At 47.2% G+C, this 118,629-nt stretch overlaps 6 protein-coding genes across 7 annotated transcripts; 4 read left to right on the top strand and 2 right to left on the bottom strand.

The window, feature by feature from the left end:
- Positions 1 to 3,817: 3,817 nt before the first annotated feature.
- Acly (ATP citrate lyase) lies at positions 3,818 to 44,761 on the top strand. 2 transcript variants are annotated; one of them, XM_051176458.1, is made up of 29 exons: positions 3,818 to 3,988; positions 8,102 to 8,283; positions 9,080 to 9,202; positions 10,899 to 10,961; positions 11,399 to 11,589; positions 12,052 to 12,131; positions 13,817 to 13,947; positions 14,697 to 14,815; positions 15,625 to 15,761; positions 16,649 to 16,710; positions 18,041 to 18,158; positions 19,976 to 20,130; positions 20,807 to 20,897; positions 21,933 to 21,962; positions 25,848 to 25,989; positions 26,266 to 26,434; positions 28,611 to 28,715; positions 30,738 to 30,934; positions 32,215 to 32,296; positions 33,162 to 33,272; positions 35,271 to 35,398; positions 35,924 to 36,017; positions 36,554 to 36,708; positions 39,764 to 39,914; positions 40,099 to 40,242; positions 42,285 to 42,398; positions 42,964 to 43,046; positions 43,295 to 43,371; positions 43,929 to 44,761. In XM_051176458.1, exons 2-29 carry the CDS (start codon positions 8,125 to 8,127, stop codon positions 44,021 to 44,023), a joined length of 3,306 nt encoding a protein of 1,101 aa, XP_051032415.1. In that variant the 5' UTR covers positions 3,818 to 3,988; positions 8,102 to 8,124; the 3' UTR covers positions 44,024 to 44,761. The 2 variants fall into 2 exon arrangements, with proteins under 2 accessions (XP_051032415.1, XP_051032423.1); XM_051176466.1 differs by lacking the exon at positions 21,933 to 21,962.
- A 6,658-nt stretch (positions 44,762 to 51,419) lies between these two features.
- On the top strand, positions 51,420 to 62,330 carry Klhl11 (kelch like family member 11). The gene is made up of 2 exons (XM_051176563.1): positions 51,420 to 52,029; positions 59,545 to 62,330. The coding sequence occupies exons 1-2, from the start codon at positions 51,485 to 51,487 to the stop codon at positions 61,124 to 61,126; spliced, it is 2,127 nt and encodes a 708-aa protein (XP_051032520.1). The 5' UTR covers positions 51,420 to 51,484; the 3' UTR covers positions 61,127 to 62,330.
- A 5,155-nt stretch (positions 62,331 to 67,485) lies between these two features.
- Klhl10 (kelch like family member 10) lies at positions 67,486 to 79,571 on the bottom strand. The gene is made up of 5 exons (XM_051176621.1): positions 79,229 to 79,571; positions 75,044 to 75,533; positions 73,755 to 74,372; positions 68,084 to 68,233; positions 67,486 to 67,900 (listed from the first exon to the last, which is right to left on the bottom strand). Exons 1-5 carry the CDS (start codon positions 79,420 to 79,422, stop codon positions 67,526 to 67,528), a joined length of 1,827 nt encoding a protein of 608 aa, XP_051032578.1. The 5' UTR covers positions 79,423 to 79,571; the 3' UTR covers positions 67,486 to 67,525.
- Positions 79,572 to 80,285: 714 nt separating this feature from the next.
- On the top strand, positions 80,286 to 92,260 carry Nt5c3b (5'-nucleotidase, cytosolic IIIB). Its single transcript, XM_051176872.1, has 9 exons — positions 80,286 to 80,384; positions 80,500 to 80,598; positions 81,165 to 81,234; positions 81,317 to 81,363; positions 84,941 to 85,026; positions 86,211 to 86,300; positions 88,658 to 88,820; positions 90,926 to 91,126; positions 92,105 to 92,260. The coding sequence occupies exons 1-9, from the start codon at positions 80,373 to 80,375 to the stop codon at positions 92,237 to 92,239; spliced, it is 903 nt and encodes a 300-aa protein (XP_051032829.1). The 5' UTR covers positions 80,286 to 80,372; the 3' UTR covers positions 92,240 to 92,260.
- A 6,799-nt stretch (positions 92,261 to 99,059) lies between these two features.
- On the bottom strand, positions 99,060 to 107,036 carry Fkbp10 (FKBP prolyl isomerase 10). The gene is made up of 10 exons (XM_051176654.1): positions 106,502 to 107,036; positions 102,715 to 102,860; positions 102,243 to 102,432; positions 101,993 to 102,138; positions 101,557 to 101,746; positions 101,296 to 101,441; positions 100,386 to 100,578; positions 99,960 to 100,102; positions 99,584 to 99,747; positions 99,060 to 99,309 (listed from the first exon to the last, which is right to left on the bottom strand). The coding sequence occupies exons 1-10, from the start codon at positions 106,741 to 106,743 to the stop codon at positions 99,124 to 99,126; spliced, it is 1,746 nt and encodes a 581-aa protein (XP_051032611.1). The 5' UTR covers positions 106,744 to 107,036; the 3' UTR covers positions 99,060 to 99,123.
- Positions 107,037 to 107,734: 698 nt separating this feature from the next.
- On the top strand, positions 107,735 to 114,765 carry P3h4 (prolyl 3-hydroxylase family member 4 (inactive)). Its single transcript, XM_051176736.1, has 8 exons — positions 107,735 to 108,278; positions 108,375 to 108,527; positions 108,662 to 108,833; positions 110,195 to 110,323; positions 111,174 to 111,319; positions 111,990 to 112,073; positions 113,552 to 113,708; positions 113,929 to 114,765. The coding sequence occupies exons 1-8, from the start codon at positions 107,799 to 107,801 to the stop codon at positions 113,949 to 113,951; spliced, it is 1,344 nt and encodes a 447-aa protein (XP_051032693.1). The 5' UTR covers positions 107,735 to 107,798; the 3' UTR covers positions 113,952 to 114,765.
- Positions 114,766 to 118,629: the final 3,864 nt, after the last annotated feature.

Here is a 118,629-nt window from a genome sequence, read left to right as displayed (position 1 = left end):
AGAAGGGTTAGGAGGTGTGGCCTTATTGGAGTAGGTGTGACCTTTTTGAAGGAATCATATCAGTAGGGGTGAGCTTTGCGATTTCAAAAGCTCAATCTAGGCTTAGTAGCTCCCTCTTCCTGCTGTCTGCAGGTCCATATGTGGAACTCCTACCTACTTCTTCAGCACTGGGTCTGCCTGCCTGCCACCATGCTCTGCACGGACCATGATGATAATGGACTAAACCTCTAAAAATGTAAACAAGCCCCAATTAAGTGCTCCCCACCCCACCCCCAAAGGGTTAGTCATGGTGCTTCTTCACAGTAATAGAGCGCTAAGACAGGCAGGCTGCTCATCTGCAAACTGGTGTTAACACTCAGCTCAAGCCGTGGCTCTGAGGAACGTGTGCTAGGACCCTTGTCTTTTCTATAGTTGCTGCTCAATAACTGTGAGCTGAAATGGGCTAGGGCACACCTCTAATCCCAGTACTCAGGAAGCAGACTGACAGGTCTCTGTGAGCGACTGGCTGTCCTGTCCCACATAGTGAGCCCAAGCCCAGCCGGAGCCGCACAGTGAGACCCTGTCTCCAAACAAATGAAAGTTGATTATAACCTAGGAGTCTAAGATCTCTGGAACAGAAGAGTGTCATAGCCTGGACATGGAGCTAGTGCTTCTAACCCTCTATACGCAGCAACATAGACCAGTCCAGAAGAGGGTAGAAGCAATCCAAATGGGGGAAAGCAAAAGCTTTGGAGTAAGATGCCAGAACAATAAGAAGATGGGGCCCAGCTTGATTAACCTGGATTAGAGAAACTGCTTTCACCTCTCACACAGCTATTTTTCCTTCCCTTCTTTTCCTCCCTCTCTCCTTCTCTCCCTCACTCCTTTCTTTTGTGGAGATATAGCGTTAAACCAGCCTTGTATCCAAGGACAGATCCTTTGCCTCTGTCTCCCAAGTGCTAGAATTATAGGTTTGTGCTGCCATGCTTCGCTTCCAACAGGTACTTTTCTTTCTTTCTTTCTTTCTTTTTTCTTTGCTTACTTTTCTTCTTCTTTCCTAACACCAGTCCACCCTGTGCCTCACAATGCTTTGATGAGGTATGTGTGGGGGGTGCTTAATCCTTCAGCAAATATTTGTTGAGCACTTACTAAGTGCCAAGGCCTGATTCACAGTACTGCACAGTCAGCAATGAAGGACACATAAATGTTCCTATCATCAGGTACAGAATATAGCCCTGAAGAATAATTTAACAGAAATGGATTTGCAGGAGCAAAGGGTAAGTGTAGTTTTCAATGTTTATTGATTTTGCTAAATTGACATAAAAAGGGTTTATAGTCGTTTCTCACCTAGATACTTGCTTCCCTAGGAGTGTCTTCTTTTAAAAAAAGTTTATGGGTGTTTTGCTTGCTTGTACATCACCTGTGTGCCTGGTTGCAGAGGCCAGAAGAGGTATCAGATCTCCTAGAACTAGAGTTATAGAATTATAGAGCTGCCATGTGTGATGGTGGGAATCGAACCTGCGTTCTGGAAGAGCATCAAGAGTTCTTAACTGCTGAGACATCTCTTTAGCTCCAATGATTTTTGGACAAAGTCTTACTAAATAGCTCAGGCTTCCCTCAAACTCCTGATCATTCTTCTCCAAGCTTCTTAATGATGAAAGTATTGGCTTTCCTTCCCACAGTGGTTCTCAACCTGTGGGTCTCAACCCTTTGGGATTCAAATAACTCTTTTACAGGGTTGCATATCAGATATACCGTATATCAGATGTTTACATTATGGTTCATAACAGTGGCAAAATTACAGTTATGAAGTAACAACAAAAATGATTTTATGGCTTGAGGGATCACCACAGCATGAGGAAATATTATTAAAGGGTCACAGCATTAGGAAGGTTAAGAACCACTGCCTTAGCACATCATGCTAGAAAGTTATTTTTTTAAGCTAAAGGCATAATTATGTCACAGGTAATTTTTTTTTTTTTTTTTTTTAAAAACATGGTCTCACTATGTAACCGTGGCTGATTTGGAACTCACTATGTAGACCAGGCTGTCTCAAACTCATAGAGATCCTCCTGCCTATAAAAAAGTTATTAATTGGTTTATATAGGAGGCACAAGGGCTACATGTATGCGTGTGGAAGTCAGAGGACAATTTTGTGGAGTCATTTTTCTTTGTCTGCCTTTATGTGGGTTTGGGGATGTCATCCTTGCCATGGCAAGTCTTTTAACTTGCTGAACCATCTCGAAGGGCTCCCACAGGCTATTCTTATTAACTACAGTCTCCTGGGTAGCTTGTGAGGACTGAATTAGCTGGTCCTAGTGGTCCACATCTGTTACTCCAGCATTTGGGAAGTTGAGGCAGGATGACTGGAGTACAAGGTTGCCCTCTAATATAGCACAGTGAGTTCAAGGACAGCCTGGGCTACTCTGTTTAAAAAAAAAAAAAAAAACAACAATAAAAACTGTGAATTGATGTCCTCCAGGGCCTGGATTTGAGTCACTTCAGAGATGTTTTCTTTACTTGGGAGAAGTGACAGAGCTTTGGGTAGATTCTTGGAAGATACTCCAAGTCTCTCTTCAGGAGCAAGGGGCACTATAACAGATATGCTATTTTTAAAGGATGAGTGTAGGAGGGAAAGGACCAGAAAATGACATCATCAAGGAGTACATGCTGGTCAAGCGTGGGTATAGCAAGTTCAGCCACCCAACTACTGGCTGAAAGGGGACTGGTGGTGGTGGGGACTTGGAAAAATGTTTGCCCAGGAGAGTGTTGCAACACTGTTACAGAGAGCTTTTGATCCAGGTTTTTTTTTTTTTTTTTTTTTTTTTTTTTTGCCAGGGACACAGCCATGCTGATTCCTGAACACTGGGCTACTGCATCACCTAAGTTCGTTAGAGGATGGTTCTGGCCTCCTTCCTTGAGATGGACAGTTGTTAGTTCAGGGAAGGCTTGGGAGACCTACTGGGACTAAGGTACAAGTAGGAAGACTTCCACTCCAGGGAAGTAGTGAATCGAAGTCTTGATTTCTAGGGCTTTCTGGTTTCACCTATTCTGCTCCACAAGTTCTCGAGCACCTGTTAAACTGGGCGCTCCAGTTTTGGGTTAGGAAAACATGTTCTATCTCACAAGTAACAGAAAAAAGGAGGAGACTGTTCATTATTACCAGTGTCTTAGTTTGAGATTGGGGGAGGGAGCAAGAGGTTGGGTAAGGATAGCCCCAGTTCTAGGTTAAAATCTCAGATAAATGATCAGCTCCGCCCAGATCCGCGCTCAGGTGAGCAGGTAGGAGGATTGGACGTGTTTTGGACTGGCGCCTCATTAGTTCACCCCTTCCTCCAACCTATCCTAGGTCGGGGTTGTCTGATTGTGTATCGTGGTAGTCTTCCATATGGTGGGTTCCAGGAGTGGAGAGGTGCCACGTATGAAAGGAAAGCAGGCAACTATTTCAAAATCGGGGCTGGTGTGGTGGCTTACAAGCGCCTCGTTAAGAACGTCAGTCGCTCCCATGGGAGGGAGGAAGGGGACACCAGGTCCTGCAAGAAGTGCTACAGCCATTTGAGCCAACAACCCCCTCCCTCAGCTACTCCACCCGGTGGCTCGGGCCCAGCCCCTGAAGCGATCAGGCCACAGCCCCCTGCCTCGTAGTTTCTCCTCCTAGAGCCGCCCGGCCCATCTCCCCATCTTAGGCCCCGCCTACGGCCCCGCCCCCGCCCCCGCCCCCGCCTCGCCGACTTCCAAGGACTACAAGTCCCATCAGCCACGAGCCATGCCTGAGGGCGGGGCCTCCACAGCAGCGAATAGGGAGGAGCTTAGAGCTCAGGCTAGGGAACGCGTGTGCCCAATCGCCGGGCGACTCGGCCTGTGAGCTGATGGGGGGCGGGGAGGAGCCCGCTTGGGCCGGGACAAAAGCCGGATCCCGGGCAGCTGCGGGCGGCTGGAGCGATCCGGAGAGTTGGGGTGACTTGGTGCTTGCAGACGTAGGGATCCGCTTTCGGGCTTTCTCGAAAAGGTGAGTGCCACAGCCGTGTGCGCGGGCGCGATCCCCCAGTCCCCGAAAAGCTTCCTGCTTCCCTCCCCCAACCCGGAACCACCTCCCGGTTCTCTGGCTGTGCTCTCCCGCGCGCTCCCTGCACCTGCTTGGAACTTTTGTGCGGATCTCAGCTTTATGGTAGTCTCAGTCCCGGCATCGAGTCGCGTGTCTACACCCTCCCAGCCCTTTCCTAGTTTCCAGGAGTTTGCACGTTGCTTGCCGCCGACCTCGCTTCTCTTCCCTCCCGATTCCTTTGCGCGTCCTGTCTCTCCTCAGCTCCACCCAGGACCAGCTTTCGAATCTCCTCCGGCTTTTGGGGGACACTTTTTGGGGCCTCATTCGGGTTCCCCACCGGATACTTGGGCGGGAAGTAGAGAAGGCGGTGGCTGCTCGCCCCACGCCGGCCGGACTCAAGCAGGCCCGTTCTGTGGTGAATTTATAAAGCTCTGTGTCGGAGGGAGTGGGCCCCGGCCATGCGGGCTGTGCTACCCCTGAGGCCTTGCCGCGATCACTTGGCTCCATCCGGAGCGGAGGCCCCCTGCTAAGGCGTTCCCCACGGGTCCAATCCCCAAACAACAGATGGTCGGAGTGCCCAGGAGTCTGGACCAGACAAGCTCCTGAGGTGTGTGTGTGTGTGTGTGTGTGTGTGTGTGTGTGTGTGTGTGTGCGTGCGCGTGTGCAAAGGATGCTACCCTCTCCCTCCTATCAGGCTTGGCAGAGGGCCGGTGCCCGGAGCCTGCTGCTTTCTTGAAGTTCTGTTATGTGGGGGTCCTCCTGGAAAGATTTTGGAAAGGTTTGTAAGGACAGCATTAGGGCACTTTAGTCTGCCAGCCCACCCTGTCAATCCTCCCTTTAACATTGCTCAAAGCTCTCAGCCTGTTCAGTTTCTGGGGTTTCTTTACTGTTGAGAGATAACTGCCCCGGAAGGATCATTTCCACCTCTTAGAAAGCTTCTTAAACACCCTGAGGGAGCAGTAAAGGGAGGCCGGGAAGACAGAATAGCCGCTATTCCTAATCTCCATTCAGAGACTGCCTGCTGCAGCAGGGAATACTCCAGAGAATTCTGCCCGGTCCCTCTGCTGTAGGGATTGCTTGTGGTCATCTCACCCCCTCTCCCCCAGCCCTTAAAGTGAGAGTGTTTTGTCAACCCTAAGAAACATCCTCAGTAGTTCCAGCCTACCGCCATGTCCCAGAGGAGCCTTCTTGAACAGGCTTCATTCATTCATCCTTCCCTCTGGGTTGCTTTTGCTCCTGGGGCCTCTAAGTATGTTCAAGCCTGGATCACTGCAGAAAATACCCGACTCAACTCAAAAGGTCTCTTCCTGGGGCGTGTGTGTGTGTGTGTGTGTGTGTGTGTGTGTGTGTATGTGTGTGTGTGTGTGAGAAAGAGAGAGAGAGAGAGAGAGAGAGAGAGAGAGAGAGATGTGTGTGTCCGTGTTCTGACATGGTTTCTCCTGAAGAGTGCAGATTTTTGATACCAGGAAACAGTTTCTGGGATGAAACCATCCATCATGAATTTGACAGTGTCATCAGTTGCTGGAAAGGGCAGCTTACGACTTTGTGGGGAGGTGTCCAGTTGAGTTTGGGATATACTTTTGTCGCACATTTCAGTAAGTGCATACTTCCCAAAGGGTTTTTAGATCCCGGAAAGCACAGGAAACCTGAAAGATCCATTGAATCAACAATTGTAATTTTGATTGCTCTCTACTGAGGCTTTCTTGCATGTGTGAGCTATACTGGTGAGGAGCCAGGCCCTTTCTCCAGTTAATCTATGAGTTCTTTGTCTCAACCTCCCCAGCTAAACCCCAGTGCTGTAGTGGCACATCTTACTTTGGTAAGCTGGCAGAGCTTTCCTTTTCATCTCCCTGTTATTTTGTCTCCTGACCCCACCCACCCCTGGTCTCATGGAGATGGACTCAAGAAAATTATGATTTCCTTCAGTTGCCTGAGGTTGTTATTTTCTGCCCCTTCTTTCCTTGGTTGGGTCTTGGGTCTCTTTTGGGAGGTACTAAATTCTGGGTGCTGCTGCCAGTCTTCTGTCAGTGTCTGAGAAGGCTTGGCGAAGGGGCTTCCTTTCTTCTGGAATGTGTTTTCCTGTTTGTTGAAGATGTACCTGTGAGTGACTGAAAGTGGTCAGTGCCACCCCCCTCCTCTTTCTGCTTAATGTGCCCTGGGCTGTGCTCTGTTTGAGAGGGGGGTAGGGGTGTGCCCATTAGATTTCAGGACCAGTTTTTCTGGTCTTGAGTCAAGAAGGTTGGGAAATGGTACTGGAGTGGGTGGGGGCTGAGGACTTGGGGGCAGCGGGGCTAGTTGGGGCGGGGCTAGTTGGGGCGTCTCCTTCAGAAGCCAACTGAGAAGGAGTTACAAGTTACTCCAGGAAAAGCACTGGGAAGGTCTCTGAGCCCCTTTCCATGTACCCACTTGAGGCCAGGTCCCAAGCTGAATATATCCATTGTGGTGAGTTAGAGACAGGGAAACAGCCAGGCCACTATTAGTGCCAGAAGCCTCTCCTGCATTGCCTGTTGGAGTTCAGTGTGGCTCTGTGACACTTGCCTTCCCTGGGCTAGGAAAGGAGACTAACCAGCCAGCTCCTTAATTCACCCTCCTTCTGTGAACTTGACTTTCCTCTCCCTAGCAAATTCAACAGCTTCCCTTCTGGTCCTTTGGGAGAGCTGGGCAGCCTGTCATCATTTAGTCAGGCACTTGGCATGCATGACCGGCTTTCCTTTCTCCATCTCTTCTCACTGTTTTCCATAAGCTGTTCTGGGGGAGAGTGGGTGTGTCTGGCAAGGTAGTAGACAGGAAAGATGAGTGCATTCTCATCATAGATTCTTCCAAATCAAAGGGGGCCAGTCTTGGGAGAAATGTCTTTCTATTAGGCCTGCAGGGGCTGTTTCTGGAGATCCGGGAGTGTTAGGACTCAAGTCCTGCTGGTGAGTCTGGCAAGTTTACCCCCTCCCTCTGAACTTTGATTCCTCATCTGAGAACTGGAATTCTGAGTCTGAGTGGACTTGATGTATGAGCTCACATGACAAGTGTTATTTCTTGCAGTGCTGGAGACCAAACCCAGGGTCTTATGCATGCCACTGAGCTATGCTCCCAGCCTCTAAGATGAGTTTCTCTGCACATGTCACTAAAGATGGCTTCTGCCTTCTCCCAAGTTCTGGCTCAGTTAAGGATGACTAGTACGGGGTGGTCCCCAGAGAGGCCTCTGTTTTGCTCAAAGTTAACTGCTAAGATGACTCAGTGGGGTCATATGATCTGCAGGTCATAGTTCCCTGCCCTGTGACTGTTGTGTATGTACTCTGAGGTGGGAGTCTAGTGTTCTAGGAGAAAAGAGCTTTGAGGTAATGGTCTCCTTCCTCCTAGTCCACTGAGGCCTGTAGTCTATGGTGGGGACATATGTGAGTGAGTCAGTCTGGGAGGAAGATAAAACCAGCTTGTGCAGTTCCAGCAATGATCTTCACAGGTCAGGGGACATAAGAGTAGGTCAGTGTGTGTGCCCACCTCAGAGAGCATTTGGATCAAACCTTGGTGTTCCTGGCTTCCCCTTTGATCTGCCTTTTGCTCAGGGCTGAATGTGGTTGTGGCCAGCTAGTTTGCCCAAAGGGAATAGAGACAAAGTTAAGGTCAGGCTAAGAGTTCCAGAGGAATTGCACATTTTTTTATGTTTCCCTCCCTTCCTCTCTCCCTCCCTTCCTCCTTTCCTCTTCTCTTCCTCCCTCCCTCCCTTTCTCTATTTGAGACTAGATTTCATATGGGTCAGGCTGGCCTTGACCTTCTGATCCTTCTCCCACTACCCCGGGGTGATGGGATTATGGGAATATACTACAATGTCTGGTGCTATGTTCCTAATTTTCTGTTGTTTCTTTAGCTTTAGGTCTAGATCTATGTCTCTGCTGATGAAGCTGCTCTGACAACATCTCCCATCCCCTCCTGCCAAAGCAGCCTTTTTCCTTTCTTTTGAGAAAATCCAAAATCTAGTTTTATTGTTTGGGGTGGGGGAGGGCGGGCAGCTAGGAATAGATCCAACCTTCTGGGGAAGTTACTGCATTGACTTTGCTAGCTGATAGTTTCCTCTTACCCTCACAGGTAAACCGGGTCTGTCTGCAGCCATGTCAGCCAAGGCAATTTCCGAGCAGACTGGCAAAGAACTCCTGTACAAGTACATCTGTACCACCTCTGCCATCCAGAACCGGTTCAAGTATGCCCGGGTTACTCCTGACACCGACTGGGCGCATCTGCTGCAAGACCACCCCTGGCTGCTCAGCCAGGTGAGCTTTGCCTGCTTCCTAAACTCTTCTTTCCAACCCAGGCTCTGAGGAGGAGAAAGCATCTGATTTGTTGGAGGTGTCCCAAGGAGTTACATGATTGCACATTTGCCTGTGAGAGAATGCAGCTGGCTGAGCAGGGTCTTGAGTTTGCTCTGGGCCCTTCATATGGACTTGGAACCAGACAGACTGGTATCCAAATCACACTTGTCTGTTTATGAACCATGTGGCCTGGGGCAAACCATTTCATTTCTCTTTGAGTTAGGTTCCCCAACTGTCAAATAGGGATAATACTTTATGAGCTATAAGGATCAGCAAGAATATCCAGGAAGCATTTAGTGTGCTGTCTAGCAGTTGGTAGATGGTCAGCTTTTTAAAAAAAAAAAAAAAGGTGTATACCTTCCTTTCCCAAAGTGGAGCACAAAGTGGGTTGAGGGACTGACTGCTTGGCCTGGTGTTGTTAGGGTTTAAGTGCAGGTAGGGATAGGAATGATCAGTTTGTTTCCAAAAGTCCTTTGTCATCCTAAGGATCTGCTCTAAGTCTTTTAGAACACCAGAATTGGCCCATTTTCTAAAGATGCTCACTCACTGAGCATCTTACTCTGTGCCAGGCTCGTCCTAGTTGTCTCTTGGTGGTCAAAAGATTTGACTGGGATAGGTGAGAAAAACTCCAGGATGGGGAAGTGGTCCTGATGGATAAATGAGTTAGTTGGAAACAGGGTGATGAAAAGCCATACAACTTCACCTCCTATACTACCTCTTCCTTTCTCACTGTAAGTTCCAACCCTTTTCATTCCAGAGCTTGGTAGTCAAGCCAGACCAGCTGATCAAACGTCGAGGAAAGCTTGGCCTAGTCGGGGTCAACCTCACTCTGGATGGAGTCAAATCCTGGCTAAAACCTCGACTGGGACATGAGGCCACTGTGAGTCTTGGTGTAGGGGATCAGGGTGGTAACAGCATGGTAACCTCCAGATAATCAACCTAAGGCTCACGACCAGTCACATAGCATTGGAGAAGGATGGAGTGTGGGTCTGCCCTCGCTGCAGCCCAGTCTTGGTGGCCATTCCCAGCTCCCTCATCAGGAACTTAATCCATTGATAGTGCTTCAGCTAAGATGCACTGTAGTTGTAACCCCAGAACAATTAGGGAGCCAGAAACTGACCACCAGCCTAGAGATAGGACTCAAGCTCATTCTGGGTACTGTTTGCTCTCCAAATAACTGCTTGGTTTCCAAATAAAGTTGTGGGAGTTTAGGGTGACATGCTTACAAAGAAGGTGGAATAGAACAAGATAAAAGGGGGAGCTTCAGAATTATTAGGCAAGAGAAATATGCTGGATGGAGAGCCATGTACAAAGACAGTTATTAATGCTGAAGAGGAAGCTCAGTTCTCCCAGCTTGGTGATTATTGTCAGCTATGAGGATGAGAGCTAGAATGAAATGTGGCTTAGGAAGCTAAGCAATGCTCGGTGATAAAACTGTGTTTCTTCTCCTCCTCATTCCACAAGGGAGGTAGAGAAGAGGGGAGGGCGTAGGTTGAAGCTTGGCCTAGCCTCGAGAGGATGTATGTCTGTGTCTGCGTGGCACAGAGTTCTGCAGAAACTGGTGCCCCTCTGGCATAGGCACAGGTCAGGGATGAGGTGTTCTTTTCATTAGCTACCCTGGGGAGATGGCATCAGAGACATCTTTCTGCATGTTGGGCTTCCTCAAAGCAGCTGTGTCTGTCTCCTAGGCTCTGGTCCTTGAAGGTCAAGACGAATCTTTGAAGCTGCTCATGGGTCCAGGGGTAGGGGGATCTGACCTCTGAGTTCCCAGGCCCCTGTGGAGAGTGTGGTGGGGCTGGGTACTGAGCAGTGTCCCCAGGGAGCACATCATGCTCCCTTCCTAGTGTGCTGACAGGAGGGAGGGAGATGTCATGGACATCTGAGCTGGCAGCAGTGTCGGACCTGGCTGGAGCGGTTCATTACCTCTGATGGATCACTGTCTGGTTCCTGACTCAGCAATGACGCACAGGCGGGCAGGCGGGGGGTTCAGAAGATGAGGGCTGTCTCGCCTCTGCTGCCGCCAGGGACCCACTCAAGCTGATTAGCTCTGCAGTCCCTTTGTCTTCAGCCAGGAAACACAGGAGGGAAAGTTTTCCCTAATCAGCCTCTGGCTCTCCTCTCCCCTGCCCCTCAAGCCTGGACTCCTGTCCTTAGGCTGGGTCACTGTGTCTACCTCAGGGCAAAGTAGTGTGCCTGCACCATTATACCCAAGTTCCCATCTCCCTGCTTGACTGCCGGGGCCAGTGAGATTGATCAGTGGGTAAGGCACTTGCCACCAGGCTGGATGACCTGTGTTTGATTCTTGGGATCCACATGGTAGAGGGAGATCTGAGTTATTCTCTGATCTCCACGTGGTCATCACTGTATACACATATTCCTGCCACCCTTCCCAAACGTGAGTAAAAGTAAAAATGTAAAGAGGGGATCTCCCGAGAACTTAAGGCTATCTGCCTGTGACCCCATTGCCCTGACTTCTGGAGAAATCTCTTTGCTGCGTGTGGTCTTAGTGCTTGGGCGGTGCCTTTGTGAAGAAGACACCATGCATTTAAGCTGCATCTCCCTCACTTTCTCCGTAGGTCGGCAAAGCCAAAGGCTTCCTCAAGAACTTTCTCATTGAACCTTTCGTCCCTCACAGTCAGGTATGTGAGGCATGACCAAGCTGGGTCTTCTTCCTCCTTCAGCTTTGCCCTCCTAAAATGAAGACAGGAGAGACTGAGGTGCCTGGGGGAATAGCCAAAGGAGACCAGGATCTCCAAAGCTTCTGCACAGGCCTGGAGGAAATTATGAGTAAGGAATCTGGGGATGAAAGAAAGGCTTAGTTTGCAGCAAAACGGAGTGAGAGCAGATAGCAGGGGACTTCCTAATGTTGGGATGAGAAGGACCTGAAGACAGTTGGGGCTTCGTCTTTTCTTGTCCCTTGGCAGAAAGTGGTAAACATTTCTTTCCCCTTGGGGAGCACTTTGTATTGGGGTCTAGAAATGAGACCACAGGGGTTGGGTTCCACTCCTGGGGTGAGGCCTTCTGACCCCTTCCCAGATTAGTACCCTCACCACTTCACTCCATCTTTACTTGCAAGGCGGAAGAGTTCTATGTGTGTATCTATGCTACTCGGGAAGGAGACTACGTCCTCTTCCACCATGAAGGGGGTGTGGATGTGGGCGATGTGGATGCCAAAGCCCAGAAGCTGCTTGTGGGTGTGGATGAGAAGCTGAACACCGAGGACATTAAGAGGCACCTGTTGGTCCACGCTCCTGAAGACAAGAAAGAGTTGAGTTCTGAGAGGGATGGTATGGGCACGACTAGGGACAAGTCCAGTACAACACAGGAGACCAGTGCACTGGGCTCTGGGTACAGGAGAGAGGAAGTAGAGTTGCTGTCCCTGCTTGGGAGCAGGTGATGGGTACAAGTTTGTCTTGAGGGAGGGAACCACGTGTTCCGGAGGGTGCTGGCTTGGAATCCGTCTGCAGTATGCCAGCCTCATCCCTCACCTCCTTGCCCCTGTCTGTCTGGTGCCTTCTCTAGCTCTGAGCGTGACAGCTTCTTTCCGCCTCAGAGTCTGAGGAGTGACATCCAAGGGAGCAGTGCTGGCAGAGGACAGTCGAGGCCAAAGGGTCAGGAGTGGAGAAGTAGGGCTGGGCTGTCAGTGACAGTGAAATTGCTGTAGCGAAGGGGGTGGGAATGGAGTCCTGACTGATGGGTTAACCGGCCCTCTTTCCCTTTCCCTTCTAGAATCCTGGCCAGCTTCATCTCTGGCCTGTTCAATTTCTACGAGGATCTGTACTTTACCTACCTTGAGATCAACCCCCTTGGTAACAAGCTTTGTTTGCTGGGGATGGAACAGGGATGGGCTCCCATATCTACAGTAACCCTGGCTTTGGTGTTCAGAGAGCCTGGGCATTCGTGCCAGAAGGCAATATAAAACTTCTATGGGTATTCAAGGCGTCCCCATAAAGAAGTGGTCTTCAGTGCCACCTCCTGTTTCTGAGTGCCCAGGCTGTAATTTATTCAACTTAACCAACTTCAACTTCTTTCTTTGGCCTTAATTTGTCCTGCTCTGAGGGAGTCCTGGCTTGAGTCTGTCTGTTGGGTTGTTGCTCCTATCTGCAGGTTAGGCTTCCCAGGCTCTGGTCTGATCCTCCCTGTATCCTTGGAGGCTTCACTAGCCCTCCCTCTCAGGGAGTTGGTCAATCATTTACTACCCCTAGCACCAAGAAGAGCTGGCTACAGGCTCTCAAGCTGTGAAGGAGACAGATGGCCTGGCAGATTCTGGCTAGGCCTCTCAGGGCAGAGTCCAAGAAGAGGGGAGTTACCAAATTCCAGCTGAGGATGCAGCCCCTGTATTGGCCAGATGGCTGTGTGCTAACTTAATTAGCTAAATGGCCAGGGAAGAAATAAGGATGCTTAGTGAGGCATTGCAGATGAATATGCTGGCTTTGAGCCCAGAGCACTCTGGGGGACTTTGCACACTGAGACTTCCCTAGCTAGAACACAGAAACCCCAGATGTACACACCTAGGGCTCTGACAGAAGTGGTGCACACGTGTGTGGGTGTGGTAGGGGTGTTGCACACGTGTGTGGGTGTGTGTAGCGGTGGTGGTAGCTGCGGTTTTGTTGTTGTTTTGGGTGGTGGTTTAGTTCTTTTGAGGTAGGGTCTAGTCTAGTTCACACTAGCTTCAGACTCACTATTTAGCTGAGGATGACCATGAACATCTGGTCTTCCTGTTTTTCCTGTGCTCCCATTATCTTCTTCAACATTTTTTATTTATTTAAATTAACTTTAAGCATTAAAACATCTTGACTTGTGTATATGTCTTTGTGCCTGTGGTGACCAGGAAGAGTGTGTCTGATGGTTGCAGTTACAAGCACTTGTGAGCTCCCTACATGGGTTCTGGGTCTTGAACACAGGTCCTCTAGAAGAACACCAAGCTCTCTTAACTGCTGAGCCACTGATCCTTCTCACCAGCCCTTTTATTTTATTTTATTTTATTTTATTTTATTTTATTTTATTTGCATTGCTTGTGTGAGGGTGTCAGGAACTGTAGTTACAGACAGCTGTGTGCTGGGAACTGAACTCAGATCCTCTGGAAGAACAGTCAGTACTCCTAACCACTGAGCCATCCCTCCAGCCCCATCCTTTACTTTTCAATATATTATTTGGTGTAAGGGATTGAACCAACTCCCGCAAGCAGGTTTTGTTTTGCCTACTGGTAGGATATGGGTAGGCCAATGCTTGACTATTTAAAGCAGGGAGTATGGCATTTTATGAAGGTATCAAAACTTGCTATGGCAGCTAGCAGATTTCCTTTGACCTGTTACCTGAAGGCCAGCGAGTGGGGAATGTTCTGAGACGCTCCATAAGGGCCATTCTGACTTACAGTGATTAGGGATGTGTGAGAGTGCATGGGCCACAGCTGGAGGAGTCTGGAGGGATGGTTTGGAGGCTGATGGTTGCCTCACTGAAAAGTTGGTGTCTGACTGCTTTGACTTTTCTTTAGTGGTGACCAAAGATGGTGTCTACATCCTTGACTTGGCGGCCAAGGTGGATGCCACGGCTGACTACATCTGCAAAGTGAAGTGGGGTGATATAGAGTTCCCTCCCCCATTTGGGCGTGAAGCATATCCGGAGGTGAGGCAGGTTTGGAGAGGAGATGGAGGCTGATGGGGCCTAGGAGACAGCGTGACTAATCCTAGACAATCATTTTGTCCCCATCTTGGCTCTGTATTTGGCAAGGAAAAGAAAAATGGAGAACCATTTAATTTTCTTAAAATCCCAGTGAGGTTGGGGGGTCGGGATGGGAATCAGCCAAGCCTCTGAATCTTGGCCAGAAATCCTATTAGGCATCACTCTAAATCAGCCTCTCTGGGCTCTTCACTTGATTTGTTGCTTCTTGATAATTCCAAGTGGCTCTTCCCAGCCCTGACGGGAAGGTTCTTCTCTTGGCCACTGGCTGAGAATTTTAATTGCTGCTCCCCACCCCATCCTTTGAGAAGTCCTCCCAGCAGGAGCAGGCCTTCTGTGAAGTCATCTAGCCAGGCTGTAGGAAGGAAGAGGGCTGGGGAGTGGACGAGGATGTGGGGTGAGCTAAGGGTAGGAGCTGGTGGGGAGAGTGTGATGGAAGCAGCAGGACATAGTGAGGTCTGGACTTGGGCAGAGGACCAAGGACTTGAAGTCGGGATGAGCTGAGGTTGTTTCCAGGATGTAGGCAGCTTTGGTACTTTGAAGGTACTATCACATTCTGTCCCAGACCTGGGACCTTACAGTTCCCCATTCCCCGTCTCACTAATGTGCCTTCAGATAGAGAGGTGTGGTCTTGGGGGCTTGGGACCTCGTGAAAGGGGTGCCCACAAGGCCCCCTGTGGTTATCTGTTCCCCAGGAAGCCTACATTGCCGACCTGGACGCCAAAAGTGGGGCAAGCTTGAAGCTGACTTTGCTGAACCCCAAGGGGCGGATCTGGACCATGGTTGCTGGGGGCGGCGCCTCCGTCGTGTACAGGTGACAAGAAGGAGGGCTGCAGATGGCTGCCAACCAGGTCCACCCACACAGTCCTGGAGTCCCCAGTTTCTCACCTGTCTGTGGTCAGTGAACTGACTGAGCAGATGAAAGCAGTGGCATCCTTGAGGATTTCAAGTGGCTCTGGGACCACCTGCCCTGTACACAGTGTCTTCTGCAACTTTATTTAATTCAAAATAATTGCAGTCTATGGTTTTAGTTCTTGTAATTGATGTTGTGTGCCTCATAGAAAAGTAACCAAAGGAAAAAAAGAAAAGCACACTAGAAAGTAAAAGCTGCTCACCTACCCTCCCAGGGTCACCCCTGAGAACAGTTTGCTCTCCTTGGGCATTTTAATGCCTAAACGCTTGCACTTTCTCACTTTATAGAAGTGCTGGGACCATGTTTTATTCCCTTTGAACAGCTGGTAGTTGTTCTTTCTCGGAATTCCGGTAGATGTGTGATCTGCCATAGGCCTCCTGTTGCTCCAGCTTCTGCAGTTTGCTCCCTGAGGATTCCTGCTGCATACTAGTTCTTGTGTCTCTGGGCCGTGTGAGGCAGCTGCTCATTGTTCATTTTACCCACGCTGTCTGCCCAGAACCTTGGTGCCCTGAGGCTGGCAAAGTGCTCTGCCCGGGAGAGGCTCAAGGCACATCGACCTTGAAGTGAGGCGCGTGTGTGGGTTGAAGGTTATAGGTCTGTGAAGCCTGTTCTGCAGGCTGACTTCCATGCTTGTGGGAATGATGGACAGCTCTGTACAGGTTTTACTCCTCTGCCCTGAAAAAGCGCTGAGTTCTGTGTCTCTCTGGCAGTGATACCATCTGTGATCTTGGAGGTGTCAATGAGCTGGCGAATTACGGGGAGTACTCGGGTGCGCCCAGTGAACAGCAGACCTATGACTATGCCAAGACCATCCTCTCACTTATGACTCGAGAGAAGCACCCAGATGGTGAGGCACCGGCATGAGTGCATGGGGGTGTACACACACTTTCTGGGGTGGCTCAGTGTGTGGAACAGATTTGTGCTAGGAGTCACTGAGGCCATCGTCCTTTGCAACTTGAGACTAGGCATTTCATTTTAGGGTCTATTTTTTTTGCAGTGCTCCTGGACACTGGCAACATCATTCAGAGGTGCTCATGTTTGGCAAGGAGAGCATGTGACATTTACCTTATGTATGAATAGGGAGGCAGAAGAAGAAAGGAGGTGGCATGCTTTTGCTGTGGTGAATATAAACTTGTAGCTTAGTGATATCTTCCAGCTTACCAGGCTTTGTGCCCCCCAGTGTCCCTATCCCACCTTCCCAATTTTAGGGCTGTATATACCAGTTCCCTTTAAGAGAGAGAAGAAAGGCGGTAGTGGCACATGCCTCCTTTAAGCCCAGCACTTGAGACAGAGTCAGGCAGATCTCCGAGTTCAAGGCAAGTCTTGTCTACAGAGCAAGTTCCAGGACAGATAGGGCTGTTACAGAAAAACCCTGTCTCAGAAAACGAGAGAGAGAGAGAGAGAGAGAGAGAGAGAGAGAGAGAGAGAGAGATTTTCCCAGAGATTCCCACCAGAGGTATCAAGACACCAAGCTGGACTTCTGCATAGCAGCAGAAGTAAGATAGAGACTACAGGTTTGAGCAACCACCACTGTGGTAATGTGGATAGTGGAGAGCTGAGCTGATAAAGCTGAGTGGCTATCTGAGGAGATCGTCCTACTCGCTCCCTGTACCGCTTCCAGTTAGAGCATCTTTGCTCGAGGAGCCAGAAAGTCCTCAGCTAATTAATTGCCAGGGTCAAGCTCAAGTCTTTCATTTCTGACTTTGTGTTACTTTGTTTTTACTCCCAATCTAGGCAAGATCCTCATCATTGGAGGCAGCATCGCAAACTTCACCAATGTGGCTGCCACCTTCAAGGTAACTTACTGTGAGCAGTGGTAGCTGCAATTCCTGGGGAAAACGGGCTCGGGGCAAGTTACTGTGCCTTGGTCTGGTCAAGGGCTTGTGACGAGGGTCTGTCTGTCTCTTTTTTTTTGGTGTTGGAGATTGACCCCTGTCCTAGGGCCCTTGTGGAGGAAGCAGAAGACAGATGTGGATCTAAAGCTATGTTGTCTCTGCAGTGTCACTTGCTGGAAAATAACTCTTCCCATCTGCAGCAGAGGGGGAAGTTGAAGGCCTGTCTCTTCTCAGAACCAGTTCTCAGATGCTTGGTGTGATTGTCCTCATTCTCAGAGCTGATGCACTGGGTTCTCTGCAGTTGGGGATCTCAGTCAGTCACCAGTCCCTGCTCTAAAACCTTGGAATAAGGACAGCTTCTAATGACTTCAGCCAGCCAGAATCCTCTGAGTCTGTATGTGTCCCTATGCATGGCCACGAGTCTGGACCTTGGGACCATGCTTTTAAAGAAACATGACTCCAGTTCACAAAGACGACAGAGCTAACATTTCTCAGCAGTCACCCCTTTCAGGCTAGCCTTTCACAGGGCTGTTCATTATTTCATGTCATGGTGCTCAGTGCAGCTTGTCAGAAACATGCCATGTGGTCACCCATCTATGTCTTGAGAATAATAGTGTCCATCTTGAAAGTCTGAGCTCTCAAGAAGCGAAGGACTGCCTACAACAGGGTCTCTCTAATTCGATGAAGTGGTTTTACATCAGCAGCTTTAACTTGGGAGTGTCCTGCAGTGCAGCTAGCATCCTTGTTGAGGGGATGGTAGGCATCAAGCAGGAATTGTGTAACATCCTGTGACTTGAAGTCAGCATTCTGTTTGGAGAAGTGCAGCAGTGCAGCTTCTCATTTTCCAGACTGTCATCGTAGGCGCTCTTAGGTGGCTTTTGGTGTTAAGGAAGATAAGATGTATCATAACTGAGAAGCCTTGCATAGGTCCCCGACACCCCCCACCCCCACCCCAGTTGAAATAAGAGGTAAGAGTGACTGCAGCCAGAACAAGAGGGATCTGGAAGCAGTGTTTATTGGTGTTCGTGTGTGCCAGAATGTTGAGGGGTATGTTTCTTGGCTACTCCGTGGTCATTCTTCAACACAAGTGGCCACACGTTGGGCCTGGAGTTTCTCAGTTCACATAGCATGTGTGTAACCCCCTGTAGTCCTTGACCACTAGGACTTGCTGTGCTGTGTGAGAAGTGGCCCTTTTTCATGTACATCTGTACACTTGTTTATTGTGGTTATAAATAGATTGTGGCTGCCTTGTTCTAATCATATGTCTCTGTTGTCCTTTGGCTTTCTTTAGGGCATTGTGAGAGCAATTCGAGATTACCAGGGTCCTCTGAAGGAGCATGAGGTTACAATCTTTGTCCGAAGGGGTGGCCCCAACTATCAAGAGGGATTACGGGTGATGGGAGAAGTTGGTAAGATGGTAACCTTTTTTTTTTCAAGACAGGGTTTCTCCGTGTAGCCCAGGCTGTCCTGGAACTTGCTCTGTTGACCAGGCTGGCCTCAGATTCAGAGATCTACCTGTCTCTGTCTCCTGAGTACTGGGTTAAGGCGTGCACCACCACTCCCATCCTCCTTGTTGTTTTAAGATTATTTTGTGTATGAGTGTTTTGCCTGTATGTGTATATATATACTGTATGCAGTGCCTGGTGCCTACAGATAACAAAAGAGGGCGTATGATCCTCTGCAAGTGCTATTAAAGATAGTTGTGAACCACTATGTGGGTGCTGGGAATTGAGTCTGGGTCCTTTGCAAGAGCAACAAGTGCTCCTAACTGCTGGGCTGTCCCTCCAGCATCCACCATCCTCTCCCTTCTGTCTGGAAGGCCTGTAGCATGTCTCCTTAACTGTCCTAGAAAAGGCTTTCTGGAGTCCTCCATGCTCTGCCACGCCCTGGTGGAGGCCTGTAAATTGAGAATGACTAGGCTCTACGTTTAACAAATTCAGAATGCCTGCTCCAAGCCTAGTAGTGCACTGGGTACTAGAGCTTTAACTTGACTCTAATGTCCGGACATGCGGATGCCATGAAGTAATTAAAGGAGACAGGTGACTGGAAAGGGTAACATTTAATAAAGACTTAGAGCAGGGGAGTGCAGCTTAGGGATAACTTCTGCAGAGAATGGGACATAGTCCAAGGCTTCACAGTGTGTGTGTGTGTGTGTGTGTGTGTGTGTGTGTGTGTGTGTGTTGGGGGGACCCACAGACTGGGTAGACTGGGGTCACCAGGGAGAAGGTGACATGGCTGTGACTGAGTTGGGAGCCATCTGCATTTGAGCAGAGGGGCAGCGTGTGTGACTTAGGTGTTTTTGAGAGAAGGTAGAAGAGTGGCCAGAGTAGAAGCCAATCACTTAGGAGATTGTGGAAGCATTTCAGAAAAGCAGTTCTCTTCATGGGAAGTTCCAGAAAGTGAAAAATGGAAGACATTTTTTTTTCTTGTCAGTGAGCTTGATGTCTGATTGGAAAAGGTATGACCTTTCCATCTTCCATTTTCCAAAATTCAGTCTCCATGACAAGCTCCCCACCCTCACCAGTCACCTAAAGTGATACCAAGTGCTACTTCCCATCTGTTCATCTAAAGTGAAGAAATTGCCCGATGTGGTTTTATGCCTTTAATCCCAGCACTCACGGGGCAGAGGTAGGTGGGTTTCTGAGTTGAGGCCAGCCTGGTCTACATAGCAAGCTCCAGGCTAGCAGAGCCACACAGTGAGACAAAGAACAAAACAGTGCAGGAGACACGGGAGGCAGGGTCGTGTGGATGGTGCGTGCCTTTAATGCGAGGGAGGTTAGCAGCTGGCACCTATGTTGAGCTCAGGGATGGAGGAACAGCAGGTGAAGGTGCTAGCTCTGTGGAGGAGAAGCAAGACTAGTGCCTCAGGGGAGCCAGCTAAGGGTATTTAGAAACAGAGGAGCCAGACCAGAGAGGCAGGCATGGTGAAGAATGGAGGAGTGTGGAAAGCTGGGATCCAGGTGTTCAGAGGTGCGTGCTAATACCATTCTGGCACCTGCCTGCCAGTGGCTGATGCTGCTTCCTCTCCTTGTCAACAGGTGATCTTGCGAAAGACTGGGTTGGTGGTGAAATTTTGGGCAGCTGATCTGTCTTGGATAAAAAAAAAATCAGTCTTGCCCTCACAGTGTCAGGCTTTGAGCAAGCTTGTCAAGGGGCCCTGCAGAGTCCTGTGGACTAGGTATTTACTGCAGGTCTGGAGTCACGGGCTGTTTTCCTTCTCTCACAGGGAAGACCACTGGAATCCCCATCCATGTCTTTGGCACAGAAACTCACATGACGGCTATTGTGGGCATGGCCCTGGGCCATCGGCCCATTCCCAACCAGCCACCCACAGCAGCTCATACTGCCAACTTCCTCCTTAATGCCAGTGGGAGCACATCGGTAGGTGACAGATAGCTATGTTAGTGGGAGCACATCGGTAGGTGATGGCTATGTTAGTGGGAGCACATCGGTAGGTGATGGCTATGCCAGTGGGAGCACATCGGTAGGTGATGAATAGCTTTCCTCCCACTTTAAAGGAAGGCACCACCTCACCTCCATCCCCCACTGTCCTACACAGGACACACTTCCACTTCTGGCATTTAGGGGGAGAGGAGGATACTGGGAGTGTTGGTATATGGTTATGCTCCAGTCAAAGTAAAGTAATGGAAAGACTAAAGGTTTTAAAATCCAACCCTAGTTCAAACCCTGACTGACCTTGAAGAGAGTGGGACTTGAACAGGCAGGTGTCTTAGCCACTAGGGCCTCTGTTGGCTCATGTGCAGCATGGATGGAACAAAGTCAGTTCTGTTTTGGCATTGTTAGACCAGTACTTTCCGAGTGCAGTTTAGGAAGAACACCATTGAGCTAGGTTTAATACACAGCTATAGTGGGGCAGGAGGATTGCTGTGGGTTCCATGCTAGGGTGGGATGTACATTGTGAGACTCTGTCTTATGACAAACAATGCTGTGTATAATTCTTGTTACTTCACTTCTTTGGGGCATTCAGGACCAGTGGCTCTTGTCCTCAGCCACTACCTATGACTCCTAACCCTGTTCTCTCCTTACATGACTCAAGACTCCAGCACCCAGCCGGACAGCGTCTTTTTCTGAGACTAGAGCTGATGAAGTGGCACCTGCAAAGAAAGCCAAACCAGCCATGCCCCAAGGTAACTCCCAGATGTTTAGCACAGTGCACGAAACGGCCTCTGGTGTCCTTCCTATCTCTCCCTGTGTGGGACCTGTCTGCAAAAGGCAGCAGGGAAGCAGTTTGAGCTTGGCTGTGGGTCTGGGCCTCAGCATGAGATGGGAGTGGATCTCATGAGGATGAAGTGTCTTGCGTCTTCCCTGTGAGTTCTGGAGCTGAGGGTCCACATTGCCTGAATCATTTCCCTCCCTTCCATCTTCTACCCCTCTTCCTGGGGCTGTGGATTGAACTGGGAGGGTGTGGAGGAGACAGGAGGATTTCAGCAGAACCAGGAAGAGGAATGTTCTCTCAGACTCCTAAATGAAAGACAGGAGCTGGGGAGTAGCGACAGCAAAGCTAGCTCCTCAACAGTCTGTCTTCCCCCACCAGCTAGGGCCTAATATACTTCTCTCTGTGCGCCCTTGCCTATTAGCCCTTGCACGCATCAGCTAGTTCATCTCCTTCCCAATGACAGCGGACCCGCCAGCCCTCACACTAGCAGTGGATGAGTGACACCGGCGTTCCCTGGCTGACGAGCCTTGCAGCCTCTTTGTCATATGGTCAAGCTGGACTAAGACAACTTAGAACTAATGACTGAGGCTCAAGATCAGAAGCCACTGCCTTATACTGTCCAAAGTGTCAGCTCTGTCCACAGTGGGGAATAGTGGGTCCAGCACGCTTCTGGTTTAATCATCATTCTAGGCTGCATGGGAATAGAGGGAGTGGCATTAAGAGATGGCAGTACGTCACCCGGAGGGCCGGGGGCAGGCCTCATTGTTCAGTGCACTTGCCTAGCCTTCCTCTTTTTGCCCGCCCTCTCTCTGTTCCCCGGTTCTTTGTCTTGCTTCTGTTCTGCCCACTGGTGCTTTTGCCTCTTTTGTTGGTGTCACTCCTGCTGTCCGCTGTGAAATAGACAGTGACAGCACCGGAAGGCTTGTCTGTCCCCTGTTTCTACTCTCTCCCACCAAGTCTCCCCGCCAGCAGTTCACTCAGTTTCCTTGGTCATTTTCTTTAACAGATTCAGTCCCAAGTCCAAGATCCCTGCAAGGTAGGATGCCCCCACCCACCCTGCCCCAACTCTGCGTGTGGCTTTGTTAGTGGGTTCCAGTTCCTCTGTGTGCATCGTTTCTTCCTTCCCTGGTGGGTTGCAGTGTTGTGTGTAGTATATTTTCTATCCCCACCTCGCTGTGGCCTGCCCCCGCCCCCAGGTCTCAGTCTGTTCTTTATCCCTTCCCTATCCTACTTAGTACTTGCCCTAGCACAGCACTCGCCTCGCTGTGTGGTTGTCTCTGGCTCCTTGCCCTGGAGGGAGGTGAAGATGTAAGAAGGAGCAAGAGGCAGCCCACAGTTCGGGAGACTCGGGGGTGCCAGGAGGGAGGCTCCTGGGAAAGGGCTCCATCCAGCCGGAGGAGGAGTGACAGGGCACCTCTGACTGCTGGCTGTCGTAGGGAACCACAGCGCGACCCTCATTCTCATCTGCATCTCATTTTTGCCTTGCTTTCCTGCCTCAGCTTCAGTACTGACAACTGCATCCCAGGGCTCCCACTTCCAGACCAGTGTAGATTCCTCCCAGGTTTCTGCAGAAGTGCGAAGATGTAAAGAGAGAAAGCAGGGAGGTCAGGTGGTGTCCGTCTCTGAAGTAGGTCATATTAAGGACCGGAAAGTATCTGGGCTTTGGTGTCTGAGGCCACCGTTTCCAGGGCACATTTTCATTGCATACACTTACTCATGCACACACACCTGCCCATTGACAAGAGCAAGTAGATTACTCAGTTACCAGCATCAGGACTTCCTTATGACTTTTTTTCAATACTTGGAAATCAAACTCAGAGCCTCCTTGCCTGCAGAGCTCTACTAAGTCTCTCCATGTAACTGACATTCACGGCTGGACGTGCAAGAGAGTTCATTGATGACTTTGATCCCTAGGGTGGGTAGGAATATCTAAACAATGACAATGGTTGCAGCCCTCTACCCATCAGGTTCATCCGTCTGTCTTTCTGTCTGTCCATTCATCCTTTTTTTTTTTTTTTTTTTTTTTTGGAGGCAAGGTTTCTCTGTAGCTTTGGAGGCTGGCCGCAAACGAGATCTGCCTCCCCCTCTCTGCCTCTCCAGTGCTGTATTAAAGGCCTGCGCCGCCACCACCTAGCTTAGCATTTTTTTTTTTTTTAAGATTTTAATTTTAACTCATGCAAATGTTTGGTTGTGGAGTTGTTCATGTGAGTGCAGTTGGCCCCAGAGACTTGAAGAGGGTGTTAGATCCCTTGGAACTGGAGTTGTGGACAGTTTAACTGTTGTAAGCCACCTGATATGGGCGCTGGGAACCGAAGTCAGGTCCCCTGCAAGAACAGTATCAGCCGTCTCTTAACTATTGAGCCATCTCTCCAGTCCCTCTGAGATCCACCGTTACCTGGAAGGCAAGACCAGTGTGTCAATAGAACAGGGACAAACTCAGTCTATGGGGAGCTCTTCTCCTTTAGGGGACGTAGGCTGGGGGTGGGGCTTTATCCTGGTCACTTACCTGGAGAAGTAGGACAGAGGAGTGGGTCAAGGAGGAGACCAGGTCATGCAGAGTGCTCTCCACGCCTAGGTGGCCATTAAGATTCTCTGGGGCCTCCTGCTACTGATTCCAATGGCCCCTTTGGCTTTGGTTTTTCTGTGCTTGAGGAGGTAAGCACTTGAGCTCTGCATTTTAAAGCAGGAAGTGTGGTTGGGCTTGTAGGGATTTGGGCACTTTGTCCTTATCTCTGCAGACAGATTTATGGGTAGCATAGTACTTGGGCTCAGTGTAGACAATTGAGTTTTTCTAAGTCATGTAATCCTGGCTCTCCTAGGTTACCAAAGACCACTGTCATTGTGGGTACCTGCTTCAATTACCTGGGGCTAGAAAATGTGAGGCTGGATTATGTGGCTGCTCACACTCTAAGGTTCCAGGTCTTGTAGGAACCTTGGGTCCAGGTTGACAGTAAATCCCGGGTATTCACAAATCAAGATCTTCTGACCTGAGAGGCTTACTGCTGGCCTACACAGTGATCCAATCAGCCCTCGCTCTTGATTAGCCAAGTTTGCAGCAGTACAGGAGGTTATTACCAGAAGCCTCTGGGTGAGAGGCATTGCTTTTCCCGGGATATGTCCCTCAAGGGCTGCTTTCCACCCCTAGGACTTTCAGAGGGAAGTCCCTTTTCCTTTTGGCTAATGACTACATTTCTGTAGCCCCTTTATGCCATCATATTCCCTTCCCCCTTTTTGAGACAGGATTTTCCATGCTAGATCACTAACTGCCTCTGTCTCCCAAGTGCTGGGATTAAAAGTGTGAGCCTCCATGCCCCGTTACCCTCTTCTTTAGTCTTTCCTGCCATTAGAAAACCCGTCTGGAGAGTATCATTCTGAGCAGCAAAGAGCCACCTGGGAGATGAGGGAGATGGGATGAATGGGGGAGAGAGGGTTGTGGCCCTGTACTGGCTTGGCGATTGCTCAGCCTGGTATACAAGCCCACTCTGTACCCTTAGTGAGAGACAAGTCTGTCCTGGCCTCAGCCCTGGCTGTGTGCCCCAAGTCTCTTCACCGGACCCCCTGGCCTGCTGACATAGCATGTGTGAGCATTTAAATACTGACCATTGCAGGGTTTGTGTCTAGATTTACAGGCTGATTAGCACTATTGAGAGGGTAAAGTCCTCAGGCACCAAAATAAGGAGAGCTGAACGTTTTTCTAGTGCCTTTAAAAATAGATGTGTGGCTCATACCTGTAAGAAGCACTGGTACCAAGATCGAGGTGACTCTGGCTGTGTAGCGAGTTCCAGGCCACCTGAGCTGCAGTGTGAGATCCTGTCTCAATAAAAACTGAAAATGGAGAAAGAAGAGGTGGTGATGTGGCATGAGCCTGTGATGCCAACACTTGGGAGCCAGAGACACGAAGACCAGGCAGGAGTTTAAGGTCATCCATCCTAAGCCACATAGTGAGTTCAAAGCCAGCCCTGGTTACAAGAGATCCTGCTTTAAAAGCAGCAGCTGGGGCTGGAGGCACAGCTCAGAGGTTAAAAGCACTTTCAGATCTTGCAGACCTGGGTTGGTCCCCAGCACTGAAGGAGCTCGTAATTCCAGTTATAGGGAGTCCGATCCCCTTTTCTGATCTCCGCAGGCACTGCACACACATGGCACACTTATATGCAGGCAAAACACTTACGCACATTAAAAATAACTCAAACAAAAAAACAGTGTGGTGACATACGCCTTTATCCCCAGCACTTGGGAAGCAGAGGCAGGCAGCTATCTGACTTTCAGGCCAGACTGGTCTATATAGAGTGGTACGTGTCAGCCTGAGCAACAGTATGAAGCTCTTTCTCAACAAACAGGGAACTGGAGAGATGACTCATAAGAGCACTGGCTGCTTTTCCAGGGGGCCTGGGTCCAATTCCCAGCTCCCACATGGTGGCTCACAACTACCTGCAACTCCGGTTTGAGGGGGTTCAACACCCTCTTCTGGCCTCATTGGGCACCAGACACACATGTGGTGCATAGACATATATAGAGACAAAACACGTAAGATACAAAAATAAATGCATTTAAAGATGTAAAATAATGAAGATAAATTTTATTAAGTACACACACCACATGTTGCAGCTGTATAGTTCGCCTGGGACATTCAGCGTGCCCTGTGAGCACTCTCTCAGGCATCTTTAGCCGTGGAGCCCTTTTTTTTGTTCGCCATGGGACTATTCTCTGGCCAGGCAGGTCTTGCTAGATATTTTTGTTCTCCTGCTGCTTCCACTTAGAAATACTTGAGGCAGATTTCTCAGACTTTATTATTTTAACATCTGTTTGCGGTTTTGAAGAGCTGTCAAACTGGACATGCAACACAGGGATTCAGGCAGGCAGCCCACGTGGGTCTTCCTAAGGTATGTGTTCTGGGTGCACTCGCTGTGTCTTTGCCCACTAGGAAAGAGTGCCACCCTCTTCAGCCGCCATACCAAGGCTATCGTGTGGGGCATGCAGACGCGGGCTGTGCAAGGCATGCTGGACTTCGACTACGTGTGCTCCCGAGATGAGCCCTCAGTGGCTGCCATGGTCTACCCCTTCACGTGAGTCACGCCAAGGCAGGGAGCCCAGAAGTGGCTCAGTGAGACTCTCCTCTTTGGATGAAGCTTGAGTATCAGCTAGCTCCCCATGTTTATAGTGGAAGGATCTGCCCATCCCAGAGTTTGGGACAGTCCATGTTCCTGGGGGCCCATATTCCCTCAGATGGGAACCTTCGAGAACACCAACCTTGCCTCTCGGGGAGGTTCCTTCACTCAGTTTCCCCCTCCCCAGGCCTGATGGATTGGGGGTGGGCTTACTCTTCCTCTGCTTTCTTGCAGTGGCGATCACAAGCAGAAGTTTTACTGGGGACATAAAGAAATCCTGATCCCTGTCTTTAAGAACATGGCTGATGCCATGAAAAAGCACCCAGAAGTAGACGTGCTGATCAACTTCGCCTCTCTGCGATCCGCTTATGACAGCACCATGGAGACCATGAGCTATGCCCAGGTAGATGGTGGATGCCGGGATGTTTGGGTGGGGAATCAGAAAGAGCTTCTGAATGGAATTCACAGTTATGTCCGCTTGGGAGGGAGGACTTGGGAATCAGGAGAGGCTAGGATTTGGGTGGAAGTGCTTGGAGACTTCTACTTCTTAGCAGTGACCCAAGAGGTCACAGTGAGCCGTGGCTGCTTCGATGGGTCACCAGTGATCTGCCCAGACTCTTTCCCTCCCAGACTGGCTCCAACAACAGGATCAAAAGCATTTTCTTGGATTGAGTATAGTTGAGTGGCAGAGCACTTGCCTAGCAAATGTAAGGCCCTGGGTTTGATCCCCAGCACCATCCCCTCAATGCCCTACTTTCTTGTAGGGCATTATATGTATTATTTCAGGAAAGATGTTAGGGAATAAAAAGCAAGTAGATATTTCCACATCCCATTTCTCATGGCCACATGGTTTCTGTAAACCTTCTCCACACCTCTTTCTGTACCAGTAGATAGTTGACAACATCATTTTTGTTCTTTCCAGTCTTCTCACAAGCATCTTGGGTTAACATTTACATGTGCTCCTATTTATTTGTTTGTTTGTTTATTTTTTTGTTCATTGATGTTTGGTCTGCTTGTATGTCTCTGTGAAGGTACCAGATCCTCTGGAACTAGAGTTTCAGACAGTTGTGAGCTGCCATATGGGTACTGGGTATTTGTGTCCTCTATAAGAGCAGGCAGTGCTCTTAACCACTGAGCCGTCTCTCCAGCCCCAAAGATTTATTTATTTATTATGTATACAGTGTCCTGTCTGAATGCATGCCTGTACCAGAGAGGGCACCGTATCTCATTATAGATGGCTGTGAGCCATCATGTGGTTGCTGGGAATTGAACTCAGGACCTCTGGAAGAGCAACTAGTGCTCTTAACCTCTGAACCATCTCTCAAGCCCATTGCATGTATTCTTAATCATCACCCTCACACAGATTTTTACAAGTTGAACTGCCACATCAGAATGGCCAGTTGGAAACTGAATACACCCTGTCTTCCAGAGCTTTCACGGTCTAACCTCCCATCAGTAGACGTTCCAGTTTTGTTTTGTTTGTTTTGAGACAGGGTCTGGTTATCTAGCCCTGGCTGGCCTCGAATTCACAAAGATGCTCTTTCTTTTTTGCCTTCCAAGTGCTGGGATTAAAGTTGTGCCACTAACTCCAGGTTTTTCTTGCCAACACCAAACAATTGTGTAATGAATTGGTGTTCTAATTAACCTGCATGTCTTATGGTTATTAACTAAAATAAACTTTTAGAAACATTGGCTGGCCATTCGTGTCCTATTTGTGGCCATTGTGACCTATCTCTCGTCCCTTTTTTTCTGTTGCAATATTTGCCTTCTGTTACTGATTTGTAAAAGTCCCTTAGACCAATATTTTTTTGTTTGTTTTTTAGTTGTTTGATCCTAGTTATTTCAGCTTATGAGAACATAAAATTGTTTTGCTGTTTAGATGAGTTACTTTTTTCAGGCTAGAGCAGACTTTGACAAAAACAACCCAAAATGTAGCTCCCATCTATTTCCACTATTAAAATGCAGCCACTGCTTTCATTTATGTATAGTCTGTGGTTACTTACACGCTAGAAACCTGTCACACAGACCACAAGACTCACAAAGCCTAAACTATGATCTTGACCCTTTACAGACAGGTCCAGAGCCAAAGAGATGGTTCTCAGATCTTCAGTTCCTCTAGCCCAGTCTGGGCAACTGGGAGCAGCTTGTTTCCGTGCACTGGCCACATCCTATAGGGACAGAGACAAGATTCTTTGGGTACTTAGGGGGAAAGGCAGGTCAGGATCAGTTGAGTCTGAGGGTTTAGGTGAGAGAACGTAGCTGCATACTAGCAGAGATTTGGAAGCATTTATATCTGCTCATGCATGGAGTCTATCTGTCCTTGGCTTCAAACTCAGGTCATCAGGCTTGGCGGCAAGTGCATTTGCTTGCTGAGCTTTTTGCTGACCCTGTGCCTCTCCTTTTGAGAGGAATTTGAAATGACCAGGGCAGTACCTGAGGCCTGTGGGAGGGAGGAGGTGCATTCTGTTCACCTTCCTTTGTTCTTGAAAGCTTGATGAGGACACTGGGCGTAGGAGGAGGACCCTTGTCTGTCAAAAGTGAAATGTCATATCATAGAAGGAGCTTTATTAATCCTCTAGATCCGTACCATAGCCATCATAGCAGAAGGCATCCCTGAGGCCCTTACACGGAAGCTTATCAAGAAGGCCGACCAAAAGGGAGTGACCATCATTGGACCAGCCACGGTGAGTGTCCACTCCAAAAGTCTTCCTAAAGCTGTAGGAAACATAATTTTTTGTTGTGGGTTTTTTTTTTTTTTTTTTCTGCTTTAAAGATTTATTTGATTGATTGATTGATTGGTTGATTATGTATACAGTGTTCTGTCTGCTTGTATCCATACAAGCCAGAAGAGGGCACCAGATCTCACTATAGATGGTTGTTGTGAGCCACCATGTTGTTGCTGGGAATTGAACTTAGGACCTCTGGAAGAGCAGTCAGTGCTCTTAACCTCTGAACCATCTCTCCAGCCCCTTGTTTTGTATTTTGAGAGAGGTTTCTCACATTGGTCCAGACTGGACTGGCCTGGAACTTAGGGTAATCTTCCTGCCTCGGCCTCCTACTGAGCCTTGGAATTGGAGACATGATCATACCTACAGGAAACTCACTTCTATTATTATTATTATTATTGTTATTATTATTATTATTATTATTATTATTATTATTATTATTATTATTATTGGAGAGGGGATGGGGTAGGGACACATGTGCCGTGGTATGTGTGTTGATCAGAGGACAGCTCTCTGGCTCAGTCCTTTAACCATGGCATCTTGATTGAACTGAGGCTGTCCAGTTTGAGGCAAGCTGTTTTACCTGCTGAGCCATCTCATTTGCCCAGTCTCGCTTTTTCACTATCATGGGCTCAGGATTTCAGAAATACCTGCTGTGTTAATGATTCCTGGGTAGATTTTTTTTTTTTTTTTTTTTTTTGTATTTTACTTGAAATGCTAGGGATGGAACCCAGGACCACAAAGGCAGGACCACTGAACCACACTGCCAAACAAGTATTTACTTACTTGTGTGTGGGTGTGTGTTGGAGGTGGTTTATGTTATGTATATGTGAAGCCAGAGTAGATGTCAAGGATTCTCTGTCACTGGCCACCTTATTCCTCTGAGGCAGGGTCTCTCTGAACTTGGAGCTTTCAGATTTTATTGATCCAGGGATCTTGCTGTCTCTGCTTCCTTCAGTGCTGTGGTTACAAGAATCAGAACAGTGCCTAACTGTTACAGGGCTGACTAAACTCCAACTATGCTTTTGGGAGTGCTCTTAACCACTGAGCCTCTCAAGCCTCCTGTCTCCAGTTTTTAAAAAGGCCTCTTCACAGTCTTCTCCTTCAGTTACTAGGAGTTAATGGGAAGATACTTGTTTTTGATGTTTTTATCTTCAAATGCAGCCATAATTCAGTGTCTAATTATTCCTTTAACTATAAGCCAAAGGAAAAAAGCTATCTGGGGGCTTATTTTTGATTCAGAACTTCACATTTGAAGGAATTGCTCTCTTTGTTTTAATTTTGTATAAAGCATTGAAGCTGGGGCTAGGGAGATGGCTGGGCAGTCAGGAACACTTGTTGCGGTTGTTTCCATCACCCAGGTGACACTTCACAGTCCCTGTGGCCCCAATTCTACCGGCTCTGCCTCCATCTTCTGGACTCTGCAGGCATTGTATGCATGCGGAGCAAGCAGAAATACCCATAGACATAAAATGAAAATAAATTTAAGTCAAAATTTGAAGCTAAGTTTGGGTGTGGTGGTGGTAACACCTTAAATCTCACTACTTAGGAGTCAGAGGAAAAAAAAAAAAGGAGCTAGGGATTCCTTGAAGGCCTCATGCATGCCGGGTGAGAGGATGCTGTGTCTCCATCCCTAAAACTAGGACTTTTGCAGTAAGTAAAGGATTGCTTGTATTATAAGCAAGATGTCTCTATGCACTGAGAAGCCCAGCTGTACGGTGCATCTTTGCTGGGTGTTGTAACCCATGAAGTAAGGGAGACAGTGTGATGTGAACTACACAGATCTAAAACTCTAGAGCCACATTTTTGGCATATTCTTCCAATGTCGCCTAAGAGAGGGAAGAGGTTATTCATGGGCAATTGTGATTCTTCAGCCATTTTCTCTCCACTCAGGCCCAAGGCACAGGGCCGGTAAAGTGAGGCTTTGTGGTTGGTCCCTCCTGCACCCTTCATTCTTAACAGCTGTTTCTTCCTCGGCAGGTTGGGGGCATCAAGCCCGGATGCTTTAAGATTGGGAATACTGGTGGAATGCTGGATAACATCCTGGCCTCCAAACTATATCGCCCAGGCAGTGTGGCCTATGTCTCCCGTTCTGGAGGCATGTCAAATGAACTCAACAATATCATCTCTCGGACCACAGATGGTGTCTATGAGGGTGTGGCCATCGGTGGGGACAGGTAATATTGGGAATCTTCCACAGTGGAGTTGGCTGGCTGGGCAACATGCATGCTATGTTTCTTACTGCCTAAGCACTGGGCCCCTAGTAAAGCTATGTAAGTCCCTCATTTGGAGACTCTTCTTATCTCAGGACCAGAACATAGATACTATAGAGAATTGTGTTTTGAAAACTGTTTCAGGGTTTGGATGCTGTATGGGAATGGGAAGGGAGACAGCAGCAGAGTATAGGGGTTAAGAGGCCACTTCCAAAGCTATAGCAAATAGGTTAAAAAATCTCAATTTCCCAGCAGGGGCTGTATAGGCAGATTGATTCCATCCACCTCCATCACTATTGCATATTAAATGCATAAAATAAATGTCCTACCTCATGAAGTCATTGGGGGATCAAGCAAGGTCTCTTAAAATGGTTAACACAGGGCCTAGCAGTAGGTGCTCAGTAGGTATTAGTTAATAATAGTTATCCTCAACTTTTTTTTAAATTTCATGTGCTTTGGTGTTTTACCTGTGTATTTGTCTCTGTGGGGATGCCAGATCCCCTGGAATTGGAGTTACAGACAGTTATGAGCTGCTATGTGGGGTCTGGGAATTGAACCCAGGTCCTCTAGAAGAGCAGCCAGTGCTCTTAACCACTGAGCCATCTCTCCAGCCCATTCTCAGTTTTGTTAGTGGTACTGCTGCACAGTAGTTCATCACTAGAGTAAGATAGAACAAAGGCTGGGACAGTAAATCCATAACAGTGTGGTCCATTGCTGTTGGTTTTCACGGTAACAATTGCTGCATCTGGTGATCTGGTGGGGGGGGGGGGCTCAAAAGCTGCTGGGAGATGGAGTTACCTTGCCGATCTCTGTGACTGCTGGGCCCTGTTAGACTGTATGCCTGGGCGAGGAAGGCCTTGATGGAGTGCTGAGTCAGGCAGCACCAGGGACTGGGTCCCCTCCAACCACTCAGTCCATCACTGATGTCAAAGCTAACCTGGGTCTACAGAGAGAGTTCCAGGACAGTCAGGACTACACCCCCCAAAAAGGACTGCCACACAGATTTTTTTTCCTGGGACATCTCCCCAAATGCACTACTTGGTTCTATCTCTTCCTCTCCCCAAATCTGTTCCGCTTGTTCCTGGCCTCCCCCACCTGCCTGCATTAGCTGAGCTTCTGCATCTGTCCTGGATGTGCATTCCCATGAGCAATCCAGTGTTCCTTGTGCATAGTAGGTGCTTCTCACATGTGCTCACCACCTACCCAGGCTGTCTCCTAATCCTTCATCCTCCCATCTCCTACAGGTACCCCGGCTCCACATTCATGGATCATGTGCTTCGGTACCAGGACACTCCAGGAGTCAAGATGATTGTAGTTCTTGGGGAAGTGAGTTGTTGTTGCTATTACTGCTTTATGGGGCGGGTCCCCTTTTGATTATAAATGTCGTCTATGATTTGCGTTTTTAAAAATCCAAGCACTTCGACACTATGTAGCTTAAAGGGATAGCCCTGGTGATATATCCCTGGAGACTCTGGCTTAGCGTTGGCACTGTTGGCTTTGAGCGCCAGTGAAAGAGGCACTCTGTTCCACCTGGTGGGAGAGTGAGGACGTTTTCTTTTTTAATTTTGGGTTTTTTTTTTTTTTTTTTTAAATTTTATTTGGTTTTTCGAAGACAGGGTTTCACTCAATCTCTTGAATTTTTTGAAAATATTATGTATATGAGTATTTTGTCTTCATGTGTCTATACACCATGTGTGTACTTTGTGCCTACAGTGGTTGGGGAGGGTGTTAGATCCCTGTGAGCCACCATTTGGGTGCTGAGAACTAAACCCAAGACCTCCAAAGTTGGCAAGTGTTCTTACTGCTGAGCCATCTCTCAGCCTCTGCAATCGCAGTTTTAAGATCCAGGAGAGTTTCGTAAGCACATTTCCTACTGTTTTTCTGAGTGGGTCTAATCCTACATCATCTCATGCTCTGGACACCCAGAACTTCCTTAAGACACATAATATCCCTTTGTAATTCCTTTATGCACCTAGGACCAATCTTTTGGGTAGAAAGTAAGCTTATCATCTGTTACATAGCTCAAGTTTGTGTGCCCTGGTTTTCCATGGGCTTTTAAAATTTTGTAACTGTTTATTTATGTTACGTTTTTGGTGTGTTACATGGGCAGTTTTTCCTGCTGTTGGGCTGGTCCTAGTGGAGTGGAGTCCACTAACGTGTGGGCCTCTTCTCATCCCCCATTCTTTTGCAGATTGGGGGCACAGAGGAGTATAAGATCTGCCGGGGCATCAAGGAGGGCCGCCTCACCAAGCCAGTGGTCTGCTGGTGCATTGGGACCTGTGCCACCATGTTCTCCTCTGAGGTATGAGGGGACAGGCCGTCACTGGATAGAAAATGAGGTTGCAGGAGAAGGTATCTGAGGTGAACCCTACAGCATCACATTAAGCTGCTAAGTCCTTCAGTAAGGCTGTATGTACTGCTTGCTTTGTGACCACAAAGCTGAGCCTGACCGAGGTCTACTTGCCAGGGGCTTATCTCATTTGGTCTCTTGTTTTGCACTTCAGGTTAAGGTCTAGAGGCGTCACTAAGCTCTGACACAATGGGGGATGAGGATGAAGAGGCTGTAGCCTGGGCTTAGACTGGAGGTCATGTTAGGGACTCCCTGTGACAGATGGTGGAGAAGGGATTGTTCTTGATGTATTAAGATGACTTACTGGGCTTGTGAGGTGACTGAATGGGTAAAGGAGCCTGTCATCAATCCTGACCACCCTAGTGCAGTCCCCAGAATGTGTGTGGTAGGAGAGAACCAACTCCTACAAATTATTCTCTGGCCTCCACATTCACTGTGGCACTTGTTTGCCCACCCCAGAAGTAAAGATGATGCGCTGTGCAGCTGAGTGGTGGTGTGCTTGTAAATCCAGCTCTTAGAGGGCTGCCTGAGACAGGGGGATGATGAGCCCGGGCTGATAGGTGTTTGAGCTTCTGAGTTGTGGAACCAGACTTCAGAGTCCGGGCTCCATCTTACAGACGATCCTCTGTTGTGAAGGTGGCCAGTCACATGATGATAAAAACAAAATGCAAGATAACAGCTATTTGTCAGGTCAGGTAAGGTGGCGCACACCTTTATTTAATTCCAGCACTCAGGAGGCAGAGGCAGGTGGGTCTCTGTGAGTTCAAGGCCAGCCTGGTCTATAGATCGAGTTCCAGGACAAGCTCCAAAGCAATACAGAGAAACACTGTCTTGAAAGAAAACCAACCAACCAAACAAACTTTGTCAGTTAAGCTGTAGTGGTGGGCTCCTTTAGTTCCAGCACTTGGGAAGCAGAGACAGACAGGTTTCTTTGAGTTCGAGGCCAATGTGTCTATATATAGTGAGTTCCAGGCCAGCCAGAGCTACATAGTGAGAGACCCTCCCTGTCTCAAGGAAACAAAACAGTTTGTCAACTACTTCATTTAACTGCAGTGTGGAACAGCCTGTGGGGTCCTTGATGTTGTGTGTATAGAGAAGGCTTGGCTTCCAGGCTTCCTGCGGGAGTGCAGTGGAGGAGGGGTCATCTAACCCCAGGCCTCATATGCCACCTAGTGCCTTACACCTCACTGAGCCACACCCCTAGCCCAGCAGCAAAGCTCTTTACCTATAAACCCTCATTCTCCTGCCCACCTCAAAGTAGCTGCTGGAGCTGCACATCTCTGAAGGATCCACGCTGCTGCATATCCTGTGGACCGGGATGCAAAGATGCTTCAAAGGAAGTTTACTAGGATAGCCCCTGAAACGCCGTAATAGGGAAAGATGGAAGCAGCCTAGTGTGCGTGCATTGGGAGGAAAGAGCCATCATGCCCATCTGTGTACCAGGAGAGTATGGGCACCATGTTGTGTCTGTGTACTAGAAACACAGGCCTGAGAGAATGATGTAGGTCTCCACTATAAAAGGAAGGAACTCAGGGCACAGTCAGTCTTAGCACAGGGTATGTATTAGAGCTTTAAATATGATCTGTTTGGTGAATGTGAACTATGGAATTGTTTTCTTCCCAGTAAGCAAGAGGGGCCAGGGTGGTCCAGAAAGCATGGCTTGTACAAAGAGGATGGATGATCTTGGAGCTGGATTGACAGCTTTGTATCCCAGCTTTGGTACACATAGTGTGTGCTTGACCTTGAGGAAGCTAATTTCTCCCTGCCTTCCATTTTCACATCTATGATATGAGAATTGCCCATCCTACCTATTCTAATGGCTTAAATGAAAGAACATGTGTGCAATATTTGGCACAGGCCAGCCTGTCATCAGTGCTATTGTTTCCCAGGGCCCTTTGCTTTTCATGGAGGAGTAACAAGCCAGGTAAAGCTGCTGTTTTTGCATTCCAGGTCCAGTTTGGCCATGCTGGAGCTTGTGCCAACCAGGCTTCTGAAACCGCAGTAGCCAAGAACCAGGCCTTGAAGGAGGCAGGAGTATTTGTGCCCCGCAGCTTCGATGAACTGGGAGAAATCATTCAGTAAGGAGTGGGCAGGATGTGGTTTCCACCCTTTCCTGATCCCTACTAAGGACAACAGCCCCTCTAACACAGGGCTATCCAGATACTCTTGGTTCCTCGTGGGCTCTAATGCACTGTAGAGAAAACCCAATCAGGCTGGTCATTTGTTTTCTGAGGCTACCTGATTGGCTGGTTGCCGGTGGCCACAAATGGCCCATGGGTTTGGACATGTTTAGAAGGTGTCGTTCTGAGTATCACTTCTGATTGATGGAATTGAATTATTGGACATTCACTTTCTATTTCTACCCCCTGAACCTGCCTTGGCTGTCTTGTCTCTCTTCCCATCGTCCCCACATTCAGCTTTCCATGAAGCCTCGTCCAGAGGAGGAGAGCAAAGGGTGGAAGCAATAGTCTGGGCTATAATTGTTTTCGTTTAGTTCTTGGGATCCAGCTGGTAGGAGTAGCTGAAGAAGCCTACAGTGTTGGGGATAGAGCCTCATAGTGTCTACACGAAGGGTAACATCTCCTGCCTCTCCCTGCCCCCAGGTCCGTGTATGAAGATCTTGTGGCCAAAGGAGCCATTGTACCTGCTCAGGAAGTGCCACCTCCAACAGTGCCCATGGACTACTCTTGGGCCAGGGTAAGTGTCATGGGTGTCCCTTGGAAGGCTAAGATAGATTTTTTTTTTTTTTTTTTTTTTTGAGATTTATTTATTATGTAAGCAGTGTTCTGTCTGCATGTATGCTTGCATGACAGCTATGTAGACCCAGCTGGACTTGAAATCAGTGATCCACCAGCCTCTGCCTCCAGAGTGTTTGGATTAAAGATAAGCACCACCATGCCTGGCCTCCACTTCTTTTGTTTGTTTGGTTTGGTTTTCCGAGAGACAGGATTCTCTGTGTATTCCAGCTGTCCTGAAACCGGCTCTGTAAACCAGGCTGGCCTTGAACTCAGAGATCTGCCTGCCTCTGCCTCTACTGGGATTAAAAGTGTACCACTACACCTTGCTAGCCTCCACTGGTTGAAAAGGGTTTCTCTGGGTATTTGTCGCTGCTTGTCCCTCAGAGTGGCCAAGACATTCCTGGAACGTTTTTTTGTTCTGAGAGCACAGCTATCTGTTTTGGAAAAAAATCTCTGACCATCACCATAACCCCGTGTCTCTCTGTCTCTGATCAGGAGCTAGGTTTGATCCGAAAACCTGCCTCATTCATGACCAGCATCTGTGATGAGCGAGGACAGGAACTCATTTATGCAGGCATGCCCATCACCGAGGTCTTCAAGGAAGAGATGGGCATCGGTGGCGTCCTTGGCCTCCTCTGGTTCCAGAGAAGGTGAGGCACAGTTGGCAGGGGTGGTAAGGCACTAGGCTTAGAGTCCATGTCCTTCCTCTGACCCAGGAGTTGGGGTGGGCAGACGGGTGAGTGTCAGCAGTTACGTGACCACAGACCAACTATCTTAGTTAGGGCTTCTCTTGATTCCACAAAACATCATAAACAAAAAGCAAGTTGGGGAGGGAAAGGTTTATTAGGTACACTTCAGCATTGCTGTTCATCACTGCAGGAAGTCAGGACAGGAACTCACACAGGGCAGGATCCAGGAGGCCATGGAGGGGAACTGCTTACAGGCTTGCTTCCCCTGGCTTGCTTAGCCCACCTTCTTGTAGAACCCAGGACCACCAGCCCAGGGATAGCACCACCCACCATGGCCTGGGCTGCCTCCACCCCTCTCCCTGAATTAATCACTGAGAAAATGCTTTACAGCTGAATCTTATGGAGGCATTTCCTAGCTGAGGCGCCTTCCTTTCTGATGACTCTAGTTTGTGTCAAGTTGACACAAAACCACCCAGTATACTAACGTAAGGACAGGAAGGTCATTGTAAATCAAGAAAGGGAAAACAAGTGTCTTCAGGAGAGGCCTTGAGAGCTTTTAAAGAAATGGGACAATTACAGTGACCTCAAGGTCAGCTGGGAATCTGAACAGTTGTGGCCTTAATCAGTGCACCTGGTAAAGCTGCAGAGCAGCCCCTAACATGCTTATTTCTTCTTGGCAAATTTTAGTCTCTCATCAGCCTGAATTGTAGCTGTTCGTGTTTTCCATCACTCCTAAGGCTACTCTTCCCTTGTGGCTGACAGCTAGGCAAGGTAGCATATATGTGATTACACAGCACTGAGCAGATCTTCATGTGAAAGCCTTGGGCTCTGTCATGCCTTCTGCAGAGATGCAGCAGTCATGATCTAGGCTTTCTTTGGACAAACTCGAGGTGTAGCGCTTGAGAGGTTTTTCTGTATACTTTTACCTCTCCAATTTCCAGACTCAAGCCTGTAGTCATTAGTGGGGAGATTGAATACTGCAGGATGTGTGGGGGCAGGGGCTGTATCTCCACTCTGGTAGCAAGCATGTGGAGAGACATAGCGGCAGGTATAAATCAAATCCCATTATAGAAACTCAATATTGACCACCAAGGTGACTTTTTTAGCTGGTAACCCCTTCCATCCACTTTTTTTGTTTTTTGTTTTTTGTTTTTTTTTCTTTTAGTTTTGACTTTTTCATCATTTTGAAGCAGGGTCTCATTAAGTAGACCAAGCTGGCTTCAAACTCAAGAGTTCTATCTGCCTCTGCCTCCCATGTATTGGGATTAAAGAAATGCAACATTATACTCAGCCTTGCCCATGAAGTTGTTTTGTTTTTCTTTTTCTTTTTCTTTTAACAGGACAGGGTTTCTCTGTAGCTTTGGAGTATGTCCTGGACTCTGTAGACCAGTGTGGCTGGAACTCACAGAAATCTACCTGCTTCTGCCTCCTGAGTGCTGGGATTAAAGGCGTGTATCACCACCCAGCTGCCCATGAAGTTTTTGTGTAATTGTAGATGTACAGATTTATAAAATAGGTGTACAAATCAAACATTTACTGGTAATGAATTTATTATAAAATAATTCTCTGCTGTATGTATAATTTTACCACTTGTAAAGGCAAGAGCAAATTTATATAGTCATGAGATAAAATTACTTGTTTATTTTTACATAAGGAATTTAGTTTGGGGCTGGGGAAGATGTCTCAGTGGATAAGAACACTTACTGTAAAAGCAAAGGGAACTGAGTTCAAATTCCTGGCTGGGTATAGCAGCATGGTCCTGTAGCTCCAGTGCTGGGGGGGTGGGGAGTGAGGGATGAGTGGGAGGGCCAGCCAGTCTTGACAGACTTGGTAAGTTTAGTGGTTTAGTGAGAAACCCCTTCTCAAAGCAGGGTGTGGTAGTATACACATTGTAATCCCAACAGAGGCAAGTATCTCAGAAGATAAATAAATAAGATGGAGAGCCATTAAGAAAGTCACCCAACCAACATATTCCTCTGGCATCTTCATGCATATACATAATTCCACATTAACTCTTGGCTGAATCTTTAATGGTACATGATATGGGACATCTTCAGTGTTTTCAGAGTTGATTAGTATTTTGATTTTATGGTTGTCAATATTGAGAACACCACTTTGGATGATTATGTATTACCAAATGGCAAAAGTATGTTCAAGACTCTTTCAGAAATTATTGGAAATTCCATCCTAATCCCAAACCAAAGTTGATTTAACAACTCTTTATGAAACTCAAACAGCAATTTTTAAGGTCAAACATTTTGACATCACACAATGCAAAGATGTGCTCGTTGGTAGTTACATAGTAGGGATGATGGGAGAAAAATATTAAATGTCTCTCTTTTCCATATTTAAAAGTAAACATGTCTCAACCTTCTCTCTCTCTTTTTTAAGACAGGGTTTCTCTGTGTAGCTCTGGCAGTTCTGAAACTGGCTATGTAGACCAGGCTGGCCTTGAACTTTGAGAGATTCGCTTGCCTCTGCCTCCCAAGTATTACTGTTAAAGGCACGCGTCACCACTGCCTATCATTATGTCTCTTAAGAGGAGAAAGTTTTTGAATGTTTAGTGAAAATAGCGTTCATAATGTTCCATAGCCCCAAGTCAGAGCCAAGGGTCTCAGACAGCATCTGTTGGTGTTGCACAGTAGGATAGCACTTGTTGATGTTGCAGTTGTGCAGCATTTGTTGGTGCTGCACAGTAGGGCAGCGTGTCCACAGCACAGTGTGTAAATTATGAGTTAAGAGCTAAGACTGCAACGAATGGGCAAACATTGCAGATTCATTACAGTTTGCTTGGAATTAACTTTTGGTCATTGAACATTCAGAAAACTTTTATGGGCAGAAAGATGGTTCAGTGGTTAATATTGTGTTCTGTAACATGTAATAACTGCAGGAATCAGGAGCAGTTTGATTTGGAATTGGCGATAGAATCAGGCTGTGGAAGAAAGTATATCCTTGTCATCATAGCTCCTGGACTTTGTTCCAACTTTTCTCCGTTGCATCTCTGTACTTCCTCTAGGTTGCCCAAGTATTCCTGCCAGTTCATTGAGATGTGTCTGATGGTGACAGCTGATCATGGGCCAGCTGTCTCTGGGGCCCACAACACCATCATCTGTGCTCGGGCTGGAAAGGACCTGGTCTCCAGCCTCACATCAGGGCTGCTCACCATTGTAAGTCTGGCCTTACTGGGAGGGAGGTAACAGCTTTGGCGTCATACTGCCTACATGCAGCAGGCTCCTCAGAGCCCCTGGGTATAAACCCCTAGGCCAGATGCTGTTCTGGGCATCCTGGGTAGGTTTGCAGAGCTAGGAAAACCATCACACTCAGGGCAATGTGGGTTTGTTTCTTCTGCAGGGAGATCGGTTTGGGGGTGCCTTGGATGCAGCAGCAAAGATGTTCAGTAAAGCCTTTGACAGTGGCATTATTCCTATGGAGTTTGTGAACAAGATGAAGAAGGAAGGAAAACTGATCATGGGTATTGGCCACCGGGTGAAATCGGTAAATTGTTGTTCCCGTTAAGTTCTATGGAATGGGTAGTGGCAAGAGAGATTGTCAATTGAGTTGGACACACTTGGGCCTAGAGAGATGGCTTCACTCTTAAAGAGGACCTGGGTTTAGTTCCCAGCACCCACATGGTAGCTCACAACCATATCTGAAGTTCCAGGGAACCAAACACCCTCTTCTGGATTCTGGATGCCAGCACACAGGTGGTACACACACACACACACACACACACACACACACACACACACACACACACACACACACACACGCACGCACGCACGCACGCAGGCAAAACACACATATAAAATTAAAATACAACTTTTAAGAAAGAAACACTGAAGCTCTTGACCCCCAGTATGCATAGCTTGGGGCATGTAGACAGATGCCAAATGCAAGGTGATTCTTTCCTGATCATAATACAGATGGATGGCCCTAAGAGTTCTCAGTTCATTCAGCTTCAGTTTTCCAAATGTACTTGTAGAAGAAAGGGCCAAGATCAGGAAGGAGAATACAGTACTTCCTGGTACACAATCTCAGTGACCTATGGCAGCGACACTGTAACTACCATAGGTTGGCTGTGACTGTTCTGTCATTCATGCCAAGCCTCACTGGGATGTGTGCGACTTCAGGTGTGGCAGTCAAGTGGAGTCTATGTGGCTAGAACTCAGGCTGTCAGGCTTGATGCAGGTTCCTTAACCCACTGATCCATTTCTGGCCCTTACCTCACGTTTCATTGGCTAAAGCAAACCACTTGATATACTTGCAGTAGAAAAGTAGAAATATTAAGGCAAGCCCAATTGGAATAGATCATAGGAAAAAAACAGTATTTTAAACAGTGTGGTCCTGTGCAGGGCTGACAGGCATCTGACTGAATGTCCTGATAGTGTGTCCTTTCAGGTCACTGGTGTTTGGATTTAGTGTGTCTGAGTCATCTCGCTCACCCACTGTCAGCCCTGGGGTCCCTGTCTTAGTTGAAGTCCTCCTCTTCATCTTCTCTTCTGTTTGTTTATTGAGGCAGGGTCTCCTCTATGCCTTGGCTGTCCTGGAACTTTCCTTATGGTGTCTAGACTGGCCTCAAGCTCAAAGATCATCTTGTCTCTGCCTCCCAAATTGTGGAATTAAAATCTTGCCCCCTTACACCCTGCTTAATTAGGGTTTCAGATGCTGTGATAAAAATACCTCAATCAAAAGCAACTTGAGGGAAAAGGTTTATATCATCTTACATCTCTTAGGCAAGGGAAGCCAGGGCTGGAACGCAAGGCAGGGACTGAAGCAGAGGCTGTGGAAGAATGCTGTTTACTTACTGACTTGGTCAGCTAGCTTTCTTATACAACCCAGTACCACCAGATGGCACCACTCACAGTAGCTGGACCTTCCACAGCAATCATCAAACAATGCTCCAGCAAAGTTGCCATGGGCCATTCTGATAGAGGCATTTTCTCATTTGAGGTTTCTTTTCCCAAATCAAATAACTCTAGTTTATTGACAAAACAAACAAGCAAAAAAAAAAAAAACACCAAAACAAAAAACAAAAAAACAACCAGGACAGGATATTCTCTTAACAAATGTTATTTGTCAATGTCACAGTTCTGGATTTTTTTTCTAAGATTTTGGGGTGCCCGGTTCCCAGCTTGTGCAGAACATCTTTGTAGCTTAACCAGATGACAGAGCTGGTGGGTAGCCTGGCTTCTAGCCAGACCCAAACAGGGTGGAGAGTGACTGAGTCCAGTCCCCTCTGCCCAACACCACAGATGTTAGGTAACTTCCTGAACATCTGGGGGCGGGGGGCTCAACTCCTTTCTTGTAACAAAGAGATCACTGCAGAGGTTGTTTAGAGACCCAAGTGAGACATGAGGGGACTTGAAACTCTTGCGCCTCCCAGCATTGTCATTATGGGTGCTACGAGGAACTGGAAACAGGGTTAGGTCCCATGCTGGCTCCAGGATAGGACAGATAGAGCTCTGTCTACTTGGAACACAAGCACTTCCGCTGCCTGCGTGTCTGAGGTGGTGTTTCTGTAACTGGGTCCTTTTTAGATAAACAACCCAGACATGCGAGTGCAGATCCTCAAAGACTTTGTCAAACAGCACTTCCCCGCCACCCCGCTGCTCGATTACGCACTGGAAGTGGAGAAGATCACCACCTCAAAGGTAATGGAGGCCTGGAGGGCTTACTTTTGGAGGGCTTTGTTTGTTTGCTTGCTTTTTCCGACAAGGGCTCATGTAGTACAAGTTGGCTTTGAAGTCACTATTAATAGAGCGTGCCGTCCATCTTCTACACCCTGGTTAAATAGGTCATTTTAAATGGTTTCAAAATTCATAGTCATCATGTCCGCTACTTCCCATTGCTGTGACAAACACCTGGCAGCACATTATGGGGAAGAGGATCGCTGTGTTGACTTACAGCTGGGGTGACAGGGAAGGCCTGGCAGGACAGTGGCCCGTGCTACCCCAGCTAGCTCTCCTGTTCCCCTCCACTTGGGCACCTAGCTTGTGGGATGGGGCTTTCCACAGTCACAGCGGGTCTCCTTATATCAAATCCTCTCTGGAAAGTTCTTATGGACACACCTAGAGGTGAGCTTTGCTGACCTCCCACGAGCTTTTCAGTCTACTCAAGCTACTTATCAAAATGAACTGTCATAATAACAGTAGTAGTAACTAACAAAGAAAAAAATGAGAAATGATAAAACTTTGAGGTTTTTTTCCCCCCCCCCAGAAACCGAATCTTATCCTGAATGTGGATGGTTTCATTGGCGTCGCATTTGTGGACATGCTTAGGAACTGTGGCTCCTTCACCCGGTGAGCATCTCAGCCTCCATCCCAGCATTGGCTGATTTTCACTGCTGCTTCCTCCCAGCTGTGAGGGAACCTAGAAAGTGTCTCGAGGCATAAGGAGGAGACTAAAAGTTGCCTCTAGCCCTGCCACCCACAGCACCCACTTTGCCACTTTGGAACTAATGAACTGCTGGTGGGCAGGAGCGATGCTGTCTCTTGGGAGGGTGGTCATGTAAGTCATTTTAAAAGTACAAGTGGTCTGTGTCTTTCAGGGAGGAAGCTGATGAATACGTTGATATTGGAGCTCTCAATGGCATCTTTGTGCTAGGAAGGAGTATGGGCTTCATTGGTGAGTTGGCTGTTGTTTAAGGGTTTTTGTAATATGCTACACTACTTCCTCTGTGTGTAAACTTCTGCCACAAATGTCACAAGTTTTTTTTTGTATTCACTGTGTAGTCCCAGATGTCCTGGAACTCACTCTGTAGTCCAGGCTGGCCTCAAACTCACAGAGATCTGCCTGCCTCTGACTCCCAAGTGCTGGGATTAAAGCCATGTGCCAGCACTTTATTTCAGGGAATAGTTTCTATTACTAGTTAAGAAAAGTAGAATGCAGTTTAGCAGTTCCCATTTTGCTAAGTCTGATGTATGATACACCTATAGAATGAATCTGGAATTCCTGCTGTTTTGGGGTGTGTGTGTGTGTGTGTGTGTGTATGCATGCCTGTGTGCTCATGTGTGCATGTTGTTTGTATTATGGATTTGTTATCTAACCTCACTGTAACCTACCACAGAGCTATATTCCCAGCTCAGTGTCTACATATTGTATGCCGGGAAGATCTCCCTGCCCATTCTCTGCCCTTTATCATGCTTATGAAACTAATGAAAGATGCATTGGCTCCATTTTAGGGCACTATCTTGATCAGAAGAGGCTGAAGCAGGGGCTATATCGTCACCCATGGGATGATATTTCCTATGTTCTTCCGGAACACATGAGCATGTAACTGAATGAGGAACCCTGCTGTATGCAGTAAAAGGAAGACATGAGCTCCCTTCTGGGTAATGACGGACAGACAGCTGGAAGCAGAGTCCATTATAGGCTGGGCCTGGAGCAGAAATAGCCATTGATGTACAGGCATGGAAGACCAACACCTACAGGCTAGTACCCATTCAGTCCGCATAAAGAAGCTTAGTATTTTTTTTTATATATATACATATATAGGCATAGAAATTGAAAACCAAGCCAATACTTGTGACATTTGCTCTGCTACCTGCTGTATCTATTATACGGAAGAATCTAAGCACTGTCAGAATAGTGTTCTTCTAGGTTCTAGGGCCTTATGATGTTGCTTTCTTTTTTTAATTAGTTAAAAATTCATTTTTCCTTTGGAGGAAGGGAATGCAACTTTTAAGACTTCAAGATACTGTCTGTCTATAGGACCCACTGACATCTGGTATCCCCACTTCCTGGCCATCTTCACTTAACATGAAGACTGTATTAGTCTGGATTTTAAGGATCATTTTTTTTTTTTTTTTTTTTTTTCTGTTATATGTTAAGGGTTTATTTAGTATCCCACTGAAATGTTCTGTGTTACGGATCAATGTCTACTTATGTCAAGGGGAGGGGTGGGACCATTAAATCCTTAGCCGTTGTCATACATATGTGGAGTAGTAACTTAAATGTAAAGTTGTAACATATGAGTGTTTAAAATGGAAACACAAGCAAAAAGCTGTGAAATGTCTTATGTCTCATGTTCTGTGTTTATGCAGCTGATTTGTCTGTTACTGAAGTGTGGGTCCAAAGACTCATAGCTGTTTTGCATCTGTAACCCACAAAGATTCTGGACAGCTGCCACCTCAGTCTCTTCTCTGTATTACCATGTTTGGTTTAAATAAACTATACAGTAGCAGTGATGTGTGGCTGTTCTGTGTCATCTACTTTATGAGACAAAGCTGTTCTGGAACTATAGACAGTGTTGGCCTCTGCTGGGATTATAGGCATGCACCACTACACCAAACTCTTAGTTGTAGCATTTTAAAATGTAGCAAGAGTTCTAATTGGTCTTAATAATAAAACTCGGAGTCAGATATTAGTGGGGGAAAGCTGAAAGATATAGAAGCAAAGCAGCCAGCCACTAGCCCTTACCTCTACCTCAGGCCAACTATGATCCTGTCTCCATGAATTCTCAGACTGAATGCTCTCCATGAAAAAGCAGACTACCTCCCGCTTTATATTCCTCTCTCCACCCAGCCACATCACTCTGTCTCTACCTCTGTAGTGCTGGGATCATCTTTGTGTGAGCTCTGTTTCTCTTTTAGAATGGGTCAATTTCATGTAGCCCAGGGTGGGTGACCTTGAACTAACAGAAAAGATCTGTGCGCCAAGTCCTGGGATTAAAAGTGTACCCCTACTGCCTGGCCTCTATGGTTAACTAGTGTGGCTAGCTTTGCACTCTGACCTTCAGGCTAGTTTTATTTGTTAGATCACAAGCAAAATATCACCACATTAAAATCTACCTCCACCTCTTGAAAAGAAAAATATAATGAAAACACTGGTATATATCATCATGCCCCAAAAACCCCCGAAGGCTATAAAAACCTTAAAGTTGAGGCTTAGTGGTACCTTTAATTCCAGCACTTGGGATCAGAGTTCAAGACCAGCCTGATCTCTGTAGCACCTACTAGTTTTTTAAACACCTATGGCCTCAAAACCTGTTTTGTTGTTTGTTTGCTTGTTTTTTTTTTTTTTTCAGACGTAACATTGGCTGTCCTGGAACTCTCTCTGTAGAACAGGCTGGCCTCAAACTCAGAGGGAAAGATTCACCTCCCTCTGCCTCTCCAGTGCTGGGATTAAAGGTGTGTGCAACCACCACCTGACTGTGAAACTGTCTTTCAAAAAAAAATGTAAAAAGATGATCTGGAGAGATGGCTTGGTGGTTAAAAGCACTTGTTGCCTGTCCTGAAGTCCTGAGTTCAGTTCCTAGGACCATATCAGCTTGCTCACAACTATCTGTAACCCAGCTCCAGGGGATCCTTCACCTCTGGCTTCTAGGGCACCTTCACTCATGTGCAAATACTCATATGTAGAGGCACCTACATATAATTAAAATTACTTTTTAAGTCTTCAAAAATAAAGGAAAAAGAGATTAAAACATGAGTTTATTTAAAAAAAAAAAAAAATCCACTTCTAGCCCAGCAGTAGTGGTACACGCCTTTAATCCCAGCACTGGGGAGGCAGAGGGAGGCAGAGGCAGGCAGATCTCTGTGAGTTCAATGTCAGCCTGGTCTATAGAATGAGTTCCAAGACAGGCTCCACAAGCTACACAGGGAAACCCTGTCTCAAAAAAATAAAAACAAACAAGAAGAATCCACTTTAACCCACACTTCCCTCTTTCTCAATTAATGGTAACTCTAGCTGTTACTCAAGCCAAAAGCTGGAGTCACCCTTCTGTTCTCCTGGGTTCCATGTTCTGTTGATTTACTCTTGAACTCTCCTCTGATCTATCTATATCTGCTAACTGGTGCCCTTATTTCCTCTTTTGTCCTGGTACAATCCACCCTCCATACAGACACAAGTGACATTTAAAAATCAAGTTGAGGGCTGTTGAGATGGCTCAGCAGGTGAAGGCATGACCTCATGAATGACCACGTGGAAGGAAAGAACTGAGTAAAGGTTCTCTAACCACAGGTGTGCCAAGGCCCATGCGTAACTACACTACACCTATACTAAATAAATGTAAAAATAAAGTCAAATGAAGACACTTCACTTCCTTGTTTGAAAACCCAAAGTGGCTTTTATTTGTTTTATTTATTTGTGTTTTTGAGACTATTTCTCTATGGCGCACTGGCTGTCCTGGAACTCACTCTGTAGACCAGGCTGGCCTGGAACTCACAGAGATTCTCCTGACTCTTCCTCCTAAAAGCTGATTTATTTACTTGTATTTGATGCATATGAAATGGTATATGCAGTAAACATTTGATTCAGCACTACCTCATTTAATCCTGTGTTCTTCTAAAGTAGGCAATATCCACTTTGAGAAAGGCAGATATTAAGTAACTCCTCATCTTCCTGCACTTAGCCACAGTGCAGTCTAGCCCCGGCTGACATACTGGAAATGGTTCCAAGTGCTAGGAATACAGGTGTGTGCCACCATACTACCATACCCCTCTAAGACCCAAAGTCCTAAGCCTTTATTCCCTTTTAAAAATATTTCTGGAGACTGAAGAGACAGTTTGTAACACGAATAAGTAAAAGACTCAGAAACTGATATTGGGATTCAAACTTCAAGCTGAAGATCAGAAAAGCAAAGCAGCTGGCTGCTCACTTCTTACCTCTACCTCGGGCCTAATGGGCTGACCCTGTCTCCACAAGCTCTCACCAAGCCTCAGACTGTAACCTCAGTTACAGTCTGGAGAATGAATGCCTCTACTGAAACCTTGCTTCTGTCTTATATCCTTCCTTAATGTTCAGCTCAAAGGTGTGAATTATAATTCTCTTTTAAACTGATTCACTCTTGTGTAGGTCTGTCTACCTCTTAATACTGAGTCCTAGGATTAAAGGTGTGTGAAGATGGAGTTTCTATTCTGCTAGATCCGAAAGTTGTTTAGTTCCAAACAAACACACAGAGTCTTATATTAATTATAAACTGCTTGGCCAATGGCTCAGGTTTCTTATTGGTTAGCTCTCTCTTAATTATCAACCCATTTCTATTGAACTATGTATTGCCATGAGGCTGTGGCTTACTGGTAATGTTCCATATGTTACTCCTTCAGTGGCTACATAGTGTCTCCTTGCCACTCTGTGTTCCTCTTCCCAGCGTTCCTAGTCTGTTAGCCCCACTTATAATAGTTCCAGCCTGACTACTGGCCAATGAGCATTTATTTACCAACCAATAAGAGAAACTATTCACAGCATACAGAAGGACATCCTCCATAATCTCTTTTCTATCTAAATAGCATAGTAAAATTATATATAACAAAACAGTTATTAAGCAAGAATTATTGTTAACAATATTTAGACCATTAACATTGTAACTTATCTTTTATCATAACCAAGGAAAACCATAACCATAGCCATCTGTCTTCAATTCCATCAAAGACCTCAGAAGGATAATAGATAAACTCTAGAATTGACAGAGACATCTCATTGCCTGGACAGTCACCCAAAATTCCTTTGTAATATTGGGGCATCCATCTTCAGCCTATAGGCCATAGTGTGTGGCAGACTATTTGATGAAGCAGGAAACCTGAAGGTCCATCCTGTCCCTTGGCAAGTTCAGCAGTCACTTTTCTTTGTAACCTGCTTGTCCAGATTGGACAGTGTGCTGTCAAGCAGTCCAGACAAGAACAGTTTCTTGTCCAAATGGCAGTTTCTTCGATGCCCATCTTCCTCTCTGATATAATTGGTGTTGCCAGGAGCAGTTGTGTCTCATTGTCATGAGAACCCTAATAAACCACTTTAAATGCCATATTCTGTAGGGCTTTGAAAGGTTTTGAAGAATGTCTATTCATTTGAAATATATCTCTGTATATCTAGAAAACCTAACTAAACATAACTTTGACTATTATAGGTGACTATAAATTTGTATTTTTAAATTATACATTACATTTTTAAATGATCTGTATAAACACAATATCTAAACAAGAGTAGCAATATGCATATAGTAAAATTGGCCTCAAATTTGTATCAATAAACCAAAATCATATCAATGTAAAGTATTCATTTCTATATCCTATTCCTTTTTTTTCTTTAGAAAGAGATTGACTGCGATCATTAATCATTTATAACTAACCCTGTTTAAATGAAAACAAACATTTGTAAATAATATTTGGGAATTTGGGCATTGTTCTCTCTAAAGTGCTTCCTGCTGTTTGGGGTACTATCAATCCCATGGGGAGCCTGAGAAAACAGAACCATGGCTAAATCCTGACTGTAGTAGTCTGAGGCTGCATCATCTTAGCTGTTTTGGATGTTGGATCGCCTGGGCCATTGCTTTAGGGGGTCTTGCTTGATCAAACCATAATTAATCTAGAAAGAATCCACAGCTTTTCATCTTCTGTGGAAACAAAAGCAACATGTCTGTAGATTCAAATTTTGAAGTCAAGGAATTTTCAAAATACATAGGTTGGATTGATCCAGCAGCATTTATAATCATTTTCTTTTAGCAGCCATTGCTCTATCCTCAGTAATCAAACAATTGAAAGACAACACAATAACATACAGTACCCAGACTGTGTATTCTCCATCTTTAGGTGGTTTATTTTTTATTACATGATTTCTTTCATTTCTTTGGGTTTTTTTTTTTTTTTCAGACAGGGTTTCTCAGAGTAACTTTGGCTGTCCTTGAACTCATTCTGTAGACCAGGCTGGCCTTGAAATCATGGAGATCCACCTGCCTCTGCCTCCTGAGTGCTGGAATTAAAGTTGTGCACTACCACACTCAACTACTTTTTTTTTTTTTTTTTAATAACCGAGACCTTTCTGGTTTCTGGATACCCACACAGGTCATACAGATACATATGCACACACACACAATTTTTTTTAAAAAATTCAGCCAGGCAGTGGTGGTGCACACCTTTAATCCCAGCACTCGGGAGGCAGAGGCAGACAGATTTCTGTGAGTTCGAGGCCAGCCTGCATTACAGAGCAATTTCTAGGACAGGTTCCAAAGCTATACAGAGAAATCCTGTCTCAAAAAAAAAAAAAAAAAAAAAAAAAAAAAAATCTTCTTTGAAAATGATTTGAACTAGAGATGGTTCAGCAGTTAAGAGCATTGGCTGCTCTTCCAGAGGACCCAGGTTTGGTTCCCAGAACCCACATGACAGTTCCCAATGATCTGTAACACCAATCCCTGAGGATCTGATGCCCTCTCTTCTGGCCTCAGAAAACATTGTAGGAAGATAGTGCAAAGATGTACATACAGGCAAAACACCACATAAATAAAAAAAGGAAAGTAAAGATTTCTGAGTCAGAGACATGGCTCTTCAGGTAGGTAGATTTGCCACCAAGTTTGACTATCAAGGTGGACTCACCAGGCCCAGGAGGTGGAAGAAGAGAACTGATTCCAAAGGTTGTCTTCTGACTTCCGTGCAAGCTGCTGCGGTGGGGGTACATCCACATACATAAATAAAAAAAGACAAAATTATATTTGTTTTGTGGGGTAAAGGTACCTGCCACCCAGCCTGTTGACTCCAGTTTGAATTCCATTGCCTAATGGAGAGAACAGACTGCATTAAATTGTGCTTTGTCCTCCACAGAAATACCCCCACATAAACTAAAGAAGGGTAATTTTTTTTTCTTTAGATTTATTTATTGGTGCTGGAGTGATTAAACTGCCAAGGCTTCTTAAACAGCTCATATTAAATTGGGTGTGCTCAGGTACACTTGTGTAATCCCAACCCTAGGGACTTGGTGACAGAAGAATCAGGAATTCAAGGTCATCCTCAAATTACATGTAGCCACTCTTGAAACACGATGACAATGTTGCAAAAGTAGTTTACTTGATAACAATGTTATTTTCTTGGTCCCTCCCCCCCCGCCCCCGCCTCCCGCCTCCCGCCCCACTGGAGAAAAGGTTTAGCAGTTAAGAGTGTACCAGGTGATGGTGGCTCACACCTTTAATCCCAGCACTAGGGAGACAGAGGCAGGCAGGTCTCTCTATGATTTCGAGGCCAGCCTGGTCTACAGAGTGAGTTCCAGGGCATCCAAGGCTACACAGAGAAACCCTGTCTGGGGGGGGGGGGAGGACCAATGTCCTCAGAGGACCAGGTTGACTCCCAACAGTGGGTTTTATCGGCCTGTAACTCCAGCACTAGAGGATCCAACACATCTGTCCTTTGTGGGCACCGGCGCACACATGCACATCAATACACTTTGATAAGAATAAAATTAAAAAATATTAAAAATTTTTTTTTCCAGACAAGGTTTCACTGAAAAACAAACAGCCTTGGCTGCCCTGGAACTCGCTCTGTAGACCAAGGCTGGCCTCTAACTCAAGAGATCCGCCTGCTTCTGCCTCCCGAGTGCTGGGATTAAAGGCGTGCATCACCACCACCGGATCAAAGCCATTTTAAAAAATATATATAAATTGGGCATTATGGCTCACGCCTTTAATCCCGGCAGAGGAAGGTGGATCTCTGTGAGTTCCAGGCCATCTTGGTTTACAGAGGGAGTTCAAAAACAAACAGCATTTTTGCGTGTACGTGTGGTGGTAAGGATACACTCCAAAGCAATTTAAAGTAGGAAACTCAACAAAACACGCACAGACCCTAAGGGAGGGAAAGACGTGTGCCTAACTCTTTCCTTGGAGATTACTGAGTTTACCTCACTAGGAGGCGCAAGCGTGACGGAAGTGCGCAGGCGCAGCTCCGCCCCGCGCGCACTATTTAATCCCAGAATTCCTCTGTGTCGCACCGGAGTTGCCGCACCGTTCGGAAGCTGAGGGGGCCGGTTCGGCGGTGTCAAGATGGCGGCGGCGGTGGCGGCGGCGGCGGCTGCTGCGGCCGCGGCTGCATCTCTTCAGGTGCTGGAGATGGAGAGCATGGAGACTGCCGCCGCCGGTTCCGCAGGCCTGGCCGCCGAGGTTCGAGGCAGTGGCACGGTGGACTTCGGGCCCGGGCCCGGGATCTCTGCCATGGAGGCGAGCGGGGGCGATCCGGGCCCAGAGGCCGAGGACTTCGAGTGCCGCACTCACTGCTCCGAGTTGTCCTGGCGGCAGAACGAGCAGCGGCGTCAAGGCCTGTTCTGCGACATCACCCTGTGCTTCGGTGGGGCCGGAGGTCGCGAGTTCCGTGCCCACCGCTCGGTGCTGGCCGCCGCCACGGAGTACTTCACGCCCCTGCTATCCGGCCAGTTTTCCGAGTCGCGCTCAGGTCGGGTGGAGATGCGCAAGTGGAGCTCGGAGCCGGGACCCGAACCTGACACAGTGGAAGCCGTTATCGAGTATATGTACACTGGGCGCATCCGAGTGAGCACAGGCAGCGTGCACGAGGTGCTGGAGCTGGCCGACAGGTAGGCGGGTAGACGGTGAAGGGGCGAGCGAGGGTTTGGGGGGGGGACCCCGTCCTTGTGCCCGCGGCGGGACATCCACCGCTCCTGGCACCGGGGATGCCTCTGAGAGTCTAGGTTGTGCACATTGCATCCCGGAGCGCAGATTTCAGGTGTAGGGACAGAAGCGGTGGAAAGCGGTGTGTGGTGCGTGACTCCCGTGATGACATTTAAAAAAAAAAAAAAATCGTGAACGGCTGGCCGCAGAATGGAAGAGATGACATTTAAGCCGACCTCAGAATGGCAAGGGAATTTGGCAGTTCCAAGAGGGATGGATGCTGCGCATTACAGGCTTACAAAGGCCCTCGGTCAGGATCCAGCTTGGCTTGGAGAAAGGTCTTTAAAAGAATCCAGTGAATCTGGATCTGTTGGGTGAAGGGGAGGGTGGTGTATGAGATACACCCAGGAAAGGTTGGATTTTAATAAGTGTAATGGGTGAGAAGCTGATAGAGAGATGATATGACTTAAATGTTTCAAAAGATTTCCTCAGCTGTTGTGGAAAATGAATTATAGGGAGCCAGAAACAAAGCCCCAGAGGTCGGTTTGGATGGGTGGATGACGTTTTTTTAGGCATGATAGTACTGTTACAAATCCTTTAACACATACCAGGGGTGTGCAGCAGACATTGATTTCCATGTGATCAAAACACACCAAGATCCCCTTTTCCTTATCGAACTCATGTTGTTTAACAGTGGATATATAGCCTGCTTTATAATTATTATAGCTGTGAAACAAAATTTAGTATGGAGCTGCACGATATAGGCCCTAATGGAGGGGAGGTTTGTTTTTTTTGTTTGTTTGTTTGTTTTGTTTGGGGGGGGCAGGGTTTTTCTATGTAGCTCTGTAGACCAGGCCAGCGGCCTTGAACTCAGAGATCCACCTGCCTCTGTCTCCCAAGTGCTCAAGTGCTTAAAGGCGTGAGCTGCCACTGCTTGGCTTTCTTTTTAAAAAACAAAACAAAACAAAACATGGTCTCACTATGTAGCTCTGGCTGTCCTGGAACTCACTTTGTAGACCAGCATGGCCTTAAACTCAGAAATCTGCCTGCTTCAGCCCCTCAGGTGCTGAGATTAAAGGAGTACACACAGAGGAGCTACTTTTAAATTGGGGGGTACAGAGAAAATTCAGAAGATATAATAAAGGGATGTAGATGGTGAAGTAGTGTGCTTCATTCAGGTCGAGATTGCCAGTGTGAGCCCCTCAGGTGATAGAGAATAGCCTGTACATGTAGCTGGGTGGAGGAAGGCGATTGAAAGGAGCAAAAGCATCAGAGTAGTGGTGAGGATAGAGCCCTCGGGGCAGCGGTTCTGGTTCTCAACCTTCCTAATGCTGTGACCATTTAACACCATTCCTCATGTTGTGCTGACCCCGAACCATATTATTTTCATTGCTACTTCACAACTGTAATTTTGCTACCGTTATGAATCCTAATTTAAATAGCTAACATTCAGGTTATCTGATAATCTACCCCTGGAAAAGATCGTTCGATCCTAGGGGGTCTCAAACCACAGCCTTATGGGCCTGTGAAAGTTGAACTTGATGGTTTTACGAGACGGTTTCTTTGTGTATCCTTGGCTGTCCTAGACCTAGCTACCCTCAAAAGTCATAGTGCTTTGCCTGCCTCTGCCACCCAAGTGCTGGGATTAAAAGCTTGTGCCACCACTGCCCCCACAGAGCTGAACTTTTTGAAATTAGAAGTTGGTGATAAAGATGCCGTTTTTACTTGTTAAATTCTGTATTGAAAAAGCATAGGACAGTGGGGAGGATGCAGCAAGGGCTGTAGCAGAGACTAGTTTAAGTACTGCAGTAGTGGTAGAGACTTGGATTGAGGAATGATAACAGTGTGTGTATGCTTTGAGATTTATTTTATGCATATGGATGTTGGCTTGCATTTATGAATACCGTGTTAATGCTTGATGCCTAAGGAGGCCAGAAAGAGAGCATGTGTTTGCTGGGAATCGAACCTGAAGAGCAGCCAGTGCTTTTGACTGCAGGACATCTGTGTTTTCAAGTAGAAGAGATGAATTCACAGTGGATTTGATAATGGGAGTAAGGGGATTCCCCCGCCCGTAGCATTTGGAAAGATCTGATTATTATTACAGTGTGGGAAAAGCAGGAAATTTAATCACAACACTCTTGGAAAGCAGAGGCAAGCAGCTCTCTTGAGTTTTAGTCCAGTCTGGTCTATTTATCCAACCAGGCAGGGATTTATAATAAGCGCTTACCCCACCTCCTCATACCCTACCTCCTCATAAAAAGATGTGGAAAAATACGGGGCTGCAAAGATGGCACAGCAGTGGGTAAAATGCCTGCCCTGCAAGCATGAGGACCTGGCTTCAATTCTGTAAAAGCCGGGCATGGTGGTGCATTCCTGAAGTTCATTGGCCAGCTGGTCTGGCCCAGTGGATGAGGCTCAGTGAGAGAGACCTTGTCTGAAAAGAAGGTAGAGGGGCTAGAGTGACAGCCAGTGGCTAAGAGCACGTGTTGCTCTTGCAGAAGACCTAGGTTGGTTTTGTTCCCAACACCCATATGGTGGCTCACAATGATCTGTAACTCCTGTTCCAGTGAATCTGATATCTTCTTCTGGCCATCAAGGACATCAGGCACACATGGTGCACAGATAAACATGTAGGCAAAACACTCTTACAAATAAATCTTTAAAAAATGTTTAGAACACAAAGATGGAGCTCAAAGAATGACATCTGATATCAAAGCCTTATGCCTTTCTCCTCACACAAAAACTGTGGAAAAAAATAAAAAGCAGATTTGAAAAGGTCAGTATGGACTTGATCATGATGTCTGAGTAAGCTATTAAATTGGAGAACATTGCGTCTCCAGTTAAGTTATGAAGGAAATCACAAAAAGAAACAATGTCACAAATAGAGATATTTCCAGGGGCCAGAGAGATGACTCAGCCATTAAGAGCAGTGGCTGCTCTTCCAGAGGACCTGTGTTGAAGTGTTGAATTCCCAGAACCAATGTGATTGTTCACAACCATCTGTAATTCCAGTTTTAGGGTCCAACTCCCTCTTCTAATGTTGGCAGTAGCCACATGCATGCATGCATGCATGCATACATAGTACTCACAGACATAATATTTGTTTTATTATTAGTAATTTTTATTTTTAATACTCAGTATCATCACTAACCTCTAGTGATCATTTGACAGCTAGATTCCACTCCCTTTTTAGGTTACTGTAGTATCAGTTCAATTCACGCTATTGGATTCTTTAATACTGTAGAGAATCCCCTCCTTGCCCTTTTTCCCCCTATTTACTTTTTATATGTACTCTTAAGTAGCTTAATCTATTCTGTGACTTTAATTATAATTTATATGATAGCTCCCCCAATCTGCATGTATCTCTACCTTCCATCTATCTAATGCCTACCCTTTCTGATTTTTTTTTTTTTTTTTCCTTTGAGACCTGATGTCCCTAAGTAGTTTTGGCTGTCCTTGAAATCATAGAGATCCAGCTGCCTCTTCCTCCCTGCTAGGATTAAAGATGGATGTGTTCTGTCTGTTTTTTGTTTTTTTGTGCAGGAAGTTAGGGTTGAAATAGGTTTCTCTGGCTCTCCTAGGACTCAACTTTGTAGACCAGGTTGGTCTTGAATTCACAAAGATCCACCTGCCTCTGACTTCCAAATGTGTGATTAAATGTGTGCATCACCATGCCTGGCTTCCTTTTTGTTTTTGAGACAAAATGTCCCTGTGTAACCCAGGCAGGCCTAGAACTCCTGATCAGCTCAGCTTTCTAAGATTTAGGGTTGTAACCTGTAGAAATGTGCCACTACACTTGGCTCTTTTTCAGTGTTTGGAAATATCCCTATTTTAAAAGTATATTTATTTATAGCTGAGCAATGGTAGTATACACCTTTAATCCCAGCATTTAGGAATCACAAGCCTGTGATCTCTGGACAGCCTGGGTTGTTACACAAAGCAAACAAACACAAAGTTAAAAGGATTGGGTTTAAGATAGAGTGCCTATGTAGTAAACTCTAAAATAGGAAATGGTGGAACATGTTTGTATGCTGAAAAAAAAAATTTATTCTGTGGAAGAGGAGAAACTGGTACTATATGAGCAGGAGAATAGATACAGGAGTAGGTTTTGAAATCGAGGAAGGCCATGATCTATACTAAAATTGGAGATTGAATGGTGTACTCCTGTAATTCCAGCAGTTGGGAGGCTGAGGCAGGAAATCCAGGCCAGACTGGACTGTTTAACGAGACCCTTTCCAAAAACTGTAAGGATTTGATGCTGGCATTAGTGGCTCATGCCTTTAATCTCAGCACTCAGGAGGCAATAGCAGGTGGCCTTGACTTCAAGGCCAGCCCAACCAAGGCTACATAGACACTATCTCAAACAAAAAAAAACATAGACCAAACTGGGAAAGAAAATATAAGGTATAATTGCAGGCAAATTGATTGGTGGACAGATTAAGCCCCTGCCCAATCGTTTCTCTTTCAAAGTACAAGACAGGGTTCCTCAGGATGGGGTAGAATGTGTACAGACCCTGGAAAGGAAGCTTGTTAAGTGAAACTGAAAAAGAAGATCTACTGTCACACAGTGTTTGTGTCTGTCTGTGACTTAAACTCTAACTTTTGGGGGCTGGAGAGATGGCTCAGTGATTAAGAGTAGTAGCTGTTCTTCCAGAAGTCCTGAATTAAATTCCCAGCCAACACATAGTGGCTCACAACCATCCATAATGAGATCTGGTGCCCTTTTCTGGCCTGAAGGCATACATATAGTCAGAACACTTCATACATTAAATAAATAAATCTTCAAAAAAACAAAAACAAAAAAACTCTAACCTTTGCTGGCATGGTGGTACATGCCTTCATTCTTTGTGTTAGGAAAGCAAAGACAAGCTGTGTCGGAGTTCAAGGCCAACAGAGCTACATAGAGAGACCCTGTCTTAAAACAAAAAATAAAACCAAACCTCTAACTTTTCTCCATCTTTCACAGGCACTGTTCTAAGTGTTCTGTAATGACTGAACTGAATCTAATGAGCTCTGAGGCAGGATCATTTTCTCTGTGCCCACATGTACTGTCTGTGACCAAGCCTGAGTGGCACATGAGTCAGAAATAATAGAATGAGCAGAGGCTGAGGCAGAAGGATCACAGGTTAGATCCTGCCTCAAACAAAGAAGCAGGTTGGAGGGGTTGTATAATAAGGCACCTGCCTAGCATGTTTTAGGCCCTGAGTTGAATCCCCAGTACTATGATAAATAGATGTGTCCAGTATAGGGTTCCTTACATAACAATGCCTAGTGTGTAATAGCTATTGTTTTCATAGAGTAATGATTCCCAAAACCTGTCTTAAGGGAACATGGTTCAGAATTACCTGCTAAACATAGGAGCTTGTGGCAGCCTGGGAATCAGGTGGCCCTGGCACCCAGACTTGTCTGGGGTCTTCTAAACTCTAGAGTCTTCATTCACCACTCTACCTTGTCTTTGTTTTATCTCTAAGGTAGGAATGTTTCTTTAAGAGTATTAAGAAAGCTTGTCTTAATTCATCTGTATTTGTAATTAAGTATTTATTAAGCACAGTAACCATGATAAACCATTATTGAATGGAAATGGGCCTGTCATAATGATGTCATTCTTAGATTGTTCTTCTCAGTTAAAAGGCCTTTTTGTAGTATAACTGTAGTCTCAGATTGACCATCTTTGGGCTAAGTGCTGCTACAGACAGGGTTTCTCTGTCTAGCTTTGGAGCCTGTCTTGGAACTCACTCTGTAGATCAGGCTGGCCTCAAACTCACAGAGATCTGCCTGCCTCTGCCTCTTGAGTGCTGGAATTAGAGGTGTGCACCACCTAGTAGCCAAGTGCTACTAGATGGTGGGTGGGCAATGTTTTATAAACCACTTTTTTTTTTTTTTTTTTTTTTTTTTTTTTTGTGGGCATTTGGAGACAGGGTTTCTCTATGTAGTTTTGGAGGCTGTCCTCGAACTCACAGAGATCCACCTGCCCTTGCCTCCCATGTGCTGATATTAAAAGTGTGCGCCACCAATGCCAAGCTCTTTCTTTTTTTCTTTAGCTAGACTATCCTACATATTTGAGTTTATCTTGTCTGCCTTGCTTTAATGATAACCAGTCTTGGGCAAAACCCCTTAGTCTACTTTCTGGGGTTGACCAAATTGATAAAAACCTCTGACTCAGTCTGGATTGCTGTTCTTTGTGAGATCTAGCTAAGCTGAATCTCCAGGAAATATAGTTCCTGCCTGCCTCTAGTTTAAACTATATGGTCCTAGTGGATAAAGCCTTTCACCAAGACCCTTTCTCAATAGAAAGAAACCAAAGCTGGAGTGGTAGTGCATGTCTATGATCCTGGCACATAGGTGGTAGAAGAAGGATCATCCTCAGATACAAGGTCTTTTGGAGACCCCGTCTCAAAAAAAAACAAAAAAACCCAAACAAACAAAAAACAAAGCAAAACCAAAATAAATAGATAGGTGGTGGTCCAGTGATGGCAAAGGGATTAGAAAAGATATCAGAAATGCATTTGAATTGGCATTTGTCCTTATTGTATGTCTGTATCTCTGTGATAACATGTGCATGTGAGTGCAGTGCCCAAGAAGAACAGAAGAGGGCATTGGACCCCTGCAGCTAGAGTTAGGCAGTTGTGAGCTACTCAGTATGTGTGCTGGGAACCAAACTCATCCTTCAGGTGCTGTCTTCTGTCTTCCAAGAGTACCAGTCATGTATGTCATACACAGATACACATGCAGGCAAAATACCCATACATAAACAATAGAATTCAGGCATAGTGAAGCATGTTTTTAATCCTAGCACTCAGGCAAGCAACAAATAAATAATAAAATAAAAAGATCTTTAGAACTTAACCACTAAACCATCTCTCCAGCTCCTTGTTTTAATTTTATTAAACTGTTTTTTGAGACAGGGTTTCTCTGCAGTTTTGGAGCCTGACCAGGAAAGGATTTGTAGACAAGGCTGACCTCAAACTCAAACAGCCTACTTCTGGCTCCCCAGTGCTGGGATTAAAGGAATGGGCCACTGCCACCTTAGATTTTGAAACAGGGTCTCACCAAGTTTTCCAGACAGGCCTTGACCTGTCCTGGTCTCCTGGTCTCACATTTTTTGTTTTAAAAAAGTGTGTATTGTGTGTCTATAATGTATGGGTGCCATAGTGCACACCTGGAAGAGGACACTTTCTGAAATTTTCTCCTTCCATCTTTTACGTGGGTTCTAGGGATTGAACTTGGGTGTCTAGGCTTGCTTTGGCAAGTGTCTTTGCCCACTGAACCATCTGCATAATGAGACCTATCTCAGACCCTTCCTCCTGAAAAATAGACTTCCCAGCATAATACTTGCTCATTTGGGGGTAGGGGGTGTCTTTCCAAATACTGTGCTTATGAGATTAATTCTTTCAATTTGTATAATTCAGGTATACCTATAATGCAACCTTACAAATTAAGTACATCCCACAATTAATCTTTTCTTTTTCTCTTGTTTCTAGATTCTTATTAATTCGCTTAAAAGAATTTTGTGGAGAATTTCTTAAGAAAAAACTTCATCTCTCAAATTGTGTGGCCATTCATAGCTTAGCCCACATGTACACCCTAAGCCAGCTTGCTCTGAAAGCTGCAGATATGATCCGGAGGAATTTCTATAAAGTCATTCAGGATGAAGAGTTTTATACTTTACCTTTCCATCTCATTCGAGACTGGCTTTCAGATTTGGAAATTACCGTGGATTCTGAAGAGGTTCTTTTTGAAACGGTTTTGAAGTGGGTTCAGAGAAATGCTGAAGAAAGAGAGAGATACTTTGAAGAACTTTTCAAATTGCTTAGGTTGTCCCAGATGAAACCCACCTATCTTACACGGCATGTCAAACCAGAGCGGCTGGTGGCCAATAATGAAGTTTGTGTCAAGCTGGTGGCTGATGCAGTGGAGAGGCATGCACTCAGAGCAGAGAATATACAGTCTGGCACACTCCAGCACCCCGCTTCCCATGTTTCACTCTTACCTCGCTATGGACAAAACATGGATGTAATCATGGTTATTGGAGGTGTATCAGAAGGAGGAGACTATTTAAGTGAATGTGTGGGATATTTTGTTGATGAGGACAGATGGGTAAATCTGCCCCACATTCATAATCACCTTGATGGACATGCCGTTGCAGTAACAGAATCTTATGTGTATGTTGCTGGCTCCATGGAACCAGGGTTTGCTAAAACTGTGGAAAGGTACAACCCAAACTTGAATACATGGGAACATGTTTGTAGTCTGATGACAAGAAAGCATTCTTTTGGGCTAACAGAAGTCAAAGGGAAGCTGTATAGCATTGGAGGACATGGCAATTTTAGCCCTGGTTTTAAAGATGTGACTGTTTACAATCCCGAGCTTGATAAATGGCACAACTTAGAATCAGCACCAAAGATTCTTCGAGATGTAAAAGCACTAGCCATTGAGGACCGGTTTGTGTATATCGCTGCCCGCACTCCTGTGGACCGGGACACTGAAGATGGATTGAAAGCTGTAATTACTTGCTATGATACAGAGACTCGACAGTGGAAAGATGTGGAGTCTTTACCACTTATTGACAATTACTGTTTTTTCCAGATGTCTGTGGTCAATTCAAACTTTTATCAGACAGCATCATGCTGTCCCAAGAGTTATTCTTTAGAAAACGAAGAGGCAGTAAGAAAAATTGCCGGTCAGGTATCTGATGAGATCCTTGAAAGCTTGCCTCCAGAAGTCCTAAGCATTGAAGGAGCAGCTATTTGCTATTACAAAGATGATGTCTTCATTATTGGAGGCTGGAAAAATAGCGATGATATTGACAAACAGTATCGGAAGGAGGCCTACCGATACTGTGCTGAGAGAAAGAGGTGGATGCTCCTTCCTCCCATGCCTCAGCCCCGTTGTAGGGCCACTGCTTGTCATGTCAGGATCCCCTACCGGTACTTGCATGGCACACAGAGATACCCTATGCCTCAAAACTTAATGTGGCAGAAGGACCGCATCAGACAGATGCAAGAGATACACCGGCATGCCCTGAACATGCGGAGAGTGCCAAGTTCCCAGATTGAATGCTAGACTCACCAACACTTGCAACTGGAAACTGTTCTAACCCCTGTTCCATGAGGCTGGAGATGTCTGGACTGTTACTTGGAAAAGTATGTCAATAACTTATTTTCTACTTGGACTTACTACCCTATATAAAAGGAAGTTAGTTAAAAAGCAAACAGGAAACTCAGTTTAGTCTGGTAATTTGTGTTAGCCTACAGTCCTGTCTTTGTATGCTGGCAAATAAGCAAGATCTTATTAAAGACAAGTGGGGGAAAGCAGGTCTAGTTACTTGGCCTTTTTTCTGCCAACAATTATAACTCCTTTGTTTTAGGGACTTACATTTGGGGCTTTAAGCACCAGTGTTATTTGCACACTTTGTGGTTCCTTTACATTTTGTGTGGCTTGTTTATTTATGCATTAAGCTCTCATCTACAGAAGGCATGTGCAATAGTGAGTCTGGATCTAAAGGAAAAAGCACAATGTTTCAGCAAGACTGATCTCAGAATGATGGCACTGATGTTTTGTTGTGTGTGTTTATCTACAAATGCTGTTTATGTTCATTGGGAAGGGTGACCAGTAAGAAGTAGGTGATTGGCATATCATCTGGCTTGTTTTGTTTCTTCTGCAGCTGTCTATAGACTTGAAGCCATCATTTTGAGGTGAGAATAGGGGAGATATTAATACTTAGCTGACTGACTAGAGAGGAAGTTACACAGGTAAAGTTTGTTTCTTTAAGAAAAAAGGTGTTCAGTGTAGCTGAGAAAGCAAGTGAACAAACATTTTGAAACACTTTGAAGAGTGACTGTTGATGAGGGTGCAGCATGCCTGCGACAATCAACAGGTGATGCCTCCAGGTCATTTATTCATGGTCCCACTGAATATTACATAGGGTCTTCATCAGTTTTTTTTCCCCAAGAAAAGCTTTCAGAATGGGAAGAAAATGAGTTTAGAAAATACTGCTAAGAGAAGCCATGTTATTTGTGGCCCCTGTTTGTCAAAATATTTTCCTGGATTGCCCTCAACTTTTTATTGAAACTTAAAGCCTATAATACCAAATCTGAGCACAGTTTTGACTTTTAAAATTTTAAGGCTCTCACATAACACATTTAATAAGAAACTATCATTGTTAAATAATCAGTTCAATGACTGTCATCTTTCAGAAAAGGTTTTTAATCTGTATATATTTTATTACCCTCCCTAAAATAGTCTTTTTTAAATTTTTTTGAGACAGCTCTCACTATGTAGCATTGGCTGGCCTGGAACTTGCAAAGTAGATTAAGGCATTGACCATATATAGACCCTGAGGGATAAGCTTCTAAGGACCAAAAACCAGTTTCATTAGCAGCTGCTTTCTGTTACAAGTTTTCTGGAGTTTTTTTGTTCTTGTTGTTGTTGAGTTTCTGTGACAATGATATTGTACGTTCACATTCCTCTAATTGTTCATATTTGCATTTTCTTGATCTGTTATTGTAGAGCTCTCATATTCAAGATCTATAATTCTCATTTGCATTAGGTATATTATTGAGTCCCATCTTTTCTTAGTGTCTTCATATTCTTTGCTGATTTTTATCACATTTTTGTGTATGGTATTGGAGGATTAGCTCTTCCATTTACGGTGTCTTTTGAGCCTTGTGTATGTGTCATATTTCTTCTGTACTCTTTTTGATAATAAATCCCTGCTCAGTACTTTGAATTTTTTTTTGTTTATCTGTAGATACTTGGAATATATAATTTCCCATTCTTCTTCAAGAGGCTGGATCTGATTTGTACTTAGTCTCTGAACTCCCTTGTTCAGGGCTTCAGTCTTGGAGAGCTCAGCTTTAAGCTTTTGTGAGTAATCCTGATCTTGGTGGAGAATTGTACAACTTCTCCTTGTGAACCCTATCATCAAAGAATCACCATTATTTCTCTTTTGTTTTTCTTTTAATGAAGCTCTCAAATTGCAGAGAGTTTTTTCCCTCTCCATACAGTCTAACCTGTAATCTTGCTGGTTTTATTTTACCTTTGGATTTTTTTTTTTTTTTTTTCTGAAGACAAAGTCTTTCTATATAGTGTTGGCTGACTTGGGACTGTCCGTGTAGATCATGCTGGCCTAGAATGCTGGAAATCCACTTGCCTCTGTCTGGGATTAAAGGCATGACCCACCGTGCTGGGCTTGATGGTTCTTTAACACACTCATTTCATTTTCCACTTCAGTTTCTTTTATAAGTAGTTCATGGAGTATAGTTTGTCTTTCATATAAATTGACTGTATCCAGGACCTTTAGGAGGCATTAGCACAGTCCTTAGGTAGTGGTTCACATATTAGGTCATAGTGGTCTTCCATGGCATTTCTTTTCTGATCTAGTACTTGTCTGTACATGTTTTTTCCTTTGTAGTCTTCTTTGACTTGGTCTGTATCATCTAAACTTTCAAGTGCCCCTCACTTGCACTTGCAGCACAACACCACTGATGGACCTGGACTTCCCAAACCTCTGTACGCAGAGTTCTAGAAGAGCTGTTGTTTTTTTTTGTTTTGTTTTTGTTGTTGCTTTTTTCATTTCCTATTTTCTTTTATATTCAAGATAGAAATTTTAATAAAAACGGCTGATTATTGGTTCTCTGTCCTTGTAGAGTTCCAGTAGCATGGTCAGCAATGTCGATGTCACTGTGCTATACAGGTCCTCTGGCACTTGTAATTTATTATGTTTGTCATTCCTTCCAACCTAAAGGCAGATATTTTCACTTCCATCACATCTTTTCTGAACACTTGCGCTGGATTGACTTTGAGACTATGTGAATATTCTTCATATTCAGGAAGGATTTCCACATTGATTAAACATTGACAAGTCACCCTCATAATCTATTGCAGTCAATCCAAAGACATCTTGATTAATTTGTTGATTCATACCTGCATGCATGAGGCTGTTTATCAATTGCTGGTACATAAGCATTCTTTATTTAGTATGAAGAATTCAGCTATAATTTTCACTGACAGCCAGTGTAAAGCCCCCCCTTTTTTTTTCTTGCTTCAGTATTCACTTCATGTTCAAGGGTTTGTTTTTTTTTTTACAAACTTGGAGAGCACAGTTGCCTTGAGCATGCATATTTGGATCGGCACTGCTCTCTAATAGAATAGAGTCATGTTCCCTTCTTGACATTGTAGGGTCTTCATCAGCCCTGTGCAGTCACCACTTCTGGATAGTCAAGCACACAGGCAATATTTAGAGCAGTGGGAGTATGGATAATTTCTCAGAAAGTGGCATTACTGAAAAATCCCATCCTCAAGGAAATTACATCAAGGAATACCCATTTTTCTGACTTTCTTCACACTCCTGAGTTTTATGCAAGTTAACATTCAGGCTAAATTTTTGAACACTCAGTTAACATAGGAGACTCCTGTCCAGGGAGCTGGAGAGATGGATCAGCAGGTAAGAACACTTGGTGTTCTTCCAATGAGTTTGGTTCCTAGCACCCACTTCAGGAAGCTCACAAGCCCCTTAACTCCACCTCCAGGGGATCTGATTGATGCCGCTGGCCCTGTGGGCACCTGCATTCACATGGATATAAATAACCACATGCACACAAACACATAATTAACTAAAAATAGTTTTCAAAAAAACTCTTGTTGAAGTTGGTTATGACAGTGCTCACCTCTAATCTGAGCATTTGGGAAGTAAAGGCAGGAAGATCAGGAGTTCTGAGCTAGCCTAGTTACTACACTTAGTGAGACCTTGCCTCCAACCAGTCAACAAAAGGATAATAATAACTGTACATAAGTAAAATAAAATAAAGACCCCTGATGGTTTGTACTGTAAATCCAGTATTTTTAAAAATCTCTTTAAGAATGTATTTACCTTCTCACACAATCTGGAATATGATTCTGGAAAAGTTCAAGAACAGTGATCTATGCCTCCCCCATTGCATTATGTGATAAAATTACCAGAAGCACAACCAGAAATCTAGGCTATTTGCTATAACACTAATACTATTAGATTCTGTACTGGTAATTTTCTTGAGGTTTCTAAATTAGCATTCTTGTTCAGGACAAGGGTTAATAACTATGTTGGAAATCTACTTTACAACTATTGAAGTTAGACTGGAGTGAATCTGAGAAATTATAAGTAAAGGATCTGTTACTATTCTCCTTTCCCTTAACTTTTTCTCAATTTCCATCCTTTGGGTTTCTTGAGGTTGCTGGGAAGTGAAGGCAGGGTCTCACACATGCTAGGGAAACACTCTGCCAACTGGGTTGCTTCCCAGTCCACTTTGTAGTTACCTTAATAACAAAAGCTTTTGGATTCTGAGAAGCACTCCTTAGTTGTAAGTGGTCTGTGCAACTTATAGTCTTGAAGCTCATCAAAGGAAGCTCACCTTCAACTCTAACTATACAAGCAAATCATTTAGTATTTTGTCAGGATGCCAGGCTTTTTTGTTCCAGAATTGTATTTTGGGACTGTCGCCACCTAGTTATTAATAGATAGGGCCATCTTTTTGTCCTTTTTTCATTTTTGGGCAGACAGTATAACTCCTAAGATTTAGGTATAATCTGGTTTTAAAAGCTTGATTGAAACCACTGTTTTTTTGACTCAGCAGGCAGCCTAGGCCCTGGCTGAATGAAGGGGTAAGTCCTTCCTTGCATGATGGTGTGCAGGTTTTCCTGACTACCAAGTTTCTAATGTTCATATGTGAATTCACATGTGTGGCTTCACCACCATAACTTGTGTCTCCTAAATACTATAACTAACTTATTAGGAAGGAAAGAAATCAGATTTGCTTAAATCTGTTCACTGCTGACATTCTGAAATTCTAAACTGGACATAACAGTGTTTATAATGATAATTGTGCATGTCTAATATTCTTTGTGAATGAAATGTCCTATGAAAACAGTTAAAAACATAGCTTAAATGTATTCAAGTGAACCTTTTGTTACTTTTATTTTTCTTTGTTGGGAAGGGAGGACTCAATTATACCAAAAAGTAATGAGTGCCCATTACTTTGAGTAAAGCTATTTCTACATCATAATGGGCCCCTCCCTTTCTATCTATTTTAGATTGAGAATGTCAGTTGTGAGCTTAGGGTTTAAGCGACCATCACTTGCATGATTAGTCTTGTGTATCCTGGTAGCTTTGCTTTTCTGTGTCAGTTCAAAGTAACATTTTTGCTAAGAACACTTAAAATTAACTGACATCAGTTTTGTTTTGATTACCTAGTTATGTGTAGTATTTCTGGGACCAAAAATTATTTTAAACTGCTGAACTTTTAAAATACAGACCCTCAGTCTGAAAAGCCACAGAGAGCACCTTTGTGTTCAGTCCTATCATAGCTGGTAGGTAGGTTCTTGTGCACACCTTTTCCTCTCTGACTGCAGCATGTGGTGTGTTTGGAATTCTTCCTTTTCTGCTTCCTGATTCCAGTGTCAACACTATAAGTAGACTGGAGCTGTGTTACATATTTTAGCTACTCCGTCTAATAAAGTATACAGGACCTCTATCTGGTACCTTCTGAACTAAGCTTACGTGCAAAGGGCATGTTAGTCACATTTCATGTCTTTGAACATATATGATGTTGTGAAACAAATATTCTTCCTACACTAGAGAAATACGGTGCTTCAACTTTAGAATATTTGAGCAACAATTCAGTCTGTTCTCAGCCACTAAACATTTTGGCACAGCTCATCACTACATTTGTTATTTTCTTGAGGAAAGTCCATTTTGTTGTTAGACTTACAGCATATGTTCTGGTCATTAAAACCAAACAATTATTGAGGGTTATGATACAGTGACAGTAACTTTACAAAGTAGTCATTTGCTGCAAGGACTTTACTTAGCCAAATGACTGCTCACTGCAACCCTCACAGCTTTTGGCTTACTCTGACCCTTGCTAGGAGTGTGGTATCTTGAAGGACTTGTTAATCAGTTACCCCTCCTGCTTCCTGCACCTGTGAAACACAGTACTTGCTAGGTGTTTGAAAATGTTATCATCCATGGGCTGGGGCTAGTTGTGTTATTTGTAAAATAAGTACTTAGTTTATAAACAGTTTTTTTTTGTTGTTGTTGTTTTTTTTTTCTGCTAGTGGTACCCAGGCCCCTATGCAAGATATAATCTTGATTATCTCCCTTCAGGTTAGAGGAGATATAGTATTTAGAACACTCTGAGATATTATGTTATGTTCTTGAAGCTATCTTGCTTGTGTTCAAGTTACTAATTGTCTACATGTAAGTTTTCAATAAACATATTTCTTTAGAGCTGGTTTTGTACTGTGATTCTTTTCTTAATTATGCACTGTTGAAAATAATTACCTTCTTCCTTACTCCATCATTTATCCAACCCTTGCTTCCCTTAAGTTGAACATTTTCCAGTACTCTTACAAGTTTAAACACTGCATTTATTTAAAAAAAGAATTAATTCTTATTGCTTAGACTTTTTATTAGCTAAATGAAGAGGCTCATACAGGTAGGGTACTTGTCGAAGCGGAATACTTTACTTCATCTCGCAGTGCTAATCCTGTGAAGTTGTCCCGTCTAGCTGCATACTCCCCAACATTGGCTAGCCCTGGTACCACACAGCAGCTCAGAGCACTGCGGTATATGCTCATGTCATGAGCGTCATACCACTCATCGGTCTTTTCATCATAGCACTCAACATTAAAGGTGGTGGTAAAGCCATTAAAGCCACCCACCACAAACAAGAGGTCGTCCACTACCTCGATACCAAAATTGCTACGAGGATTAAACATAGTGGGGATTGTGCGCCAAGTATTAGCCACTGGACTATAGGCTTCTGCACTCCTCAGTCGATTAGCTCCATCAAAGCCACCTACCTGTGAAGAGCAAAAGAAACAAGGTTGACTGCTATCCATTGCTTCTGTTCACCAAGGAAGCCCTTGTGGTGTGAACCAGTGATGCTATGCCTCTTTTCAAATGCTTGCCAATGGTAAGCTAAACCTCTTTGCTATTAGAAAAATCTTAGGGTGCCATTTTAGCATTGTACAATAGAAACTCACTGCGTATACATGTTCCCCGTAAGCAATTACACCTATTCCACTCCTCCTGCTCCTCATGGGTGCAATGACTGTCCACTGATTGCTCTCAGTGTTGTATACTTCTGCTGTAAACAGGCATTCGTTTCCATTAAACCCACCACATATGTAGACCTGTGTGGAGAGAATTCAGGATTGGTAAATTATACTGGGAAGAGTGAGGAACCCAAAACCAGAAAGACAAATATAGTATCTACTCACTCATAAGTGGATACCAGACAAAAAGCAAAAGATACTCAGCCTACAATCCATAACCCCAGAGAAGCTAGAACCCTCTTCCAGAAGCAGATGGAAGCAGATGCAACTAACCAATGGGCCAAGCTCCTGGAGTACAATTGAAGTGAGGGAGGAATGATAATATGAACAAAGGAGTCAAGACAATGATGGGAAAACCCACAGAATCAACTGACCTGAGCTCAGGTCTGACAAATGGGGAACCTGCATAAGACCAAACGACTCCCATAATATAGGTGACAACAGTGTGACTGGGACAATATATGAGGCCACCTGCAGTGCATCCAAGATCTAACTCTAATGCACAAACTGACTTAGTGGAGCCCATTCTATATGGAGAAATACCTTGCCCAGCCTAGACACATAGGTGTAGGGGGTGGAGAGATGCCTTGGTCCTGCCTCAACAAGATGATGGGACAGACTTTTAGATTTCCTAGGGGAGGTCTTACCTTCTCTGAGAAGTAGATGGGAGCAGGAGGGAGTACAGGGAGAGTAGGAGGGGATCAGGGAGGGAGAACTGGGATTGAAATGTAAAAAAAAAAAATTATACTGGGGAGTAGACAGAAGATATACATATGGCAGGGAATGCATTAGTTTTCAGAGAGCTAACTTCTAAGGATGTGGAGCTTATCCCATAGCAGCTTATCCCAGCCCAGAGCTTAGCCTGGGCTAGATGGTCTTCAAGTTGCAGGCCAGCTGGTAGACATGAGCAGGGAAAACGTGTATTATTTTATGTGTATGGGTGTTTTGCTGAAAGTTAGTCTGCACCATGTATATGCAATATCAGTGAAGGCCAGAAGAGGGTGTGGGATCCCCTGGGATTAGTTAACAGATGATTGTGAGTTGCAATATGGGTGCTTGTAATTGAACATGGGTCTTCTGGAAGAACAGCCAGTGTTAACCACTGAGCCACTCTCCAACTCCTCCATGTGCGTTTTGGTTTTTCAAGGCAGGGTTTTTCTGTAGCTTTGGAACCTGTCCTGGAACTCACCATGTAGACCAGGCTGGCCTCAAACCCACAGAGATCCACCTGCCTCTGCCTCGAGTGCTGAGATTTGAGGCGTGTGCCACTACTACCTAATTCCATGTGCTTTTTAATTTTTACTTTTTCCTCCATCTCTTACCACAGCCCAGGCTGTCCTGGAACTCACCATGTAGACCAGGCAGGCTTCCCTGCCTCAGTCTCCCGAGATTAAAAGCCTGTACCACCATACCTGTCTTTCCAAGTCCTCTTATTTTTCCCCAGATTGCATTTATTTGTATGCATTCATGCACCTGTGCCATGGCATGCATGTGGAGGTCAGAAGACCTTGCTGGAGTCCATCTCTCCTGTCATCTTCCCAGATGCCAAGGATGGAGGGTTTCTCTGTAGCTTTGGACCCTGTCCTGGAACTTGCTGTAGACCAGGCTGACCTCAAACTCAAGAGATCCACCTGCCTCTGCCTCCTAAGTGAGTGCTGGAATTAAAAATGTGTGCCACCACCACCTGAACTCAGGGAACATTTTTAATGCCAGTCTATATAACCTAAATTTATTCTACATGTACATGAATTCTGTGTGTACATGAATGTGTGTGTGGGGAGTGCCAATATTGTGTGTATATATATATATACACAATATATATAATTATATACACATATACACACACACACACATACATGTGGGGACCCAGGAACGTTCAAAACCATCCTTTTTTAAAAAGAAAAATGTAATTGTGTGTGTGTATGCAAATTCATGTACACATGAGTGTCTACATCTGCCATGGTGCACATTTGGGGGTCAAATGACAACTTTTTAGAATTGGTTCTCTCCTGATGTTGCTTCTGAACTGAACTCAGGTCAGGCTTGCTGGCAAGCTCCCTTACATGCTGACTCATCAGAATGGTAACATCTCTTTATTTTTAACTGACTTGTTTCTATTTGTGTGTATGCATGTGTGCCCACTTATCTGTATGTGCACCATGTATATGTAGCTGCTTGCAGGGGTCCGAAGAGGGCATTAGATCCCTTGGAACTGGAACCACAGATGGTTGTGAGCTGCCATGTAGGTGCTGATAACTTAACCCAGGTTTTCTGCAAGAACACAAGTGCCTCAGCTGCCGAACTTTCCTTTCAGGTCCCCAGCTGCTTTGGTGGGTTGTTTGTTTTGAGACATGGTTTTCTCACTGCCCTGGAACTTCCTACATCAGTTAGGCTAGTTGGTCTTAGGACAGAGATCTGCTTGTTTCTGCCTTTCCAGCACTTACAAGCAAATAGACACATGTGCTGAGGATTTAACTTGGCAAGGCAGGCACTTTAGTAATGAAGACATCTTCCCACCTACATCATTTTGGTTTTTTTGTTTTTAGTTTTTTTTTTTTTTTTTTTTGAGAAAGGATCCCATTTACCCCAGACTAGCCTCAAACTCACTGTGTATCTGAGGATGACCTTAAACTTCCTCTAGTTCTCCTGCCCTCACCCACCATGTGGTTTATAGCCATGTGCCACCATACCTGGTGTTACTTGGTGCTGGAAACTGAACCCAGGTCTTCAATTTGCTAGGCAACTATCTACCATCTGAGCTACATTCTCAGTTTCATGCATTATTCCTTTTGTGTTTTGTTTTGTTTTGTTTTGTTTTGAGACAGGGCTTTGCCTCACTGTGTAAGTAACTCTTATTGGCCTGGAACTCAGTATGTAAACCAGGGTGGCATTGAATTCACAGAGTGCTGGGTTTAAGGTTTGTACTACCGTACCCAGCCATGCATTTTGTTTTGTTGTTTGGATTTTGTTTGTTTTTGTTTTCTGAGACAGGATTTCTCTATATAATAGTCCTGGTTGTCCTGGAACTTGCTCTGTAGGTCAGGCTGTGCTCAAAACTCAGAGAACCTCCTGCTTTTTGAAGAAGTGTCTCATTTTGTAGCCCAGCCTGTAGGCCCTAGAGTGCTGTAGACCAGGTTGGCCTCAAGCTCACAGAAATCTGTCTGCCTTTGCCTCCAGAGTGCTGGGATTAAAGGTTTGTACCACCATGCCTGGCACATTGTTTTTTAATAAGCAAAAATTATAAATTTATAAATGACCACTTAATAACTTGAGAAAAAGCACAGTCAGCCCTGTGCACCTCAGGTTCCACGCTTCCATGCATTAAGACTAGGACTGCAAATATTGGGGAGGGGGCAAAGTGAGATGGCTCAGTGGGTAAATAGCACTTGTCTCTAAGGCTGACAACCTAAATGCAATCCCCAGTTTCCCTGTGGTGGAAAGGAAAGTTGTCTTCTGGCCTCCATACTTGCACTGTGTCACATGTATGCCCACACACACAAATAATTATATAAAGAAAAATATTGGGGAGGGCTAGAACAATGGTTCAATGGGTAAGGGAGCTTGCTATGCATAACGGGAGGGAAATACTGACTTCTGCAAGTTGTCTTCTGCCCTCCACATGTGCACCACAGAATGAGTTTACATACACACTAAATAAAAATGTAGTTTAAAAAGAAAGAGCTGGGCAGTGATGGTGCACGCCTTTAATCCCAGCACTCGGGAGGCAGAGGCAGACAGAGGCTAACCTGGTCTACAGAGTAAGTTCCAGGACAGCCAGGGCTACACAGAGAAAATGTATCTAAAAAGAAAGAGTACATGTTGCCCTTGCAGATTTCCAGTACCCACCTCAAACAGTTCACAACCACTTGTAACTCCATCTTCAGGGGATTTGACGCCTGTGGCGTGTAGGCATTCACATGCACATATGCTCACATGGACACACACATAATTTTCTAAACTTTTAAAAAATAGTTTATATGTATGTGTGTGAGAGACAGAGCTCTCGGAAGCTAGAAGAAGATGTTAGATCCCCTGGAACTGGAATTAAAAGAAGTTGTAGGCTGCCTGTTTCATGTGGGTGCTCTACAAGAATAACAATACTCTTAACCATTGAGCCAACTCTTCCTTGCCCTATCCCCGAGAAACAACAAAAAAAACCCTTAAGAAAATATTGCCGGGGTGGGGTGCATGCTTTTAATCCCAGCACTCAGGAAGCAGAGGCAGGCATATCTCTGAGTTCGAGGACTGCCTGGTGTACAAAGTGAGTTCCAAGACAGCCAGGGCTACATACAGAAACCCTGTCTTGGGAAAAGGAAGGAAAAAAAAATATTAGGAAGGGAAGACGTCTCTAGGATGTCTAGGATGGGCATAATGGCTCACACCTGTAGTTACAAGCCAGAAAAATCACTGAAGCTTCAAGGCTAGCTTTGGCTACAAAGTGAGGCCCTGTCTCAAAAAAAAAAAAAAAAAAAAAAAAAAAAAAATGTTGGTCAAGGTGGTGGTGCCTGCCTTTAATCCCAACATAATACCAGCAGAGGAAGAGATAGGAGGAGCTATTCAGGAGTACATAGGACTGTCTCATAAATGAAGGCTGGAGAAATAGTTCAATAGTTTATCACACTACTTTTTTTTGGGAGGGGGGCTATTCTGGAACTCAGTGTGGATGAGGCTGGCCTCAAATACAGAGGTCCACCTGCCTCTCTCTGTCTCTTTAGTGCTAGAATTAAGGCATACAGCACCAGGACCAAGTTACACTTGCTACTCGTGCAGAGAACCCAGAGCTCGACTCCCAGCACCCGAATGGTGACTCACAATTGTCCATAACTCTAATTCCAGGGTATGACCTCTTCTGATCTCCCTGAGCATATACATACATGCAGGCAAAACATTCATACACATAATAATTTTTTATATCTAATAAAAATAAAATTGGCTAGTGAGCTATGGCATAATGTATAATTGCACTTGCCACCAAACCTGAAGACCTGAGTTTGATCCCTGGGCCCCACACCTGGTAGAAGGAGAAAATCTACTCCTGTAAATTGTCCTCTGACCCCCACATATGCTCATGTCATGCCCCCCAAAAATTTTATTAAAAAATTAAATAAATATATGTACTGAAAAAATTATAGATTTTTCTGTTATCTAAAAAATACAATATAGCAGTTTACATAGCATTTATGTAATGTCAAGTATTATAAGTAATCTGGAGATGATTGAAGTATATGCAAAGAAATTACTCCACAGTTTTGTTTGAGATAGAGTCTTCCTGTGTAGCCCCAGTTTGCCTTGAACTCTGTGTAGCCCAGGCTGGCCTTAAACTCATAGCAATCTTCCTGTCTTAGCCTCCCAAGTGCTAGGTTTATGGGTGTGTGCCCCCACACCCAAACTGTGCATAGGCTATACACAAGCACCATACCATGTTATATGAGACTCGAGCATCTGGATGCGGCTGTGTACACTGGACCGTCATCCAATCTTCAGTGGCTGCAGAAAGACAACTGTACTGCCAAGTAAGTATTGCCATTTTTGTCTTCCAGCCTCATCCCAAAAGGAAGAACAGTATCCATCATCTTCCCCTTCCACCCTGGTTCTTTACCTTCCCATAGAGGGTCGTGGCGCTTGCATCACTCCGCTGCTCATGCATGGGGGCAATGAGTGTCCATTGATTGGTCTCTGGCTCATATCGTTCAGCAGTGTTGAGACGCACATAGCCATCAAACCCTCCCATGGCATAGATGAAATTGCTGAGGACGGTCACGCTGACATAGCAACGTCTAGAGTGCATAGGGGCCACTTGGTGCCAAGTTTTCTTCACAGGGTCAAAACGCTTAACACTATTGAAGTAGTCTACGCTATCAAACCCCCCGATGATATAAACATAGCCTTTCAAGTAGGCTGCCCCATGGTAGGCTCGAGGACTCTCTTCCTCACAAGTGACATTCACCCATCTGTCTGCTCGAGCATCGTAGGCCTCGATAGCATTCGTGGGGCTTCCGCCACTCCAGCCACCAATAGCAAATAGAATGGCATAGGGTAGGCGGGGCCTGGTGAGTGGGTTGGTGAAGTCAGAATTGGAGGGTCCGTTCATGTTCAGGTCATACATGGCCTTTAGGGCGTTAATGATGACAGGCTTACATTCTTCACTGTCTTTGACATAGTCATTCATCTTAACATTATTCATGAAGTACTCAGCATGCATTAGGGCCAAGCGAACCTAAGAAGGAAATACAGAAATTTATTCAGATGAGGCAAGGGTGTCTGCAAGCCCCATCTCTTTAAGCCCTGCTCTCTGAAAGAGCAGTAAGTGCTCTTAACCTCTGAGCCATGTCTGCAGTCCCTTTATTTGCTTTTTGAAAAACGTGTAACTCATAGATGTAATTGCCTTGAGGAAGGTGGTATACATACGAAGAAATGCACTAGTCAGAAGGCACCTGAGGGTAACAGCTACACATTCCTCGGCCACTGGGTAGAGCTTTTAGGCCAAAAGAAGTTGTGTAATTGTCGAGAAATTCAGTATAGCTCCATATGTAAAATGACAGTAACTAAGATCAAGTGACTACAATTGTGTGCCACTCTTGTGACATAGTTCCCACGATAGCTTGTACCTTGGTGTGGGGACCGTAGCCAATGGGAAGAGGGCCAGAAACCCTTTAGGATTCTGTAGAATCCCCTGCTGCCACCCCCGTACTAACAGAGAATTTTGGCTAAAGAAAGAACTAGCAACACCAAGGGTAGAGAAAATTGCAAACTTCCGAGAGATGCAGGAGACACCTCTCAATAAGTGCTGACACCACCCTGGGATCTGTGGCTGTTAGGGACAGTCCCTTCAGGTAAATGAATCAAATGTGAGCAACTAAGCATTTGCAAAGAATAACTAAACTTGACCTTAGGAAGCAAAACTGAAATATGTTGCTTCCTATTTTGGGGGTCGTGAGAAATCCACTTTAAAATGGCCTCAAATACAGCGTCCTCCTGCTTCACGTTGAGCTCATCTTTCTCGATGATATCCTTAAGCTCAGTGACCGAGAGCTCCAGAAACTCTGCAGAGACTTTCACCATCTCCTCGAAGTTGTGCAGGATGAACATGTAGGCCTTCTGCCTCAGCTCAGGGCAGTAGTAGTAGTCCGTGAACTTGCAGATGCCGATACAGTTATCCAGACACAGCTCCGACTTGAGGAACTCACAGCAACCCCTAACAATCCCCATGATGTTAAATTGGTCGGCAGCAGCCAGCAGCTTCTCCACATTGTCAGGGGTGATTGGCACGGTCCGAGTGTACGCATACTCAATAATTAGCTTCATCATGTCGGGGGAAATGCCAGGAATGTTGTAAACCTTCTTCTCAGTGTTGTTCCAGCCACTTGTAAACAAAGCTCTGGGTGGGGGGGCAAAAATGAGAGAAGTTAGCAGCACAGAAACATTCCTCTCCTGGTGGTCACCCTCACCCCATCGCCACCCCTGGCCCCTTTACTTTCTGAGAGCTTGGACACACTCCAAGTGTTGCCTGGTGAGTATGTTGGAACAAGACTGTCCAGAGGGAGTGCAGTGAAGAATGGTTTTATACAGTGGGTGTGGACTGTTCTAGGAACCTCCTGTGGTCACTCTGTCTTTACCCTCTATTTTCAAGGTGTGCGCGTGTAGGTACACTAGCCTGTGCTTGCACACATCTCCCATGTGTAGACAACCCAACTCAGCCCCAGAGCAATCCTTCCAAAGAACTTATGTAACCCTTGCACTCAAAACCTTCCCCTGATGTTAAGAGGGAAACACCAGGTCTTTACTAATCACTACATAAGCAGGTGAGCTCTGGGCGTCTCCCACCTTCCCTGTCCTCTATCCTGGGGGCTCCTTAGGTATTCTTTGTGCACTGGAAATAATTCTGCCTCCTTACTTGTCTTCCCTTCTCCTGGATGGATTCCCCAAGACTTCTGCATTCCATGTCCTAGTCCGTTTGATAATCCAAGTATCACCTTGCCAGCAAAGCCTTCTCTGACAATCGTTTTTAGCTTGCTTGTGTGTGTGTGCCCAAGCGCGCACACACACACATGTGGCAAGTGTTCCTGTGCATGAGTGTTCCTGTGGAGGTCAGAGGGCAACTTGTGGGATTTGGTGCTCTCTTTCCACCATGTAGATCCCAGGGATTGAACCTAGATCCTCATGTTTAAGAACAAGCATCTTTACTAGGGAGTCATTTTGCTGGCCTCTGACAGCCCTGTACATATACGTTTTTAAGATTTAAAAAAAATACTTATGTTCATTAAACATGGTGCATACCTTTAGTCCCAGAACTTTGAAGACAGAGACAGGGAGATTTCTGAATTAAGGCCAACCTAGACTACATAATGAGTTCCAGGACAGACATGGCTACATAGAAACTCTGTCTGGAAAAAAAGGAAGGAAGGAAGGAAGGAAGGAAGGAAGGAAGGAAGGAAGGAAGAAAGGAAGGAAGGAAGAAAAGTCTCATGAGAACAGAAATTTCACCTCTTTATTTTCTTTCCAATACCCAGAATACCACATCAGAAAATATGCAAAAAATATGCAATAAATGACCACAGCTATACATTTCTGGGATGCTGAATAAAACAATTTCTTTTCTAAGAAGCTTAAGGACCAGTGGGCTTAGGCATCAAATTCTTCCTCAGGACCCTGGCTTGCCAACCTACAACCTCTGCCAAATGCAGCTCAAAGCCAGTCTGCCTCTTGCTTTTGTACTGTCCCCGGATAACAAGGCTTCTCTTTCCAATTCTGCATGATGGAGGGAGCAGAGTGTGAAAAGAACATTTCAAATTTCAGTGTCCACAAATAATTTGTATTAGTCCTGTCTGTGGCTGTTCATTTTTTTTTTTAAAGGTAGGGTCTCACCTGTGTAGCTCTGGAACTCCCTATGTAGACCAGGCTGTCCTAGAACTCAGAACTCAAGAGATCTGCCTGCCTCTGCCTCCCACGTGCCAGAATTAAAGATGGACATTAACATGCCTGGCCATGTTTGGCTCTTCTTGACATAAAGGCAGGGTTGGACAGTTGCAAGAAAGTATATGGCCTGTAGAGCTTAAGGTGTTTTACTGTCTTGGAGCTGGAGAGATGGCTCTCTTTTCCAGAGAATAGGGTTCAAGTCCAAGTACCTACATGGTAGCTGACAACAGTCTATAACTCCAGTCCCATGGGACCCAGTGCCCTCTTAAGATCTCTTCAGGTGACTCATGCATGTGGCATAGACAGACAGACATGCAGGCAAAATATCCATAAATAAAATAAATGAACAAATGCAATTAAAAAAAAGATATTTACTATCTTATTTCTGTTGTTTTGGCTTGGTTTGTTTGTTTTTTGTTTTTTTTTTTTTTTTTTTTTTTTTTTTTTTTTTTTTTTTAAGAGACAGATTCTCACTCTGTGCCCAGGCTGGCCTTGAACTACTGATCCTCCTGCCCCAGCCTCTCCAGTGTTGGAATTACAGGCATGAGCCACTGTGCCTGATTTATGGTCTCTTTATAGCTTCTGTTCTAGAGTGGAGAATCAATCAGGCATGTCCTCCCTTTTAACATTGCAGTGCTACATTGCCGGCTACAAAGCTTATGCTTGAGAACAGCTCAAGCCAGTTACAAATAAACCAACCCAAAGTCCTAGGGCTGGAGAAATGGTCCGTGGTTAACTTGGCAGCTTGCTCACACTGCTCTTGGGGAGGACTTGAGTTCAGTTGCCAGCATCCATGTCAACTGTTTGTTTCTACCTTCAGTTCCAGCATCTGTATATACCCCCACACAGGCATGCAAGGCATGCATACAGTCTTTCTTGTTGCTTTTTTGTTTGGTTTGGTTTATCAAGCCCTGTGTAGCCCTGGCTGTCCTAGAGCTAGCTCTTTAGACCAGGCTGACCCCAAATTCACAGAGATCTGCCTGTCTCTGCCCCTGGACTGCTGGGATCAAAGGTATGCACCAACACCACTTGGATAAATCTCTTTCCCCCCCACCCCAAGTTTCCAAGTTTTAAAGTTTTCATCTTGGCAGAATGAGACCTGCAGGCCCCTCAACCGAATAGAGTTTTTTGGGGGGGCAGTAGGGTAAGGGTTGGGGTTTTGTTAATTAGGCAACTGAGACAGTTGTAACTGAGACAGAATCCTGTATGTAGCTCAGGCTGGCCTCGAACTCACATAACCAGGTTGAACTTGAACTTATCTTGGTGCCTCGGCCTCCTGCAAGCTGACATTACAGATGTGTGGCACAATGCTTAACTCTCATCCATTGTGCTTTTCCCTCCGCTCATTTGTTGTCACTGTTGTTTTGAGACAGGATCTCACTAAATTTGATCTATTGTCGTTACTGGTGGTGGTAGTGGTCTGTCTGAGTACTGGGGCTTGAGTACAGGACCTAGTGCATGCTGCACAAACCTTTTACTATGGAATATATATCCTCAGCCCCCAAGGCCTTGAATTTTTGATCCTCTTGCCTCAGCCTCTGAGTAAATGGGATTATAGACCTCTACCACCGAGCCGGGCTTGAATAAGAGTTTTTAGCAAAAGGTGAACATATTTCTCATGTTTTCACTGGGACCCAGTACTCCGACTTTTTCAGCTTATAAACAAAAGAGCCCATGCACTTCCTGAGTTAAGAATCTCAGTCCAAACACCCTTTCTTTGGAAAATATTTCCAGGGTACTCTCCCCTTATCCCCTCCCCATCCTCTCTACCCTTATTAATCTACATCCCTGCTTTCAGTGATCTCTACTGGGACTATGCCAACAGATCAGTGATATCAGAAGCAGTAATATCATTTAGGCTACGTCCAGAATCCACAGGTGTCCAACTAGAAGTTGGTTGGGATGAGAATCAAAGAGAAAGCCCCTGACCTGTCAAATGTTGACTGAAGACCAGTTTAAAAAACATCAGGAAACAGATGGAAGCTCTGGCCCTGGCTGTGACTGTCCTGAAGGCAGCACAGGCGACAGGCCACAAGGTGTCCAGAGCTTCAGTGTCCCTGAATTTAAGATAATAAATGGGAAATGGAAACACAGATGAAAGACCCTCAAGAGGAGCCTGTCTCCCCTTGGGCTCAGCTCGGGCCCCTTTAGTTGTACCTAAAGTAGGAGCTGCAGCTACAGAGGATGTTCTTGTGGGCATTGAACTCGAAGCCATTGACTTTGATGACCACGTCGCAGAGCTTGCCCTCAAGTCGGAGCTCGTTGAAGATCTCACAGGTCATCGCACTCATCTTCCTCTCCATGTGAGGCTGGTGGAACCGGGTGGAGGCCGCCGTGTTCTCCATCTCCATGGCACCTTGGGACCAGGGGAGAGAGGCCACTCTCCTGGGGTGTTGGGGAGGGTTCTGGGGGGCCCCTTTAGCCAGCTGTCGCTCCTTTTCCCTACTACATCTTTCATATAGGGTCCATCAGGCAGCCCAAGTTCCAGAATCCTGGGCAGTGAGATCACTCAGGATTGTGCTCTCAGGTTCTGGAACCCCTCCTACACTTTCTTCTTCTTCCCCCTCCCCCCAGGACATGCAGATAGACCACCCCACACCTCCTTCCTTGCCCTCAGACCTAGGGCACAACTGTGGCCACCAACACAATGGAGCCTTTTTATTCAGTCTACTTCCTGTTGCATTTTCAGGTTGAACCCACATTCCTGCAGCACCCTTCCACAGCTACCAATGGGCTCCTCGTGTGTGCAGAGCCATAAGCAAAGCTGATTAAATGTCAGGCTGGCCAGGGTCTTCTAGACCCTGAGATAGATAGATGTCTTAATTTGCTTAGTGATGATGAAGGGCCCAGTTAGGAAAGTATCTCCTGGGTGCATCCCCAGTCCAAATTGCAAACGGATACCTGGTGGGCTTTTGTTTTTGTTGCTGTTGTTGTTGTTTGCAATGCTGGGGTAAACCCAGGGCCTCAAACATGCAGGAAAGCACTCCTCCACTGAGCTATGACCTGAATCCTGGGAAAGACAGCTCTTGCCAAAGGGTTCCAGAAAGAGTGACAGAAGCCCATACACAGCAAAGCCTCATGACAGTCCATACACAGGACCCCAAGGACTTGGTCCTCCCCCACCCCTCCCACACACACAGTAGAACCCCCCCACCCGATTCTCCCGCCAGCATCCTGAGCCAGCCTGCAAACGGCCGGCCCACAGCCCCCAATCCAGTGCTGCTGGAGTGAGACGACGCCTGCGCAGTGAGGCTGCGGGGCGGGCGCTGTCTTCGGAGCCACCCACCAGGCCGTCGGCGCGATGGCGGAGGAGGTGAGGCCGTGGGTGGGGAGCGTCCCGCGTGGCGGGATCGCGGGAGCGGGAGACCCAGCTGCTCTGGTGCCCATCGTGGCGCTCGGGTCAGCGGGTCTCTCGGGTCTCGCGACAGGTGAACAGTCTGATGAAGGCCACTGTCCTGATGCGGCAGCCCGGGCGGGTGCAGGAAATCGTGAGCGCCCTTCGCAGGGGCGGAGGAGATCGCCTCCAGGTATCGGGGCGCCGGGCTCGGGGAGCGGGGGCACCGTCGGGCCGGGAGGCGGAAGGGTGCCTGTCCTGCGGCCTTCCCATCAGAGCCGGTGCGCACGCTGCGAGCCTGCCCAGAGTGGGCTTGGACAAACAGATTGGCTCGCCTCGGGAGAGAGCCTACCTGTCCCAACAGCCAACTTTCAAAATAGTCCGATGTGGCGGTGCCGCTTGGTTTCTGAAAGCAAGTGGGTGGAACCTGGCTGCCCGGCTATCCCAGGCTAGGTGGCTCCACAAGAAGTTGACGATGGGGATGGTCATAAAGGTCGTGAGGCACCTTAAGAAAGAACCGGTGCATTTGAGAAAGATGCCACTGAGAGCCACCCGCGCACTCGGGGGATTTTGTTCTCCTCAAGGTTAACTCGTGTACTGACACAGATCTTTTCTTCCTCTCCCCCCTCCCCGCAGCCTTGCAAAGGCTTTGCTGCTGACTGGGCAGTGACTGGTTAGACATGTGGTTAGCCCAGACTAAGGCAAGGCCAGGTTTGAAGGTGCCTACTCAGCCAACATCCTCTCTCTTTGGTCTCTTAGGTGATTTCTGATTTTGACATGACCTTGAGCAGATTTGCTTACAATGGACAGCGATGCCCCTCTTCCCACAGTAAGTCACATTTCAGACTTCCTTGCAGAGCTCAGGATGACAGCTGCTAAGGAGCAAGTAAAGGAGTTTTGTGTTTTTTCAGATATTCTGGATAACAGCAAAATCATCAGTGAGGATTGTCGCAAAGAGGTGGGTCACTCCCTTCTTTGCTCAAAAGTGGCTACGCTTCTGGGGTTGAACTACAGACTCCATCACAGAAATCTTAGGAAAGTTCATTCTGTGGACCATCGTGGAGGCCTATAATCCCTGTTATTTGGGAGAGGGAGAATTGCAAGTTCAGGGTCTACATGGGCTCCACAAAGGATTCAAGGTCACCTTGGGCAACTTAGCGAGACTCTACTTCAACATACAAAGGCTGAAACAGGCAGCATGGCATAAAGGAAGCCAGGCAGTGGTGGCGAATACCTTTAATCCCAGCACTCGGGAGGCAGAGGCTGGCGGATCTCTTGAGTTCAAGGACAGCCTGATCTACAAAGTAAGCCAATACTAGGCCATTCGGGGCTAGCAGAGAAACCCTGTCTCAACACGCCGCCACCTCCCCCCCCCCTAAAAAGGAAAGAAATAGAGGCAGATGAGCAGCATTCAGGGGAAGGAGGTAGGCAGATCTCTATGAGTTTGATGCCAGCCTGGTGTACAAGGCAAGTTCCAGACCAGCCAAGGCTACATAGTGAGACCTTGTCTCAAAAAGAGGGAGTCTGGGATATAGCTCAGAGATAGCTCACCAAGCGAACCTGAGAAAGAGAGAGACAGAGACATATGCATGCAGGTGCCCTTAGAGGATCCCCTGGAACTGGAGTTACAGGTGGTTGTGAATTCCCTGTGTGGAAGCTGGGAACTGAACTCCCGTCCTCTGGAAGAGCAGGGTGTGCTATGCTCCTAACTGCTAAACCAGCTCTCCAGACCCCGAGTCTAGTCTTAATACATGAGGACAGCTTTTCTCTATTGATTGGGGCACCACGATGGGTGGTTCATCTTTGAACACTGTGCTCATTGAACAACCCTCTACTCTCAGAGGCAGATAGAACTGCCATATTACTGTCTCCGTTTAACGTGTGGGGAAAAGGTGCTTAAAGAGGCTGAGAGCAGAGGCAGGAGGATCTCTGTGGGTTCGAGGCCAGCCTGGTCTACAGAGCGACAGGCTCCAAAGCTACAGAAAAACCCTGTCTTGAAAAGCAAAAGAAGAAAAAGAGCATCTTGCCCAAGGTCATTCAGTTGAGCCGCATGTCTTGGTTTTGCACACTTTGTCCCAAACTCTTCCCGCTGTATTGTGCCGTGTCCTTGATGATGTTACTTTCCGGTAAGGGACCAGATATGGAGAATGTTCTGAATAAATGTTAATTCATGTTTGTAGGATGCATACAAATGCTGAGAAGCCAACTCTAGAACTTTGGCCTTCATTTACTTGGCTCCAGGCCTCTGGCCTGAGTGGCCCCTTGCTGGAGCAGAGCGAGGCTAGGCTATTACACATTGCTGAGTTCATTCTTGTAGCTAACTCTGTCACTTGGTGTTCTCTCTCTCTCATTTTTCAAGACAGGGTCTCTCTGTGCAGTCTTGGCTGTTCTGGGACTCGCTCTGCAGACCAGGCTGGCCTCGAACTCACAGAGATCCACCTGCCTCTGCCTCCTGAGTGCTGGGATTAAAAGCTTGCACCACCACCACCTGGATGGAGTTGCTTACTTACTGATATATTGGTATCTTGTGTTGGTTGATGCTTCCTGTACCTTGTGTTTTGTTTAGGCCTAAACTGGCCTGGAACTTGCCTTGTAGCTGAGGCTGGCTTTGACTGCTGGCATGAGAGATATGTGTTTGTGATACTGTGGACTCTTAATGTGGTGACTATGAAGGTGGGCAGTGATAAGAGGCTGCATGCTTCCAAATGAGCTGTGCCCTCAACCAACACTAAGGCTCTTGAGACGTTTCAAGAATATTCTGCTTCATAACATGCAACCCTTGCATTTAATTCTCTTTTGGACAGGTGGACAGGGACTCCGTTTGAGTCCCAGGACTACATGTGTCTATTAAATCTTTTACTCAGTCAATCCTCAGTCTTTTCCTGAGGAGTCTTACTGCCTGGTTCTGTATGACACATGATCCACGAAGTGACTGCCAGAGTATTAAAAGTCCTGGCATCAGAAGGAAACATTAGCTAAAATGCAGATGATGTGATAATTATACCTGGTGGTGACACTGGTGGCCTTATCACCAACATGCTGTGTCTCTAACTCCAGTCTGCACTTTATGATTCTTTGTCATGTGCTGAAAGTCCAACCAAGGGCCTCACGCACGATAGGCAAGTGTTTGACCACTGAGCTGAACCGCAGTCATAATTTCATGCTTTTTCTTTGTCGGCCATATCTGTGTATCATTTTTATCAAAAATTTATCTTTATATTTTAATTTTAGTTCTTTTTATCTTTGAGATGGGGGTCTCACTATAAAGACAAAGATGGCCTTGAATCTCAGAGACCTCCTGCCTCTGCCTCCCATGTGCTGGGATTAAAGGTGTGCCACCACTGCCCAGCTGCAACAAATGCTGTAGCCACTGTGTCACCTCTCTGCCCGTGTTTTGGTTCTTTGACATGGGTTCTCATTTAGCCCTGGCTAGCCTCAAATTTGCTATGTGGCTGAAGATGACTTTGAACATCTCCCAAGTACTCTAAGTATGTGCCAACACACCCTATATGTGTTTGTGTTCATGGGGATGAAACCCAGGTCCACGTGCATGCCAGGCAAACAAACATTCAGCCAGGTGAGCTACATCTCCATCCCTTATTTGACATTTGTTACTTATGTGGCTGCCTTATTGACTAGTTTCTTGTTGCTGTTTTTGGTTTTTCAAGACAGAGTTTCTCTGTGTGATAGCTCTGACTGTCCTAAAACTTGCTTTATAGACCAGGCTGGTCTTGAACTCACAGGCATCAGCCTGCCTCTGCCTCCCAAGTACTGGGATTAAAGGTGTGAGCCACTACACCAGGCTCTCACTGACTGGTTTTTATTACTATTTATTTTATGTGTACAGGTGTTTTGCCAGTTTGTATGTCCTATGTCTATATACCTCAACAGTGCCTGGGGCCCACTGAGGCAGAAGAAGGTGTCAGATCCACTAGGACTGGAGTTATAAACAGTTGTGAGCCACTATCTAGATTCTAGGGATTGAACCCTGGTCTTCTGTAAGGGCAGCAAGTGTTCTTAACTGCTGAGCTAACTCCAGCTCCCACTGATTTTGTAATGCTGAGGGTTGTGCTCTAGACAAGCTCTCTGCCAACAGGCTGCATCACTGTTCCCATTCCTTGTCTTTCCCCCCATCTGTGTATGTTTATATTTTGATTTTGAAACATAGTTTTACTATTTAGGCTTGCCTATGTAGCCTAGGCTACACATCTATAATCCTCCTTCCAAGTGCAGGGGTTATAGGCATGGGCCACCAAGTCTAGCTCTTGTTGAGGACTCTTAGGCCTCCTTCTCAGGGCGGGTGCTGATGGGTGATTAACTCTGAGAAGGCAACCACACTGCAAACCGTATGTAATAGGTTGAGTGTGAGCTGTTGAAAAACAGGAGGAGAAACTTGAGTCTCGTGATGGTGTATTCCTACGTAAAGACTCGAAGAACACTTTTTTTGTGGGAAGCTCCATCCTTGAGGTGGTTTTGTCTTACGTGGGGGCCAGTGTGATGTGCACTAACGACCTTCCTCTTTGTCGGCCGTCCAGCTCACAGCACTCTTTCACCACTATTATCCCATTGAGATCGACCCGCACCGGACCATCAAAGAGAAGTTGCCTCATATGGTACAGTGGTAAGTGGCACTGATGAGAAGAACTCCTGTGATTGAAGATGGAGAGGGCCAGCATGACTGTCCTCCCAGAGCCTCAGTAAGCTTCCTCCCTGAGGGCCATGACACTGGCCCAGCTCTAAGAATCAGCATCCACTTGCAGCCTGCCTCTTTGCTGCCTCAGGGACTTCTGGGAGTAAGTTAGAAATGCCTTGGCTTGGGAGATGAGCAGCAAGTGGCCTTCATTCGGTGTGTTTTGTTCTGGTGTAACAGAATGTCACAATCTATGCACAGATAATGCATAATAAACAGAGTTTATTGGCTCACCGTTCAGGAGCCCGGGACGCCCCAGATGAAGAGGCTAGCGTCTGCTAACAACTGCTGCTGTGTCACTCCGTAGCAGAAGGGCTAAAAGAGGGCAAGAGTGACAGGAAAAAAGAGAAGAGAGAGCGGCTGAACTTACTCTGTTATAACCTAATTACATTATCCATTCTTGAGGGCAAAGCCCCTCGACCCAACACTTTTGTTAACTTTTTTTATTGCTGTGCAAAGATAGCATGATCAAGGAAACTTATAGAAGAACAAGGTTTTGGGAAGAGAGTGAGTCTATGACCATTTTGTCAGGGATCATGGCAGCAGGAAAGCAGGCATGGCTTTTGAAACTTCAAAGCCTAACCCCAGTGACACACCTCCAACAAGGCCACACTCCTCACCCTTCCCAAACAGTTCCACCCATTTTGGAGAACGTTTGAACATTTGAGCCTACGGGGGTTATTCTCATTCAGGCCACCACAGAGTTTGTAACCTGGGGACACAATCAAACTGAAAATTCTGTTAGAAACAAACACCACTAAGTGTGACCATAGTGGTGCACTTACATCATCCTAGCACTTGGAGTTGGGGATAGGAGGACCAAGGCTAGCCAGCGCTATACAAGACCTCGTAAAAAAAAAAAAAAAAACAAAAAAAAACAGACCTGGCATTCCTGGACAGAACCATGGGGGGGGGGGGTTAGGAGGAGGTTTGATTTCCCCGGTCCACTGTGCAACCCTGGTCTCCCTCTCCTAATAAGGATCACTTAAAGTCCTTCAGGAGATGCCTTTGTGGGATAGAACGTGCTCATTCCCCCCAGTGAGTGCCACCAGAGGGGACAAGGGACAGGGCACTCCATTTCCTGGGGTGACGGGTCCTGGGGTATCTATTCCTAGGTGGACCAAAGCCCACAATCTCTTGTGCCAGCAGAGGATACAGAAATTCCAGATAGCGCAGGTGGTTGGAGAGTCCACCGCGATGCTCAGGTAAGCTCTTTGCTGTAAGTCTTTCCACCCAACTACTTCGAGCAGCTTTGTGGGTTGGGGTGTGGCTCCCTGGTTAAATACTTGCCTGGCCTGCTGGAGGCCTGTGAATTCCATTGTTGGCATGGAAAAACATAAATAACAATGAAAGCCAGTCTAAAACTGTTTGACCCAGGCAGAGGGGGCTGGGGAGGGTAGAGTGGAGTCAGTGGCTGGGGGAAGGAAAGGTGGCTCACCCCAAAGCCAATTGTTTCAGTGGACTGCTGTGTAAAATGGCCAAACCTTCACTTCCTAAGGGCCAACTCCTTTTAAATGATGGTTTGAAAACAAACACACACACACACACACACACACACACACACACACACACCCATCCCCCACAACTCTGGGGTCTTTCTGGTTGACTGGCATTCCTTTTTTTTTTTTTTTTTTAATTGTTTTTGCTTTTCTAGACAGAGTTTCTCTATGTCGTTTTGGAGCCTGTCTGGCACTTCTCTGTAGCCCAGGCTGTCCTCAGACTCACAGAGATCCACCTGCCTCTGCCTCCCGAGTGCTGGGAGTAAAGGTGTGCGCCACCACCACCTGGCTTTTTATTTTTTTTTATTTCATTTTGGTTTTCCAAGACAGAGTTTCTCTGTGTAGCCCTGGCTGTCTGGAGCTCACGCTATAAAACAGGATAGCCTTGAACTCAAAAAACAATCCACCTGCCTCTGTCTCCCAAGTGCTGGAATTAATAGCCATACACCATCACATGATAAATATATACACATACATAATATATATGTGTGTGTGTGTGTGTGTGTATATATATATATATATATATACATATATATTATTGTCTTGACATTGAACTTAAAAGCACAGACCTTTATATGTGTGTATATATATATATATATATATATATATATATATATATATAAAATTGTCTTGACATTGAACTTAAAAGCACAGACCTTTAAATTGTTTTACATTTTTTTTATTATTTAGTATGTATTTTATTTTGTGTACATAATTGTTTTGCATGTACCTATGAATGTGTACCATGTGTGCCTGGTGCCTGAGGAAGCCAGAAGAGGTCATTGAACCCCCCCATGCAGTGATGCATGGTTGTGAGCCACCATATGGGTGCTGAACCCAGGTCCTCTGGAAGAGTAGCAAGTGCTGAGCTGTCTCTCCAGTTTCCCCAGTTTTTGTCTATTTTTAAAGGTAAAATGTGGTGAGGTGGGCAACACATACCTTTAATCCAAGCACTCAGGAGGTAGAAGTAGGTAGATCTCTTGAGTTCAAGGCCAGCCTGGTCTATATAGCCAGTTCAGTTCCAGGCCAGCCAGGGTTATACTGGGAGACCTTGTCTCAAAAACAAGTAAACAAAAAATTAGAGAGAGAGACCTCTCTCTATGTTTACATATGTGTGTGTATATTATAAACAAACAACAAAGAAAGAAAACTTAAGAAATTCCTTGCCTGAGGTGCTGAGGAGATGGCCCAGTTGGTAGAGTGCATGCTTCCTGAAGCATGCAGACCTGAGCTCAACCCCAAATGATGGGTGTGGTAGCAAGAGTTTGTAATCCTAGCTCTGGGGAAGTGCAGAATCTCTAGGACTGCCTGGCTGGCCAGCCTAGCCTAACCATTGAGCCCCAGATCCCAGTGAAAGACCCTGTCTCGAAACAAAGTGAGTCAGTGAGATGGTCAGTAGGTAAAATGCTTGTCATGCAAGCCTGACTGCTGTAATACTAGAGCCCATGTAAAGGTGGAAAGGGAACCAACTCCATGAAACTGCTCTTTGACCTCCACATGTGTGCCATGGTACAGCTATGCCCATAAACATACAGTGATAAGTAAAAATAAACAGGGGGCATGGTGCACACACAAATGATGGGGGTTGTCCTTCTGTATATATGTTTCTCTTATTGGTTAATGAATAAAACACTGTTTGGCCAATGAGGCAGGAAGATAGGCGGGACTAGGAGACAAGGAGAATTCTGGGAAAGGTAGGCAGAGAGGTGAGTGTCGTATCCCGCCCCCTCCCACCAGAATAGTTTCCATGTAGGCTGCCAAAGGAATAATAGGTCCGGACCCTTGTCTGGTAAGATAAGACCACGTGGAAGTACTTAGATTAATAGAAATGGGTTAATAATTAAGACAGAGCTAGCCAATAAGAAGCCTTAGTTATTGGCCAACAATTTTATAATTACAGCATCTGTGTGTTTATTTGGGGCTGAAGTGGTTGTGGGACCAGGCTATCGGTATCATCAACATACATACACACAAGTAATAAGATATAAAATACCTAGGCTAAGTAGAAAATAAAGTAGCATTAGCAAGGCCATGCCGTTCCCAATTCTCTGCTCTCTTTGCAGGGAGGGGTATAAGACGTTCTTCGACACACTCTACCGTAACAACATTCCTCTTTTCATCTTTTCGGCGGGCATTGGCGATGTCCTGGAAGAAATTATCCGACAGATGAAAGTGTTCCACCCCAACATCCACATTGTGTCTAACTACATGGATTTCAGTGAGGATGTGAGCCACGTCTCATCTGGGCTGCAAAAGAGGAGGGGTGGGCTGCCGGCCCAGGTGCCTTTTCACTTGGCCAGCTGGTCTCTTTGCCCTCTCTCTGGTGGGCATTTTTAGTCTGGTCTCTCCTTTCTTTCATCGAGACAAGAGTCTTGGGACATTCCCTAGGCTGGCCTGGAGTTCCTGAGCTCAGGCAGTCCTCAGGCTCGCCTCCTGAATGGCTGGGACTACATGTGTGAATCATGGCACTTGACTTCTGGGTCACTTGCTTTCTTTTTTGGTTTTTTGTTTTTTGAGACAGGGGCTTTCTCTATAGTCCTGGCTGTACTAGAAATAACTGTATAAACCAGGCTGGCCTCAAACTCACAGGGAACCACCTGCCTCTGCCTCTCTAATGCTGGGACCAAACCGTTCACTGCCACACCCAATCTGTGTGTTACTTTAAAAGGATCAACAGTCACCACCATAGGTTGTGTGTCACCCCGACTACCAAAATGCTTATACTTGGCCAGAGGTAAGTGGTTCCAATTTATGCAGGTTTTTATTTCTTCTCAGTGGGCAGCTATGATGTGGTATCAGCCTTTAATGCCAGCACCTGCAAGGTGGAGGACACAACCTTAGCAATTTAAAACCAGCCTTGGTACATAATGAGTTCAGATTCATGGGCTACAGGAGACCTGGTCTCAAACACAAATCAGTGGTAGAATTTTGCCACTCTTAGTGGCCTGTAGCTCTAGCACACGTGTGACCCAGAGAACATTTTTTTTTTTTTTTTAGATGAGACTCTGACCCTGGCCTGTTAGCAGAATGTTCTCTCAACCTGACTGAGCGGCTTTTTATTATATGTTTCCACCAGAATGGAGGTCAGGAATACCTAAGGATTGTTATTTTAAAAAGGAATTACAAAGTTCTCTTATAAAAGGCCAAGTGGTTTGGGCCTGGAGACATAGGCATGCGATCCCCAGCTGCTTAGGGACTTCAGGCAGGAACATTATAAGTTCAAGACCTGCCTGGCCTGAGGTGCAGAACAAATTCAAGGAGAGCCTAAAAGGCCTGGATAGAAAAAGATGTGACTTATAGCCAGAAGGCAGAGGCAGGCGGATCTCTGTGAGTTTGAGACCAGCCTGGTCTACAAGAGCTAGTTCCAGGACAGCCTCCAAACCACAGAGAAGGGCTGGAGAGATGGCTCAGAGGGACTGCTCTTCCAGAGGTCCTGGATTCAATTCCCAGAAACCATATGGTGGCTCACAACCACCTGCAATGAGATCTGGTGCCCTCTTCTGGCCTACAGGCTTATGTGCAGGCAGAACACTGTATGTATAACAAATAAACCACACACACAGAGAGAAACCCTGTCTCGAAAAACCAAAAAAAAAAAAAAAAAAAAAAAAAGATGTATCTTACAATGAACTGAGGCCAGGTGTGGTGGTGTAGTCCTTTAATCCCAGCACTCAGGAGCAGAGGCAGGGGAACCCAGGAGTTTGAGGCCAACCTGGTCTATCTACATAGTGAGTTCCAGAACAGCCAGGGTTCTGTGTAGTGAGACCCTGTCTCAGAAACAAACACACCCCCGTGTCCCCCAAACAAGAAAGAAAATAGGCATGGTGGTGGTGTACAACTTTAATCCTTGCACTCGGGAGGCAGAGGCAGGCAGACCCCTGAGTTCAAAGCCAGCTAAAGTTACATAGAGAGACTCTGTCTCAAAGGAAAAAAAGAAAAAAGAAAGAATTAGAGGTGTCTCTCGGTGACAGAGTGCTTGCATGTTTAAAGCCCCAGGTAAATCCTGGTGCCTTAGTAAGAGGCCAGCCATGCATGCTTAGGCTTTTGTGAGCAGTGCTTTTGTTGCACCTCTCAACTTTGCCATCACCTCCCAGAATGTAGCCAAAAGCAAGACAAACGAGCCTGGCTGGGTTCCATGAGAACGTTTATAAAAATAGACCAAACCCAGCCCCCGGGCTCTATCTAGCTTTCCAGCCTCTCGTTTATGCTACAGTAAAGCTTTTCCATTATCTCTGGGTTTGGGAACTTTTCTTTTCCTCCACGACAGACCCCTAGCCCTGCTCTCTGTCTCCCCCTAGCCCTGCTCTGTGTCTCTCGTTGTGATGTTTTAGGGTTTTCTACAAGGCTTCAAGGGCCAGCTCATCCACACCTACAACAAGAACAGCTCCGTGTGTGAGAACTCAGGTTACTTCCAGCAACTTCAGGACAAAACCAACATCCTCCTGCTTGGTGACTCCATGGGGGACCTCACTATGGCTGATGGGGTCCCTGGGGTGCAGAACATTCTCAAGATTGGCTTCCTAAATGACAAGGTAGGCAGTGGCTTGGCTGGGCCTTCCCCTCTGGCTTCTGCATGAATTCCTTGTCACACCTTTCCTGTGCTATTGTACAGGGTATTGTAGAGGGGCAGAGTTGTGTGTTCTCTCTCTCAGTGGATGGGGGGATGGAGTAGGGGCATGAAACAGGACTTCATGTATCCCAAGCTAATCTCAAACTGTGTAGCTAAGGCTGACCTTGAACTTCTCACCATCTTGCCTCAACCTCCTAAATGCTGGGATTACATAAATATGCTTTATGTGTTTTGGTATGTGTGTTTGTGTGTGTGTGTGTGTGTGTGTGTGTGTGAGAGAGAGAGAGAGAGAGAGAGAGAGAGAGAGAGAGAGAGAGAGAAAAGGAGCATAGAACCTCATAAATTCCAGGTAAGTGTTCTATCATCTAGTTATATCCCAACGGCTCAGCATTGGCTTGACCCAAGACTTGAGAGAAGAGGGTCAGTCCAGTCCATACAGGCATGGCTGTGTGATCACCACCTGTCGGTTCCCATTCTAGTCATAAATACTGCTAACCCGTTTAACTCTCACTTTGTGTAATGGCTCCTTAGGTTTTCTTGGAAGCGAGTATTTTTTAATCTATTGTTTATATTTATTGGCTTTTGAAAGTGGGATTTCCAAACCCTGGCTTGAATGAGATGGGAAATGCCAGAGTTGAGAGAATAATTTTATAAAAGGAAACAAAAACAGCAGAGCCTGGCGGGGATGGATAGGGCACAGGCCAGAAGGGCTCAGAGAAAGGTATCCGAAAGGGTGGGCCCAGCCAACAGAGGCTGGAGCCCAGTGGATGCCATATATCCTATATATGCCATATGACCCTATATCCTTGAACTCCCCAGGCTTTCACAGAAGAGCTGGGGAATGATGTTTTGCACGCCTCTACCCCAGGCTCTGAGAGGCCTGAGAGTAAAAGATGCAAAGTGGGACATTTGGGGGACTAAGATCTGTTTCCCTGGGCAGGTGGAGGAGCGGCGGGAGCGTTACATGGATTCCTACGACATTGTGCTGGAGAAGGACGAGACGCTGGACGTGGTCAATGGGCTGCTGCAACACATCCTGCACCAGGGGGACTGCATGGAGCTCCAGGGCTCCTAAACTGCAGGCTCTGAGGAGGAGGCGTGCCTGCCTATGAAGCCTGACGACGCCTCCTCTGTGAGCACTGAGAGAAGTCTAGAGCTGCTGGGCCCTCCTCACCCCTGACTCCTTCCCCATGCCTTTGCCTTCTTCCTGCTAGGAAGCAGCTTGAGGGAGGGAAGCAGGTGTGCTTCCAGGTGAACCAGGAACACAGTATGCTAGCCTTCTACAGACCATGTAGTCCAAAGAGGCTCTTCCTAAAAATGTGTTCAGAGCTGGAAGTACAGATCGCTCAGTGGTGAAGCCTAGCATGTGGCGGGCCCTGGGTCCCTTCCCCAGCACTGTAAAAAAAAAAAAGAAAGAAAAAGGAAAAGTAAAGCTGTACATCAGACAAATACAATGTGTGAGTCAGACGAAAATGAGAAAACAAAAAGCAGAGCAGCTCCAACTCATGGTGTGGGAGTTGAGTGTGCAACCTGAGCCTTGTTCCTCAAGGCACAAGGCCCTGCAGGAGACTTCTGGAGCTCCACAGAACAGTTTGAGAGGAGTGGGAAAGCTTAGAAACCCTGTGTGAGTGCAATGAGTCTGCTGAGAACCCCGTGTGAGTGCAGTCTGAGCCTGCCTGCAGCCCGAACCCTGAGGGAATAGCTCAGCAGTGTGTCTGTAGGTTGCACTGTGTGTGTGTGTGTGTGTGTGTGTGTGTGTATGGACAGGCATGATCCTGACCTGCAATGGGTACAGCCTTGGCTGTAGGTTGCAGTGTGTGTGTGTGTGTGTGTGTGTGTGTGTGTGTGTGTGTGTGTATGGACAGGCATGATCCTGACCTGCAATGGGTACAGCCTTGGCTGTAGGTTGCAGTGTGTGTGTGTGTGTGTGTGTGTGTGTATGGACAGGCATGATCCTGACCTGCAATAGGTACAGCCTTGACTTGAAACTTAGCTGGGCTGAGGTGGCCTGTCTGAGACACCCCCACATACGCGAAGAATCCATTTGAGTATGGATTTTCCATACGTCCTTGGATCTTTCCTCCACTTTTTGGCCTGAAAGGGATTTTTTATTTTAATTCGTGTATATGAGTGTTTTGCCGGCATGGATGTATGTGCACCAGATGAATGCCTGGTGACTGCAGAGGTCAGACGAATGTGCCAGATCCCCCGAAAATGGAGTTACTGACGATTGCTATCCACTGTGTGGGCTCTGGGAAGTGAACCTGGATCCTCAGCAAGAACAGCCAGTGCTCGTATCCACTGATCCACCTCTCCAGGCCCCTCAAAGGAATTTGAGGCCAGACCCCCCAGGAAGACTGCAGAGCAACACAGAAAGGATTGATGCACTAGGACCTCGCCATACCAACTGTAGTTTCCTTCCCTCTGTTTACTCATAAAGAACTAGGGTATCGCGGTAAATAAGGATCAGGATAAACAAATAGGCCGAATAGATGTTTATTCAGGGAGAAATAACTTACAACCTAGACAGATGAACACCAGGAAATTCAACCCAATCCTCTCCTGTCCGAGTCATGCCAGAAAGAGAGCTCCTTACTTGGCCCCCTCCGACCTCCTTCCACAGGTCACTCCGCCCATGGCTCCACCCCCAATGGGCGTGGTCAGTGCCACAGAACTATCTCCCTACAATTCCCCTTTTAGTCTAAAGAAAAGATTTAGGCTTAATACAAAACTATATACAAAACAGTGAATAATAAGTGTGCTCTAAGAAAAGGAAAATCGAAAACAAAATGACCTACATATCTAGTCCTAGGGTGAGGACATAATGGAGTTTACAATAGAGTTGTCCTAAGCTGGAAAATGTAAGTCTAGTACCTAATATATTTAACTAGGAAGAGAGAATAATAGTTGTGATAGTTTAATCTTCAACCTCATCAAAACCTGAGAAGGAAATTAACAATACTAGAGTAGACAGGAAATGCGGATGGACAACTTCCAAAAGGTGCAGCAAGGACAGAAACAGCAAGCCACCTGAACAGTCACCCTAGGTCTCACAGCAATGTTGGTACACCCAGATTTGGCTAAGGCCAAGAGAACCTGACAGACCACAACAACAGCAGGGAGGTAGAATGGCTGTCTTACCCTGACTTGGCAAGGTCAAGCAGTTTTTTATATTTGTCTCCTGTAAGCACCTAGGACTGCATGTCCAAATCAGTGGTTAAGGTGGGGGCAATTCTATGCCCAACAGGCCATTAGCTGAGGCGAGAATGAACTCCAGCAGGAGCAACAACAGTGTCCAACATATTTTTGGGAAAGTGTACGGTGCTGTCAGGAGCAGCAGTGTCTCATGTCAAAGGAGTACTAATATTAAAACATTTAAATGTCATGTTCTGCATGTTTATGAAGTGATTGAAGATTAAGCATCTATATCTGACTAATCTCATAGGTACAGGAAATGTGAGTGAAGATAATCTGTAATACTCGGGAACTTAGCTAAAAAGACTGATTAAAACTTCCCTGAGTAAAGCAGGAACAAATACTTAAACAATATAACTATTACATATACATACATGTAAATCCCTAAAATAGAGGTAGAGTATAAGTGTCAAGACAAGAGGTAGAACTATAAAGGGCAGCAAGATAAATATCCCAAATTGTATCAATATACAAAATGTCTTGAATACAAGAAAAGTATACATACATAGAATATGGTAAAAAATAATGTGCATAAAACATTGTAAGTGGAAAGATTTAACACAATATAACAAAATATAAACTTAATTTTACATTGCTTACCACATAAGAATACACAACAATGTAAGCTGTAAAACTAGGGGATTTCTCCCTGTGGCTCTTGTCAAACAAACAGAAGAGCTGGTTCTCCTGGACTTTTTCTCTCATCCCTTTAGAGAAAGTTGTTCATACATCCTCTGGTCCAGGAGGCTGGTTAGCCAAAGTGCTGTTAGCTGCAGAGCTGAAGGGAAAGGGAACTCAGGACTAACATGCCTGCTGAATGTAGGTGCCGTCCTGGGCATCTATACACCTGCCATTTTGTTCTCGGTGACTGAGCAGAATCCCTCATTTGCAGGTGGGTAGCTTAGACAGGATGAAAAACTTGCCCAGACATAGCTAGGAGCCAGAGCCAAGTTCTGAATACTTCTAGCCAAAGCCCGTGCCTGTTCTCCGTCTGTTTATGTTTCTCAGCTTTATTTCAGGGCTGTCCTGGGTTTTGTTGGGGAGTCAACAGGGCTGTCCTGGGTTTTGTTGGGGAGTCAACAGGGCTGTCCTGGGTTTTGTTGGGGAGTCGGGCACTATGACTGGTTCAGGATCACAGGCTGACCTCAGGAGCTTTCTGGAAGCTATGGTGACAAGGAGTACCAATCACTGGCTTCTGGCAATAATCACGTCTGAAGATCCTGTAGTGTGTAGTTTTCTGTTGCCGTAACAAAATCAGTAATCAATTTAGAGGTTATTCCTAGTTTGGGACACTCCAGCCTGTGAATACTTGGCCTCGTTGCTTTGGGCCTGTGGTGGCAGAGTAGTCATGGCAGGAGCACATGGTGGAGGAGACCCATTTGCCTTATGGTGGCCAGGGCCCCACACTCCACTTCAAAGAATACCAAATTGTCTCGGTTACTTTTCTGTTGCGGTGACAAAATAACTGAGGCACTTATGGATGCGTTTAATTAGACTTGTGGTTTCAGGTTAGACTCCATGATAGTGCAGCAAAGGCATGGTAGCAGCAATAGCTGAGAGCTTGCAAGATGATGTACAAATAGGAGGCAGACAGCATCCTGGAAGGGGCGGGGGCAGGCACTTTTGAAGCCGCAAAGTCTGTTCCTGGGACATGGCCTCCAATACGACCAGACCTGATTGTGCCCAAGCAGCACTACTAATTGGGAACCAAGTATTCGAACATGTGAGTGTGTGGGGCTATTCTCATTCAAACCACCAAGCCGATGACTTAAAACCTTGCCCTAGGCTCCCACCTTCTCATGGCACCCAGGGCTGGAGTTCAAGCCTTAGGGGACACCTGATTGCAAACTGTAGCTCTGGGCAAGAAGAGGGGGCCTGGGAAGAGTTTGCCATGTGCATGTGGCCTTGTCATTTTATGTAAAGTCCCCACTCTGTGCTCAGAAAGCCCAGGGCATCTCTGTCACAGGGGGCAGAATGAGGCAGGCAAGTTAGGGCACACAGACTGGCTTGCAGAGGCATTTCTCTCTAGGATCAGAGATCTGGTCAGTTCCCTTCCCCTGGCAAGAGGGAGAGGGGCAGGTGGAGAGAGGAGCTGGGAATGCTACAGTCCTGAAAATGGATCTGTGTGAACAAGTGCAATCTAGCATTTGTGGTTCAGTTTGGTTCTTGGGGGTTGTCTTCCTTTAGGGACATTGTTTCTGCCTTTAGTTGAGACAATAGGAGGATAGCAATCATCTCTATGCTTCTCCTGCAGACCTTCATCTCTGACTGTTGAGTCCCAGGGCTCTTTGTACCCAGAGGTAGTTAGGTTTGAGGGAGGCAAACAGGAAGATGGCTGTCTAGAGTCTGCAGCTCATGAGGCCACAGCAACTTACTGGCTGGTGCCCTTTCTGCCCCTGCCCTTGGGTTAAAAGCGCTCTCCAGGGCAGGGGAGATGGCTTAGCCAATAAGCCATGCTAATTTACCATGCAATCGCAAGTCTGAGTTGATTCCCAGAAACCATATAACAAGCATACAACATACACCTGTAATCCCAGTTCTGATTTTCGAGCCAACTGGTCTAATCTAATTGTTGACCTTCAAGTTCAATGAGAGACCCTGTCTGAAAAAAATAAGGTATGTGTAAGGGGCTGAGGAGATGGCAGCAGCCCAGTGTGGTGGTACATGCCTTTAATCCTAGCACTTGGGAGTCAGGGGCAGTTAGCTCTCTCAAGGCCAACCTGATCTACATAACATGTTCCAGGACAGCTGCAAAAATGGACATTTCTCAAAAAAGGGCAGAGGAGAAAAGGCTCAGTGGTTAATAGCACTTACCACATGGGTTGGACAGACAGATGCTACCTGTTATGATAAAAACAGAGGGGAACTTTGTCAGCAGATGGGGGTGACTGAGGCAGGGGACAAACATACCAGGCAGACAGAGCTTAGTGAGAGGTTTATTAGAAAGGGAAGGGAGGGCCAGGTGGTGGTGGCACACACCTTTAATCCCAGCACTTAGGAGGCAGAGGCAGGCAGGTCTCTGTGAGTTCAAGGCCAGCCTGGTCTATCTACAAGAGCTAGTTCCAGGCCAGGCTCCAAAGCCACAGAGAAAAAAAAGAAAGGGAAGGGAGGAGGGAAAGAAAGAGGAAAGAGGTAAAGAGACACAGAGACAGAGAGACAGAGAGAGGAACAGCGGGAAAGAGAGCAGAAGTGGGTGAGGGTTTTTCTCTTAATGGGTCCAGACTATGTAGGGATGTAGCAGCCTTGGAACCCAGGGATGACCAGGGTACTGTCTGAGTGCATTCTGCCAGGTGACAGGGGGCAGGCCAGCATAATGCCTGAATCCTTACACCCATATCCCCTCCTGTGTGTGTTTGGGGGAAAAATAAAACAAAAACTTTGGTTTGGAGTGTTTTTGTTTTGTTTTGAGACAGTTTCTGTGTAGCTCTGGCTGTCCTGGAACTTGCTCTGCAGACCAGGCTGGCCTGGGACTCATGGAGACCCACCTGCCTCTGCCTCCTGCTTGCTGGGATTAAAAGTGTGCACCACCACTGCCCAGCTGGACTCCCAACACCCACATGGCAGGCAGGCAGTTCACTGTTGTCTGTAACTCTAGGAGATCCAATGCCCTCTCCTGGCCTCTGAGGGCACCAGGCACACGTGTGGGGCAGACATACCTGCAGATTAAACACTCACATAAAATACAAATAAATGAAAAGAGAGAGGAGTGAGAGAGCACATATTGCTCTTCAAGAGAGAAGAACACATCCAGTTCCCAACACTAACATGGCAGGTAACAATTAGCTGCAAGTCCGGTCCCAGAGGATCTGACACGTTCCTCTGGTCTCTGTGGGAGTCAGGCACATGTACCATAAAAGACATGCATACAGGCAAAACATCCATCCATACATGCACACACACACAAACACTAATTAAAAATAAACAAGGAAGAGAGATTGCTGAACATGAACATATAAATAAATACCCTCTCTCCACAGGGCCTGCTAAAAGATCACTCCTTAAGGCCTTCGGTTTAACCTTTTATTGACACCAAGGAGAAAGGATTAGATCAGTTTAGCCTTTGAGAGCCCAGAACTCTGCTTCCCTCCCTCCCAGCAAATTAGCACCAGGTGCGGGTTTGCACAACCCTGAAGCCCAAGCGGGTGTCCTCTCACACAGCCTTTCCTTTCCCAGAAGGCCTTCTTTAAGATGAAAAAACTGTCCCTGGCGGTCAGGGAGGAAGCTGAGTGAGAACGGTGGCTGGCAGGACTGTGTTCCTGGAGCCACCCCTTCCTGAGGAGTGGGCAGAGCTGATGCAGGAGAATGCAGGGTTTCCTCACTCATGCCCCCGGGGAGCTGCCAGGACAGAGGGAATGGGGACAGACATGGACAGGGAGATGGAGCAGGACAGTACAAATAAAAGGTACGTTTGGGAAAGTGAAGGACCAAGGAGCTCAGCCTTGCTGAGTCTGGTGTGTGGATGGGAGGTATGGGTGTGTGGGGTCAGCAATGGCCCTAACCAACACCAGTGCCCTGTCCCCGGATTGGAGTTATCATGCCAAGAACCTTAAGGAAGAGGTGAAGGGCTGGGAAGGGAAAACTGCAGAGGTCTGTGTTGTGGACTGGAAACACAGCCAGTGGGAAGATCACCGAAGTCTCCCGTGACATTCAGTGACTCCCAGAGTTATTCCCACTGAGGGAATAACTGTCGGCAGGCCATTTCCGCCGCCACCGTCCCCCAGCAGAGGGCCTTTGCGTCTGAGGTCAGCCCTGAGACTCTGGCCTTCAGAGCTCCTCATGGATCTGCTCCCGGTCCTCGTCTGACTTCAGCTTGAGTTCCTCGGCCGTGATCTTGCCATCTTGGTTTCGATCCTGGTTCTGAAACATGTCTCCTATAGTTTTGTCAGGGTCTTGCCCGGGCATGAGGCGCCCTTTGCCTTCACTCACTTGAGCCTTGATGAAGGAGGAGAACTGAAAGAGGGGAGAGCAGAGGACAAGCCCTGAGGATCAATGGCAGCAGCTGCGGGTGGCCTTGGGAAGGGACCCCAGGTGGAGTCCAACATTGTCTCCCCAGGCCTGGCACCCAGGGAATGCAGGCCGGCATAGCTCAGGGAGCAGACGAGGAGGGTGATAGCCAGGAGAGAGGACAGGCTGCACAGTGTGCAGGAAAGGAAGGGGGTGTGGCCAGAGGGCAAGTGAGCCTGCCGGCTTCCAGGTCGGGGTTGTGACGAAGCCCCCAGCCTACCTCTTCTGGGGGCACCTCTCCATCTTTATTGAGATCCATGTCTTCAAACAGGCTGGCTGGAGGATCCTGGTGCCACACAAAGAGGTAGCCTGTGGGCAGGCCCTCTTCTCGGGACACCAACTGCACCTCAAATAGCAGGACAGCACTGCCAGGGACACCCCGGGCTAGAGAGGGAGGGGAAGAGGAGAACGGGTCCAGGGAGGCCTCAAGCTGAGCCTGAACACGGGCCTTAGTCTTCTCTCATGGAAGGACATGGAATGTTTCGGAACTATCCTAAAGTTTCCCTGACTCCCCCTCCCCAGCCCCCAGCCCCCAAGGCCTGAGATGGGTAGGACAGACTGGGAATAGACATGGGCTCCAGGTCGCTGTCCCTCACCTCCATTCTCCCCGTGGGCCAGGTGTGGGGGCACAATGAGCTGCCTCCTCTCTCCCACACACATGCCCTGCAGGCCCCTGTCCAGACCTTCGATCACTTTGTTGGCGCCAAGGGTGGCCTGTTGAGGGGCCTCGTAGTCGTGGCTGTGGGGAAATTGGATTCCCAGGTCAGTGGCAGAGGTATCTGAGGTCTCTTTCAACTTCTCCGTTATACTAGAACGGCAGTTCTCTCTTTCTCTAGCTTCCCTTCCCGGTGGCCCTTGTGCCGTGTTTCATATCCCTGGCTCCCGGAGGAGGCTCACTCAGATGGGGACTTGTGGAGGAATTGAGAGATTGTGAGACCAGAGAAAGGAGCCTGCAAGCTATTGGGAGCCCACCCATACCTGAGCCACCACCTGCCCAGCCCTGGCCCTGCCCAAGAACCCACGAAGAGAAGAGCCTGGTGCCATCCAGCAGAGAACAGTTGTAATGGTAGCGAATGAAATCCCCAATCTTGGATGTCTCATTGCAGTTCTCAGGTGGCCGGAACAGCGTCTTGATTTCCACAGGGTCCGAAGGGTTGTGGAAGTCGATGACGTGCACGTCAAAGATGAGCACAGCTGAGCCAGGGATCTTGTCTCCTGAGGCCAGATGGGGCTTGGTTAGCTCAGTGCTCTGGGTGAGGGCTACTCACTGTCTCCATGAGGCCCAGGCTGGCCACCCCTTCCCAATCTCAGGGAATCATACAAGACCAGACAACATGTTCCAGAACCAGTGCTTCCTGTACCTTGCTGTTGGAGTGATGGGACAGAGAGGCAGGGAAACCATTTTACACCTAACAACTTGCAAGCAAGCTCCCAGTAACACCCTGCTATGAGTGGCACCCAGCCTGAGGCTACCAGAATCCCTAATCCAGGCCTTTGTTCAGCGATACTGTTTATACTTTTTTTTTTTTTAAGATTCATTTATTATGTATACTGTGTTCTGTCTGCATGTACCCCTGCACGACAGAAGAGGGCACCTGATCTCATTGTGGATGATTGGGAGCCACCATGTGGTTGCTGGGAATTGAATTCAGGACCTCTGGAAGAGCAGCCAGGTGCTCTTAAGTGCTGAGCCATCTCTCCAGCCCAGTGCTGTTTATTCTTAACCATCCTCTGTCCCCAAACTTAGGTGTTGCCTGCCTTTCTCCACTGGGGTTGGGGTGCAGGGCGGGAGTGAGGCCTGCCTTGGGGGAGCAGGATAGGGCCTGCCGGGTAGAGCTCCAATGGGTGACCAATATAAGCTGTACATGCTTGGGCATGTGTACATGGGAGGGATAGCGGGGGGAGGGGGGTGACCTGGGGACCAAACCCTACCTGTTCCATTCTCCCCGTAGGCAAGGTGAGGGGGCACAGTAATCCTCCTTCGCTCCCCTACGCATGTGCCCTGCAGCCCCTGGTCCATCCCAGGGATGATGTAACCCTGTCCAACATAGGTATTGTAGGTGTGGTTGCGGGAGTAGCTGCAATAGAGGGGAAGAGGAGGGGAGGGAGTCAAAAGGGCCCCACCCCTCCCAGGCTCCACCCCTTCAGCGTGCCCCTCAGCCCCCACCCTCCCACCTCAGGGCACCCTCTGACCTGGAATCAAAGAGGGTACCATCCATTAAAGAGCCATTGTAGTGGTAACGCATGAAGTCCCCTGCCACCGCTCGTCGGACACAGTCCCGGGGCAGCTCCAGTGTCTCCAGCTGGACTGTGTCCTTCGGGTTGTGGACATCAATCAGCAGGACATAGAAGACCAGGGAGGCCTGCGGGGGTATCACAGTCCCTGGGGAGGGCACAGGGCTTGAACCACACAAGTGGGGAACACGGCCAGGCTCAGCAAGGGGCCTCATGCCAAAAGAGCTACTCTGCCCTCCTCTGTCCCCAGAGCCACCATCAACCCGTTCTGAGCCTTTGTGTGAGTCAGAATAAAGCAGTTCTGTGTAGGGAGGGAGATTTCATCTCCTTGGCTGGATGCCCCGGGACCGAGTTGCCCCTCTTCTGGAGAATTCCCCTGTGCCCTTTGCCTTACCATAGCCTTTCTCCCCATAAGCCAGGAAGGGAGGAATGATGATCTTCCTTTTCTCTCCAGGACACATGCCCAGCAGCCCTTGGTCCATGCCTTTAATCAGCCAACCAGAGCCGATGTAGGTGTCATACGTGCCTCCACTACTGTAGCTGCAGAGAATAAGGCAAAGACCCAGTGACTGGAGGCCAGGGAGGCTGAACAGACCTGCTTTTGGTCACGTGTCCCAGGCTTTAGGACTCCTCCCAGGTTCTACCTGTTGTCAAAGGCGGTTCCATCCAGCAAAGTGCCGTTGTAATGGTACCGCACGAAGTCGCTGTTCTGCACCATGCGGGGGCAGGAAGGAGGGCGCAGGAGGATGGTCATTTGCACCGTGTCTGCCTTGTTCCACACATCCAGCAGGACCACGTCAAAATAGAGGGTGGCATCAGGGGGAATGAGGCCCGCTGTGGGGACGCAACCAAGGCCAAGTTTACAGGAGTCCCACACCATCTGCGATACCTCTGACCCTAACTACCATCCTTTCCTAGCCAAGCTGTGACTCCACACAGGGCTCTGTATTCATCTCCTCTCATTCCAGAGTGAAAAAATGGCCATGGCCCCTACCAATCAGATTGAGCACAGTGTGACCTTGGCCAAGTCACTCAGCCCCTTTGAGCTTCAGCATTCCTGCCTCTTGCCCACACCCTCCCCCACTGTCCCCGTCCCCCCCCCCATGGCCTCCTTACCCACACCAATGCTGCCGTAGCCCAGGTGGGGAGGCACAATGAGGCGACGGCGCTCGTTAACACACATGCCCATGAGACCTCTGTCCATGCCAGTGATGAGGCGGCCAACACCCACAATGATGGCTGCCAGGGTGGTACGGTCATAGCTGGGAAGTAAAGGGACAGATGGGCATGCGCACAGCTACACAATACCCTCTGTCCACAGTCGCATATACACAGGACACGGTGCATGCACACACACCCCTCACTTCCTCTCCTCTTCAGGTCTGTCTCCTGGACTAGCTAGCCCTTCTGCCCCTCTTAGGGCAACAGATTGGATGGGGGTGGTGGTACACACCTTTAATCCCAGCACCTCAGAAGCAAGTGGATCTCTGGGAATTCAAAGCCTAACTGGTTTAATAAGGAGTTCCAGAATAGCCAAAGCTACGTAGAGAAACCTTGTCCTCGTCATCATCATCCTCATCAAGAACAGGCTGTTCCAAGAGAGATGTCCCAGAGGTGAGAAGCGTTTATTCCCCTGATGGGAGGGTGGTGGAAAAGATAAGCCTGTCTGCTACTTATTGCTACTACTTTTTTTTTTTAATTTACTTGTTTATTTTATGTATATGAGGGCTTTGCTTTCATCCATACCAGAAGAGGCCACCAGATCTCATTACAGATGGTTGTGAGCCACCATGTGGTTGCTCTGCTCGGAATGGAACTCAAGACTTCTGGACGAGCAGCCATTCAGTGCTCTTAACCACTGATCCATCTCTCCAGCCCCCTTATTGCTACTTCTCATAGCATAGCTCAGAGGGCAAATGAGTATTTATGGAGCACTTACTATGTGTGTGTCAGATTAAGTGCTTGACACTTTACATCCGTTATTTCACTCTGTTTTCTCCACACGAGGACATTACTGTTGTCAGTTTTTCTTTATTCTGATACTGGTAACAAAATCTAGGGCCTCACATAGGCTAGGCAAGCACCTGCTGCTGAGCTACAACCCAGCTGCCCTCACTTTTTGTTTGTTTTCCAAGACTGTCTTTTTCTGGGTAACCCTGGTGATCCTGGATCTCGCTCTGTACACCAGGCTGGCCTTGAACTCAGAGATCTGCCTACCAAGCACTGGGACTAAAGGTGTGCTCCACCATGCCCAGCTTTTTGTTTTGCTTCTAAGAGAAAAACAGACACCTGATAGACTCATTACCCCACCTACGGTCACCGCTCCTAGTTTCTGCTACTAAGCATCCATTCTCCGAGGAACAGGAAGCAGAAGTGGCCAGAGATGAGAGGAAAGCAGCTTTCCTCAAAAGAAAGCCCTTCTAAACTTATCCTGCCTTGTTTGTGTTTTCACAAGTGAAGAGAGAGTTCTTTTCTTTAAAGAAGAGAGAGAGAGAGAGTTGTATATGTCTGTGAGTGTGTGCTATGCATGCATGCAGAGGCCCCCAAAGGGCATTGGATGTCCTCACCTAGCACCCTATGGCTAGTCTTTTGAACTTCTCTCCCTGACCCTAGGGCACACAATGCCCAGTTTCTCATATGGGTGCTAACCCTTGTAATGATTGTACAGCAAGTACCCTTAACTATTGAGCCACCTCTGCAGTCACCCTGTCCCATGCTCTTTGAGACAGGTGTGTTTGTAGCCCTGGCTGGCCTGGAACTCTCTATGTAATCAAGGATGACCTTGAATTTATGATCTTCCTGCCTTTGCCTCTTAAATGCTGGGATTGCATGTGTATGCCAGTTGATATGGTTCTGGGGATCTCAGGACTTCATGCATGCTGGGTAAGTACTCTAACTAAACTACACCCCCAGCCCCAAGAATAGAATATTTATTTTTTTAGACTTATTTTATGTATTTGAGTGTTTTGTCTGTGTACCATGTGCACACCATATCCGTTGTCTATGGAGGTCAGAGATCATTCCAAACTAATATCCTCTACAAGAACAAGCACTCTTAACTGCTGAGCCATCTCTCCAGCCCCAGAAGATTCTATTTTGGTTGAAGGTAGCCAAGGGTTTTAAAAAAATTTCTAATTTTAACATTTAATAACTGGGCCCAGCCAGGTGGTGTGGTGCATGCCATACATAAATCCTAGCACTTGGGAGGCAGAAACAGGCAGCTCTCTACTTAGTAGAGGCTGATCTATTTAGTAAATCTCAGGTCAGCCAGGGCTACATAGTGAGATCTTGTATCAAAAAAAAAAAAAAAAAAAAAAAAAAAAAAAAAGGAGTCTGAAGGATGTCTCAGTGTTTAGAGCACTTGTTACCTTTGCAAAGTATGTGGATTCAAGTCCCAGTACCTCATGCTGGTTCACAGTCATCCAACCCTCTTCTGACTTCCTCTGACACCAGGCATGTGCCCAGTGCACATGCATACATTTGGGTAAAATAAATACATATGTATTTTCTTGTTTTGGTTTTTGTTTCTGAGACAGGGCTTCTTTGACTTTCCTGGAACTCACTCTGTAGACCAGGCTGGCCTTGAACTCAGAGATCTGTCTGCCTCTGGATGTTGGGATTAAAGGCATGTGTCATGCCAGGAGGTGGTAATTTTTTTTTTTTAATTTTCGATTTTTTAAGACTATCCGCTATGCTCCCAGCTATATTCTTCATTTTGCCCAGAGTGCAGATTTTATGTCTAGTCTATTTTCTTTACAGTGCTGTACAAAGGCCAACACAAAGTTTCTATGAGTTAAACGCCATCCGGCTTATGGTTCTTCCCAGAGTCTAGGCCAATATGTCCTGAACCCACTGGAGGCACTGTAGAAGCCACCATCGTTCATCTTCCTCATTTGCACTCTTGGGAAGTAGGCGCTGGTCCCATCCCATGTTTCGGACAAGGAAAGTGAAGATTAAAGAGACAAGCCTCTTCTGCCTGGATTCAAACCTAGGGTCTTACACTATGGAGACAGTATCCTCATCCAGTACACAACCTCCCTCCAGAGGCATGACCACTAATTGCTTGTGGGCTGAATTGTATATTACAGAGAAGAGACTGAAGGGTGACTCTTCTTTTTTGGGGTAGAGTTTCAAGTGTGATAGGGCCTGAAGAGACTGGAAAGAGGCTGCCACAGAGCCCTGCTCTGTCCTCAACAAAGGGGATCTGCCTGGCTGGCTGACTAAGGGCCTGGGTCAGAATGGAAGCCTATACATCAAGCCAAGGCTGGCCATACAGCCTAGTGTTAGCTGCTAAAGGTAAGATGGAGGAACTGAGTCCAGAGACTTGGAGAAAATGGCAGGGAGGTCCCCAGGATGGCATGTCAGACTTGTGACACGTGGACAGTTGGACACAGCACCAGCTATGGCCTACCCCAAAATTATACGGCCCACTCTGCTTAAGGCCCTCCCTGGCTTTCTAGGATCCCATGCCCTAAAGAAAATGTGGCTTCTCTAGTCTCCAAAGGCATAGGAAGCTGGAGGAGGAGGTAGACGGTAGACAGGGAGCCAGGGTGTGTGAAAAGGCAGGTGGCCCCATCCATCTATCTTCTCACCCCAGGATTCACATGTATAAGCAGCCTCTCTTCCTAACCTGTGTACCAGGGTACCATTCATGCCTTTAATAAGGAACTGGTAGATAAAGGTGCACTTCATGGGAGCATCAAGTATTCTGGGGGTTTGGAAGTGTGTGTTGGGGGGTTGTCTTTCAGGAGTTGAAGATTTGGGATGATGCCAGGGCCCTCCCCGGGGTGCTGTTTGGGGCTAGGGTAGTGGGAGGAATACAGGAATGCAAAGCTTACAAGGGGCCACATTCCCTGGAAGCTCAGGAAAGTGGTGTTGAGTCTGGGGATGCCCAACATCTTACCTGGAGTCAAACTTCTTCCCATCTTCGAAAGTGCCATTGTAGTGGTAACGCACAAAATCCCCCATCTGCACTTCTCGGGGACAAGCCCTGGGGATATGGTACCTCTCGATGACCACATCTTCCAAGGGAGCTCCGGCCCGGCTGGCACGGCTCAGCCCCCTCTCCGAAATCTGTAGAAGCAGCAGCAACCGCAGGATGGGGAGCCGGCGGAGGGTGTGACTGAGGGACCCCTCAAGGAACATGGTGCCCAGATCGAGGACGTCGGCAATGAGAGCTGACGCCAGCCGTCAGCCTCCTTCCCCCTCCTCAGAGTTGACTCTCCCCCTTCCTGTCCTCCCTCCCTACCCCGCCCTGGCGAGTCCACGTGGAATGGGGGCTGGGGAGACTGAGCTGGCCGGGTGGGGTGATGTTTGTGGTGGACTAGGAGGAGGGGGCCAGGTTGAGAGTCTCTGGAGTTCCAGGAATTTGCCACAAAGATCTCTGAATCTCCCTCCCCCAAAACTTCGGGCCTAGCCCAGAGAGAAGCTCGGGAAAACTGAAGTCAGAATGGACTTCCAAAAGAAAGTTTTTTCCTGAGCCTCTGGGTCCTAAAGCTGGTTGGAGGAATTTCTAGCTTTTCCTGGCTCCCCAAACCTAGGCCTCTCTGATAGCAAGTGAAGCCGTAATCTGAAGGATATTTCAGTCCTAACCCCTGCCCCAACTCTCTTCCCCCGGGAGTGGAAGGAGTGGGGGGTGGGAGTGAGTGTTCTTCTAGGTGAAAGGCAGCTTTGTCCTGGAGGAAAAAAAAAAAAAAGCCAGGCTGCTAGAAAGACACAGGGATCAAACTCAGTCCGGAGGCTGGTTGTGTCAGTGCCGGGTGTGCGGGGTAACACGAGTTGTGTTGCCCTCTCGACGCCTGCGCGGGGATTTGCGGGGCCACCTAGAGGGTGCAAAGGGGGCTCTGGAGAAAAGATCAGATTCCGAGGCTTCACCCGGAGCATAGGCAAGGTGAAGAGAGGTGGCACTTGAGGTGGGGGATGCTGCCGGCGGGAAGGGACTTTCTGGGCGTGAAATATAGCTCCACCCGCCCGGGTCGGGGAGAGGGCGGGGCGGGGTAAGCCTTGCAAGTGCGGGAAGTACAGCTCACGTAGCGGACTAGAGCCGCAACTGACCCTCCGAAAGAGGATTGTCCCAACCTCCCTGCTCCATCCCGGCGCGCCCGGCGCTAAGACCCAGCAGGAACTCCTGGGGTGAGGGTGGAGGGCTGGAGCCCGTCGGTCCTCCGGCTGCTCCGGGAGCCTCGGGGCGCGGCGCGGGCATGGCTCGCCCGGCGTGGGGGTTGCTGTGGCTGCTGCTGGGCAGCGCGGGCGCGCAGTACGAGAAGTACAGCTTCCGAGGCTTCCCTCCGGAGGACCTGATGCCTCTGGCCACGGCCTACGGCCACGCTCTGGAGCAGTACGAGGGCGAGAGCTGGCGCGAGAGCGCGCGCTACCTGGAGGCGGCGCTGCGGCTGCACCGGCTGCTGCGCGACAGCGAGGCCTTCTGCCACGCCAACTGCAGCGGCCCCGCCGCCTCGCAGCCCCGGCCCGCGCCCGGCCCGGACGATGACAGCGACGGCGATGGCGAGGACTGGGCGCGCGAGCTGCGGCTCTTCGGGCACGTCCTGGAACGCGCCGCCTGTCTGCGGCGCTGCAAGCGGACGCTGCCCGCCTTCCAGGTCCCTTACCCGCCCAGGCAGCTGCTGCGCGACTTCCAGAGCCGCCTGCCCTATCAGTACCTGCACTACGCGCAGTTCAAGGTGGGCGCGGCCCGGACCGCCGTCGGGTTTCCCTAGAACGTGTGGCCGGCGGTGCGTCCGACGCCCCACTGACCCACTCCCCACGCCCCTCACCAGGCGAACCGACTGGAGAAGGCGGTGGCTGCGGCCTACACCTTCCTCCAGAGGAACCCCAAGCACGAGCTGACCGCCAAGTATCTCAGCTACTACAGGGGGATGCTGGATATCGGAGACGAGTCCCTTACCGACCTAGAGGCTCAGCCCTACGAGGTGTGGAGAGTGGGAGGGTTGGCTGGCCTTGGTGCGCCTTCCTACACCCCCTGCCCCCAAGACACACACACCTTACTAGTTGTCGGGTCCTTTTGACTCCCCCCCCCTCCCCCGGGTGCCATGCTCCTCTCCAGGCTGTGTTCCTCCGGGCTGTGAAGCTCTACAACAGCGGGGACTTCCGCGGCAGCATAGAAGACATGGAACGGGCCCTGGCTGAGTACATGACAGTCTTCGCTCGGTGTCTAGCTGGCTGTGAGGGGGCCCACGAGCAGGTAGACTTCAAGGACTTCTACCCAGCCATAGCAGGTATCGCCTATTCAGACCACCGTGGGTATCTCTCACCCACAGGGCCCCTGCTTCCCAGGCCTCCTAACACAGGACTATGACCAGCAACAGCATTTGGCGGATATAGCAAAGTTCTCCAAAGCTACACATGAGTTAGGCCTTCTCTGTCTCCAGTCTTAATAAGAGAAATGCTGGTACACATAGCAGATTATGGGACAATTAGGGCTATGTGGAGAAATCTTGTCTCAGAAAGGGGGTGGGGGTGGGGTTCATGGTATTGCACGACTTTCATACCAGCACTTGGGAGTCAGAGGTAGGTGGGTCTCTCTGAGTTCAAGGCCAGTCTGATCTTTGAGCCACCAACCAGCTCCCAAAACCAGTTACCAAATCATGACACAGAGACTTCTTGGTTATGAATGCTCAGCCTTACCTTGTGCTTGTCCCATTAGCTCTTGTAACTTAAATTAACCTGTTTCTTTTCGTCTGTTTCGCCTCGGGGCTTAAGGTTAACTTTCTTTCATTCCGTACGTCCTATTTGGTGTCTGGCGTCTGGCTGACTGGCCCTGGGCATCTCCCTTACTTCCAATCTCATTCTCTCCTCTCTTGTTATCTCTTCCTACTTACTCTCTTTGTCTGCCCACCTGTCCTGTCCCTCTACTGCTTAACTATTGACCGTTCATCTTTTTAGTAGACCAATCAGGCAAGGAAAAACGGCAACACATCTTAGACAAATGCAGCGTAAACAGAATAACACATCTTTGCATAGTTAAAGTAATATTCCACAACACTGGTCTACATAGTGAGTTCCAGAACACCTATAAATACATAGTGAGACCCTGTCTCAAAAAAACAAAAACAAAAATCAAAAAACAAAAAAGAGATTCAGAGTTGACACCAGACAGGTGTGTACAGAAAGTACAACCAGTCTTTGGATCCCTAACTACGAAGTCCCTCAACCAGGGTAAAGGTGAGGGCTGGAGGAATGGCTCAGTGGTCAAGAACACTGACTACTCTTCCAGAGGACCCTGGTTCAATTCCCAGCACCCACATGGCAGCTCACAACTGTCTAACTGCAGAATCCAAAACCCTTGTACATACATAAGACCCTGTATGGTCTCAGTCCCACCTAAATGTCTCCTGCTGTTCTCCCAGAATTCCCCCTGGTGTCAAATAGGGGTTGAACAACCGGGGTGCAGGGCAGCAAGTTCTTCTCAACCCAAATCATGGACAGTGTGCCAAGCATTTCATGCATGCCAACCCATGCAAGGACACACCTCTTGCACAGGGAAGCAGGCTCCAAAGGCAGATCTTGGTCTCCACGGGGGTGGGGTGGGGGGTCGGGGGTAGCATACTATAGTCCCTAACTGCTACTTCCTTCCTAGATCTCTTTGCAGAGTCCCTCCAGTGCAAGGTGGACTGCGAAGCCAATCTCATCCCCAATGTAGGTGGCTACTTTGTGGACAAGTTTGTGGCCACCATGTATCACTACCTGCAGTTTGCCTACTACAAATGTGAGCTTCCTGAATGAGCTGGGTGAGGTGGGGTAAGGGCTGTGTGGGAAAGGGCAATACATGAGGTGCGGTCTCCCAGAAACGTGGGAAGGTGTCTCTCAGATTGAAGACTCTGAGGAAGGGGATGAAAGGCTAGGAATGGTGGGAGACACGGCCAGGAACCCAGACAGGGGCTATGGGGGAAGCTGAGAAGCCTCAAGAACGAATTAGAGACCCTGGGGGGGGCTAGGCTAGGACAGCAACGCTGCTCAGCTCGTTCTGGAGCCCTCATCTCCCTCCCCTCAGCAGCACCATGCCACTGGCATTCCTGGACCCATTCTTCAGATTCAACGGAGGTTTCTAAAGGGCAAGAGACCATTATCCCCATGAGTAGGGAGTCACAGAGGATGTGCCATCAGCTGGGGCTGGAGTGGGCCAGTCCAGGGTTCCTACCACTCAGGGATGCAACCTTGGGGGCTAGAGCTGTGAGTGGAGGAGCTGAGGTCAGGAGACTCTTCCTGAGGGATGTGGCTGAGAGCCCTGCCGGCTCTAATTTCCCCCAGCTGCTGTCACTCTTTAGCGTTGTCAGCACAAGCAGTTTATCTAGTCCCTCTGTGTCTCCAATCCTTTGTCTATAAACCACAGTGACAGTGATTGAGATGTCAGTGACTCACACTTGCCTGGTAGGAGGGCAACACCCTGGGCCTGTTGGATTGTGTCCTTTTGGGCTGGGTGAGGAGCGAGCAGGTATTCTGGAAGGTGTCTGGGGGTCGAGGCAGTGGGCTAGTTTGGAGGGTGGGACCGAGATGGGGTGAGTGGGTTACCTTTAAAGGGAACATCAGGGTTACCCCTTACTTTGTCCCGCCTGCAGTGAACGATGTACGCCAGGCCGCCCGCAGTGCTGCTAGCTACATGCTCTTTGACCCCAAGGACAGTGTCATGCAGCAGAACCTGGTGTATTACCGCTTCCACCGGGCTCGCTGGGGCCTTGAAGAAGAGGACTTCCAGCCCCGGGAGGTGGGAACTGCCTCTAGTGAGGCACTGGCCTAATGTGCAGTTTTGTGGTTTGGTTTAGAAAAAAAAAAAAAAAAAAAAACAAAACAAAAAAACCTCTTGACTTCCTTGGAAGGCTGGAGAGGAAGGGGAAGGATAAATATGGGCTGTGGTTAGAGTCTAGGCTTCAGCACAGTGTCTGGGATGTGGGAGGGATGCAAATAGGTACCCACGCATGCCTGCTTTCACCTCAGTGCTATCCTTTGAGCTTTCCCTGCCCCAGGGGCCTGTTAGCCTGAACCAACGAGAAAACCCCTTGGCAGTTTAGGGCACGGCTGGCAAATGTGAGCCCCATAGGGCCATCCCCACTTTCCATGCCAGTGGCAGACATTACTAATGGATCGAAGCACGCTTCCTCCTGGAATCCTCAAAATCTTTCCTTTTTGTTTTTCAAGACAGGGTTTCTCTGTAGTTTTGGAGCCTTTCCTGGAACTCACTCTGTAGACCAGGCTGGCCTTGAACTCCCAAGTGCTGGCTTTAAAAGGCATGCACTACCAAAATCCTTCTTAACCCAGTGTTCCTAGTAGCTAGGGTTACTCTGTGAGCTGATCCATTTCTCCCTGACCCCTGTCTTTGCCATCTGTCAGCAGCATCCACCTCCTCACTCCTTTCTTCCTCCTCCTCCTCTTCCTAGGAGGCCATGCTCTACCACAACCAGACCTCCGAGCTCCGGGAGTTACTGGACTTCACACACATGTACCTTCAGTCAGATGATGAGGTGAGTGGCACCATGATGGGGACATGTTAGGCTCTTTCCTGTGGTCACTAATGGGAGGAAGGACTTTCCTGTCCCCCATCTGTCCCTCCCCTTTCCCGCCACCTTAGAGTCCCCATGGCTCTTTCTCTGCCTGTCCCAGGTCTATGCCTCCTGGGCCCAGCTCAAATGGCAGCTCCTTTAGGGAGCCCTGGCTGTACGCCTTGGCTTTCTTCTGGGCTTACACTGGTCTCCCCACCTGCCTGCCTACCTGGCCTGAGACCTGGAGTTACTCATAGTCCTCACCCATCTCACCATGGCCAGATGGCCGGTCTCCTTGACAACTGCATCCCGGGATAGGAGACTAAATTATTCCCAGCTCTGCTACAGAACCTCACATTATGCCCATTCTCAGGAACTGTGTTCAAGGCAGTGGACAAATAACTGAAAGGATGAATGAATGAATGAATGAATGAATGAATGAATGATGCTGGGGAAAGCCATAGTACGCACCAGTTCAGAGTGAGGGTTTGGCGGCCTGGGTTTCTTGGGGGAATGCTTTATAGCTTGTTTATTTACCCCCTCAGTACATTCACTGTACCCCACATTCAGTGAACTCAGAAACAGGGTCTGCATTGTGACTCATGGCTGGCTTAGGTGCTGGTCATTCAGCTCTCGTCATTTACCAGATGGGTGGCCTTAGCATCATTGGTCTTAAGTAACTTAGCAAACCCCTACATCTTCACCCATCACCGAGGAGCATGCCCTTTGACTTTTACTGTGGTGGCAAATAAATGAGATTATTTAAAGCACCTAGTATGCAGCTGGCACTCGGTAGATGCTCAGGACACCCGGCAGTTTTGATGGCTGTCACTTTTGGTCCGCTGTTTGCCAGACATCAGGCTTGGGTTGCAGTAAGTGGCTGAGAGGAACAGTCTGTCTCCCAGAGGTTCTCATGAGGGAGGCATAGACTGTGTAGGTGCAGAGGCCAGTGTGGGTACCAGCCAGGGTGATGTTTGAAAGCTTCAGCCTGGAGTGGACATGTGGCTCTGGCGGCATCTGTAGGCCCATCCAGGTCAGGGTTGCAAAGAGATCCCAGGCAGGGGAGCAGAGCCAGAAGACAAAATGCACAGACTAGCAGTGTTCTCACTGGGGGTGGGGCCACAGGTGGGGCTGTGGTGCAAGCCATGCTGCCATGCTGACGCCAGCACCCCGCCTCTCCTGGTGGAGCCCCAAGTGTCACTCAGGGAAGCAGTTTCAGAATGGGACCCAGCAGGACAAACCCTGACATTGCCTTCATGTTAGATACTGACACTGGGGAGGGGTTTTCAGGCCCTGCCTGCTCACCTCCTGCCAAGACAATACTAGGAAAACTGCTGAATGAAGTGTGTGGGGGCCGGAAGATGGGGTGGGGGGTGTTCTGATCTGAAGGGGAGGGAACCTATATGGATGTGGGTCTGCTGTTACTCAGTTTCTCTCCCCACAACCCTGGACTGCTCTAGATGGAACTGGAGGAGACAGAACCACCCCCGGATGAACCAGAGGAGTCAGAAGAACCCCTGTCTGATGCTGAGTTTGAAGGGGAGGGTGACTATGAGGAGGGCCTCTATGCAGACTGGTGGCAGGAGCCAGATGCCAAGGGCGACGAGGCTGAGGCTGGTCAGTAATGGATTGTGATGAAGGGCTAAGAACACAGCTTGGGATGGGTGCTAGGGACGGGTTCTCCCTGAGCTGTGGTGCCAATGGAGTGTGGGTGGGTGCTGCCACCCTGCTCTGGGGTGTTGCGGCCTGTTGGGAGATCTACCCTCCCGCTAGTTCAGTCCTTAGACACCTGTTGGCGTGGGCAGAACTAACTCCTTGCTCTCTCCTTCCTTTTCAGAGCCAGAGCCTGAACTGGCATAAGAGTGGCGCACGCCCTTAATCCCAGCACTTGAGAGGCGGGCGGATCTCTGTGAGTTCAAGGCCAGCCTGGTCTACAGAGTGAGTTCCAGGACAGCCAGGGCTGTTACACAGAGAAACCCTGTCTCAAGAAGCCAAAAAGAAAAAACAAAGAGCAGTGACATGGTGCATCCCACCCCTCAAACTCAGGGTACCAGGCTAGGAGCAAGAACTATTTATTAAAACTTAAAATGGCCAGGAGTGGTGGCGCGTGCCTTTGACACCAGCACCCAGCGGAGGCAGAAGCAGGCAGATCTCAGTTCTAGGCCAGCCTGGCCTACACATCCAGGCCAGTGGAGGCTACGTAGTGAGATCTTGTTTCAAAACAAAAACAGCTGAGTGTGGTAGCACAGGCCTTTAATTCTAGCACTTGGAATGCAGGGGTGGGTGGATCTTTGTGAGTTCAAGGCCAGCCTGGCTCACATAGCGAGTGCCAGACCAGTGGAGGCTTCGTAGTGAGACCGTTTCAAAATAAATAGAAAAACCTTAAAAGGGGCATAGTTGGCCTAGCTCCCACCCAGACTCCACCCTACCTCTCTGTGTCCTTGAACCGCAGAATGGTGGCCACGTTGCTGCTTGGCAAGTGAGCTGGTGGGGGGGTTGCCCCTGCCCCTTTCTGTTCCACAGCGGACATCCTCCTGAGGAAGTTTTCGGCTTCTGGCTTGAGTCTCACAGGACCAAGGCCAGCCAGGTGACAGTTCTGACTGAGCTGCAGAGGGGGCTGAGGAACGTGGGGCTTGGAGCTCTGGTGCTCAATAAATGTTTATTGTTGAATGAATCGCTGCACCTGAGGCCGGTCTCCAAGGTTGAGCTGTGTGGGTATAGGTACTCGCCTCCCTCCTTCTGCCCATCTTCCCTTATCTATATAATGCCAGCCGGTGTACCCTGTGGCCTTGTTGGCACCCTCTACAACCCTGTCATCTGACTGAGAATGGTGTGCAACCTCAGACCTGCCACCAGGGGGCATGAAGACACAGTAGTCCCTGCTGCATTCAGAAGACAGTGGGTATTTCACACCAGGGCTGTCTGTGTTTGTCCGAGTCCCAGGTCACTCTTCTTGGGGCTTATAGCTATATGGTGAAGGGATGTAAGGACAATTACTATGTGTTTTTCTTTCCAGGGATCTCCCTAGCATTAGAGCGAGCATGCTCAGTCTGGCTATTACTGGAACCCCAGCTCAGCAGCCAGAGGAATGCTAGGAAAATGGTTTGAAGACTTCGGACTTCCTGAAATGTAGTGGGACCGTCAGAGTTCGCTTGTCCAGCCTTGCATTGGCTCTGGGGGGGACAGGAGTCTGGAGGAGCAGGGGCAAAGATGCCCTATAACTATGGCTCCTGCTGCCATTCCATGCAGGTGTTAGGGACAAAAGGGGCACTATCAAGTGAACACAGTCAAGGCCAAGAAGGTGACTCTACACCTTGACAAACTCCCAGGGGGCAGAGGCCTCTAAATTGGAGGGTGGAGTTGACCCAGGGAAGGGCATGCAGTTCTCACTGCCACACCCCTGCTCCCAGGTGCCAGATGACCTGTCCTGGGACCCACACTCCTAGAGGACTGATCCCATCTAACTCTCCCCTAGGCTCTGGTCCAAGTCTGTTTGCCTTGGGCTCAGGACAGAGAACTGGTAGCCTCTCCTAACCTCCATCTCTATCATAGGAGAGTTTCCTGACAGCTCCCAGCCACCAGGATGGCTCTGTCCCCCCTCCCCCTCCCAGGCTGTTGTGCTGTCAGTGTCTAGTGGCCCATCCCCTGCTGCAGGGAGGGGCTGCCCTCCAGGTGTGGCACAACATGGTGCAGGGAGCAGGATGGGCTTGAGCATGTCTGCACAGATGTGTGTTGCTGTGAGTACCAGCCTTGGAATCTGGACTGCTGGGTGTGGGCACGGAAAGTACTTGTGGATCAGAGTGCAAAGGTGTGTGTGTATGTGTGTATGTGTGCGCCTGTATGCAGGCAGAGGTCTGAGGTTATCTGTAGCAGCGTGAGCCTGTAGCACCCAGATGTCTTTCAGTGTGTATATATGTGTGTGTGTCTATGTGTCTAAGTGTGTTTGGGGAAGGCTTCAGTCATCCACACGCTGAGCACCTTTTATGTACCTGGCATGCTGCATGTGCAAGGCACATGATGATGAGCAAAACAGGCTACTCTCCCCCCCTTACACTGTTACACTGGAGGCAGGTGGTAAACAGTGGGCCTTATATAAACTCTTGGTATCCCAGGACTCAGGAGGTAGAAGTTTCAGACCAGCCAGGGCTACCTAGGAAGACCCTGTCTAAAAACAAAAATTGAGTTATGTTAGATATATTAGATAGGAAAATAGACCAAACAGGAGGGACCCAGAAAGCTGGAGGGTTTCAGTTTATGTGTGTAACTATGTTTGGGTATACATCTAAATGTGTTTGTGTGTGTGTGTGTGTGTGTGTGTGTGTGTGTGTGTGTGTGTGCATGCACACGCACAAGCGACTGTGCGCACAAATTAGCCAGCTAACCCTAGCAATCCTATCCAGGCACTTGCTCAGCTAGTCCAGTATGCCTCACTCAGCTCCCCTTTCTCAGGGAGCTGCAAGCCCCTCCCATCTCTCCCTAAAGTGAGCCTCTCCCATTGCCCAGCCAGCTGGCTCCCCAAACCGGTGAGACAGAGTCCCAGCCAGTCTCTGCGTGGGCCCTCCAGCCCACTCTCCCAGCCCCACCCAGTCCAGATGCTCTCACCTTTCCTCACCCGTCCTGCAACACCCCATCAGCTCTTCCATTCTCAAGCGTGTGCTGGGTGGAGGTGTGGGATGGGCAAAAAAACCACTAGGATATGACCTCACACAGTCAGACAAAACTCAAGAGATGCCACAGAAATGTTCTAGATGCAGAACATTCCCATCCATGTGAAAGCAGAACTCTCATGAAGAATGCCTCCCAGGAACCACCCTCTGTTCCAGGTGATGCTCAGAGAAGGGAAAGTCAAGTGTTATGGTCTGAAGGAAGGAAGAGGCCCTAGGCTTTGGGCTGTCTGCTGGGGCCAGGGAGAGCGGTGGGGTATAGAGCCCCTACTAAGTTTAGCCTATAAGTAATTGAAAAGGGAGAGTGGGGAAGAGAAGAGGGAAAGAAAAGATAAAGGCAAGGAGGGAGGAATAGAGTCCCGATGTCAGGCCCATGGCATTTAGGTCTCATGTTGGGTGGCGTGGGACAGGGTTGTTGGGGACACTTAGAACAGTAGCTTCCTGAATCCTGAGAGTGGTGGTCAGAGGAATAAAGGGTCCCACCAGTTCCCCCAAATTCCAGTAAATTCCAAAGAAATAAATGCCCTTCTTAGCCTGAAAATAAAGTTTTTAGCCACTCTAATTTAGCAGTGGGGTACTGCTTATAAATTTTACGACATTAATGTTAGTACTGACAACCCACTATGATGGGATTAGCCTTGAAAAGAATACTTAAAGAGACTGGAGAGATGGTTCAACAGTTTAGGAGCACTGGCTGGTCTTCCAGAAGACCTGGGTTTGGTTCCCAGCACCCACATGGCAGCTCTGTACGATAACCTTGAGCTCCAACTCCAGAGGATCTTCTGCCTCCCTCTGTCCTCTGCAGACACTGCATACACATACTTGCAGACAAAACACCTGTACACTTAAATACAATGTTTAAATTTAAAATAAAAGGACAAAGCCTTCATGTCTCACCTGATGTTGCCTATCTCTGAGAATAGCCTCTCTTCTGGGAATGTGGAAGGGGACCTTCTCCATGTTTGACGGCTGTGTCAAGCTGACTCTGGTGCTAATAACTTCACCAGACTAGCAAAGGGCACAGGGCCCCAGGGCCATCTACTCTGCCCTTGCTCCAGGCCCTCTTTTACAGTGTCTCTCCAAGGTCAGCTCAGGAAGATGGCCCTGATTTCATGGATAGGGAAACTGAGCCCTCAAGAGTCTGGATTAGGGAGACTCCAAAGCCAGGGCCAACTCTGATCTGGGCTAGCACACAGCTCTGGCTGGTTTCCTTTATGATCAAGTTCCAAGATGATGGGGTTGGATGGGAATATGCTGGGAGCCATAGCAAGCAGCCCTAGCAGAAACCAAAATCCCAGTCTATGGGCCCTTCACCTCATAATCACTACCTCCCTGGATCTCAGCTGGCTGGCGCCAAGAGCTCCTGGATAGCATCTCTTTTGTCCCCTGTCACAGCCCTTAGGATAGGAGACCTATTCTTCCCATGACTCAGGTGGGGAAACAGGCAAGGGGAGGGTGTATTTGTTTGCTCTCTCCTGCACATGCATATGATTGACCCCTGGACCACCTGGAAGAGTTCTCTAAGGTCACGAGGAAAGCAAAGGCCAAGAGAATGTGCCATTTTCCATTTGGGGTCACCTTCCCCAGCTGGCTTTTAAAAAGAAAGAAATTTGTGAGGCTGCGGGTGTACCTAAGAGAGTTTGCCTTGCGTGCTCTGAGCTCTCAGTACTCCATAAACTGGGCATGACGATACGGAACTGTAATTCTGGCATTCTGGGATGGAGGCAGGAGGTTGAAGTTCAAGATCATCCTCAATTGCATAGCAACTCTGAGGCCCGCCTAGTTTTGTGAAACTCTACTGGGGGCAGGAGAAGAGGTGTAATGTTATGTTCCTTGGATGAAGTCAGAGGTGACCATGCCTGACTCCCTCCTTT

Source organism: Phodopus roborovskii, unplaced genomic scaffold (genome assembly GCF_943737965.1).
Source record: "Phodopus roborovskii unplaced genomic scaffold, PHOROB, whole genome shotgun sequence".
NCBI classification, from domain to species: domain Eukaryota; kingdom Metazoa; phylum Chordata; class Mammalia; order Rodentia; family Cricetidae; genus Phodopus; species Phodopus roborovskii.
This window is presented reverse-complemented; position numbering and strand designations above follow the sequence as displayed.

Coding starts and splice junctions, on each gene's coding strand:
- Fkbp10 (XM_051176654.1), bottom strand. CDS start 106,743: ATGTTCCTTGAGGGGTCCCTCAGTCACACCCTCCGCCGGCTCCCCATC. Junction 102,139..102,242: donor GGAACCGCCTTTGACAACAG/GTAGAACCTGGG, acceptor TATTCTCTGCAG/CTACAGTAGTGGAGGCACGT. Junction 99,310..99,583: donor GAGAGGTGCCCCCAGAAGAG/GTAGGCTGGGGG, acceptor CCCCTCTTTCAG/TTCTCCTCCTTCATCAAGGC.
- Acly (XM_051176458.1), top strand. CDS start 8,125: ATGTCAGCCAAGGCAATTTCCGAGCAGACTGGCAAAGAACTCCTGTAC. Junction 16,711..18,040: donor ATGTGGCTGCCACCTTCAAG/GTAACTTACTGT, acceptor GGCTTTCTTTAG/GGCATTGTGAGAGCAATTCG. Junction 20,131..20,806: donor ATGCCAGTGGGAGCACATCG/GTAGGTGACAGA, acceptor ACATGACTCAAG/ACTCCAGCACCCAGCCGGAC.
- P3h4 (XM_051176736.1), top strand. CDS start 107,799: ATGGCTCGCCCGGCGTGGGGGTTGCTGTGGCTGCTGCTGGGCAGCGCG. Junction 108,279..108,374: donor TGCACTACGCGCAGTTCAAG/GTGGGCGCGGCC, acceptor GCCCCTCACCAG/GCGAACCGACTGGAGAAGGC. Junction 111,320..111,989: donor AGGACTTCCAGCCCCGGGAG/GTGGGAACTGCC, acceptor TCCTCTTCCTAG/GAGGCCATGCTCTACCACAA.
- Klhl11 (XM_051176563.1), top strand. CDS start 51,485: ATGGCGGCGGCGGTGGCGGCGGCGGCGGCTGCTGCGGCCGCGGCTGCA. Junction 52,030..59,544: donor GTGCTGGAGCTGGCCGACAG/GTAGGCGGGTAG, acceptor TCTTGTTTCTAG/ATTCTTATTAATTCGCTTAA.
- Nt5c3b (XM_051176872.1), top strand. Junction 81,235..81,316: donor GCGATGCCCCTCTTCCCACA/GTAAGTCACATT, acceptor GTGTTTTTTCAG/ATATTCTGGATAACAGCAAA. Junction 85,027..86,210: donor TTGCCTCATATGGTACAGTG/GTAAGTGGCACT, acceptor ATCTATTCCTAG/GTGGACCAAAGCCCACAATC.
- Klhl10 (XM_051176621.1), bottom strand. CDS start 79,422: ATGGAGATGGAGAACACGGCGGCCTCCACCCGGTTCCACCAGCCTCAC. Junction 75,534..79,228: donor AGCTGCAGCTCCTACTTTAG/GTACAACTAAAG, acceptor CCCCCCACCCAG/AGCTTTGTTTACAAGTGGCT. Junction 67,901..68,083: donor ACGGGGAACATGTATACGCA/GTGAGTTTCTAT, acceptor TGCTCTTCACAG/GTAGGTGGCTTTGATGGAGC.